General features: G+C 41.0%; 12 protein-coding genes, 1 long non-coding RNA gene and 1 pseudogene across 14 annotated transcripts; 7 read left to right on the top strand and 7 right to left on the bottom strand.

Moving 5' to 3' along the window:
• The first annotated feature begins 22,278 nt into the window (after window positions 1-22,278).
• Window positions 22,279-22,924, top strand: LOC127785300 (uncharacterized). Its single transcript, XM_052312737.1, has one exon. It carries the CDS (start codon window positions 22,361-22,363, stop codon window positions 22,721-22,723), a length of 363 nt encoding a protein of 120 aa, XP_052168697.1. The 5' UTR covers window positions 22,279-22,360; the 3' UTR covers window positions 22,724-22,924.
• Window positions 22,925-34,191: 11,267 nt separating this feature from the next.
• Window positions 34,192-35,276, top strand: LOC127785209 (uncharacterized). Its single transcript, XM_052312640.1, has one exon. It carries the CDS (start codon window positions 34,264-34,266, stop codon window positions 34,639-34,641), a length of 378 nt encoding a protein of 125 aa, XP_052168600.1. The 5' UTR covers window positions 34,192-34,263; the 3' UTR covers window positions 34,642-35,276.
• Window positions 35,277-38,668: 3,392 nt separating this feature from the next.
• Window positions 38,669-44,868, bottom strand: LOC127783494 (cysteine-rich receptor-like protein kinase 43). The gene is made up of 3 exons (XM_052310682.1): window positions 44,043-44,868; window positions 39,697-40,121; window positions 38,669-39,391 (listed from the first exon to the last, which is right to left on the bottom strand). The coding sequence occupies exons 1-3, from the start codon at window positions 44,518-44,520 to the stop codon at window positions 38,924-38,926; spliced, it is 1,371 nt and encodes a 456-aa protein (XP_052166642.1). The 5' UTR covers window positions 44,521-44,868; the 3' UTR covers window positions 38,669-38,923.
• A 5,156-nt stretch (window positions 44,869-50,024) lies between these two features.
• LOC127783772 (dihydrolipoyllysine-residue acetyltransferase component 4 of pyruvate dehydrogenase complex, chloroplastic-like) lies at window positions 50,025-54,864 on the top strand. The gene is made up of 7 exons (XM_052310938.1): window positions 50,025-50,073; window positions 52,099-53,174; window positions 53,292-53,483; window positions 53,588-53,675; window positions 53,755-53,825; window positions 53,930-54,013; window positions 54,569-54,864. The coding sequence occupies exons 1-7, from the start codon at window positions 50,025-50,027 to the stop codon at window positions 54,671-54,673; spliced, it is 1,665 nt and encodes a 554-aa protein (XP_052166898.1). The 3' UTR covers window positions 54,674-54,864.
• Window positions 54,865-59,418: 4,554 nt separating this feature from the next.
• Window positions 59,419-60,492, bottom strand: LOC127783771 (uncharacterized). The gene has a single exon (XM_052310936.1). It carries the CDS (start codon window positions 60,490-60,492, stop codon window positions 59,419-59,421), a length of 1,074 nt encoding a protein of 357 aa, XP_052166896.1.
• A 2,364-nt stretch (window positions 60,493-62,856) lies between these two features.
• On the bottom strand, window positions 62,857-64,152 carry LOC127785185 (heavy metal-associated isoprenylated plant protein 7-like). The gene is made up of 3 exons (XM_052312611.1): window positions 63,982-64,152; window positions 63,800-63,881; window positions 62,857-63,442 (listed from the first exon to the last, which is right to left on the bottom strand). The coding sequence occupies exons 1-3, from the start codon at window positions 63,991-63,993 to the stop codon at window positions 63,249-63,251; spliced, it is 288 nt and encodes a 95-aa protein (XP_052168571.1). The 5' UTR covers window positions 63,994-64,152; the 3' UTR covers window positions 62,857-63,248.
• A 1,231-nt stretch (window positions 64,153-65,383) lies between these two features.
• LOC127785297 (uncharacterized) lies at window positions 65,384-67,640 on the bottom strand (annotated as a pseudogene).
• Window positions 67,641-76,360: 8,720 nt separating this feature from the next.
• On the top strand, window positions 76,361-77,141 carry LOC127783573 (uncharacterized). The gene is made up of 2 exons (XR_008019361.1): window positions 76,361-76,441; window positions 76,738-77,141. It is a non-coding gene; the product is annotated as an uncharacterized LOC127783573 (long non-coding RNA).
• Window positions 77,142-79,368: 2,227 nt separating this feature from the next.
• On the bottom strand, window positions 79,369-85,275 carry LOC127785282 (uncharacterized). The gene is made up of 8 exons (XM_052312718.1): window positions 85,209-85,275; window positions 85,021-85,092; window positions 83,497-83,901; window positions 82,085-82,161; window positions 81,860-81,979; window positions 80,997-81,767; window positions 80,233-80,446; window positions 79,369-80,110 (listed from the first exon to the last, which is right to left on the bottom strand). Exons 1-8 carry the CDS (start codon window positions 85,273-85,275, stop codon window positions 79,644-79,646), a joined length of 2,193 nt encoding a protein of 730 aa, XP_052168678.1. The 3' UTR covers window positions 79,369-79,643.
• Window positions 85,276-99,282: 14,007 nt separating this feature from the next.
• LOC127784067 (uncharacterized) lies at window positions 99,283-111,344 on the bottom strand. The gene is made up of 24 exons (XM_052311248.1): window positions 111,085-111,344; window positions 110,120-110,229; window positions 109,648-109,813; window positions 109,406-109,506; window positions 109,214-109,286; window positions 108,994-109,135; window positions 107,844-108,004; window positions 107,102-107,226; window positions 106,918-107,017; window positions 106,567-106,663; window positions 106,394-106,445; window positions 106,068-106,169; window positions 105,841-105,987; window positions 105,589-105,760; window positions 105,254-105,493; window positions 104,954-105,108; window positions 104,552-104,680; window positions 104,303-104,420; window positions 103,961-104,156; window positions 103,017-103,128; window positions 102,786-102,940; window positions 100,660-102,085; window positions 100,383-100,577; window positions 99,283-100,026 (listed from the first exon to the last, which is right to left on the bottom strand). Exons 1-24 carry the CDS (start codon window positions 111,227-111,229, stop codon window positions 99,556-99,558), a joined length of 4,890 nt encoding a protein of 1,629 aa, XP_052167208.1. The 5' UTR covers window positions 111,230-111,344; the 3' UTR covers window positions 99,283-99,555.
• A 5,023-nt stretch (window positions 111,345-116,367) lies between these two features.
• Window positions 116,368-121,132, top strand: LOC127785417 (uncharacterized). Its single transcript, XM_052312858.1, has 9 exons — window positions 116,368-116,896; window positions 117,875-118,119; window positions 118,200-118,284; window positions 118,747-118,932; window positions 119,029-119,196; window positions 119,271-119,465; window positions 120,016-120,187; window positions 120,268-120,439; window positions 120,531-121,132. Exons 1-9 carry the CDS (start codon window positions 116,564-116,566, stop codon window positions 120,622-120,624), a joined length of 1,650 nt encoding a protein of 549 aa, XP_052168818.1. The 5' UTR covers window positions 116,368-116,563; the 3' UTR covers window positions 120,625-121,132.
• Window positions 121,133-123,158: 2,026 nt separating this feature from the next.
• On the top strand, window positions 123,159-126,072 carry LOC127785416 (pentatricopeptide repeat-containing protein At3g29230-like). Its single transcript, XM_052312857.1, has one exon. It carries the CDS (start codon window positions 123,193-123,195, stop codon window positions 125,029-125,031), a length of 1,839 nt encoding a protein of 612 aa, XP_052168817.1. The 5' UTR covers window positions 123,159-123,192; the 3' UTR covers window positions 125,032-126,072.
• Window positions 126,073-126,199: 127 nt separating this feature from the next.
• On the top strand, window positions 126,200-128,553 carry LOC127785418 (haloacid dehalogenase-like hydrolase domain-containing protein Sgpp). Of its 2 annotated transcripts, none has more exons than XM_052312859.1 (5): window positions 126,200-126,363; window positions 127,308-127,416; window positions 127,490-127,644; window positions 127,817-128,078; window positions 128,165-128,553. In XM_052312859.1, the coding sequence occupies exons 1-5, from the start codon at window positions 126,326-126,328 to the stop codon at window positions 128,357-128,359; spliced, it is 759 nt and encodes a 252-aa protein (XP_052168819.1). In that variant the 5' UTR covers window positions 126,200-126,325; the 3' UTR covers window positions 128,360-128,553. The 2 variants fall into 2 exon arrangements, with proteins under 2 accessions (XP_052168819.1, XP_052168820.1); XM_052312860.1 differs by lacking the exon at window positions 126,200-126,363 and adding an exon at window positions 126,424-126,663.
• A 163-nt stretch (window positions 128,554-128,716) lies between these two features.
• Window positions 128,717-138,045, bottom strand: LOC127785415 (DNA mismatch repair protein MSH6). The gene is made up of 21 exons (XM_052312856.1): window positions 137,179-138,045; window positions 137,006-137,102; window positions 136,176-136,278; window positions 136,041-136,094; window positions 135,884-135,958; window positions 135,698-135,766; window positions 135,530-135,613; window positions 135,141-135,338; window positions 134,526-135,025; window positions 134,313-134,442; window positions 133,136-133,227; window positions 132,499-132,677; window positions 132,137-132,339; window positions 131,954-132,055; window positions 131,244-131,406; window positions 130,473-130,762; window positions 130,227-130,364; window positions 130,062-130,141; window positions 129,846-129,942; window positions 129,638-129,767; window positions 128,717-129,531 (listed from the first exon to the last, which is right to left on the bottom strand). Exons 1-21 carry the CDS (start codon window positions 138,002-138,004, stop codon window positions 129,290-129,292), a joined length of 3,852 nt encoding a protein of 1,283 aa, XP_052168816.1. The 5' UTR covers window positions 138,005-138,045; the 3' UTR covers window positions 128,717-129,289.
• Between the last annotated feature and the right edge of the window lie 3,926 nt (window positions 138,046-141,971).

Here is a 141,971-nt window from a genome sequence, read left to right as displayed (position 1 = left end):
TGGGAGGCGCCGGGGCATCGCCTGAGAGGGGGTCGTGGAGGACGAGGCAGCCCCTCCAAGTTGCCGGCCATCCACGCGTGTGGAGGATCTCGCCGGCCGTCCTCGCGCGGGAAGGGTCTCGTCGGCCGGCCGCGCGTGGGGAGGATCTGTCGGCCAGCCCCGCGGGGGGAGGATCTCGCCAGCCGTCCTTGGGCTGGGAGGATCTCGCCGGCCGACGGCGCGCGGGGGAGGAGCTCGCCGGCCGTCCGCGCGCGGGGAAATAGCTCGCCGGCCGTCCGCGCGCGGGAGAAGCTCGCCGCCCGTCCGAGAAGGAAGCCATTGGGGATGTCGCCGAGCGTTGGGTTGTGCTGCAGCATGAGGACAGAGAGGCTCCGGCACGGGGACGACGGTGGCATTGCCTGCACCTGCGCATGGCGGACAACCGCTCCGCGTCGCGCGCACGCTAGAAGAACTCCGCTAGCTTGTTTGCTGTTTGCTCGTGCTCTTCAACGATTTCATGGTCTCTGATTTGTTTTGTTCGTTCCCCCTTCCTGTTTTGCGTGATCGCCGGCGTCTTCTCTGAATTCGGCAACCACCATGTGCTACTTGTCTTGCCGTTGATCTTGCTGCTCGATTCTATCGCCTCGCCTCCGCTTCTTGATATTTTCCTTTCCCGTTTCTTGAAGGGAATCATGGTGAGGGAGAAATGAGATGAGGTGGAGACTGCTGACATGTGGGTCCCGCGTGATGACTAAGCAAGTCAATTGCCACGTAGGACAAAACCGCCTCCAACACCGTCCGGGGAGTTGATTTGCAACGGTTTTCGGAGTTGCGGGGTGAGTTATATCCGGTTTTGCGGTTGAGGGATGCTATTCATACACGGCCATGAGTTGAGGGAGGGCATGTGGACTTATTCCATTGGATGGTGTCAAATCCTAGTCCTGGCCAAATTATATGGGCCGAAAGTTTAGGCCCATACTGATAGTGGATCGGGCTTTACATCCAGTAATTAGAAGCTCTCGGCCACCCACTTCCCCGTTCAAACTTTTGGCCCATCTGAATGAGGATTATACTTCTTGTTACGCCTGTATGAATCCTATTAAATATCAATTATTATTGATATAATCCTCATTAGATGGGCCAAAAGTAATTTTTAGTAAATCGTCATATATCCTATAATTAGGCCACACCTCAGACCCAAAATTGGCTCAAAGTGGTCCACAAGTCTACTGGTGCCAAAACTGTTGCACTAAATAGGTAAATGAATTATGAACCCACATGGCCATCTTGTACTCGGCCAAGTATTGGCCCACTTGTTGCCCTAAATAGGCCGAAATGAAGCTCAGTTAGAGGCGATGATTTTCTCCCGGAATTAAGTTCATTTTGACTTCCTTAGCCAGTTGCCGAATCTGATTCGTATCCCTGAATAATAATATCGGATATCTCGACCACCAACTATTAAAACCAAATGCAGTTTAACTCTTTCGGTGGTTTTGGAGGGTGGTTTCACTGATGTGGCGTTCACGTGGCATCCCAGTCATCAAATCTCTACTATTATAAAAATTGAAAATATTTTTGTCGGTATTTTGGTACATCATCCGTGTATGAGTCGGTTTTTAAGTTCGTTTGCTTTTGGAAACACATATCCGTACTTAGGTCGGTTTTTAAGATCAATCACTTTTGGTAATACAGAAGGAATCATATAAGAAATCTGTTTTAAAAAAAACTCGCATGCTAACTTGAGACGATCGGACTCCTAACTGCAGCTCATGATTTTTTTCAAAAATATAAATATCCAAACGAACAATGAATTTCATTTTAACTAAACCATATAACAATAATAAGATTAAAATAGACTTCACCCATTGTAACGTAAGGATATTTTTTCTACTCCCTCTGTCCCATAATATAAGGAATTTTGAGTTTTTGCTTTCAACGTTTGACCACTCGTCTTATTCAAAATTTTTTGAAATTATTATTTATTTTATTTGTGACTTACTTTATTATCTACAGTACTTTAAGCACAACTTTTCGTTTTTTACATTTGCAAAAAAAAATTGAATAAGACGAGTGGTCAAACGTTGCAAGCAAAAACTCAAAATCCCTTATATCGTGGGACGGAGGGAGTAGTAAATTGAAAAAATAAAATGGGACCCACATGCCACCCTCTCTCTATGACTCTCTCCCTCCCCCTCTCTTCCTCTTTCTTCTTCTCGGCCACCCTTTGCCCTGCGTTCGCCGCGGCCGTCGCACAAAGCGATTACCGCATCCCTCAGATCTCGCCGCGCCCGGCCGTCGTGCCCTGCCCTTGCCTCGCTGGATACCGGCGGCGCGGTGGCGCGGGCGCGCGATCCGATGATGCGGCGGCCGTCGTCGTTCAAGCGTCGGTCGGTGGCAGCAGCGCCCGTGGTGATTCCGCCTCGTGCCCTCCTCCTCACGCTTGCCTGCCTCTTCCTCCTGCTTGCGCTCCGGGGCTCGCCCGACCCCGACCATGTAGTGTTCCCCTCCACCGACTTCTCCAGATCCGCGGCCACCACCTTCCCTCTCCTCCGTCAGTGAGCGAATCGCATCTCTATATCTCATGCAAGACCGGCGGCATGTGTGTGTACTGTTGGAATTAATAGATGGGCTAAGGCCCATTCGAAGATTAATTCTTTGTAAAATCACAAAAGCCCACCTCATGGGATGGCATGCATGTGGAGTTTAGTACCACTTTGCTTATTCTAGGAGAGGGGGACCTCCTTAAAAGGGAGGATGCCCTCCTTAGCCACTTGAAGCATGTGTGGTGGAGAGAAGAGGGGGAACAAACGAGCGCGCTCGCTGGCCTAGCCTGGCCTGGCCTGGCATGGCATGTTTTGTTTTGGAAACATTCCGAAAAATTCGGTGCGTGAAAATGGCGTGGAGTCCGGATAAGTTATGCGCGACTTATCCGGTTTGGTTACGCGGAGTGGAGATCGTGCGGGCACCCTGATCAAGCGACCTATCTCTATATAAACCGAGCCGCCGCCTTCACGCAAAACACACGAAATCCATCTAGGGTTTGCCTCCTCCTCTGTGTTGCGCCGTCGCTCGTGGACTACTCCATCCCGCTCGCCAGCGTGCACCGGCGATCGGGAGAGCAGGTCTCCAGAACCTCTGCCTTCGACGTCCTGCACTGGGAGAAGGCGGCAATAAGATTTTTGGGAAGCGCTTTGCGCGACTGCTCCCTGTTCGTCCGCGACGGCTCGCCTTCCTCTCCGCTCGCGTGCTGCGCGCCTTCGTCGACGCTCGCAACCGCGAGTAGTTCCTGCCGAGCAAACGGTCTTTCCGCCACCTCGGTATGTGTTCGACATGTTGCGCATATTTGAACTGTTCATGTTTTACTGCTTAGTTTACATGTGCAGATCTAATGATGCGTTAATGCTAGTATACATCTGTAATGTCATGATTTATTTATGGAATATATTAAATCATTATAGGCGCTGTGATTTTACTATGGCTGGTTTTGCCGATGCACTGAGGCCGGATAAATTTACTGGTGTGCACTTTAAGAGATGGCAGATCAGGGTCACTCTGTGGCTGACAGCTATGAAGTACTGGCAAGCCTATGGGCGTTCTTAATGCTGACCAGCAGAAAGAATTCAATGAGGCCACTACTCTCTTTGTGGGATGCATTCTTAGCGTGCTTGGCGATCGTCTGATCGAGGTGTATATGCATATGACCGACGCTAAGGAGTTGTGGGATGCACTGAATACTAAATTCGGTGCTACTGATGCTAGCAATGATCTGTATATCATGGAGCAGTTTCATGACTACAAGATGGCTGACAGCCGTTCTGTAGTCGAACAGGCTCATGAGATACAAACCATGGCTAAGGAACTCGAACTCCTTAAGTGTGTCTTATCCGACAAATTTGTGGCCAGGTGCATTATTGCGAAACTACCTCCATCTTGGAGAGGTTTCGGTACTGCACTCAAACACATGAGACAGGAATACTCCGTTGAGGGGTTTATAGCGTCTCTTGATGTTGAGGAGAAAGCTCGGGAAAAAAGATGCCGCGTCTAAGGGCGATGGTGGGTAGTCCACTGCCAATGTTGTGCACAAGGCGCAGAACAAGAGCAAGGGGAAATACAAAGCTCAGCAGACCACCAACTTCAAGAAGAAGAAGAACAACAACAATCCTAATCAGGATGAGAGGACTTACTTTGTGTGTGGTCAACCTGGCCATCTGGCCAGGAAGTGTCCACAACGCAAGGGGATGAAGGCACCTGCAGGGCAGACCTCTAAGTCTGCTAATGTGACCATTGGCAACACTGGAGATGGAAGCGGGTATGGTAATTTACCTACTGTTTTTTCAGTTAATCAGTCTACTAATTGGTGGGTTGATACAGGGGCCAATGTACATGTTTGTGCTGACATCTCATTGTTTTCTTCTTATCAGGTCGCACGGGGTTCCACCGTCCTAATGGGGAATGGGTCACATGCTTCTGTTCATGTTGTTGGCACGGTAGATCTGAAGTTTACTTCGGAAAAGATCGTGCAGCTGAAGAACGTGTAGCATGTCCCTTCTATCAACATGAATCTTGTTAGTGGCTCCCGTCTGACTAGAGACGGATTTAAGTTGGTTTTTGAGTCTAATAAAGTAGTCGTATCTAAACATGGATATTTTATTAGTAAAGGTTATGAGTGCGGAGGCCTGTTCCGCTTTTCCCTTTCTGATTTCTGCAATAAGTCTGTGAACCGTATTTGTGGCAGTGTGGATGATGAGGCTAATGTATGGCACTCACGTTTATATCATATTAATTTTGGCTTGATGTCTCGGCTTTCCAGCATGTGTTTAATTCCTAAGTTTTCCATTGTCAAAGGTTCTAAGTGCCATAGTTGTGTGCAATCAAAGCAACCTCGCAAGCCTCACAAGGCTGCTGAGGAGAGAAACTTGGCACCTCTAGAACTCCTACACTCAGATCTCTGTGAAATGAATGGGGTGTTGACAAAGGGTGGAAAACAATATTTCATGACGTTGATTGATGATGCTACTAGATTTTGCTATGTGTACTTGTTGAAAACGAAAGACGAGGCTCTAGACTATTTCAAAATTTATAAGGCAGAAGTTGAAAATCAACTTGACAGAAAGATAAAAAGACTTAGGTCTGATCGTGGTGGAGAGTTTTTCTCAAACGAGTTTGACTTATTTTGTGAGGGACATGACATTATACATGAGAGGATGCCTCCCTATTCTCCCGAGTCTAATGGGATTGCTGAAAGGAAGAACCGCACACTAACCGACTTGGTGAATGCCATGTTGGACACCGCGGGATTACCTAAGGCATGGTGGGGGGAGGCATTGTTGACCTCGAATCATGTGTTAAACAGAGTTCCTAACAGAAATAAGGACAAAACACCATATGAGATATAGATTGGGAGAAAACCATCACTTTCTTACTTGCGCACATGGGGGTGCTTGGCGAAAGTCAATGTACCAATAACGAAGAAGCGCAAACTTGGACCTAAGACTGTGGACTGTCTTTCTGGGATATGCTCACCACAACATTGCCTATAGATTTTTAATAGTTAAATCTGAGGTACCTGACATGTATGTTGGTATAATTATGGAGTCTCATGATGCTACCTTCTTTGAGAGCTTTTTCCCAATGAAGGATACACATAGTAGTTCTAGCCAACCCTCTGAAATAATTCCCAGTTCAATCACACCACCAGAACAAACTGAACATACACATGAACATGTTACTGAGGAGGATGACAGTGAAGCTCCTCGAAGGAGCAAAAGACAAAGGACGGCTAAGTCTTTTGGTGATGATTTCACTGTGTACCTCGTGGATGACACTCCTAAGTCAATTTCAGAAGCATACGCATCTCCTGATACAGACTACTGGAAGGAGGCTGTCCGTAGTGAAATGGATTCCATTATCACTAACGGGACTTGGGAGGTGACAAAGCGACCCTATGGGTGTAAACCTGTGGGGTGCAAGTGGGTGTTCAAGAAGAAGCTCAGGCCTGACGGTACTATTGAAAAGTATAAGGCTCGGCTTGTTGCTAAGGGCTATACTCAGAAAGAAGGCGAAGATTTCTTTGACACTTACTCACCTGTTGCTAGATTAACCACAATTCGTGTGCTACTTTCCCTAGCAGCCTCACATGGTCTTCCCGTTCATCAAATGGATGTTAAGACAACTTTTCTTAATGGAGAGTTGGATGAGGAGATCTATATGGATCAACCTGATGGGTTTGTAGTTGAAGGTCAAGAAGGTAAAGTGTGCAAATTGTTGAAGTCTTTGTATGGTCTGAAACAAGCTCCTAAGCAATGGCATGAGAAATTTGACAAAACATTGACATCTGCAGGCTTTGCAGTCAATGAGGCAGATAAATGTGTGTACTATCGCCATGGTGGGGGTGAGGGAGTTATTCTGTGCTTGTATGTTAATGACATACTGATATTTGGGACAAACCTTGAGGTGATAAATGAGGTTAAATCATTCTTGTCTCAAAATTTTGATATGAAGGATTTGGGAGTAGCTGATGTTATCTTAAACATTAAGCTAATTAGAGGTGAGAATGAGATTACACTCTTGCAGTCCCATTATGTGGAGAAGATCTTGAATCGCTTTGGCTACATTAATAGTAAGCCTTCTCCAACACCTTATGATCCTAGCTTGATGCTTCGCAAGAACAAGAGAATTGCTAGGAATCAACTGGAATACTCCCAAATTATTGGCTCGCTGATGTACCTGGCTAGTGCAACTAGGCCTGATATCTCCTTTGCTGTGAGCAAGTTGAGCCGGTTTACCTCTAATCCGAGAGATGATCACTGGCGTGCGCTTGAGCGAGTAATGCGCTATCTGAAAGGTACTATGGAATTGGGGCTTCACTATTCTGGGTATCCTGTGGTACTGGAGGGATACAGTGATTCTAACTGGATCTCTGATGTGGATGAGATCAAAGCCACTAGTGGATATGTCTTCACACTGGGTGGTGGTGCTGTTTCATGGAGGTCTTGCAAACAGACTATTTTGACGAGGTCAACCATGGAAGCAGAACTGACGGCACTGGATACTACTACTGTTGAGGTCAACCATGGAAGCAGAACTGCGTGATCTATTAATGGATCTTCCTATTGTTGAAAAACCGATGCCGGCTATCCTTATGAACTGTGACAATCAAACGGTAATTGTCAAATTGAATAGTTCTAAGGATAATATGAAATCGTCTAGACATGTGAAAAGACGATTGAAGTCTGTCAGGAAATTGAGAAACTCCGGAGTTATAACGTTGGATTACATCCAAACAGCTAGAAACCTGGCAGATCCTTTCACGAAGGGACTATCACGAAATGTGATAGATAATGCATCGAAGGAGATGGGTTTGAGACCCATGTGAGTTATACTATGGTGGTAACCCAGTCTATGTGATCGGAGATCCCGTGAATTAGAACCTGGGAAGAACAAACCATTAGTAAACTAGAGAAGAGTACCAATCTATACCTTCTCTAAGTGAAGATGCATGTACTCTTGTGAACTGCAAGGCAGGTTGGCTATGCCTTAATGAGTTCTGTTGGCTTTAATTAGCGAAGATGCTGTCCTGCAGAGCATTCTTGAAAGAACTGACCTTTGTAAGCTTGACTGTTGGTCGCAGTCTATGAAGATTTTGGGTGAATCTTCTAGGAAGCTTACTAAAGACCTAGGAGTATGACTTATACGCTCCACCCGAGGGGTAGTCTACAGACGGTCTAGTACCAGATAAGACTCTGAATGAAACTTGCTTGCACAAGACTTGCAATTCAAGGCGTAGTCCATTGTTCAAGTTGTGAGTAAGTGTAGCTTGGAGTTCTAAGTGAATGTTCAACCTTGATCGGTCTCCATCGAACCGCTGGTATATAAACAGTACATTGGAAAAGGCAAATCTCAGTGGGATTTTGAGATTTGGTGGGGAATTGTTGGAATTAATAGATGGGCTAAGGCCCATTCGAAGATTAATTCTTTGGAAAATCACAAAAGCCCACCTCATGGGATGGCATGCATGTGGAGTTTAGTACCACCTTGCTTATTCTAGGAGAGGGGGACCTCCTTAAAAGGGAGGATGCCCTCCTAGCCACTTGAAGCATGTATGGTGGAGAGAAGATTGAGAACACACGCGCTCGCTCGCCTCGCCGGGCCGGGCCGGGCAGGCGGCGCGTGTGCACGACGTACGTGTCGAATGGTCCGCAAAATTGGCTCCTCACCCTTGCGCAGATGCAGCCTCCTTTTGCAGTTTTGTTTTGCTACAGGAAAATTCGGATTTGTTTTGTTTTGGAAACATTCCAAAAAATCCGGTGTGCGACTTATCCGGTTCGGTTACGCGGAGTGGAGATCGTGCGGGCGCCCTGATCAAGCGACCTATCTCTATATAAACCGAGTTGCCGCCTTCACGCAAAACATACGAAATCCATCTAGAGTTTGCCTCCTCCTCTGTGTTGCGCCGTCGCTCGTGGACTACTCCATCCCGCTCGCCAGCGTGCACCGGCGATCGGGAGAGCAGGTCTCCGGAACCTCTGCCTTCGACGTCCTGCACCAGGAGAAGGCGGCAATAAGGTTTTTGGGATGCGCTTCGTGCGACTGCTTCCTGTTCGTCCGCGACGGCTCGCCTTCCTCTCCGCTCGCGTGCTGTGCGCCTTCGTCGACGCTCGCAATCGCGAGTAGTTCCTGCCGAGCAATCGGTCTTTCCGCCACCTCGGTACGTGTTCGACATGTTGCGCATATTTAATCTGTTCATGGTTTACTGCTTAGTTTACATGTGTAGATCTAATGATGCGTTTATGCTAGTATACATCTGTAATGTCATGATTTATTTATGGAATATATTGAATCATTATATGCCTATATTCTCAACATGTACTACTTTGCTTCTCATTCGTTAGCTCATTGGCATTTGGTTTTTGAGTGATCCGATTTTAGTTCATGAACATGAGTAGCCCTTGAAATTTTTGGCTCCTGTATGTGTGTATGTGTAGAGATCTTACCTTGATGGCGTTACGGATGCGTTCAACATGACCGACGAAATGCTGGGTGCTCACTCGTTTTTAAGGCAGCTTATGGACCAGATTTCCCTTGCAAAAACCTACCTTGTCGTTGCGAAAGAAGCAAATAACCTGCAGTTTTCAGCAGAGCTTAGTTCGCAGATACGGCGGGCGCCGCAGAGCGTTCTTGCGCATGCTGCAGCTCATGGTGGCACGGTAATGGAGCAGAAAGTAGAGAAGGCAATTGTCAGTTCCGCTATGATAGTGCAGTTACAATCATGAAGTTGATAGGTCAGATTCAATCCCTAGGGGAGAAATCGAAAGCAGAGGTGGAAAAGAGCACGAAGTACGGGCCGTGCCAGCCCGGCCCATTTACGGGCCGTGTCGGACCATGCTTTCTACCATGCCGGGCCGTCGTGCCTTGGGCCGGCCTGATAAAGCACGGCCCAAGTCCCAGCTCTAGGCAGATTGCTGCCTAGGAGCAAGACGGTCGAAGGAGGGAGCGAGAGAGGGGGAGAATGGAGAAAAAGGAAGACATGCAGGCCTCATATGTCAGTGGGCCCACAAATTTTTTTAATGATTAATGGGTCACATGTATATTTTTTAATTCTAATGCCACATAAGCGACACGTCAGTACCACGTGGAACAAAGATCAGGTCAATACCACCACATTAGCGAACCGTCCTCCAAAACCATCAAGGGAGTCAAATTGTACCGGTTTTAATAGTTTGGGGTCAAAATATCCGATATTGTGATTTAGGGATACGAATTAGATTAGATCACTAGTTAAGGAGTCATAGTGGATTTTTTCGAAAAGCGTAATCTCAAATTGTGGCCCATGGTAAAGGCCGATATTTCGGCTTACATTGCTTATAAACGGGCCATATTTACTCTATAGTTTTGGGAAGGGTTAAGTCCACTTTGACTTCCTTAACTAGTGCCTGAATTCATATCCCTAAACCACAATACTGGATATCTCGGATATCTTGACCCTCAAACTATTGAAACCAGTGCAATTTAACTCCCTTGGCGGTTTTGTAGAGCGGTGGCGCTTACGTGGCGGTGTTGACCTGGTTTTCGTCCGACGTGGCGGTGATGTGGCGTTTACGTGACATTAGAATTAAAAAAACTATGTGGGACCCATTTGTCATTTACACAAAGAAAATTGTGAGACCCAGTAACTTGTGAGGCCCGCATATCATCCTCTCTCCTCCTCTTCCTCCTCCCTCTCTCTTCCCCTTCTCTCTCTCTTTCTCTTTTTCTCCATTGCTCTTCCCTTCGGCCGTTTGCAGGTAGCGGGGAGCGGAGCAGCGGTGGCGGCCTCCTTGCACGCGCGCAGCAGCTCCGCATACGGGATAACCTCGCCGTCCCCATGCTTCCACTTCAGGCCCTCCACATTTGCCAGCTACCGTGGTCGAAGCAGACATGGAGCTTCCCCGGCACCGACGCCGCCGTCTCCTCTGCCTCACCATCCTTCCCTGGCACCGCCGCCGCCGCCTCCGCAACCATCGGGAGTGACGCGTACTAGCACCGCTTGAGCTTCCCCGGCACCGACGCCGCCGTGGTCGAAGTGGATGCAGAGGCAAATGGAACGGTTGTGGTGGCGACACGGAGAAAGCGGGAGAAGCGGCATCTGTTCTCTCTCTCTGCTTGAACCGCGTGGGCAGAAGCAGGAGGGGAGGTCGGGGACATGATAAGGGACGGGGAGGCAGTAAAAGCGGGGAACGGGGAGGTCGTCGAGGTGGGGAGTGGAAGGGATTGGAGCGATGGTCGAGGGAGCGAAGGTGTCGGTGGTGGTGTGCTTCATGACGGCGGCGGCGGTGGCGACGGACTTCTAGGTGAGTGGATGCGCCGTAGATCTGCGTTGATGCTGATCGGTCATGAGGGCGCGCCATCACTGCACCTCTAGGCCGCTCCTCCTTCTCGGATGGAGCCCCCTCGTGGATTCCTCTCCCCAGCCATCGTCGCTGCTCAACCTCCGCCTCTCGGTGTAAAGGATGGTGAAGAGCTCAAAGCCGGAGTGGAAAGCCCAAGCGTCGGCGTCCCTCTCCGTGAAGGCGGCGATGATGAGGAACTGGATGACGTGCGAAGAAGCAGGTGTAGTACGTCATTGACAGCCTCACCGGGTACTTCTTCAGCAACGGGCCACCGGCGCTGCTCCACGTCGTTGCTCCTCATCCCCGCTCTCCGCCACCGAGCTCGTGGGCGCGTTGGCATGGGGCAGAGAGAGGGAGGAGGAAGAAGAGGAGAGAGATATGTGGGCCCCACATGTCAGTGGGTCCCACAATTTCTCTTTGTGTGAATGAAAAATGGGTCCCACATAGTTTTTTTATTCTAATGCCATGTACGCGCCACATTGAACGAAGACTAGGTCAACACCGCCACATAAGCGCCATGTCAGCGAAACCGCCCTTCAAAACCGCCAAGGGAGTCAAATTGCACCGGTTTCAATAGTTTGGGGGTCAAAATATCTAGGATTATGGTTCAGGGATATGAATCAGATTCAGCCACTAGTTAAAGTAGTCAAAATAGACTTATTCCTTTTGGGAAACTATAGATGAAAACCTACAGATTTTGTAAAACTATAAATATAGCCTTTATGTAAATGCAAAATACCCCCTCCCATACACACACAAAACTATAGGGAGTAGCTATATTTATGACGCTATATTATTTTATAAAACAGTTAAATCGTTCTCACACTATAGATTACTTACACTTAAATACTGTAATTAGATTGTAAATTTCAAAACATATATTGTAATTACATTTTATGTTTTAATATTTGAATGTAATTTTAAATATTTGCATTATATTTTTTCTAATACACAAATAAAATTATATTTTAACAGTAATTTTTATCTCTGTGAAAGAGGAGATAGGTTAGATAGAAGTATACTTGAGAGCAAAGTGACTGAAAAAGTGGCATCATATTTTTAAGAACCTGAAACAGTGTTAGGAGAACGGCCTTATTTATACAACTCCAATAAGATAATACAACGAGTTTATTAAGATAAAAGGATTAAAAGCAACAGTGCGTAATATTAATTTTCAAATTATAGCGTCTTTCATTTCACCAAAAAGAAAGGTAAACAAAAAAAAAATGATCTACACGGATAAGAAAAAAAGGTTACAGCCTAAATAGATTTATTTTATCCCGATTTCTAGGGAGGAGAGTTTGTCAAACAACATGGTCGTCGCACAATTTAACGCTTTCCATTATTTAATGTCTTGTTTTGTTTTAATTATATGGAGCCATGTGTGAAGCTTCTCAGCACGCTAAATATTATAGCATTCGTCATATGTATGACTAAGGAAGTACTTTTGTTTGATTGTATAGCTTATTACATACTTTACACTTTGCCACTTGCCACTTACTGCGTGGAATTTATTAATTCAGCTCACTCATATATGGCTTGTTATATATGTATGCATGCATGCATCTCAATTTGAATATAGGATGTGATTGTATGCGTTCATAAGTGTAATTTCACGCGTTATGTATAATAAATAATTAACAAAAATTGCTATACTAATATAATATTTTTTTTTGAGAAATATGGTCTTCCAAAACCCTGTCACCTCCCAATTTATATATAATCAGTGGTGAACTGGTACTTACCACCGGTATGTTTTAATGCACATCGTAATAAGAAAACAATTATACTTACAGACAGTATAACAAAGGACAATTTAGCTAGGAGAAATTGACATGGTAGTTTGAATGTTGTTTTTATGAGAAATGAGACTATTAAATATATATTTGTGGAGTGTTACTGTGCAAAATTTTTTTGGAGAGCTCTACAGTTTACTACTAGTTTTTATAGTTTATATGCTCCTCATAGTATATCTCATATTTTTTAGAATTGCCTTGTGCGGGTTGATAAAAAATCTACCAAACTTATTCTTGTTAGAGCATCCGCTATATGTTGGGCTATATGGTTGTGTAGAAATGATATGGTTTTTGATAAATCACCATCTATGTCCTATAATCCTATATGCATATTCTTTTCAGGGCAACATACTGGCCCCGGTTCTGAGCTCAACTACTAAAGTGTGATGAAGAAATCAAGTCAGTGAAAGTTATATGTCGTAATTTTGATTCAATAGTTATGCAGTTGCTCGCTAACTTTGGATGGAGATTCACAAATAGAATTTAATAATTTTTGTGATCTTGTTATGCTGTGTGAGTTTTTATTAGTTTGTGTGTCCTTTTGTTTATTCAGGTGTGAATTTTTGGTGAATTGGTGTAATAATTAATTGGCTGTAGCTCTTTGAGCAAAGGTCAGGATTATATTCCATTATTAAAAGAAAACATATTGTATTGTAGTTGTAAATGTCAAACTACAGAAGAGAAATGGGGGAGAGAGACCCCGGGGGGTGACTTCACTTTTTTCTCGGCGAATACGTTTATCACCATATAATTAACGATTGGTGCATCAGCTGATTTCAGATTATTGACTAGAAATATTAATCATGAATATTTCTCAAGAACACATAGCAAGTTTGAGATCTTTGTATCTATTCGTTAGAAAACCAGAAACAGGCATGTAATGGAAGGAAATGAGGTCTTTGCCCCGTGCGTTGCAGCGGGATTTTAATAAAAAAAATTATCATTAATATGTTATTATTATATCTTAATTGTTGTACGTATTTGATACTAACATGTGGACATTTTTAGCCTTACACTGTTCTCTTTTTCTTTCAACAAAAAGTGAAGAGTTGGTTGGAGTAGCTAACATTTAGACCATCTAGACCTACCTGTCATTTTTCCCCTTAAAAAAACTAGGAGTTGGTAGTGGGGCAGTGGTATGTAGAACCACCACCACTACTCTCTTTTATAAGAAGCATAAGAAGCATAGTATACACCTACCACAAAACACCACATGAGTGATGCCTCCTTCATTGCGTCATGCATGGAGGAAGGAAAGGGGAAAGAAGAGGGCATGCACGGCTGTCGGCTGTGCATGGCCAGCAGTGATGATGGGCCTTGTGAGAGGAGCTAGCTAGCGGCAACAGCAAACCATGTGGGAGGAGAGGATCCTCTCCTCTAACAAGCGGTGGAGTACTTGCCCGTCAGAGATGAATATCACCTCTGACAGTCGGTCACCCGTCAAAGGTGACTGGACACAACAATGACCACTGTTCTCTGACCAGGCCCAAACCCATCAAAGATAAGGGTTTATGGCCATCAAAGGTGACCTGATCCGGTGTAGTAGGAGTAGAGGACTAGTGATAGAGGACTGGCGAGAGGAGCGGCGGCGAGTCCGTTCATAGGGAAGAGTCTGTGTCGTCACGTGGAGCTCAGCCAGCGGCGGGAGGGAATGACACTGGCAGCTGAAATATTTTGTTGATTTGGTGTTCGTTCTGTTGGATGAATCGTTTTTATCTTTTGGATATTGAAATTATTGATCCGTTGGAGAATTCTTAGATCTGTTCTTGGTAGATGGATGTGTTTCTTATGGGGCCGATTGCAATCTCATCAGTGTGGGCTCGCAATCTGGCAATAATGATCCGCTGGCTGATTATCGCTGAGACAGAAGTGCCGGTTCCAAAATCGTCACCGACGTTAGTTTTGAACCAGCACTGATGTCCAAACCTGTGGTAATGATAGTTGGAAAATTTTAAAGTCTCAACACATAATATAGTACTACCTCTTTTTTAAATATGTATAACGTCGTTGACTTTTTGTCCAACGTTTAACCATTCATCTTATTCAAAAAAAAATTATGTAATTATTTATTTTATTATAACTTGATTCATCATCAAATGTTCTTTAAACATGACATAAATGTTTTCATATTTGCAAAAAAATTTAAATAAAATGAATGGTCAAACGTTGGTTAAAAAGTCAACCGCGTCATACATTAATTAAAATACGGAGGGAGTATATAGCAATTGGATAGTTTCTTTAGCGGCACAAAAATCATCACTTGCTTATGTAGAGCTTATCTAATGTGTGATTATATTCTTTCAACAAAACGGATGCGCATCATTTCTCGGTTTATTCCTACATGCTATGGATAATGCATGTATGAGAATTAATTCTACAATATGTATATGTCAGCGGCCGTTTGCAACGAATCAGGAGGGAGGCCGGAGGTACAGTTAGGAGAATAGGCAACCAAGCCACCTAGCATGACAACGTAGTACCAAGATTAATGTTTTATTTTACCATGACCAAAATTATTGTTCATTACTGAATTAACTACCTTTAAGTACTCATTTTTAAACATCCTAATGTGGTTGGTGTGGTTCTCCAAGTCGTTGGTTATATTTCTTTCATTGATGAATCTCTATTACTTACGTATTGAATCCTGCTATCCACGCAGCATGCATGCATACAGGCCGATATATTTCTTAAAAGAAAATACAGACGGTCAACTTAATAATTTCATCTACCTCCGCAGGCAAAATGGCGATAGCTAGGTACTCCCTCCGTTTCACAATGTAAGTCATTCTAGTTTTTTCTACATTCATATTGATATATATGTTTAGATTTATTAACATCAATATGAATGTGAAAAATGCGTAGGACTCTATATATTGAGCTATCTCCTAAATCAACATTGGCTGCTAGGCTTAATATATATTTTCTGCTATGATTTAACTAATGAATTAATTAATTGTCGCTTTCCACGTACCATTTCATATATATATATACATGTGCCAAATTTAAATGCAAGCTGTTTTAGACACATGAACTTTTCAACACAACGGCACGGGTTCTCAACATTAGTCCCTATATACTAATAAATTTCCCTACAATTTTATTTTAGGTTACGTTCCATTTAGCATCTTGTGTGACAGTGTGAGCAACTACCCCATTTTCTATAAACACATTTTTTTAAGTTTTCTATATGTAAGTTTTTTAAAAACAAACAAATCTAATTTTGCAGATTTATAATAGTTAGTATATATTCAATTGATCATACTCTAATGTCTCTTTTTCTCGTTATATGTGTCGAAAAAAGCCTCATCCAAACGCAGATTCGAACTGACACTTAATCCAAATTTAGTATTTCGAAATGTACATGTTGAATTCTTATGCTTTTTTCCTACAATGGCGCTAAATTTGAGATGATTATCTTTGATTTATCATATCTTAATTTGTGCATTGAATTTAATTCTATACAATAATATTGCTTAATTTATTTTTCTTCCCTTGAAAGTTTCATAATTTTGTGATATGGAATACATTTGGCCAAACTACAACTGATAATTTAATTTTATTTCTATTCCATTATTTTAGTTTATGAATCATTTCAATTTCTCTTGTGGTTTGTTCTTTTTTATTTTTTAACTGGGAATCAAACTTTATTTAATTGGCGTAATTGTGTTATGTCTCTACTTTCATATTCATATGTGATTTTTATCCCGATTTTCAGGGTTTGTGATTTTGCCCATTCTTTTTTTTTTAAAAAAAACAAAGCTTTAGCTTGCACCTGGTATATATGTTAAGTCACGTTGACGGTGATAAGTCTGTGGCATTCACCATTGAATATTATTGTATGTTTACCTCTACTTTTGGTCATCACTCACATGGGTCTGCCCCTTATACCCTTAAATCTAGGCTTCTTGGTTCAATTGAATTAAGAGATCAGCGAACTATGTTCAAAATAGCATCAACAATGGCCAAACTACAACAGATAATTTAATTTTATTTCTATTCCATTATTTTAGTTTATGAATCATTTCAATTTCTCTTGTGGTTTGTTCTTTTTTATTTTTTAACTGGGAATCAAACTTTATTTAATTGGCGTAATTGTGTTATGTCTCTACTTTCATATTCATATGTGATTTTTATCCCTATTTTCAGGGTTTGTGATTTTGCCCATTCTTTTTTTTTTAAAAAAAACAAAGCTTTAGCTTGCACCTGGTATATATGTTAAGTCACGTTGACGGTAATAAGTCTGTGGCATTCACCATTGAATATTATTGTATGTTTACCTCTACTTTTAGTCATCCCTCACATGGGTCTGCCCCTTATACCCTTAAATCTAGGCTTCTTGGTTCAATTGAATTAAGAGATCAGCGAACTATGTTCAAAATAGCATCAACAATGGCCAAAGTTATCTACTCTTTCAGAAGCAAACAAGATGGCAATCATAAATAATTCCCAATGTGGTGCTAATAAATTAACCAAATCTTATCTAGCTGTTGCTACTAGACATGCATATATATATATATATATATATATATATATATATATATATATATATATATATATGGTAAATTTGTTTGGTGCTCCATGGTGCCCGGGCACCATTGTTGAAATTGAGTATATACCCAATTCAAATGAGTATGAAACTTTTTCAATTACTTAGGTATTAACATTAACTACTTTACTAACTAGTTTAAAGCAAGTTTGAACTGAATTTGAACTTGTTTTTGTTAGATTTTGATTCTAGGTATATAGCATCCATACATATAATTAGTTAGGTATGTAATCATGGATTGTGAAATAAAGTTAAATTTGAGTTGTTTTGTTGATAAGTATAGGTATGAATCAAATTATTATAACTAGGTATATACTCACAATTTGAAAATTTTGAAAAATTTGAGTGATTTTGTGCATTATATACCATGGTGCCCGGGCACCATGGTGCCCCATATGAGTGTCCTATATATATGTATATATATATGTATATATACATATGTATATATAAATATATATATATATATGTATATGTATGTGTATATATGTATATGCATATGTGTATATATATCTATATGTATCTGTGTATATCTATATATATATATGTGTATATATGTATGTATATATGTATATATATATATTATATATATGTATATATATATATATATGTGTATATATATATATATATATATGTAGCATTCATGTAAGATAGCACTCTTAAAACCATCTTCTACGAGACAAAATCACAGTCCAATATGCTTAAAATCAATATAGCTAGTTTGATGACAGGATCAAATGGCTTCATGGTCTTTCAAAAGATTGTCACCTCAGCTCCCAATTCATAGATAAGTACACTGGTACTGCCTCTTGGTACCTTTTAAGGGTGCATGGAAATGTAAAAACTATAATAAAAAATTGCAATTGTACACAGTTGTTGATAACGTCAAACTGTGTATAGAGAGAGTGGTCATATTTTGACTTCACTTTTTTTTTTAGCGAAACTAATTTAAACATCGATCGACCTTCGACCATGCATAATACGAGTCATGTGCAACTAGCTTACATATAGTGTTATATATATCAGCTGATTTCTGAGTATTGACTTGAGATATTATAATAGTTTATTTTTACAAAAAAAAATCACTAACATGTTCCAGAGTATAGATCTTTGTACGTGGTATATATAATTTGTTTTTTTAAAAAGAAACACATAAAGGAAGTTAATTAATGAATATGGGCAGTAGCGTACATATATGTCCTACATATATAGCTGGAAATTGTTGGAGTCAACACATGCATGATATATATAGCAATTGGATAGTTTTTTGAGCGGTACAAATAAAATCATACGTATGTAGGAGTAGAAGGCTTTAATATATGTAACGTTCTGATTCTTCCAACAAAACGCATAAGCATCATTTTTTGGTTTATTCCTACTATATGCTATGGATACTGTATAGGTATATGGATGTCAGCTACCGTTTTGCAACGAATGAGGAGGTAGATATATAGGTCTGACAGGAGCATAGAGGCAAACCAGGCAAAACCTAGCATGACAATGTACATGGTACCGAGATTATTGTTTTCTTTTAACCATGACGAAAATTATTGTTCATTATTAAACTGCCATTACCCCATTTTTTTGGGACTGAACTATTAGTCAATCGTGCAGCTAGGATCAAGCATCTTAATGGTTGGTGGTTCTCCAAGTTGGCAATATTTCTTTCATGGATGACAGATGATAAATCTCTACGTATCTCGGTTACAATCATGTTATTCACGCAGCATGCGTGGATATATTTTTTTTCAAAAAAAAAAAAGAACAGTCAGCTTAATAAGTTTCGTAGACAAAATAGTATGCAATAGCTGGGTAGTAGTCAGTACTACTATATATATTGAACTATCTACTATCAAGATGACTGCTAGGCTTAATATACTTGGTATATATATAATTTAATTGTCGCATCCCTCCATTTCAAATATACATGTACGTGCTGAATTTTAATTACAAGTTGACACATGCATGAACTTTTCAACACTAGGGCACGTGCTCATGATTCTAGTTAATCCTTTAATTTCTTAGGCATAGTAATTTGTTTAAACATCCATCCTTCAATTAGCAGGATTTTTAAATTAATAAACTGCTGGTTCCTGTATAGGAAGAATAGTTTATAATAAATTGTCCTATACTCGAATTTTTTTAGCCCAAATTAGATATTTTCTTAATGCACCCATGCTGGAATATTCGTTTAATTCAGATGCACATTACAATGCTAAATTCCAGATTTGATTTGATTTATCATATATTTATGCCTTGAATTTAATTCATGGACATTACAATGCGTTGAATTCTCGTGGTTTATTATTATTATTATTATTATTATTATTATTATTATTATTAGTAGTAGTAGTAGTAGTAGTAGTAGTAGTAGTAGTAGTTTCGGAATTGCAATTTTCATTTAATTGTATGTCTTTGTTTCAGTTTTTTTCTTACAAAATAGTGTATATGGCATGGACTGGATTGTTAAACATTGTTATTATTTATAGATTTTTAATAATATATTGTTGTGACATGTAACTGAATTCATACACAATAATTCCAAACAGTACTTTACATTCACTTTTACAGGACATCAGTTATACTTTCATTACAGTACATATATCCTTGTTAAGAAACTCGAATAACCAAATTTGCTATTTAAAGAACGTGTCGGTTTTGTGAATATGAGATTCAAATTGCGATTTGAAATATCGATTCATGTTTGGTGATTAATAAGGCCAATAGTATAAATAATAATATAATGGAGGGATACATAATCACCCACCACTATTAGAACTCTAATAGTTCACTAATTAAGCGTGGAAGGGTGCACATACGGGACTCTTATACAGGTCTAGGGACGGCTTATTGAGGATAATAACAAATTATGATTTGGGAATATGTATGAAAAAAAAATGATACCTTCAAAATTCTTATGACAATCCTCCAATTCAAAGCGGGCCTTGATGGTATTGTAATGTGCATACTATGCCTCGGCTATAATGGGATGATTTGCTACTTTCAGCCGCATTAAAATTTGCAATTTTTCAGTCACCAAGAATTACACATTGTAGTGCTATATAATTTTGTCACTGTACATACGTATATGGTTTTGGTCTATTTTTAATCTCAGTTTGCATGTTTTTACATGTAATTTTTGTAAGTTATTGTGGATTGTAAATAGTAATTTTCGTTCAAACTTTTATCTAAGAAATATGGAACTTTCCTCCAATATGATTGTTGTATTAGATTTAGCTCGTTTTCCAACAATGAGAGTGTTCTGCAACAGTTGACAAAATCTTAATTAGGAGAAATTCCTTCCATACCTCTGAAATTTTAGTTGATCCCTTCTATACTCTTGAATTTTCTTCACTCCCTGGTATACCTTTAAATTTTGATTTGGATCCCTTACATACTCTTGTCGTCAGTTGACCGTTTAATATGTGTAGAAAAGTCAATTTTACCCTTCAATATGTGAGGAATATGTAGAAATATGTGGACTAAATTGTTGGAAGTATAGAAATTTGTTGTGTGACTATAATATTCATAAGTTTGTTGTACAAAAAATTTAATATATTAAAATAGTATGTGCAGCATTTTTTTAAATGATAAACATAGTTTTGGAAAACATTCCTATATAATATATACAACAAAAAAAGATATGTTGAACTACCATAAAAGATGCTACATATACTCTTTTTATAAGTAAATAAATATTAATTTTTATGTCATCATGAAAAAAAACTTTGCCGTGAATAATACATTGTCCAATAAAATCATGAATATAATAGTCTTACATAACAAAATTATACACTTCCAACAATATAGCTAGTTTATAATTCCCATGTTTCCTTCATGTCTAAGGGCAAAATGGTCCTTTTCTTAGGAATTAAACATTCAACTAACAGTCAATTAACGGAATAGGTATGAAAGGAATCAAATCCAACAGTAGATAAAACTCGGGGGCATAAAAAAGGATTGGTTAAACTTTTAGGGGCATAGAAGGATTTTTATCCTTAGTCCTTCGATGGTGGGAAATAGAACTAATGTAATCTAATTTTATTATTCAATCCAATCTAAGATTGACCATTTGCAATCCAATTGGAATACACATGTAAATATTCATCGATATAAATATAGATATGTTTATTTTTTGTTGTATACATATGCTAGTAGTTGTTATAATCATATGGAACTAAATAATCGAAAAGTTTCAATTGAAAAAGCATTCAAATAACCACCGCAGCAGGCGACTTGCTAAAAGTGCTAACCACCTATGGAAAATTTGGTTATCCTAGATGGCCGGTCTAACATGGCCATGTGCGATAAAAGTTTTTTTTTTTTTTTTTTTTTTTTTTTTTTTTTTTTTTTTTTTTTTTTGCAGATGGCTCGGTTAGGTACACAGCTTGGAAAAACTATTTTCCTAGACGACCGTCCTAACTAACTAGCCTGTTTGTGAAAATCACTTATAGTAGGCGGCCGAGTTAGACTAGTCGGCTATACGAACATCACCCCCCCCCCCCCCCCCCCCCCCCCCCCGGTTTACAGTCAGGTTGAGTGAAAACAATCCATTTTCGGACACTTGAGGACGAGCCGTGTCCAGCTGCCTGAGAAAACTGATTTTGGTCACCGATGAAAATTGATTTTGTGATAATAAACGTGTGCTCGTTTCTTCTCCACATTTGCTAGCTTATAGGCTGCTATTATATACTCCCTCCATCCACAAAAGTTACACATATTTCACATTTCAGTTTTTCCAAATAAGTTGTTCCTATTTATAGTCTTTATGCATTCAAGACTTAAATGAAGAGATAAATTAAATATTTTATTAGAACCCAAGGAGTCATCTAAATACTCATTGGTTACATGCTTGCATTCACTCCTTGATTTTGTAACATTCAAGGTGATTTAATTTCTCCTTGGTCTTGATGTCAAAAGTAATATACGTAACTTTTGTGTATGGAGGGAGTACTTGCTTTACTACTCCTAGCTAGCTAGGGAGTAACAGTTTTAGTTGCCTACAATTCAATACAATACAACTTCGTCTGGCGCCCTCAATCGATCTCGCTCTATAAATAGCGGACCATCCTTTCTTCCCTACACCACACACCAACACACACACAAACCATTGCAACTGCACTACACTGCAGCACACACACCCCGCACCCACCAAGCTAAGTAATTAATCATCAATGGCTTCCGCCGTGGTGAAGATGGCCGTCGTCTGCCTGCTCCTCCTGTCCGCCGGTCATCTGATGGCCTCCGCCGCCGCCGCACGCCCGGACACCGTCGACGACGCGGCGGCGCTGCTGCGCCTCAAGGACCGCATCGAGCTGCAGGAGGAGGAGGCCCTGGCCCTCGCCGAGGAGCTCGCCCTCCTCGACGACGGCGCCGGCGACGCCGTCGGAGCCGGCTGCTCCTGCAGCACCACCAAGTGCAAGACGTGCATCGCCACCTGCGGGATCAAGTGCTTCCCCAAGGGAATCAAAGGCTTCCCCACCTGCTTCTTCGCCTGCGTCTTCACCACCAGCAAGTGCTTCGCCTTCGGCGCCTAATCGATCAATCGATCACGTCGTCGTCTCGGCTCGTCATCAATCGCGATCGATCGATCGTTTTCACCTAATAATAATATAATCATATGTGTGTGTGTGTGCAAAGAATAACGAATTAACCTCCCCAAGCTTCATGTATGCATACATGCATCGTTAGTGCATGTGTCCCTGATCATGGGTCTCTGGGGGAGGATCATGTTGTGTCGTGTGTCGGCTGTGTCTCGGTTATCGTCTTATCGATTTCGATCATATCGGCCAATTGTTGTCGCGTTGGCCACGTATATGTACTTGATCGATGACCGAGAAACTCCTAGGTCAATCTGTGTGTTCATATATACATCAGTCCAATAAATCGATCGTTAATTATATTACAAAGTTTTCGCATTTTACCGATACATGTTATTATATGTACTCCCTCACTGCTAAATAGCTTTTGCGGTAGGCACATAATGGATTTTCACAGATGGACATGTATATGAACCCCTTATTATAACCGATCGATAACTTTTATATAGGAGGCTGCGCAACTACATACATAATACTTTCTCTATTTCATATTATAATATTTTCTCTCTTTCATATTATAAATCGTTTGACTTTTTTCCTAGTTAAACTTTGCTAAGTTTGATTAAGTTTATAGAATAATTTAGTAACATTTAAAATATCAAATTAGTTTCATTGAATCTAACATTAAATATATTTTGATAATATTTTCATTTTATGTTGAAAATACTTTTTTTCTATAAACTTTGTCGAGTTTGAAGAAGTTTCAATAGAAAAAAGTCAAACGATTTATAATATGAAACGGAGGAAGTAGTTGTTTTGTAGGCGGCAAGTTACACCATGCATCCACCTGTAAAAATAATTTTTGGTGCTAAAGAAAAACCTTGGTCAACCGCTAAATTCCTCATCCAACCCTGAAACCTGGCCTTGAAAATCATGCATGCAAAACTGACCAAACCAAAATAGAATAACCAGCTCAATTTCACACAGATTGCAAGAAACAAACTGTCCAACGAGATCATCTCAATTTCATAGTAAAAAACCAATCAAATGAGCTCACCTGCCAATCTGCCATAGCTGGTTGACGACGAGCTTGCCACAGTAATTATCACCGCTGCCAAGTAGAATCCCTCACCGTGGTTGTCGTCCCCATTGCCGAGACAACGTGCGCCCTCGCCATGGCCATCGTTGCAATGATTTGGTGGTTTTGAGGCCTAGCTAGTTGTAGCTACCGCCGAGATGAAGACCTTGGCAGATCCACCACTTCTACCGGCGCATCCCTAATCTGCCTATGCAGTGGCGGATCTAGGCCAGCTAGGGCTCAAGCCCTAGGCCTAGGATCCAAAGTCCATACAAATTTCATATATATTTTTTTTTAAAAAAATGATTGAATTTATAGAGGAGAGGATAGGATAGCCTAGGCGTGGCTTCAAGCTATTTCCGCCATTGTCTGCATGGGCCCTCTGGCTATAAAAATAGTTTTTTTCTATAGTGCCTCTCACCCAACAACAAAATTTCTTTCATTATATATCATCAACAACTATAAAATTTGCATCATATGAAAAAACATTCAAATACGAACAATGCCTCAAGTAACCATGTTAAATTTTAGTTATGGCACAATTTATTTTATTAGGCAGTCGTTTAGTTGATGGTATAATTGCACTTAATCTTGTTGCAAGCTATACTTGTGTTCTATATATGTTGTACTGTGGTCAATCAAACATCCCCATATACTTATTTGTTTAATGATTGCTCAAATGTTATAAATATTGATAAATGATAACTATGGATATCTTATATTTTGGAATAGAAGGTTTACATGCATGCCATGTTGATGCCTAGATGAGCTGGTGCTCGTACTAATCTATATGTTATCTATGTTTGTACTCAAACGAGAGTAGTTATGTCCATTCAGTTCTTAATTAACTAATTTCTTATGCGTGTGATTAGCTAGAGATTGAACCTTAGCTAGCTCGTTCAATCTCTTTGTTTATATTGCCAATGTTACACAACATGATTATTAATCGTCCCTTTTCTCATGACGTACGTGGAGATTTAATTAATAAAGAGTGGCTTTGTTACTGAATTGCACCAGAATACTAGTTTAATGTAGCCCACCTCAGGCCCAAATACCTTACACATGTTGGCCTGGCCCATGCGAGGGAGCTCCGCATTGAACATTTATTTACAACAGTAAATTTTACTTTAGGTTACCTTTTATTATCACAACTGACATGCAATCTTTGCCGACGGTAAATATCACCGTTGGTAATCCTACAAAACTATTGGAGATGCTATGACCGATAGTTTATGGTGGGGGATCATCGGTCGGGATTGAGTCTGTCGGGGATTTGTCAACTCGCCAACGGTGATTCTATATACCGTTGGCAATTACTTTTCCAACGGAATATTGCCGACCGTAAACCCGTCCAGATTTCATGGATTTCCATTAGGTCCTCCGTAACAGATACCATGATTCCCTACAGGATACTCCCTCCGTTTCATAATGCAAGTCATTCTAACATTTCTCACATTCATATTGATGTTAATGAATCTAAACATATATATCTATCTAGATTCATTAACATCAATATAAATGTGGGAAATGCTAGAATGACTTACATTGTGAAACGGAGGAAGTAATATATTATTATTATTATTATTATTATTATTATTATTATTATTATTATTATTATTATTATTTTGTTTTAGACCACCCTTTAACAAATTTTCCAGTTTCAACAAGATAAATTTATCATTGTTGCATTTTGGACCACCCTCAACTATTTTATTCATATGCATCAATTTGTTATATATCAAAGCAATAGACTATATATAATTGTGGGAATTCATTGATGAGTAGAAGTTGGTGTACTCAAAATCATTCATATGCTTGAGAAGAGAGTCGGGTAGTCCAAAGTGGGACAAAGGTAAGATTATCCAATTCAAAAACATTGGTTAAATGGTGATCCATTGGTGATAAAAAGTGGTTCAATGTGAAATTTACTCTTGCATATATATAGCCATTGCAAGACAAAATGGATCTGGAACGAGGAAATGAATGTTCAGTGCACAATTACCATCTCCTGTTGTAAGGACATTGTCAAAGATAAATGTAGGTTATTGAACTCTTAGATAATACCCATATATTTAGGGAATATTCGGTCATTCCTTACAACAGTAAAGACAAAGGGTTTAGCCATTTAACCCAAAATATTCGTAGTGACTAACAACAACATAAAATTGCTCGTACCTTGTGAATGCCATCTCTTCAAGGAAAGATAACTTCTTCAAGGTAAGAGGGCCCTCTTCATTATTATGTCAAACACATCGGTAATTGGTATTTTACATGCTTGGTTTATGGGATAAACGCGCATCTTAATGATATTGTAATGTGCATACTATACATAGACTATAGTATATATATGGGATGATTTTGCTACTTTCAGGCGCAAGAAAATTTCCCAGTCACCAAGAATTACACATGGTAGTGCTATGCAATTTTGTCGTTGTATATGGTTTTAGTCTATTTTTAATCTAAGTTTGCATATTTTTACATGTAATACTGGTAAGTTATCGTGGATTGTAAAATTATTTCTTGTTTAGATAAGAGTCATTTATTGTTCAAACTTTTATATAAGAAATTAAGGACTTCGATTTCAATTAGTAATGGTAAGAGTGATCACCATTGGATTGCAATCTAAGGGATAAGGGGCTGTCCAGGCGCTACTGACTATGATACATGGAAAGCAACACGAATTTCCTTTCTTTGGCTACTTCATCCGTCCGTATATGTTCATTTTTAGCTCATTCCATTTATCACAAAATAATTATTTTTAGAGTAATTAATCATTGCATCAGAGTTTATAAAAGTAGGAAATTATTGTATTGGGAGTAGATAAATTGAGAAATAGTTGTATTGAGATTTGATAAAGTAGGGGTGTTCTAGGATTATTGGTTTTGTACTGGTATGTGTGAGATGAGTGAAAAATGAGCTTACTTGGGATGGAGATAGTAAATTTAAAAATCAAACCAGCTTACGTCATTCGTTCCAAACAGAATGCAATTCTAACATTTAAATTCAGTAAAAAAAAATTATAGCACTTCTGTCATTTAATTTTTCCTTGTTTTAAGCCCAACTACTTTCCCACTTCCAACCACTCCCTTGTTTAACAAGGGGCATCCAAGTAATTTCTTCTCCCTACTAGTTTGTCTTTTGAATGACTACAGTTGCAATTTTTTCATGAAGTATGCTTCAATATATTGAAGTATGTGTAGTATTAAAATTACAGCACATTTAATCTTCTTATCTCTTAACCCCTTTAGTTCCTACATATATTATTATGGAATCAAGATCCGGTGCAGTTGTTATAGCGATTGCAAGTTAGACAGTCACATCCCTTCACAACCATCGGATTAAGCTGATGAAGGACAGATAGCTGTGCCACGTCATAACCAATCTGCCAACGCTACAGTACATGCTACAGGGCGCTACAGGACTATATACGCGTGCTATAGTGTTCTGGCCGAATCTAAGCTGTTTTTCTTTGATCTGACGGTCTCGCAAGGACTGCTAAAGTTGCAGTCCACATTACAACTGCAGGTGATCTCGATCCATTATTAAGACATGACTGCCAGGTTATGCAATTTCGTTTTGCGTATTTACGGCGGGGGCTAGCTTGGACGAAATTGTTATTAAATTTGAAAAGATCTTGACTGGGTTTGACCAAATTCTGGTTAAATTAAAAAAGTTAAAAATTTCGGACAAAATAGTTCTATGCCGGGCCCGAAATATATATGAGTGCACGTTCATTAAGTTGTAAATTGGCTTTCTCTCCAACGTACATACGGAGTACACTACACTGGCCAAGGTCACCTGTGACGGGCCCAAACCCTCATCTTTGACGGCTTTGCGCATGGTCAGTGATCAGTGGTCACTGGTGAGTCCAGTCACCTTTGACGGGTGGCCGGCCGTCACAGGTGACACCCACCTCTGACGGGCAAGTTACTAGAAGACCGTCAGAGGTGTTGGTCTCCGCTAGCCTAGGGCGAGTTAGGACCCATCACAGGTGACTCATCTCTGACGGCCCTTTAAATAAAGGCCGTCGGAGGTTGTGGTCTCTGTAGTTAGAAGCTGTCACAGGTGATCTACCTGTGACGGCCCCAAAAGTAAAGGCCCGTCACAGGTAGGTCACCTCTGATGGGCCTTACTTGCTAGTCCGTCACAGGTTAGGTTACCTTTGACGGATTTTTGTTCTGACCCGTCACTGATGAGTTAATTCCAGAAAAAAAATAAATGCTAAATATTGGCTAGCCTCAGGATTTGCTAGCTATGCCCTCTGAAACACAGATACATCACAGATATATTCCAGTCACAGATCCATCACAGATACATCACCCCCCCAATATAACATCACAGATCCATCTCAAACATCACAGATCCCCAACAACACATATATGCAGTTCAAATGCCACAATTTTGCACAGCAAATTCACACCCCTTGAAAGCCACAATTTCGGTCGTTGCTCATAGAACCGCATATGTACTTACCAAATAGATTAAAGCCATAATGTCATCGACCTCCACAACCTGTCAATAAGGGAAAAAAAAGGAGAAAACAGATAAATAGTACAACGTAAATCGTAGTTGATCAAATGTGATGACAATTTAGTAAACTACCATAAATATTGCACATATGAAAGTAAATTACATTGCACCCCATAAAAACATAATTTTTTACATCACAAGAAATTATAAAAACATCTTTTTTACATCACAATAAATTATCTAGCCAAGTTCATGAGTCTATTTGACATAAAAACGTCCTTTCTTGTTCATTATTTCTGCAAGAATGAAGGCGCACACTTCGCCTCTGATAGCGGGGGGGTTGATAGGTGAGATCTTGAAGCCAGCTCTACCTTTCTGTTTAATAAATAAGAAGTTAATTAGCACGTTTTGAATAGCAATGTAGGTATTGAAATGAGCTTTTTCGCCATTAGCAACAACCTCAGGGTCGAAATCTTTCACCTCTCTTAGAAGTGTTGACATGTTGTGGCACATGTGGAAACCACATTGGTCTCCGATCTATTGTGCGCATGCAAACTTGGTGTCATGATAAAGTTCGTCCTTGCCCTCCTTGTGCCTACCACCCTTTTCCACATATGGGCCCCAAGCCATATTTAAGGCCTTGGTGATTTCACTGAAATCATAATCTTTGGACTTATTGGAGTTAAGGTAGATAACCCTACTCCACTTAGGTACGATGACTAGGAGAATCCAATGTCGCCTGCGCAGTGGTTATGTAGCGTTAGTACTAAGAACCTTAACTTCCAAAATAGTATACACGAAGGGTATTGGCCTCTTACTCTTGGTTGTGTGCGCACATGATGTACTCCTTGTCTTGATGGGCCCATAAACACCGGTTGACATAGTCAACCACCTCAGCGAAGCTCTGTTGTAAATTAACCTCGTTCACCATGGATGGATCAAGGAACCCAACCTGATTACCAAGGCGACGACTCTCAATCCAACACAACCTTAAAACATTTACGTATTAGAACTAATTTAATTAGGAGATATAGTCCAATCATATCACAAGTATAGAAGGTATGCACTTACAAGGTGTAGCATTTTAGAAGACCACTGTCCAACTTCCGGATCCTGAAAAGGTCGAAGAGGTCATCAAAGCCTATAGTTATATAGGCAGGCAACGATAGGAACGGCTGGTGGTCGTGATGTCCAACTATGGATGACTCCCTCATTTTCCGCTTGGCATTGCTTAGCTCCATGTATTGCTTATGTAGCTCTCGGCAAGCAATACCCATCACGGCTAACACATTGTCCTCCACCAATGGCATGCCTAGCTCAAATTGGGCTGGCGCCCTCACGACCTTCCCCGCTTTGCTCACCGGCATCGACGTCGCAGCCTTGCCCCTTTTTGGCTCCGGCGCCAACTCCCCGACCTTCCCCTTGCCGCGTTCACGCTTCTTGCCTTTGACAAGTTGTGGGGAGCTATCGGCCTTTCTTGTGGTCTTTATTGGAGCCAAGCATTGAGCTATATCTGCCAAGTCCATATCAGCTCCACCAGGAGAATGAGGTACTGACAATGCCGGTCCACGGGGAGCCTCAATTGATAGCTTAGACTTGGGAGGTGTAAACTCCGTCGGTCGACTTGGACGAGGAGTCATCTTCACAACTATGTCTTCTTTGGGCCATTGTATGAACGTCTTGCGCGCATCGCCCAAAGTCATGATTTCATCATTGGGGGGCACGGGCAGCGAATAGCCTGACCATGTGTCCTTTACTGTATCGATGGACACCTTGGCATACCCAGCTAGCAGGTCTGCACCGTGGACCTTGTCTGTAACCGAGGGCTTGAAAGCCATGCCCTCAGCGACTTCAGGAGCGAAAGTTGGGTGGACTCTTGCTAGTAGGACACACTGTGCTGCACCCTGCATAAGGTGAAAGTTTGAATTTAATATTGAAACGTGTAAAGGTTTTTTATTAGATATGGATCGGATAACCACTGAAGTGTTTCACTAGACAAGTTCTGCAACCTGGCAATTCGGTTCTTCAACCACTCGTTGAAAGAAGACATGTGCTTATTCCTGACCCAACCTTCTGATCGGCCTGGGTTCTCTTGTCGGATAACTGCAAGGTGTTCGTCAACGTACGGCACCACCTCAGTCATATGCTGTAGTACCGTGAAATGAGCTTTATCGTACACCTTCCGATCCAACCTAATAGTCTTTCTTCCAACAGTACCAACACCATCAAGCCTCCCTTCGTGATGAGATCGTGGTAATCCAATTGAAGATGTTTCTGACATGTAGTCCACACAAAAATCGATGACCTCTTCGGTGGTGTAACTCTCGATGATACTCCCCTCGGGGTGTGAATGGTTCCGTACATAACCCTTAAGGATCCCCAGGTACCTTTCGCAAGGATACATCTGCGTCATGAATGCTGGACCAGCGCACTTTGTTTGCCTCACAAGGTGCACTGGAAGATGTTCCATTATGTCAAAGAAAGTTGGAGGAAAGTACATCTCAAGATGACATAGGGTTCTCACAAGTTCTGCCTGTAGTTCATCTAGTCCCTCCGGATCAATGATCTTCTGGCCGATTGCATGGAAGAAGGAACACAACCGTGGATCGTGTGTCGTACCTTAGGAGGCAAAATATTCCTTATTGTAACGGGCAACAGCTGTGTGATAAGAACGTGGCAATCATGCGACTTCATTCCTACCAACTTAAGATTTTGCAGTGAAACGAGCCTACCGATTCTTGATGAGTAACCCATGGAACCTTTATACCACTCAAACATGTTAGCAAATCAATCTTCTCTTCTTTCGAGAGAGTGTAGCAGGCTGGAGGAAGGTAAACCCTGCCGGATTCCGTGGTTATGGGATGTAGCTCCGAGCGAACACCCATATCTTCCAGATCTCGTCGGGCGTTGAGACCATCCTTTGTAGTACCTAGGTTAAGCAGTAATCCCATTAAACTCTCGCATACATTCTTCTCGACATGCATCAAATCTATGCAGTGGCGAACTTCAAGATCCATCCAGTATGGTAGTCTCCAAAATATTGACTTCTTTTTCCACATGCTCCTCTCTTTTGTCTTTTGTTTTTCCACATGCTCCTCTGTTTTTTCCTTCGATGTGCTCTTCTCTTTTCGCTTTCCAACTTTCCTCTTTTTTCCAAACTCGTTGGTTATTCCCATCACTAAGTTGTGCACCTCTGTCCCTGTTAGCTCTACCGGCAGTCCGGCTATATCTCTGTGTCCATTGAAGTTCTTTCTCATATTCCTATATGGGTGATACCTTGGGAGAAATCTCCTGTGACCCATGTAGACCGTCTTGTGTGAATACTTCAACCATTTGCTTCTTGTTTCCTCCATACACTCCGAACACGCCCATTTCCCTTTCATAGTTTGGCCAGAAAGGTTGCCAAGGGCCGGATAATCGTTGATGGTACAAAACAGCATCGCATGGAGGTCGAAATACTCTTGTGCATATGCGTCCCATGTTCGTGTGCCCTCATTCCATAGCCTTTCGAAGTCATCGATTATCGGTTCAAGAAACACATCGATATCGTTGCCAGGTTGTCTCGGTCCTTGAATGAGCATGGCAAGCATAATATACTTTCTTTTAAAACACAACCAGGGAGGAAGGTTATAGTTAACAAGCAGAACTGGCCATGTACTGTGACAACTGCTCAAATCACCAAAAGGATTAATGCCGTCCGTACACATTGCGAAACGCATGTTTCTTGGGTCATTTGAGAATTCCTGGTAAATCCTATCGATTGTCCTCCACTGTACTGAATCTGCTGGGTGCCTTAGCATACTATCGACTTTCCGTTCTTCGGCATGCCAGCGCACAAGCTTAGCTTGTTCCTTATTCGCAAACATTCTCTTCATGCGCTCCGCAATTGGGAGATACCACACCACCTTTGCTGGGCCTCCCCTCTTTGACTTACTTCCTTCACCTTCACTCTTTGCTCGTTTGTATCTTGATGCCCCACAGATAGGGCAGACATCCAAGTCAGCGTATTCCTTGTAATACAAAATGCAGTCGTTCGGACATGCATGAATTCTTCTGACCTCCAGGCCCAACGGACATAATACTTGCTTCGCTTCATATGTCGTCTGCGGTAAATTGTTCCCCTCTGGCAACAGATCCTTTAACAACTCAAGAAGTTCTGTAAAACTCTTGTCCGACCAGCCATTACTAGCCTTAAGCTTCATGAGTTCCAACACGCATGACAACTTGCTGTGCTTTGACTTGCATCCATCATACAACGGCATCTGACAATCTTCCACCAACTTACTAAACTTCTCAAAATCTCTGTCGTTGTCCTCTGCGTCTTCAATGTCATGCAACATTGTAGATAGACATTGAGTGTGCAAATCTATGGTCTCTCCACCTAAAGGAGAAGGTACGAACATGCCTTCTCGAGCTGCGGCGGTGTTCTCTACATCCTGATCCAACACTTCTTCAGCTGCAACATCAGGCGCCTCTTGCTCTCCATGCTTGGTCCAGCAGGTATATTTCTTCATGAATCCATTCATTATCAAATGAGCATGCACTTCATCCTTGTCTTCGATCATCTGTTCATTCTTACAGTCCCTACATGGGCACAACATGTGCATGCTCATCCTACTTTTTCTGTCATTATCCGCAAATGTGACAAATTCAGTGACCCCCTCTCTATACTCGGTAGATGAACGATGCGCATAGTACATCCATCTACGATCCATCTGAAATCAACAACATACGAAGAAAAATATATGATGATCGATATATTGAGAATGAATGGAGAATAATGTGTTTTTTACCTTGAATTTTAGCAAAAAAATCGCCCCCCTTACCCTCCCAACCGATTTGTGAACAGTAAAATGGTTAGGATGGAAAGCAGTTGGCGGTTTGAGGGGTATTTATAGACCCAACACACCTCAAACGGGTTAGATAAAAAAAGCCCATCAAAGGTATTGGTCATACCTTTGACGGGCTTCAATTCAGTGGCCCGTCACTGGTATCCCCTCACCTGTGACGGGCCAGAAATGAAAGCCGTCACAGGTAGCGGCCCATCACCTGTGACGGCTTGTAATGTCTCGGCCCGTTACAGGTGAGGGGATACCAGTGACGGGTTGGAAGAAAAACTCGTCACTGGTATACCTGTGACGGGTTTTCCTTTCGGCCTGTCACGGGTGAGGGGATACCTGTGACGGGCCGCGGCCGCTTGCCTCACCGGTGACGGCATCCCGTATAACCCGTCAAAGGTAATGGTCACCAGTGACGGTGATTGTTTGCCCGTCACAGGTATCCCGTCAGAGGTGTGAGGATCTGGCGTAGTGGTATATGATACAACTTATAGGGGCGAAGCTAAAACAAAATAGAGAGCGGTACCACTTGCTTGCTTTACTCTAGTTTAACGAAATAGAGAGTGATACCACTTGCTTGCTTTACTCTAGTTTAGATCAAGTTTAAACTGATATGAATATATGAGTTTAGATTGAGGAGTACATATATAATGAAAATAGATAAACTATAACTAAAAAATTTTCTTGACCGGATTTCTGACACCCCTTCTCCTACCTAGCTAGCTCTGTCCCTGTCGACTTAGAGCAAGTCTAATAGTATAGCCAACTACTAGCTCCAATTCAACTATAGCCAATCTAGTAGCTCATTCATACAATAGTTACATACTACACTATTAATACCTGGTCCCACCTATCATACACATAATGTGTCTTGGAGTCCGTGCTATAGCTGGCTACAAATATGTAGCCCGTTGCTCTTTCCTCACCTCATTTATCTTTTTAAAATATGTTTACAGCTGGCTTATAGCCTGCTATTGTACCTTCCCTTAATATTTCGGCCCTCAATGTCTATGCAGTGTCATGTGTGCACTCTATAAATAGCGCACCCTACTTCCTCGTAAGCCAACTAGCCAAGCCAATCAGTCCCCACGCTTACAAGCTACAACTTCACCTCACCCCTGCTGCATTCTCGCGTCCCAAGTTACACATCAATGGCGGCTTCCACTTCCGCCGCGGTTAAGATGGCCGCCGCCGTCCTCTGCCTGATGGTCGCCCTCTCCGTCGCCGCCGGGCAGCTCACGACGACGGCCGCCGCCGCCACCTCCACGCGCGTGGATGATCACGTCGTCGAGGACGACGACGCGACGCCGACGACGCTGCAGCAGCTGGAGACGCGCCTCGCCGACGATCAGGACCTCGCCGACCTCCTCGACGGCGGCGACGGCGCCGCCACCATCTGCCCCAGCAACTGCCAGAAGTGCCTGGTCAAGTGCGCGGGCACCTGCGTCGCCGACATCGTCAGCCCGCCCACCTTCGTCGCCTGCTTCCTCAAGTGCGCCGTCGTCAAGCTCTGCTTCGCCAAGGTTTGATCATCATCGCGTCGGCGGCCGGCCGGCGATGGTCGACGGCGGCGCCGGTGCCGCTTGATTGCTTGCCTTGTTGCCTTGCTACCTCGTGTCTACATACTCCCTCCGTACCTATATATTTAACACCGTTAATTTTTTTAATATATTTAACAGTTTATCTCATTAAAAAATTAAAAAATTATTTTTTTCTCATTATTAAATATGTTTTATTTTATATATAGTTTTACATATTTAAAAAAATTAAATAAAATAAACGATTAAACATGTTTAAATAAATTAACGGCGTTAAATATTTAAATAAAAACGGAGGGAGTAGTAGGCGTGTCGATGTCGTCGAGGTCGCCATGCGTGCACTCTGCATGCATGCATGCGTGGTGGTGGTGTGTGGAGACGATGATATTCGTGTCGCGTGTATCATTTCAGTTGCCGATCGATTTACGGCTGATGGTGTCGTTGACCATACAACTGTTTGGTGACTGAGGGAAATATACGTAACGTGTGTCCATCGGTAAAGATGTTGTTGCACGCACAAGCTAGCTAGCGTGGATTTTTAATTGGCAATGCTTCGCTTGTAAATTAAGCGTAATGCTTCTCTGAACGTGCAACAATCCTACACACGTTCATGTTAAAAAAGATTACAGTAGTGCTAAGTCAACCATTTGCAACTTTAACTATTAATAGCTAACAAATAAAAAAGTTCAAACATATAAAATGGATGTTACTAGATTTGTCATTAAACAAAAAAAAACTATCGTAATATACGTAGGGGTGGACAAAAAGCTCGTGGCTCATTAGCTCGTTCGGCTCGGCTCGACTCGTTGCATTTTCTTAAGGGACTATCTATACAACATTCGACTGAAAATTAGCCTAAAAATCTGTCAAATGTAACTGTAACATAATTACAATATAATTTTCGTAATTACACTATATTTATACTATAATTACATATGTAATTTTCATAATTACACTATATTTGTACTATAATTACATATGTAACCTGCATCCGTCATCGGCCGGGTTCCCGCGGCGGGGAGAAGAGCATCGATGGCGTCCTTGAAGGTATCCATGAACGGCGGCGGTTTGTGGTGCCGTTCGGAGGCATAGGGGAAATTTTCGGCCTGGGAGAAAAAGAGGGAAAAAAAGAGAAAAGAAAGTGAGAAAGAAAATGTGACATTGACATGTGGGTCCCACGTGCTGAGTCAACCAGTTGGACCGAGTCAAAGCGCCATGTCAGCAAAACCATCTCTAAAACCACTGAGGGAGTCAAATTATACCGGTTTTAATAGTTAGAGGAGTCATCCTACCCGGTTTTCTAGTTAAGGGGTATGAATTAGATTCGGCGTACTTTTAAGGGAGTCAATGTGGACTTTTTCCTGTACACCCATACCAAGTGAATCCAAATTGAAAACCAATCCATTAGACCCATTCCAATCCAACCCATTGGCAGGCTTAACTAGGCCACAATGAAGTCCACGTTTTTTCTCTAAGGCCCAAAACGCTCTAAAGTCCAAAGCCCATAATACTTCCAACCCTAGTGTCCCTGGATTGAATCAAGAGTAAATTTCACAAAACTACACGTTTTATAATCCAAGTTGCAGAAAACCACACACACTTTGACACTTGGCACTTAAGTATATATATTTTGGTAGTGTAGTTTCACAAAACCACACTATCAATGAATGGATTCACCCACGAGATGACGTAATTGTTTCATCTAGGACGAGGACATGTCATCCTATTACTAGCCATCGCACGAAATTAATAGGATGCCACGTCTTCATCCTAGATGGAATGACCACTCATCTCACGGGTGAATCCATTCATCAATAGTGTGGTTTTGTGAAACTAAACTACCAAAATATATATACTTAAGTGCCAAGTATCAAAATGTTTGTGGTTTTCTGTAACTTGAACCATAAAACATGTAGTTCTGTGAAATTTACTCTTAAATCAATCCATCGATCCCCAATCCCATTGCGCCTCCGTCATCGCCATTGTGAATCGCACCGCTACCGCAGCCTCGGCACCTAGCCTCCTTCGTCGGCAGCCGCATCCTCGCGCTTCCGCCCTCCCTCCTTCCTAGCCTTCACTCCGTCGTTGCACCATCTTGTGCTCCCAGGTCCGAGCACCGCAGCACGGTGTTACAGCCTCGATTGTTCGTCGATCTCGTTGCTCACTGAGGACGATGACTTCACCACAGCCCACATGTTAGCAATCGCCGTTGCCGTCGTTCTTCTGCTCAGGTGTGCCTTTGTAGTTTCAGACTTCCAGCACTTCTCAATAAATCTCACCCGATTTATTTTGCTACTTCTGGTGGTGTGTGTGCACCATGCAGCTGTTGGTCATCCAAACCGTTTCACCGTTGCGCTCGCCATGGAGGAGGAAAGCAACCTTCGTCAGCATTTGCCAGCTTGCGAGCTAAACGAGTTGGCTCGAGCTTACAGCCGAGCTGAGTTGAGCTGGGGTTTTTAGCTCGTTAGGTTAACGAACGAGCCGGGCTAGCTCGTTATCCTAACGAGCTAGACCGAACCCGACCTGAGCCAGCTCGACATCCACCCTTAAATATGCAACTCTTCTTATTTAAAGCATTTCAACTTTATAGATATTGTTGGTCAAAATAGTATCCCAAAAACTATGTCGAATTCTAAAAATGATTATATTTTGAGACGGAGGGAGTAACTGAAATGAAATAATATGTGGGGCTAGGGGTGTGAGGCCCACCTTTCAGCTACAGCTACTGAACAACGGTAACTGCAGACAATCTCCATCGAACATGAATCGAAGTGATGATGATTGGTGTTCTTTTCTTCTAAAGATGAAGATGAAGATTAAGGTTTTTTTTACGTAAAACGTATTAATGTATGATTGATTGAATTTTAATTATTATAAACTTGAAAAATAGATTAATATGATATTTTAGAGTAATTTTTATATAGAAAGTTTTCGTATAAAACGCACCGTTTAGCGGTTTAAAAAACATGCCACGAAAATTTTAATCTTCATTCAATTTTTATTAGAGAAAAGAACAGACCTTAAGTCCAACAGTGAACGACGGACGCATGTCCTCTGCAGACTGCAGTTACTCTGTGCAATTCCCGTCGGTGAACGAGACTTTACGGATCCGTTCCCAACTCATGCTACAGATCATTCTGTGCACCCAATTCCAAGAGTTGGCAATGAGAATAATAGCTAAGGTGATGTTTGGATTCATGGATTTAACTTTAGTCTGTATATTTAGTCATTAATTTAGAGTATTAAATATAGACTACTTACGAAACTAATTACATAAATAAAAGCTAATTCGCGAGACAAATTTTTTAAGCCTAATTAATCCATAATTAGATAATGTTTACTGTAGCATCATATAGGCTAATCATGGATTAATTAGGCTTAAGAGATTCGTCTCGCGAATTAGTTCAAGATTATGGATGTGTTTTATTAATAGTCTATGCTTAATATTTATAATTAGTGTCCAAACATCCGATGTGATAGGCATTCCTTTCTTCAGTGATTTTTTCTGGCTCCAAACGGAGGATTCGGAGCTAGAGAGCTCCAAAACCACTTGTTTCATCAAGCTATTTGAAAATGTTGCTCTTTCGTGTCAACTAGTTTTCTTGACAAGTTGCAACAGTGCAGTACATTCATAATGTAACTGCTGCACAGTGCATAAATATGTTGGAAGAAACTAAAAGTTAAACTTTTGTCCCAGAAGGGAAAAATTGTTGCATAAATACAGTAGTTACACTGTTTCAGCTCTGAAAACTTAGCTTTTAAGAAAAATCTACTCATCTGGAAATAAAGTACATGTTGGTAAAAGAACAACCTTATGTTCCATGAATATATTAAAAATGCTCCATTGCAAAATTCTACGGAGTACTTCTCAACAGCCTACCTCATGAAAACAACAATATATGTTTTACAAAGTTGAACCCTGGATCCAAAAGAAGGGGTGTAAATTCTGAACTTATTCATTGTAGATTTTTTTTTTCAAATTTTCCTGAAGTTCACAAAAATGTAAATGCAAGATCGATTGTCTTTTCTTTTTCCTTTAACATTCTATCTCGCATTAATTCTCTATGCACACAACGATCATCGTTTTCGCTTCAGCATCCTACAATAATCCAATTGATTCTATGAACTACAGCACTATCAAGTAGCAAAAAAATAAAAATAATATTGCCATCTATGATCTATCTACTCTAAAATCTTCGAACAATCACCAGAAGAAAAAGAAATCAAGAGAGAGAGCGAACAAAAAAGAAAAAACAATGGACAAATGTACAGTTCAGCCGCTTTCATCATCTTTCTTCAATTCCACTCCTCTCTCTTCCCGGTGCAAGGGGAGCCCCTGGCTCCGCATGGTGTGGGTGCTCGACGTCGTCGTCGTCATGGCGTTGGACGCGGCCGACGTGGTGGCGTGCGACGCGGTGGTGGACGTCGACGGCGAGCTGGTCCCGGACGTGGACCCGACGGAGAAGTGGGAGCCGCCGCCGCCGCCGCCGCCGCGCGTGCCGTACGACCTCCGCCGGTACCGCGACCCGGGGACGCCCGGCCGCGTCGGCTCCTCCAGCGTGCTCTGCTTCTTGGACAGGATGATCACCACCCGCTTCATGTCCGGCCTCATCCGCGGGTCGGCCTGCACGCACAGCAGCCCGATCCGCACTAGCAGCTCCACCTGCTCCGTCGCCGCCGCCGACTTCACCGCCGGGTCGAGCAGCTCGATGCTCCTCCCCTTCTTGTACAGCCTCCACGCCTGCCCACACGAAGCAAATCCATCGCCATGAATGAGAGATCGAAGAGAAGTTGATGAGTACTCCCTCCGTCTGTTTTAAATTTAACTTAAGTTTGTAGACAAATATAGTAATATTTATAATACTAAATTAATTTTATCAAATCAATAATTGAATATTTTCTTAATAAATTTGTCTTAGGTTAAAAATATTACTACTTTTTTCTACAAATTTGATCAGACTTAAAACAGTTTAAAACAGTTTAACTTTAAGAGAGAAATTAAGATGATCGATGGAGAAATTAAGATGATAGATGGAGAGGACGTACGTGATCGAGGAGGTTGTCGGCGTCAGAGTCGGGGGGAGGGACGAAGGAGGAGTTCTTGTGGCCGGAGACGATCTCGAGGACGACGACGCCGAAGCTGAAGACGTCGGCCTTGGCGGAGAGGGCGCCGTGCATGAGGTACTCGGGGGCCATGTAGCCGTTGGTGCCGGCGACGCGGGTCTGGACGTGGGAGCGGCCGTCGCCGGCCTCCGGGAAGAGGCGGGCCATGCCGAAGTCGGCGATCTTGGGGACCCAGCGGTCGTCGAGGAGGATGTTGCTGGCCTTGATGTCGCGGTGGATGATGGGCGTGTGCGCGTCCTCGTGCAGGTACAGCAGCCCGCGCGCCACGCCCACCACCACCTCGTGCCGCCGCGCCCACGTCAGCTCCTCCCGCTGCCGCCGCCTCTCGCCGTCGCTGCTGCTGCCCGCTGATCCACCACGCATCCACCAAAGCCAAAACTCTCGTTATTACTCCATACAAATGCAGTAGTAGTAGTACATGGAATGCAACGATCATGAACCCTTTCTTGGCATGATGCCAAGATTCAGAAACCGCAGTTCTCGCAACAACGAAGCAAAACAGGGAAAACATATGGGCCGTTATGGGCCCAATGCAGGACAGGACAATTAAAGATCGGGAAAAAGGTTTACTTTAGGTCCCTAATATAAATCAAATTTTATTTACATTCATCAACTGATCAACCCCAAAACTCTTTCTACATTCTAAGATTTGTCCACGCCATTACGAATGAAAAATTTTACTCGCAGATTTACTCACATTTATTCGGAGTAAAATTTTTACTCATAATAATGTAAACGAATCTTAAACTATCCATTTTTCGATCTAATGGTAGTTTTTCGAGTCTTCACTACATACGGAGATTTGCAGCACATAATTTCCCCTTTTTCTGGTACACTTCCGTCACACTATTATTGCTCACGTTCGTTTGCGCACCGTGAGAACACGTGTGCACATGCAGCCTTTTCAGCTGTTGACCCACGGATCCAGCCGCCAGGTAGCCCGCCCACCGTGTGCAGCCCTGAAAAACCAGCGTCCGTTTGTTCCCCTCTCGCCCCCAGTCCGCACGGCAGCAAGTTTGGCGCCACATGCGTGTCCACGTATTTCCTACCGACGCGCTCTACTGCTATCGGCTTCTCACAGATATTCAGACGGCGACGCCTCTGCGTCACCCAGGGACCAAACAAACCATCAGGAGAGCAGAGGCGTGTTTGTGAGTACTTTGGGCTTTGGCTAGTTGGCCCCCCGGTCCGGCCGTGCACACGAGTCAAGCACGTTAGAGCAGATACTATGGCAGACTATAAACAAGCTATAAGCTATAAAGATATTTTAAAAAAATAAAAGAAGATACAATAGCATCCTATAAATCAGCTATAAAGATATTTTAGAGAAATAAAAGAAGAGAGATAAGAGTAACATGCTACATATCTACAGCCAGCTGAAACACAGACTCCAAGACGTAATATGTGTATAACAGGTGGGACTATGTATTAATAGTATAGTAAGCACGTATTATATGAATTGACTATTATATTGGCTATAGATAATTTAGAGCAAGTTTAATAGTATAGCCCACTATTAGCTCAAATCATCTATAGCCAATGTAATAGCCTATTCATACACTAGTTAATTACTATACTATTAATATAAGGTTTCGCATGTCATATACATATTACGTTTTGGAATCTGTGCTGCAGCTGGCTACAGATATGTAGCCCACTACTCTTCTCTCTCTTCTTTTATCTCTTTAAAATATGTTTATAGTTGGCTTATAGTTTGCTTTTGTACCTGCTCTTATCCTATGGCTAGGTCGCTGGTAGCCCGGTACACCTACTTGTCGTTGTAGGTAGTACTAGTAGTACTACTAGCTTGTGGAGACCCCAAATGACCCAACTAATCCTAATAGGAAAACCACCAGGAGGGAAAGGAAAACGAAAGAGTAGAAGGTGTGTGGTGTTGGGCATGCAACGGAGAAGACTTTTTTGACCCAGAGATGAGGGTTGACTTGGTCTCTCTTTCTTCCTTTATCTCTTTAAAATAACTGAAGATGATGTGCTTGGGTGTTGAGAAGCTGGTTCACACTGTATGTGCATCCAGGACCCACAGGAAGAATTTTTATGATATTTCATGTGAATTAACTCAAATTATCGTAAAAATTCTACTAAGTAACTACTTTGTTTCGAAGGAGGGCGCAACAGAATATTTTTTGCAGTGTGCAAATTCGTCAAAACCACTACGGGGATATGGTGAAAACACACACCGCCTTTGAGAAAAAGGAAGCAATCAGACAGAAGAAAGAACAAAGCGTGAGAAGAATGATTTGGTTTCTGAATTCTGACCAATCAGTCGAACATAATTTCTCTTCTGAGGGCCCCACGGTTTGTTAGTCCGTCGAATCTTATATTCCCTGAACGAACGAACTCACTCTGACCAGAAAGGCACACCACCACGCATGATGAAATCGCCCTTTTAGCGAAAAGGCAAAGCAGAGCAGCATTTGCACGATCGATTTCTCATGCATCCATACGCAATCATGTGTGTGTGTGTCTCATCTGCAGCAGCAGAATGCCGCTTCTAGAAATGCACGAGAAATCAAAAGCAAGAAGAAATGGATAAACGCGATCTGAATTCTCATCTCAACTAATACTAGAGGTTTGGTCAGAGAAAGAAATTAGCGCATGCGACCAAAACCAGGCGAATCATAACAAGATCGCTACTGCAACCTTATTATAAAAGATCAATTACTTGGAGCAGGAGAGTTTGTTACGTGCAGTACATTATGAGGACTGAGGTTAGAGCCGGCACCGGCAGCCAGCTGGCTTCCTAAAATCGCACGCGTGCCTAATAGGAAAACAGCCGAGAAGCCCTGCCTTTGCAATTTTGCAAAATAGACTTTGATTAGGTGATTGAATTTTGCAAAGTACTAGAGACTTTGATTATGTGATTGATCAGAAGCCTTGGCCAAAGTTCATAGATGAAGTCCTGCCTTTGCGATTTTGCAAAATAGACTTTGATTATGTGATTGAATTTTGCAAAGTAGAGACTTTGATCATGTGATTGATCAGAAGCCTTGGCCAAAGTTCATAGATGTGGTTGCTGATGATAGATCGATCTTGGACTCGGTACTGCTACTAGTACGACACGGCTTCTGTGACTGCGCGTCTTCTTCCCAAATCCCAACAGGGTAGCGATGTGGAGACGACGCGTTGCTGTACTTGTCAACGACTCTGGTCATCCACATCCATCACTGTGCCATAGTTATTGAATGTCTAATGCACCAAGCTATCCGTGGCCTATTTGGTTTATTACTAATATAATAATGCAAGTTATCCCCAAATTTTCATAAACTATGCTTTTGTTGTTGTTAAGATTTTGGAAGTGTGTGAGCTTTAGTTGGCTTTGCCTAACAAAAACTTTGGGAGGCGTTTGGCAAATGGGTTTGGAGAAAGAATATATTACCCATCAAAGGATAGCTTTTTATCCTAACCATACAATTCTTCTCATCTCATTCCACCCTAAACCTTCACTCATTTTTCTATCAGTGTCTCATTCCTTGTAACCAAATGGTGGTTTGCTGGGAATGCTGGTTTTTATTCAACAAACCAAATGGGTTGATGGTTCCTTGAGTTTCTAATTTTTTTTTGGTGTGGTTAACAATGGCAATAAGCCAAACAACCACTAATATCCAGAGACATGATTCCAATTTTAATTTGGGAGGAACTTCTTTTAAGAGAATTTGAAAGGAATCTTTAAACGTACAAGAACAGTTAAGCATACTAGTTTTGAATGAATGGAAGAGTTTTTCCAGGTTCCTATGTGAGCTACTATCTCATAAACAGGGAAAGCAAACAGTTGAGAAATGCAAGACACAATTTTTCAAGAACGACCGAACGAGCATATGCCCTATCTTGTAGTAACAAATCTGCCTCAAATTTTTCGTGCCTGATTAACCCGATTTTATCACTAAGGCTCCAGATAATGCAAGTACGCAACTCAAAGCTATAATTGTGCCACAGTGTGCAATGCAGTGAGCTAGTAGAAATTGTTAAGAGAAGAGCTTTGTCAGCAACAGCAAAGCATCTAGTAGCAGATGTATTTTAATTTGTTAGATAGATAGATCGATTCATCGGTGATGACCACCCGCTGACGCAAGCAATGAGCTGTCCTAGCAACAAGAAACAGTGCACGCGACTTTTCCAAGCATTGAATTGATAATCCGATCCCCCAAAAAAAAAACGACGCGTCCATCGGATGATTAAACTGGTTTCGTTCACGCGGTGAAAATTTTGCGGAAGTCAATGGTGAAGGAAGAAGAAATTGGAGTACTCACAGTGGGAGTTTCGGGGCTGCGGCGGAGGGGAGGAGAAGAGGATCTTGTCGAGGCTCTCGTTGGGGACGTACTCGTAGACGAGGAGCTTGTCGTCGGGGCCGTGGGCGCAGTAGCCGATGAGGTTGACGACGTTGCGGTGCTGGACGCGGGAGAGGAGGGTGGCCTCGTTGCGGAACTCGCGGGCGCCCTGGCGGGACCCGGCGCCGAGGCGCTTGACGGCGACCTCCCGGCCGTCGGCGAGGCGGCCGCGGTAGACGGGGCCGAACCCGCCCTGCCCGAGCTTCTGCCGCTCGGAGAACCCCCGCGTCGCGGCGCTCAGGGCCTCGTACCGGAACGCGCGCTGCTCCCTCGCCGCGATCGCCTCCAGGTCCGCCTCCTCCTCCTCCCGCCGCCGCCGCTCCGCGCCCCCACCGCGGCGGGAGGACGACGACGAGCTGAACGGCCGTGCGATGCGCTCCAGGAGCTCGCGGGGCTTCATGCCCTGCTGCCCCACTGTCTCCCCCGCCGTGGCTCTACTTGCTGCTGCTGCTGGCGCGGGCGCGGCGGTGGTGGTGGTGTTTCGTTGGGTTGGGGATTGGTGGGTGGGTGGGGTTTTGGGTTGCCGTGTCGAGGAGAAATGTTCAGAGATGTCGCCGTCGGCGTCGGCTGGGGGGCGCGTCGCGTGGCATCACGGCACGGCACGGCGAAGCGCAGCGCCGGGGAGGAGAGAAAGTCAGGGAGACTGCGCGTTGACAAAATGGGCGGGGGGCACACCGCGCACCGGCGTGTATGCGGCTGGAACAGGTCGGGGGTGGAGGGGTTGAAGACGACTCGAAAGCAAATGGAAGAAGACTCGAACCCGGGAGCGGTGAAGCAGTAGCTTAGCAGGATAAGGCTCCGTTTAGGGTGTGTTCGGTTCACGAAAAGAAAACTTTTAAGTGTTCTATCAGATGATCGGATATCAGAAGGTGTTTTCGGACACGAATGAAAAAACTTATTTCATAGCTCGGCCAGAGTTTTTGAGATGAAAAGTTTTAACGTGTCACATCGAATATACGAATACATATTTAAAGTATTAAACGTAGACGGATAACAAAACAAATTACATATTCCGCATAAAAATTACGATACGAATTTATTAAACCTAATTAATCCGTCATTAGCAAATTTTTACTGTACCACCACATTGTTAAATCATGGATCAATTAAGCTTAAAAGATTCGTCTCGCAATTTACACGCAATCTATGTAATTAGTTTTTTTTCTATATTTAATACTCCATGCATGTGTCCAAACATTCAATGCGACGGGGTAAAAAAGTTTTTACGTGAGAAGTAAACAGGGCGTAAGTCGTTTATTTTCTTTTACGGACACGTAAAAAGAATTACACAACAATGTAATAGAAGAAGAGAGCAGAGTTTGATTATATATCGCATACGGTTAGAAGGATGTTGCCAAGGGCTAATGGAAAAAGAAAACTATATAAAGAAGATAAGCTACTAAGAAAGAAAAAAAAAACCTTATCGCAAGGGAGGGTGGAGTAGGGGGTTCCACTACACTCCAGCATACGTCGTTTAGATATTTTGCTAAAGCAAACTTGCCTAGTTTTAATCAAATTTATAGGAACTATCAAAATAGATTTAATGTTAAATTTTATAAAATCAATTTGATATTATAAATGTTGTTGTATTTTCTATAAACTTGGTCAAATTTTTAAAAGGTTTGATTTAAAAAAGTCAATGAGACTTATGATATGGTACGGAGGGGGTGATTTTTTTTTCTTTTTCTACTACATCCGTTCCGTTACATATTATGTCGTTTTTATTTTTTTCAAACTTTTTAGATTTGATCAAGTTAGCAACATCTACAATATTAAATTAATTTCATTAAATATAACAGTGAATATATTTTGATAATTTGTTTGTTTTGTGTTAAAAAAAATTGTTATATTTTTCTATAGACTTCATCACACTTAAAAAATTTTGACTAAGAAAAAAATTATTATTAATATGAAATGGAGGGAGGGTATTTTTGTATATAGTACAACTTGTACCATATAAGATTTATTGTATTTTTATGGCATGTTCGAAGTTAGACGATACGTGTTTATTTAAAGACTACATACATATTCTTCTAATAGATTAAAAAAAACTTTAACTAGAAATAAAAATAGTTTTATTACAATTCTTTCTTCACCTAATGGAGCAAAGTTTTTATTTTATAAAGGCTAAGGTTATTATTTGAGTTGTTAACTATTTATCTCTTTCTTTTCTCTATTCTACATCAATAGATATTCCTAATGAGCAATGCAAGGCTGAGTTTGGTTCTTCACTTTCCCAACTCATCTCTCTCGTTTTTCACGCGCACGCTTTTCAAACTAATTAAACGGCAAAAAATTTCTATATGAATTCATATTAATCAAATTTTCAAAAAAATAACTAACACTAAATTAATCATGTGCTAATGAGTTGCGCTGTTTTGCGTGCATGGAGTGTAAGTTCGCAACTCAAGAAACCGAACGCAGTAGCTGTGTTCGGTAAAGGGGAGTTGGGAACTTTTCCTCCAAACATGCAAAACAATATAGTCCATTAGCACGTGATTAATTAAGTATTACCTAATGTTTTTAAAAAGATTATCATTATTATTTTTAAAGTAACATATATATATATATATATATATATATATATATATATATATATATATATATATATATATATATATATACACACACACTAGAAAAAATGCCCGTGCGGTGTAACGGGTGATGTCTATTTTAATCTTATTATTATTATATGGCTTAGTTAAGATGAAATTCACTGTGGGAGTTCGCTTGGATATATATATTTTTAGAAAATCATGAGCTGCAGTTAGGAGTCCGACCGTCTCAACTTAGCATGCGAGTTTTTTTAAACAAATTTCTAATATGATTCCTTTCGTATTACCAAAAGTGAACGATCTTAAAAACCGTCTCAATATGTATTTCCAAAAGCAAACGAACTTTAAAACCGACTCATACACGGATGACGTACCAAAATACCGGCAAAAACATCTTCAATTTTTATAATAGTGTATATATATATATATATATATATATATATATATATATATATATATATATATATATATATAATATACTGTTTAACAGTTTAGGAAGCGTGCGCGTAAAAAAAGAGAAAGGTGAATTGGAAAAAGCTAACAAAAGCACTCAGCCAGCTCCTGTAAATAACCTCGCAATTATAGTTGTATGTATATGTGTACTGGTACTATCTTCAGTAGGAAATCTATGCCTTTAATTAACTCAATAAAATAACTGAAAACGTGAATATTAATCGAAGTGACTGAAATTTATTCTCCCGGACAAATTAGTGAGATACGGAAGCATAAGGCCTCTACTTTTACTATGGCGCGGTCCATGTTGTCTAGTGAAAATGGAGAGGAGTAAGGGTATCCACAATGTGAGACACTCCTAGAGTGTCCTCACTAACTGAGGACACTCGTAGAAAACTCAATTCGCAATGGGAGGTATCCCTGAATGGGTTCTTCAAAATCTGAAGCAACCCGGTTCCCCAAATACCCCTCCCCAGCCCATTCTTTTTTTCCTTCTCTTTTCTTCCTCCCCCACTTCTCGTTTCTCGCTTCTTCTCGCTATCCTCGTCGCCCATTCGTCGCCGCCTCCTCCCAGCTTGCCACCGCCACCTCCCTCCTCTCTTCCCCCGCCGCTCGCCACCGCCGCTTTCCTCCTCGCCCTCCCCAGCCACCGCCGCCGCCTCCCTCCTCGCCATCCCCAGCCCTGCATCCATCTCCCTCTCTCCCCAGCCACCGCCGCCGCCCGCCTCTCTGTCTCCTTCTCGCCGCTCGCCTCTGTCTCGTCGCCGGCGGTTGCGAGGCGATGAGGAGGGCTGCCTCCCTCCCTCTCTCTCGTCGCTGCTCCCTCCGCCGCCCTTCGGCTGCCGCCGGCCGCCGCCCGTCTCCACGCGCGCCAGAGAGCTGGTCGATGGGCAAGCGGCGCGAGGGGCGATGTGGCCGACGGCGTCCAAGCTGCCGCCTCTCTCTCCAGATCCGGCTGCCGGTGGGCTAGATCTGGCCGGCGCCGCCTCTCTCTCTCTCTCGTCGCCATCCACCACACCGACGAGGCCGCGCCGGCTCCGCCTCACCCACGCCCAGGTGAGAGAGGTGGGGGGGGGGGGGGGGGCAAGAAGGGAAAATGCAGGGGGAGGAGGCGGGGGATGGGGCACCGAGGTCGCTACAACGGGTTCCTTCGAGCCGTGCCTCAGGAAAAGGGGGTTGGAGGAGCTAGAGCCGCCCGTCCCCCTCGTGAGGGTCGCGCCCCCCTCTAGGGGCACGGTGCGCGGACGGGAGGCGGACGCGGTGAGCAGGGGCACGTCCTGGGGCTACTCATTGTGGATGGTTTAAGGAGTTCGCTGCATCTCGCATTGTCAGGCCAGGTGTTTACGCGCGTAAACAACATTCAGAAAGGGGAAAACAAAAGGTGATCTGCCCCTTTAATAATTAATCTCCGTTCAGCTTACCAGAAACTGCGACGAAATGGAGGCCGGTGAGCCGGCGGCCTTATGTTCCTGATATGATTAGGGAAAGAAAAGACGATTTCAGAAAAAAACTGAGTCGTCAGGATTGACCCCATGTTTTCCTCTGCACAAAACACATGTGCCTGAAACTCTTCAATTCCGTGACAGCCCACAGCACGGCAACACTTAATCTGATGTCAGGTGGCTGACCTGTGGCACATATCGACTCCACGCACTGACGGATAATCTGCACTAGAATATTAAAGGAACAGTGCTCTAAATGCTGGTACTACTTTATTACTACGTATTAATTTCGAGTAGTAGTAGTATGTATAGGAAGTATAACAAATTTCTTTATTCTAAGGCGGTATGGCATACTCTCTCCGTACTCGTAAAAAGAGAAAATCGTTTTGGACAGTGACACGGTCTTCAAAACCTTTTTATTTCTATAAAAATATTTATTGAAAAATGATATATTTATATTTTTATGAAAGTATTTTTGAAGACAAATCTATTCATATAATTTTTACATTTTCAAACTCAACAACTTGAGAGTTATTCATGATTTACATTCCCAAGGTTTAACTTAAACATTGTTCTAAACGATTTTCTTTATTAGTATGTAGGGAGTAGTTCTTTTTCTGACTCAAAAATTCAACTTTCTCTTTTTCGTTAGCACACTTTTTAAAATATTAAATAGTGTGTTTTTATAAAAAGTTTTTTAGAAATTGTTTAAAAGAAATCAAATAAATCTATTTTTTTATGGTAATTAATATTTAATTAATCACGTGTCAATAATTTTTCTCATTTTACGTGAGCTAAATTTATGTCTGCCAACTGAGAGAACGAAAGGAGCCTAAGATATACTCCCTTTAAAATATAGTAGAGTATCATAATTTAAAATCAAGAGCAAGTGCATCGTTAAGAGGCTAAGGAGTTGTGTAGTTCCTAAGTATACTTTATCACTATTTATAGTGTCATAGCTGGTTAAGTTGCGACGATCAATTTTTTCACCACATCTCAATAAGCATTAGAAAATTTTGCCACACTTTTTTAGTCGTCTGGAATGTCACAATAGTGGATACAACCAAATAACTACCAAGTAATCAAATTTATCTAACCTTAAACGTGGTAAATTATAATAAAGTGTGACCGACGATCAAACACTTTATAAGCGACGCGTCTATCAATTGCATACTTGAGCCAAGGTTTCGAAGGGATTTATTAGGATTCTTTTAATAGAAATTTGGATTCGAGATACATATGCTAGCACACGTAACCATCAGCCAGTTAGGAGGGCATTTAAACTACCATTAGTCAGGTTAGATTGATAAAGATGTGCCAGAATTTATTAGATAAAGCAGAAGAGATGATGCCTTAAAATAACATCAGGGAAGACTTGGAAGTTTGACCTCACATGGATCGAGCGAGCTTGGTCGCTGGCAACTTGGTTGGATGGATGAAAATCGCCATGGGCGATGGCTGATGGCTTGTTTCAGTACCAGCCACCGGTTGCCTCGCCTACAGGTTTGGTGATTATATTGTTCAGTGCTCTCGCCATCTCTTGCCATAATGATGATGGGACACTTGGTTAGTTGTTGCTGCTAAGGGCATCCACAATATAGTCTAAAACTAGTCCATAAGCAATAAAATATTTCATTCAGCTACCTCACCATATTGTGGAACTAGTCCATAGCAAGAAAATAGCAAAAGCTACCCATAAGCATATGGGTTGCCCATATAGAATAAAATATGTTATTTGTCTCTATTTCCTCTCTCCTCCTAATACTAGTTGCTATCTATATACATTGTGAAGATAACAATAGTTATAGTCCATATATGTGGGTCTCATCTATATAGACTACTTTTGCTATATACATTGTTGTTGCCCTAAGTCCAAGTTCTTTTATTGTACAGTATAGTACGAGGTCAACATGCATCCCTGCATGGAGGTTTCTTATCATCTTCTTCAGTCAGCTTCACCACCATTTGATCAATATTCCTTGTTTAATCATGCAGCCCAGAAATCTTAGACAGAAAATTTTATTTTAAGTTAATTTCATTTTGGGCCATGTTTCATTACCAACCACTTTTCTTTTAATTTTTAGCAGGCTCCTTAATATTATCCCCGTTTGTAGGACCCCTTATTTTAACATCAGCTACTGGTTGAGTTGAACTTAAGTAGGACTTACTCTTTGCGTGCAATCAACACCTAACCAGAAGATATGAATCATCCAAGACACATTAGTATGGCGTACTCCTCCTGCTTGAATCGGAGTTTAAAACCAAACAAACTTCTCCTCAAGAGGATAGATGGGGGCGATTCAGGTGAGATCTTATGTAGATCTAAGGAAAGAAAGGACGGTAGATGATAATGTGAAAGGGCGCTGCGTTTAGGCGGGCGGGCCCTGACCGGCTGGCCCGCCCCCTTTCTTTGCTCGCTAGCCGCCTAGCTGTTATTCTTTGAGATCTGGATAGAGTCTTACTTCGATCCTGCTCCTAAACATAAGGGAGTGATAGGGAGAAAGGGGCCGGAAGTTTTGCTTTGGACCACCCTTTGTTAAATCTTTTCACTTTGGACTGATAAATTTATCTTTGTTGCACACTAAACTACCATAAACCACATCTTTTGCACTTCAATGACTTCGATCAAATCGTTAACAGCGTGTCGGTGAACTTTCATATATGTACGTATGCCATACCTTTGTTGAAGGAGACACTGACATGGTTAGCGAAGAGAATTAGGATGATTCATTATGCAACAAAAGGTAAATTTACCTAATTCAAAGAAAAAAGATTAAGTATAGGGTGATCCAAAGTAAAACTTTGACAATAAAACATTGGTCCAAAGTATAATTCACTCTTTCTTTTTTCATGCATGTTTATGTTTACGGAATGGACTAATTATTTTGCTTGTCAGCACGACGTCAGAAAAGGGAACAAATGCTTTCTTCAGCCTCTCAACACTAAAGGAAATGTCCTGGTTTTGACTACTCCCTCCATAAAAAAAAAAATAAACACTGGATTTCCATGTCCAGCGTTTGATATCTTATTTGGAAAAAATATGAAAAAATTAAAAAGATAAGTCACGCATAAAGTATTAATCATATTTTATCATCTAACAACAATGAAAATACTAATTATAAAAAAATTCATATAAGACGGACAGTCAAATGTTGGACATGGAAACCCAGAGTAGAAATCAACAGCAGGAAAACGTCACTGAATTCTTCTGATCAGGACAGAGAGGAACATCATATGACGTTCCGGTCAATGAACATGTTTGAGTCACTACACGTGTCTCGATCAGAGCCGTGGGATCTCCATCGGGCGGTTTATCTGCGACGAGTGTGTTTTATCCACGAAATCACGATCCATATCTTTTGGTTGGGGGCTTAAGGCGTTAAGCGTAATACTAAATTCTTAAGAGGATTCTTGCGCACAAGTTTCAGACTAATGAAGTCGATCCGGACCGTCCGATCTCGATCGGACGGCCCAGAGAGAGCCCCAAGTAACACGGGAACGACACGCGCCGTGGGGCCCACACGGCAGCGGGATGGTCGCCTTCACTGAGGCGACTCTTCTTCTCCTCCTCCTCCGCTCGCGCCGCCGCCGACGAGGTCGCTGGGCTCCGCCGCCGCCGCCGCACCACCGCCCGCGACGTGCTCTTCCCCCCTCTGGTGGTCGACTCGACCATGGGGTCGCTGGCGTCCCTCTCGCTCCCGGTCTCCACCGCCTCGCAGGGCCGCGCGCGCGGCGCGGGACCCGTCACGGCGGCGCCGCGGCGGCGGAGGGTGATCGTCGTGCGGGCGAAGGTGCGGGAGATCTTCATGCCGGCGCTGAGCTCGACGATGACGGAGGGGAGGATCGTCTCCTGGACGGCGGCGGAGGGGGACCGCGTCGCCAAGGGGGACCCCGTGGTGGTGGTGGAGTCCGACAAGGCGGACATGGACGTGGAGACCTTCTACGACGGGATCGTCGCCGTCGTCCTCGTCCCGGCCGGTGAGTCCGCCCCCGTCGGCGCCCCCATCGCCCTCCTGGCGGAGTCCGAGGAGGAGGTCGCCGTCGCGCAGGCGCGTGCACAGGCTCTCCCGAGAGCCCCGGGCCAAGAACCCCCTCCTCCCCACGTTCCCAAGGCTGCGCCGCCGCCGCCGCCGCCACCACCACCACATGCCCCTCCTGGACCGCCGCCGACGAAGGGCGTCGCCACGCCGCACGCCAAGAAGCTAGCGAAGCAGCACAGGGTGGACATCTCCATGGTCGTCGGCACCGGGCCACACGGCCGCGTCACCGGAGCCGACGTCGAGGCGACCGCTGGCATCAAGCCAAAGCCAAAGGGCCCAAAGGGCGCTCCACCTCCGCCTCCGCCTCCACCTCCATCGCCACACAGACACCCCGCTGCTCACCCTCCGCCTCCGCCTCACCACCCCGCTCCTCGCCCTCCGGCGCCGATGGCGGCGGCACCCCGGCAACCAGCAGCGCTGCCACCGGTGCCTGGCGCGACGGTGGTGCCGTTCACGACGATGCAAGCCGCGGTGAGCAGGAACATGGTGGAGAGCCTGTCAGTGCCAACATTCAGAGTCGGCTACGCCGTGTGCACTGACAAGCTCGACGCGCTATGCGAGAAGGTGTCGTTTCTATGAATCCCCTGCAAAATTGGTGAAATTCATAGCTGCTAGATTGAGATACCGGTTTTATCTTCTTTCTTGTGTTTAGTTATGGTTTGACTGAAATGAATTGAGCAGGTTAAATCGAAAGGGGTTACAAAGACATTGTTGCTGGTGAAGGCGGCGGCCATGGCGCTCACGCAGCACCCGGTTGTGAATGCCAGCTGCAGGGATGGGAAGAGCTTCAGTTACAACAGTAGTATCAACATTGCTGTGGCTGTTGCGATCGAGGGCGGCCTTCTTACGCCCGTCTTGGAGGATGTTGATAAGGTACATGCTTATTGCGGTTGCTGCGTTCTGTTAAGAAATGTAGCATTGTTGCGAATTAGCGTCTAGTGAATGATCTAACGTTTTCTGAAAAACTAACATTGCAGTTGGATGTATACCTGCTTGCACAAAAGTGGAGAGGCCTGCTCAAGAAGGCACGCATGAAGCAGCTCCAACCAGATGAATACAGTTCAGGTACAGAATATGTTGTATTGTGCATTGGCACTTGGTTTTTTATGGAAACCACGCTTACCTGAAGTTTGATGATTTGTAGGGACTTTTACGCTGTCTAATTTGGGTATGTTTGGTGTGGATAGATTCGATGCAATCCTTCCACCTGGTCAGGTAGTTTTTTTCATTTGACTGTCCAGTCAGTATGAAATTTTGACAGAATTGTATTTGAGCAATATGAGAACTAAGAACAACTGTTTGTCGATGGCTCAATGCAGGGGGCTATTATGGCTGTTGGAGGATCGAGACCTACTTTGGTGGCCAACAAAGATGGTTTCTTTAGCATCAAGAACGAAATGCTGGTTAGTTTGTTTTTCACACTTTACGGCCTGTATGCCTCAAAAGCTCTGCTCATGCTTAGTGACTGACCATTGATAGTAATTTGACATATGCAATTATGCATTCAACTCTAAAAATCAATGAGTAAGATTTCCTTGCAAATATGGAACTAAGTATATTTTGTCATCTTGTAATTGGATCGGCTAGTGGAATAATTTATATGCACCTGAGTGAATGTAATAAGTGCAAAGTGTAGACCTGTTATTTTCAGCTTCATGCTTGTGTTATTATTGTTGAAACCTAGAGGTGCCAACTGGATGTTTGGCTTCTCTGAGTTGGTTCCTGTAATGAGTTCATACCAGTCTGTTGTTCTTTCAGTCAATCACTGACTTAGTTTAGTTTAAAAAAAGTTTTTTGTGACTTATATCTATACTTATTATCTATCGATTCGTGTGGACAGTTCCCAGCAGCGTGTCACAGCACATCTTACCTTTCAACATTTCACTGGTTGCAACACATTTTTCTTTCAGAGATACTGCTCTGAAGCTTCTGAACTATGTTTCTCCCAACCTTTTCAGGTCAATGTTACTGCTGATCACAGGATTATATATGGTGCTGATTTGGCAGCATTCCTGCAGACATTTGCGAAGATCATTGAGGATCCTGAGAGCCTAACATTGTAGGGAAAATGTCCCTCACAAGTGCTCCCTAAGTATCTGCAGTTTGTTTGATTCGAATTGGAAGAATAATTCCACCGAGCATTTGTAGCCATTAATTGTAAATAGTTTTGTTATTGTTTTAATGTTATTGCCATATGATCAATATTTTTTCTTATACCTGCCACGGAATAAGTGAAATGCTCATTTCCAGTTTCCATACATTTTTTTACTTGAAGATAGATACCCTGAGTCCCTAATTCTCCCAGGTAATGAGTAATTGAAAACTGTTAGAATTCACGTTGTCAACGATCGAACAAGCACACACGAACACACGGATACGAAAGTGGAGGGCAATCAACTTTATTGATGTTTCTCTCTCTGTTACAAGTATTACTTTGCCCTCAACCTCACTATTGTATTTATACCCACAATAGGATGTCCTATATGGATACATACATATATATATTTGGTATAAGCCCACTTCATTAATAAGGAAACAGAAGAATAGAAGGAGGAGGTACCGTGATCCTCACGATCACGGTCCTACAAATCCGACTCCTTCGGAAGATCGGTTTCATAACACTCCCCCTTGGGCGAATACCGCGCTATACATATGCAATCAAAACTCCTTCCAAAAACCCAGTGGGAGAAAAGGAATAGGAGAAAGAGTACATAGTACACGCTACTTATATTGCACTGTTGCCTCATTAAAAACCTAAATGTGAGAAACTTCAAAGAAAACTCACTAAAGGGAAAAAGATTACAACCATAAGCTAATCTACTGGATAACTCTATCATTTAACCCTATCATTCTTCAAGAATGATGTACTGATCTGCATGATCAATATCAACGGAACACAGTTAGGGAAGTGCTCCCCCTGATTTGTGCACATCTCTCATCCTTCTCATACTGATGCCATGCACAAGCTTCTCAAAAACACTAGTTGGCAAAGACTTAGTAAATAAATCTGCGAGATTTTCACTAGTCTTGGTGAGAGTCACCTTGATTTCTTCTTTCTTTTGCAATTCATGCATATAGAAGAATTTAGGCGATATATGTTTTGTGAGACTCGTCTTCACATAACCCGTTTGTATTTGTGCAACACAAGCTGAATTATCTTCATAAATAATGGTTGGAGTTGGTGTGATATTCAGCCCACATGTATTCTGTATATGTTGTATCACCCTCCTCAACCACATGCATTCCTTGCTCGCTTCAAATAATGCTATAATCTCTAAGTGATTTGTTGATGTCGCGACCATTGTCTGCTTCGTCGACTTCCATGAGATGGCTGTACCACCACAGAGAAACACATACCCAGTCTGTGACAATGCTTTGTGGGGGTCTGACAAATATCCAGCATCAGGATATCCCACCATGGTCAAATCTTGATTTTTTCTAAATAATAAACCGAGATCTTGTGTGCCACGTAAATAACAGAAGATTTGCTTAACGCCATTCCAATGCTGTTTGGTAGGAGCCGAACTGAACCTTGCAAGTAGGTTAACAGCAAATGCAATATCAGGCCTGGTACCATTCGCGAGATACATTAAAGCTCCAATAGCGCTTAAATATGGACATTCAGGTCCCAATAATTCCTCGTATTTTCCTGTGGTCTAAATGGGTCACTCTCTACTGCTAGAGATCTTACTACCATGGGGGTTCTCGTCGGATATGAATCCTTCATATTAAATTTCTCCAATATCTTCTGGATATATGCAGACTGGTGTAACAATACCCCTTCAGGAGTGTGCTCAAGCTGCAGACCTAAGCAATATTTAGTCTTACCTAATTCTTTCATCTCGAACTCCGTCTTTAGGTAAGAACTAGCTTCCTTAATCACCTGTGTGGTCCCGATGATATTCAGATCATCCACATATACAGAAATAGATACAAAATTCATGTTCTGATTTTTTGATAAACACACAGGGACAGTCATCATTCTTGATGAATCCTTTTCCTTCTAGGAATTCACTGAGCCGGTTGTACCACATCCTACCAGATTGTTTTAACCCATACAATGATCTTTGCAATTTAACACTGTATATGTTGCGTTTTGTTTCTTCAGTAACTTGAATCCAGTCTGGAACTTTCATATAGATTTCAGAATCCAATGACCCATATAAATATGCGGTCACTACATCCATCAACTGCATTTCTAAGTTCAAATTGACTACCATAGATATTAAAAACCGGAATGTAATTCCATCCATTACAGGTGAATAGGTTTCATCGAAATCGATGCCAGGTCTCTGCGTAAACCCTTGTGCTACTAATCTCGCTTTATACCGAACCACCTGGTTGTTCTCATCCCGTTTTCGGACGAACCCCCATTTATATCCTACAGGGGATATCCCTACGGGGGTACGATCAACAGGACCGAATACTTTTCTTTTATTGAGCGAGATTAACTCTGCCTTTATTGCTTCTTTCCATTTGACCTAGTCTGAACGCTTTTTGCATTCTGCCATGGACTTTGGTTCTGGATCCAGATCAATGATCTTAGCGATCTTTTCGGCAAAGTATATGTCGACAATAGTAGTCTCTCTATTGTATGTTTCACATGTATCCACATAACTGGTGGATATTTCCTCTATTCTTTCACATTCCTGATCTTCATTGTTTCCCGCAATGTTTAAGTCAGGAATTTCCGGTCTCCCAGTGCTAGTAGTAATTGCGCGCGCATTCTCACTGGGTTCATTGCCATCCGGGCATATCACTGCATGTGGCTCATCTACCTGGTGAGCTCCTTCACTATTCTCTGGTGCTGTGGTATTCTATCCAATCTGTTGTTTCGTAGGACGTCTCCTAGAAACTTTAGTTTGGTTGTGTGCAACCGGTGCTCTCCCCCTCTTCCTAGAAGTTGGGGTAGATGTAGAAATTAATTTGAAAACCGGTTCCTCTGCGTCATGAGGTATTACTACTCTTTCCGATGCATTCACAGTAGGTATACGAGATTTCATGATCCCCTTTGGGTTAGTGAAGGCTTCTGGCAGATTATTTGTAATTCATTGCAAATCAATTATGGTCTGAACTTCCTGGTCAGATTCCTTAGTACGTGGATCTAAATGTAGCAGATTTTTAGTTTCCCACTCAATTGCACGGCATTCGACCTTATGTAGGTACTTTCCTCCCCCTAATACCGGGAAATGATCTTCATTAAATATACAATCAGCGTATCAACCCGTATGTAGGTCTCCTGTCAATGGTCCTAAAAATTTAATGATAGACGGAGATTCAAATTCTACATAGATTCCCAATTTTCTATGAGGACCCATTGACGTACGCTTAGGTGGCGGTATAGGGACGTATACAGCACATCCAAATTTGCGCAGATGGGAAATATTTGGTGCATATCCACGTGTAAGCTGCATAGGGGATACAACATTGTATGCAGTAGGTCTAATTTGAAGTAACGCCGCTGCATGCAAAACAGCGTGTCCCCAACATGTAGTTGGTAGGTTGCTATGCAGTAGCAATGGCCTAGCGATAAGCTTAATCCTCTTAATTAATGATTCGGCGAGACCATTCTGAGTGTGGACGTGTGGTACAGAATGTTCCACTTTAATTCCCAAAGTCATGCAATATTCATTAAATACCTTAGAGGTAAACTCCCCGGCATTGTCCATTCTAATGGATTGTATCCGGTTATCCGGGAAACTGGTTCTCAACTGGATTATTTGGGAAATAAGCCGCGCAAAAGCGTGGTTTCTAGTAGAAAGTAAGCAAACAGTGCTCCATCGAGTTGATGCATCAATTAATACCATAAAATACCGGAATGATCCGGACATGGGATTAATTGGTCCACATATGTCTCCCTGTATTCGTTGCAAGAATACTGGTGATTCTGCGTTCACCTTTAGATTAGAGGATCTAACGATTAATTTCCCTGTTGCACAATCAGTGCAAACAAAATCTTCTTGGTTTGGGAAATCGTTAGTTCGTAACTTATGGCCATTTGAAGTTGAGATGATTCTTCTCATCATCCCTAGACCTGGATGTCCTAACCTGTCATGCCATATTCTGTATGACTCAGGATTTTTAAATATTGTTTTCAGTGCAACATTTTCGGGTTTTATATGAGTGTAGTACAAGCCAGATTTCAAGGAAGGGAGTTTTTCAACAACAGTCTTACGATTTCCTTCTAATTTCGTTATGAGAAGAAATTCGAGTTTATTCTCATCTTTGGTTTCTACATGATAACCATTAGCACGGATATCTTTAAAGCTTAGTAGAGTACGACTGGACTCTGAATATAATAGAGCATCATTTATAATGATCTTGGTACCATGTGGGAGAACTACTGTTGCTCGTCCCACTCCGATGATGTGTGCATTGCTTCCAGCAATAGTAGCGATTTGACCTGTCTTTTTCTTTAAAGTCTGGAAATACATGGTATCTCGAAAGATAGTATTGGTGGTACAACAGTCTACTAGACACATCTCCTCTTCCATTGCCATAGTACGTAACACTGTTCTATGATAAAGCATTTAAATATAATCAATTCATGACCATATAGTAAAAATAACACTTTAAGATAGAAAAATAAAAATCTGGAGAATATATTAAACTAAAAGAGTTCAATCAATTATTAAGATAACCATGCTTTGAAGGAGCTTACAGAAACTATAATTCTGCTAGGAACACAAACTAAATGCACACTTGAAAAATCACCTAACTTTAGTCTATTACATAGTCTAAAATTTAAAGTAACTTGTAATGCAGGAAGCTAAGATACAAATTGGAAGACTTAAATATCCCCATATAACTAATCAGAGTCCATGAGATCATCTGAGAGCTTCAGCTCTGCGTCTGCTGCATTCTGTTCCATCTTATCATCGATGTGCATTGCAACCACTGCCTTCTCGTCGACCTTCTTGTCGATATGCATGGCAGCCATCTTCTCCTCTGAGTTCTGGATCTCAACAGTGAAGTGTGACTCATGCTCTGACTTCTTCTTCCCGTGCTTCTCTTGATAAAGCTCATTGAGATGCTTAGGGGTGCGGCAAATGCGAGACCAGTGTCCCCTAGTGCCACACTTGAAGAATACCTGATCTTGCTTTCCATATTCACCACTAGTAGAGCCCTTCTTAGACTTACTGTTCTGATTTCCTTTCTTCTTGAAAGACATCTTGTTAACTTTGCCACCATTTTTCCAGAAATTCTTCCCTTTGTTCTGGTTATTATGGTTTTTCCCCTTCTTAAAGGAGCTAGCATTTGCTTCGGGTGCTGCTGAACTTCCAATGGGGCGAGACATATGATTTTCAACAAGTGTCTCATCTTCTCCTTGCGCTTCCATGAGCATGGAGACTAGTTCAAAATACTTCTCATATTTAGCCTGGTGGTATTGCCTCTGAATATTCACATGATTGGCATGGAAGGTGGACAAAGTTTTGTCTATCATGTCAGCATCAATGATTTTCTCTCCACATAGCTTAAGACAAGTGACAATGCGGTGAAGAACTAAGTTATATTCCACAGATTTGTAATCCTCGAAACGTAAGTGAAGCCACTCACGTTTTGCTTTTGGGAGAAAAGCCTTTACTTGATGGCCATAGCGATCCTTCAGTGAGTCCCAAAGGACCTTCGGATCTTCCTCAGTCATATACTCATTCTTGAGAGTAGTATTCAAATGGTGCCTCAGGAAATGCAGTGCCTGATTTTTCTCGGCTGAAGTTGGTAAATTATTAACTCCTCCAGCTGATGTTGCAATAGTTGGGTCCTGAATGCAGTTCAGGAGTTTCTTAGAACCAAGCATGATTTTGGCATCCAGTGCCCATGTCAGGTAATTCTTGCCGCTGACTGCTAGTTTAGCAAAATCTCTCTTAGCAATATCAGTCATTTTCCTACATTAGTCATGCAAAATTCAATAAGTACTGCAAGTAAGAGCATGACAAGTATGCAAATAGTAAATTGTCTGGTTATCCAAATTTAGTACTGTGTCAATATATTCCCATAATTCTCCCAACATTTCTCAGAATTGTTGTACTATTTATTTAGGTGCCAAAGTAATTACTGAATTACTAACCCATTAAATAGTATCCTGAAAAAATAAAACAGCTAGGAAAATAAACCATAAATATGATGCTCTCTGGTGTGTACTAAATTTCAAATTATGAGAGCTCATTTCCTAAAAACCATGTCTCGAGGATTCTATGGTTGATTCAAAAATTAACTAATAAACAGTTAATATACAGAAAATTGAAAATACGGAATAACAAAAAAAAAGTGATATTCTCCGTAATTTCTGTGATCCCGAGGGACTATTCCGCTAAAATTCCAAATCCGCGTGTATCCTGAAAATTCAAGGACATATTCAGAAGTTTGCCTTTTTTGGGCCAAATTTTGATTCGAGCCCGACTCCTTTTATAGGCCTAATTTATACTCGGCCCACCTTTATGTACCGGCTATTCAAAGGTTAACCGGCCCGTCGGGACCGTCGGCCTGCTAACGGCCTTGGCCCATATGCGGCCCAACAAGGGCGCCGCACCTTATCCAATCGGGTGGCTAGGGTTGAAACCCTAGCCCCCAATTCCACCGATTCGATGGCGGCGGCGGGTATCCCGACGGCGCGGGCGAGGCGGCGAGGTTGACGGGTCTCGTCATCACGGCGGGGTCGACGGAGCTCGTCGGCGCGGCGGGGTCGACGATTGAGGCGGAGCGGCGGTGAGGCTACAAGCAGCACCGACGCCGGCGTGGTTGGCTACGGGCTGTATCCGGCGTCCGGCAAGCGCAGCTCCTTGCTGTGCGCCGGCGGAATTTGGCTCAGCATGCGGGCCGGCGAGGCGGACGGCTATCGGCGGCGGGAGGCCGCGGCGGCTTCGACCCCCGTCCCAGTCGCGTGCAGTAGCGCGGGAGGCGTGCCGTGCGTGCCGGCGGCAGGGGGATGCGGCCGCGGTCTCCTCAGCGTCTCTGCGGGCGGCGGCCGTTGACGGCGAGTGCCGGCGGTCGATTGAAGACCTGTCGGCTGGCTTTTCAAGGGCGAACCGACGACGGAAAGCCGATGGCACGATTCTGCGGCCATCGGTGAAGGGGGGTGGCCGGCGACGCGTGCTGGCGGCGGCAAGGGCACAACGGCGCATGCTGGCGTCATCGACTCGGTTTCGTCGTCGTCAACTTCAGGAGGACGGCGACGCTGGCATGAGGATTTGGGCCGATTCGTTCGGAATCGGCAATCACGTTAGCCAGGTACGCGATTCTTCTCATGTGCATCGCGATTACACCCTGAACGTAGCGTCGCCCTTCGAGGCATCACTAGTTCTAAACCGTCGTTCTTGCGGTGGCTTGTCTGTCCGTTTGCGCATCTAAGGCGTACGGTATCCGTGTATTTGTTTGCAAGAAAAGAAACCCAGCACAAAGGCTAGGAACAGATCTAATCGGACTATAGCGATAACCGCTTCTCGTTCGATAGATCGGTTGTACAAGGGATAACCCCATACGCCTGTCGCGCATGGGGTGGAGAGCCGCAAACTCTCCTGCTACGTGCGCCATAAGGGAAAAATCCACGTAGTACAACCCATCGATCGAACGATTAGCGGAGAGAAGAAAAAAAATAACAGAAAATGATCTAGCAAGTTTATCGTTATCCCTATAGAACGAGATTAGGATAGATCGATGTTGACAATATACCTTGGCTGAAGAGCACCTCGTGCTGATAACGTGTTAGAATTCACGTTGTCAACAATCGAACAAGCACACACGAACACATGGATACGAAAGTGGAGGGCAATCAACTTTATTGATGTTTCTCTCTCTGTTACAAGTATTACTTTGCCCTCAACCTCACTATTGTATTTATACCCACAATAGGATGTCCTATATGGATACATACATATATATTTGGTATAAGTCCACTTCATTAATAAGGAAACAAAAGAATAGAAGGAGGAGGTACCGTGATCCTCACGATCACGGTCCTACAAATCCGACTCCTTCGGGAGATCGGTTTCATAACAAAAACTACTTATCTCGCAACAGGTTCTCGCATACAGGTAAGTTTCCAGAATCTGACCAATTGCCAAGGAATTTTGATTACTTTGTGAAGCAAGTATCACATCTTTGGTACTAATAGATTTTGCATAAGAAAAATCTGATTATATTCCTTTCATTTTTCATCTCTATGTGCTATGCTCATATTAGGATTGGTCCTGGCTGCCTGATTCTTGATGAGTGTACTAGTAGTACTATTGAAATGGAGGCCTTGATTTTCATGGACAATACATCACAGTTTGAACATGTTGAAATGCAAAATATTACATGGCTCCTAAAAAGTCAATTTTGTCCTGTCCAAACTTCAAAATGAGAAAATTAAATCTGTTTTCCATTTGCTAAATTTCACATTTAGCATTCATACCTTGGGAAGTTTTATCTAACACCCAGGCAAAACAAGCCTACACATCACTCCTGACTCCAAAAGACAGGCATAATCGATATTACCGATTAAGCTCTGGTAAATCCTTTGATGATAAACGCTAACACAACGTTGTCAAAAGAAGAAGAAACTCAAAATTATTATTATTTTTGGGTTAGATGGAAGAAAATTTCAGAACCTAACACAAACTGTGTCTGTATGAGTACATGGACAGTTCAGGCAAAGGTCTACGCCACGTGGCCGCCGCCGCCGCCCTCGTCGCCGGCGGGCGGCGGCGGCGGCGGCGCGGCCTCCCTGACCTCGAGGATCTCGACGCGGCGGTTGGTCCGCTTCCTGATCTTGATCGCCACGTCCTGCGGGCTGAAGGCCCCGAACACGCTCACCCTGCCGTGCTTCCTGTCGATCAGGTGGCTCTCCAGCTCTGCAAACCAAGCAAGCGCACACACAGCAGCAGCAGCATCAGTCACCGGCGTCGCCATGGCAGAAAAAAAAACAAAAGCTTCGTTTCACCGGCCGGCGTCGCCATGGCCAGACCGGCTACCTTCCTACTCCCTCCGTCCCTAAATATTTGATGCTGTTGATTTTTTTAAACATGTTTAACCGTTCGTCTTATTCATAAGTTTTGTGAAATATGTAAAACTATATATATACATAAAAGTATATTTAACAATAAATCAAATGATAGGAAAAGAAATTAATAATTACTTAAAATTTTTTAATAAGACAAACAACCAGATACGTTTAAAACGGCGTCAAATATTTAGGGACGGAGTGATACCTTGCATCTGGAGCAGCGCCCTCCTGATCTTGTGGTAGCACCCGTTGCAGTCGATGTTCATCCTGAGCGTCATGTAGTAGAGCTGCAACACAGCAACCAAGCGCAGAGATTGAGCATCATATGATCATCATCCCATTGCTACTTCTCTCAAGCTTCGACACACTCATGGCCATGGCTGTTACCCTGTAGTCCATGGAGAAGTAGGAGGAGGAGAAGGAGCTCTTCCTCGGCGACGGCGAAGACGACGACGACAAAACTGAACGAAGGTTCAGACTACTTCTTCAGAGTTCAGTAGTTCAGAGCTTCAGAAAAGGTAGTGGACAAAAAAGCATGGAGTTGGCCGGATTCTTGCTCTGCTTTGGTTAGTGCTTAAGCAAGCGTGCCTCTTTAATCCCCTTTTTATGGCTGCTCAGTGACTCGGTTCATTCCATTCCCCTTTGTGTGGGATCGATGCGTGTCTTCAGAATCGGATTCTGTGGCAGCCTGGCTTCCATGCACAGCCCCTTTTAGCTGCTTCTTTTTTTTTTTTTGAACATTTTTTAGCTGCTTCTCATCTCACTTTTTTCTCTCATGAGCTCTCCGTTTCATTCTCTGTATCTTCAGCCTGAAGTCTGAACCCATGGATTCAGTAAAAGAACTTGACAGTGAGATGCAGATATGTTTCTCCATCGACTTTGAGACTTTGTTTTTTTAGAAAGTGCAGACTTTTACGATGTATGTAACAATTTGCTGGCTCCTCTTGTTTTTTTTTTTTCAGAATTTGGTTCGTGATGGATGTTCCATCTGGGGTTTGAGACTTGAATGCAAGAAACTGATAAGTTGGACAGGTGGTATGATTTTCAACGTTTCAAGAAGACATTGGCATTTGAAAAGAATAGAAAAATGATGTACTTCATGGATAGATTTGTCATCAGCATACCTGTAAAAAAGGTGCGTTTTTTTTCGTAGCTAGATGCAAAATATATTTCATCATGTCCTAGCTTCTTTCTTGACAGTATTAGCAGTTCAACAATAACAGCAACTATAAAGTTGCAATTAATCAGATGAACTCACTTTAACCCTGCCAGTTTTACCAAGGGAGCATGACCATTGATCAGATTCTTCAGTCCTGTACTGGTAAAATTCTGCTTCAGCTGAACCAAAAGCCTCTTCACTACTTCCTTTGCTTCTTTTTTCATTTACTGCTCTAGAAACAAATTTGCCGGCTAGTGACATCAACTTCACAAGTATCAATTCAGGGGTAAAAGACTGCAAACTCCATTTCATTTCAAATTGGATAAGATGACAAGGGGATGATAAAAATTGTCTAAACTACAACCAAGACATTCACGAAAGATATTTGAAGTTTTTTATGGAGCTGATATAACCAAATGGACTGCATTACACACAAGACTTTGACATCAGAAGTCCAAGACTGAGTTCAGGTGGTTGACATAATAACCTAGGAGATGAACCAAAGTCACACCAAAGATGCATAATTCATAAAAAAGAAGAAGGAGAAGATGCATGGTTCAGAAAGAAAAATAGAAGATATATCATCCTTGATAATTCATATCCCGTAAGTTCTTTCATCTGATGAACAGCTAGCTGGGCAATGATTCTCCACTGATCGTGCATACTTCAAGGAGCAGTGGTGGCATTAGCCATGGATACATCAAGGAGCAGAGCCCCTGAGGAGATCCTGGTGAATTCAGTGCAGAGCTGGTTTTGCAGAGTTTGAACCACCTTTGTTTGTTTGAAGGCCTTCCAATTGCCTCATTACTTCTTCTCTTGTAGGAACTTCTTGTGCAGTAATGACTTATTCTGAGATCTTCCCGGTGAGCAAAAGCCTTCCACTTGCTATCGATCCACTCGAGTGAATGCCTCAGTTGATCCCTATGGAATAACACCATCTTCTTCTCCCCCGCAAATTCAGACAAGGGAAAGAACTCCGTTGACATGGCAACAAGCTAAACACAAGCAAGAATTTGCATCATGGACTGTTAAATTTGAATCCACTAAGAAGGTAATCAACTGACAATTCACCTGGTAAGTAAGCTAGCAGCCTCCTTGCATCACTCACCTTCAGCAAAATTCCCTCCCACCAACCATCATACAACCATCCGTCAATGACGGTGCCAACACCGATCGTAGAGGGGTTCTCCCTCTCCGACATATTGTGGGGACGAATTCTTGTTCTTCCAGAGAGGTGTATGCATAGAGGGTCAGGATTAGCGGTTCTTGTCACAAGCAACCATTCCTGCAGGAGAACAACCAGTTCGTGTTAGCCTTCTCAACTCAAAGTGAGCTTCATGGACATGAGCGGGAGCTTGCCATCTGGTTACTATAAAAGAAAGAATTTTATTTTACTATATAACTCTACTGGAAGTATTCTACTAGAAGTTACTACTTTAGTTCTACCATATTATCAACAGTAGAAGTTACTATTGTATCTCTAACGATAGTGCTCTACTATCAATATTATCAACCGTACAAGTCATTTGAACTGTTAATTTATGACTTCTACTATCAGTAGAGGACAATATTCTTCTATAGTAGTATAAATCGATATGGTCCAATGAATAAGAAAGAACAAAAGGTGTAGATTCATTCTACTACCCATAGAGGCCACCGTAAAATTTGTCAAGAACGAACTGCATTTTCAGAAGTGGTACTGAAATTAGGCGACATACCTCTAGGTTTGCTCTTGGTGTTTCAGGATCTTGGAGGTGTTGGTACCTCACCTTGATGCGATCTCCACGCCTCCTGATCACTGAACCGATGAACCAACAGCCCCTAATGCCACTTTCCTGGCTCAGGCATTCAACAAGGCAACCAGGAGAGAAATACTACTCGAGATACTGCTCCAGGGCAGAGTTCATCAGAGCAGATGCAGGCTCTGTTGGTGCAGCATTGCGTGCAGTGACATTGATTGTTGCGGCCTGAACATTGGTCTCATCACTTGCAGTGGGGTTCACCACGGTCTGATGATGATGATGACCTCTATCTGATGATCTTGTGTGTTCTTGTTGCCTTCGGATGCGTCGGGTTGCATGTTCACGGGAGGTGTGCCTAAGATTGTTCTAAATATCTCCTGTTCTGAATACCCTTACAACTGTGCAATGTCAAAGGTCTTGACATTGCTATCATTGTCGATATACTGGATGCATAGGTAGGGCTGCCAGTCGATGTTGTTGGCAATTGCTTGAAACTTCTCAAAGTGTTATTTTTTCAGGACTGAAGCCAATCCGTCTATGCATTCAACTCTGATGTCTTGCAAATTGTCGGAGAGGAGGATCTCTCTATCATTAACACCTGGAGAAAGCTGAATACCGGAGGAGTTGAGTGTTTGAAACCATCGTATCTGAACCATGTTGTTTGCATGGTTATCCTTGTAGAGTTCATCCACATAAGCAACAAGTTTGTTGCCATGTTGGACCAAGATGTAAACAAAATCGTGAACCTAAAAAGTGTCATGAACGCAATGGGTGTAAGCCTAAGATTCAGTCCTCTAAGATTTTTTAAAAAATGCGCTGATGATTGATAGGCATACCATGAATGTAAATCCCCTTCGCCAGAAGGATTTGTAGCTCTTCCCTTTTCTTGGAATGCGATTCAGGACCTAACCATTTGAAATCACTTGAATCATTTCCAGCAGCCGATGATGAAGAGTCCTGAATGAATAAAATATAATTTCCTTATTAACTTCAATATATAGTGCTTTGTTGGAAGCATTTCTCATGAAAAATAAAAATGATCAGAAATTAACTTAATGTACCTTTGTTGTGGAGATATTAGCAAGCTTAGCATTTTCACCATCATTGTTACAAATTGCAACTTCATCAAATGTAACATCTATCATGGATGATACACTATTAGGACTGGCAAAAACCGAAAAAACAAAGATATGCAAGCCAATTTTCACGGTGGTGATTAGCTGACGAGTCCAAAGATTAGCGCGGATCGTAAAAATTGTAAATATTAATATACGATGAACAAAAAGAAAATCAAACTGAACATGTCCTAAAACAGATGCTAATATGGGGTAACAAGGAACATTATCTCATTGAGGTATTGACTGCACAATGATGAGGCCCATTCATTTTGCTAATGAAACAAAAGGAAGAAAGAATAGAAGAAGGCATATATGTGCATGTTGCTAATGCTAGAAAAGTGCATATCTCTTGATTAATTCAATTCACAGCTTTGTTCAAGAGTTGGGAAATTAGAACAAAAAAAATGATATTTGACTTGTTAAAGAACAAAACTTTACAACCATTTAAATGAAGTTCTATGACTCATTGGGTTTAATAACCACGATAAGTCTGAAATACACATACAGATCTGACAAGTCTTCATCTAAATTGCAATAGCTTAAATCAAGCCAACCTAGAGAAGTATATGCGAGGTCAAGTCCATACTAATAGCAAATGGAAACAATATACTAAAAAGAAGGTAAGTTTTTAGATCATTGAACTCTATATGCATATCTCCGCTATGTATAGGAAAATTTTGCTCACTAATATATACTACAAGCACGTGCACATTACAAAGATATCATCCATTGTGTGACTGGCAAATGGAGACAAGGCCCTATAGCTGTGTACTAGTACATAGGGGTTAGGACCACAAGTCAGTAGCTCAAATATGTTTATAGATAAATTGACAACGGAAAAGGCATCAAAGGAAATGTCTACCGAAGTAAGACCCTTCTTAGATACAATAAGAAACATATTAACTGTCAAAAAGTATTTCCTTAAATTAATTCATATGGAGATCCCTTTTTTAAGGAATTTCTAGCTCGTTAGGTAGATCCACAATTCAATGGTAATTTGCTAAAAGTAGTGGTGGTGTAATAAAGCACCTTTTTAGCTCTTTTTCCTGTGTATGCATATGAATCTCTAGAGACAGAGAATAATCCATATTTAAGTTGGCCCTTACACTTGGCTTAATACTATCCATAGCCACTAAAAGCTCAAATGGGTTTAACATATCATCTTTTCATAAACAAAACAAGAGCTTAATCAAAGTAACAAACAAATACCAATAAATTAAGCACGTTAAACCAATAAACTCTCACATCCCTCACTGTAAATCTACGTAGGTTATAAAAAATATCATTTTTCCCTGTACGAAGGCATGAAATTGCAGCGCATTGGATAATAAGATGAAATGTGTTTAGAAGCCCTTACATCTCCTTGTTGCTAGTACGGAGGAGGTGTTCACTCCAACCACCACATCTGAGCGAGCCCCTCTACCCCCACGCCACGCCCATGGTTGCGCCCTTTCCCATTCCTAGCCCCTCGGCCCACATACATTCATCATCGTACTTGCTATAGTAGAGGAAGAGAGGATTAGTGACCACCTTATGCTCGAGATAATGAAAAAAAGTTCAAGTAAGGGTTTAAGCTTATAGTGGTAGGCTACAAATAATTTATTTGAAATTTGAAAAATACTCTAGACAACGTTGGAAATTCTCACGGCCAGGCAATACAATGTTTGGGCTATGGGTTGTAGGGATTCTTTTTTTTGAAAGGAAAACTACCAGGCATTTGCCCAGTAGTGTATTCTATAAAAAGGAGAAAAAGTATTTGCAGCAAAAAAGAAAAATTACAAAAGGCTACAGCCTCGCTAAAGAACTATAAAGTTTGTGTCGGTGATATGGGCCCGGGGTATCAGGTTTAGAGGGAGGAGGCTGCCCCCCGATGCCATGTGGCCCTCCCCTGAGGGGAGTCAGGCCCGAGGTGGGGTGGCGGCCACTCCTTCCCAAAGACTAGTCGGAGGAGGCTGCCCCCCGATGCCACGTGGCCCTTCCCCGAGGGGAGTCGAGCCCGAGGTAGGGCGGCGGCCACTCCTTCCCAGAGACTGGATGGAGGAGGCTGCCCTCCAATGCCACGTGGCCCTCCCCCGAGGGGGTCGGGCCCGAGGTAGGACGGCGGCCACTCCCTGGCCGAGACTAGAGGGAGAAGGCTGCCCCAGGCGCCACGTGGCCCTCCCCCGAGGGGGGATCGGGCCCAAGGTCGGGCAGCGGCCGCACCCTCCCGTGACTAGGGGTCGGGCTCCCCCCGACCCCCTCTCTAGGTCACCACGTACGATGGGTTAGGTGTCCGCCTCCAGGTGCCCACCTACCCGCATTTATGGCGATTCGAGTGGTCGTGCCACGCCGCATTTAATGCGGTGTGCAGTGTACTCAATCGGTCTGTGCCCGGTCGAATGACCGATGGGACCCAGGATGTCAGGCGCACCATCGCTTGTGTCAGGCGACGTGCAGCCCGACATGTCCCATCAAATAATGATGGTGAGAGGTTCTCATCCTCTTATCCCAGCCGGAGTCGGTCATCCCGCTCTGGTCAAAGCAAGGCTCTAGTTTCCCGGTGTAATAGGAGCCCAGAAGTCTTCACCCATTAAATGGTGACTGACAGGGGCACCCCCCGTATCAGGCGGCATGATTTGACAGGCCCCATCATCAAGACGACGTGTGCTTGGCTTCCCAAGTCAAGAGACAAGACATGCATTTAATGCAAATATTATAATACTTCTCCACCGGAGCTAGGTTAGGTTGTTGGGCCCATGTGGTAACCCCTTGAGGTATAAAAGGAGGTCCAGGCCTAGTGGTGGAGGGGGGGACTTCCGAGCGAATTGGCGCTTGGGTCTCGCAACCCCAAGCACTTTTGTTCTACATTCAATCAATCAAGAACAGGAGTAGGGTATTACGCTTCTCAGCGGCCCGAACCTATATAAACCCCTTTTGTCTCATCGTCTTTAGGGATTGAACCCCCTCAGGATCACATAGCTTCGCTCACCAAGCCCTCGAATCTCACCCGCTGCCCCTGGCCGAACTCACAAAGGGGGCCTCACGGTTCCCTGGTGGAGGAGTTCACCCTCCGACAGTTTGTAACCAATCAGAGACCGATTGCCTAAGTGGATCATTCATTCTACACATGTAGAAGAATCTATCAAAAGAAGGATCCATATTCTGAAAAATCTTCCCATTTCGTTGTTTCCAAATGTGCCAGCACGCAATAAAGCAAATTTCCAAAAAGCCCTTCCTCCTGAACCTCAATCTTGCCAGCACAAACATCTGAAAGAATTCCAAAGAGGTGTTCCATAATATTCCAAGCTTACGCTAACACTTTCTACTAAATGGACACTAGAAAAACAGATGAAATAGAGTTTCTCTTTGCTGCAACGAACAAAGAACGCAAGTGAGATCAAAGGAGCACAATTCCTTCTATCCAACATATCTCTCGTGTTTAGTCTGCCACAAAAAAGTAGCCATATGAAGACTTTAATCTTGTATGGGTTCTTATTGGAGGGGAATGAATATTTTTTTTGCATAGAGGACCCTAGAGTTTGCTGTAATTGCACAATTAGTTTTCTTTTATGTGGGTTGTGAAATGGCAGCTTCACCATGTAGTTTTGAGGAATTATGCTCTAAGGGTTCCTCATGTGGGATGTTGGGGCTGCTTTGATCAGCCTCAAGAAATTTGCCAATACAATTTCACATGCCTAGTAAATATCATTTTGTTTGGGCCATAACTTGGGTCAAGTTTCAAAAATTCAAATTGTACTCCCTATATAAATGTATGCCAAAATAAGGGAAAGTTCTACGCAAGGAGAATAATCACCCCAAATAATCACCCGAGTTTTGTCATACCTAAAATTTTGTTCGGTTACTACATGGGATAGTTACTAATAAAAACAATTCTATTTTTATGGCTTTCAATTAACCACAGTTACTCTTTCCCATGGAAGCCAATGGCCAGTTGTTGGTGAAAATGTTTTGTCTCATGAAAGTGTATAAAAAGAAGTGTAAATTTCATTGAATCTCATTATTAGAGATAGTCAAGTTTATTTTCATTGCGATGGAACTAGGAATTGATCCCATGAGTTTGATCCGTTAGGCATATTTTAGCACAAGTTGGGGTGGGCAGAAATTTCCCGAAAACCGACCACCGAACCAAACCGAAGTGTTGGTTTTTTTCGGTGTTCAACTGGTGGCGCGGTTTTCGTTTTAATACAGTTCAGTGGTTGGTAGTTTCTTTGGCCTCCGCCTACTGTCAACCAATCTCACCAAAGAAACCAAAGTAAATTGAAGTCCACATGCACAGGATTGGTTTCTGAGGCTCTGAGCGAATCTGCCTCATTGTTTCACGTAATTTTGCTTTATCTTGTGGGCGTGGGTGGTGGAGCCCACAACCTTTGGGCCCATGGCTAGCTTTGCATGATGGGAGGATGGGAGATCGAGGCATGCATTTATTCGGTAAAAACTGAACCCCGAAAAATCCAAACCAATTTTGTTTGGTCTTTTTTTTCTCGGTTTTTGTTTTATTCGTACTCTCTTCGGTTGTCATTCTACAGAAACCGATCTTTTAGGGAGCCATCAAACCGAGGCGATTAAACCGGAAAAACCAAATACCCACCTCTAATCGTAAGTTCTAGCCAAACATTTGAATTTGATAAAAGTGTACAACATGCAAATGACTATTATTTTATTAGGACCCTTTTTGCACAACTTCAGATCCAAGGTTTCTTGGAGTTGGGTATCCGTAGCTCGACAAATCCATAGACTTGGATCTGCCATTACATTGACAAGATTTGGATGATTTATTTTGTTCCTGTTTTAGATTAAATATAATTTTTTAAACACTATAATTTAACATACTCTTCAAACCCAACATGGAGTTGTGCCAAATAGAGCCTACATATATTGCTAGTGAATTATTAACATATATCACCATATTGAATATCAAACAACAACAAAAAAAAGACAACAAGAGATTAATCATAAAAAAGAAAATACATTGTTTCCTCCGACGGTTAACCACTCCATGGGGATGGTGGTGAGCACACGCACAATGATTGGAGCAAGATCTGCAAGAGTTAATTTAGGTGGTTAATCAGTGGATGTATTCTTAGAGGAACTACCTCTGAAATTTGCTAGAATTCCCGATCATCTATTTCCAAGAATAAATCAGGGTTACACTTACTCGAATCGAGGCAAGGCCCTCTTGCCTCCTTGCATAGTTCTGATGCCTTTTCGCCATCGTTTCCCATCTAGAATATTTTTGGGAATTACAAGGCTCTCTTGCCTTCCACTATAACAATTGTACTGGAACTTTTTTGGGTGAAGAGTTCTTTCCGTAGCAAGTGACTATGTATAATCGTAGCCCATAGGAATTCGACCCTTGAGTCATTCTCGGCACGGTGTGCTACTGGCTCCTTGTTTTGTTGCGAACTGTGTCTACAGCACACTCCATCAGGCGTCACATGTATTTACTTGCTGGTATGATTACTACAACAAAAACATTATGTAGAGTCACTTTTGTAGAGGCGATTTTCAAATTGCCTCTAAAATTTGGACCTCTATAGTCTAGAGACACTTTCTAAATCGTCTAAAATACTTTTACTATAGAGACATTTTAGAGACACTTTTAGCATATTTTTTTTAAGTTTATCTTGTAGAGACATTTTAGAGACACTTTTAGCACATCTTATTAAGTTTATCTTGTAGAGACATTTTCTCGACACTTTGAAATTTGCCTCATCTATAAAGGCATTTTCTTGGGGCATTTAAACCTCTGTAGAGACACTTTTCTGAATATTAATACATACTAAGTAACTAGATGTAAACAACACAAAGCATATATGCGGTCGTGATGATTAGCACATTGAAGATAAAAGAATATCAACCCAAGAGGTCATGAGTTCAAGGATTGGTAAGGGATAATAATTCTTCTCTTTTTTCACAATGATTTGCTATAGTTGCCGCATAATTCAATGTCTCTATAAACTGCCTCTATTTTGTATAGAGACATTTTATAAAATGCCTATTATTCGTAGAGACAATTCACCAAAAGACACTTATGCGACATTCTTCAAAATGTCTCTACAACACTGTAAAGGCATTTTAAATATGCCTCTACAATATTAGGAAAATGTCTCTACAAGACATATTTGTTGTAGTAATAAGCTTGTCTTTTGGAGTGGAATTTATCATAGACATAATTTGTTTTCTTTATATATACTCAATTGATTAATGAAGCCTTTGGTTTTTTTAGCAAATGTTGAGCACCTTTCACAAAGTAATTGGAACCCCATGAAGTTTATATGTTTCATGAAACTGTTCAATTATATACTTAGTTGTTGTTAAAGCATTCATCCCTTAAAAGATCATCATTTAGGGACAATGTAAGCAAATAATAACCAAATCGTACAAAAATGTGTGATGATGTTAACTCGAATCCAAACATTCCATGTATAAACTTAATCTTGATTTTGTCTGATTGTATCATACCTTAGCGTCGTACCATATCTTAACATTAATTATGCCTCGATTCTTTTTTGTCTTAAGTTATAATCAATAAAAAGTTTGGGTAATTTGATTCTAAATATTTTGGCTATAGAATTATTGAATGGGGTCACATAGAACTTATATTCCATTAGACAAAATAAGAGGTGTACTTAGAAAAGTAAGAGTACTTCATAAAAGAATATGTAGAAATATTGAAGGGCAAGAATGAAAAAAAATTGATGGCATTAATACTAGCATAAGAAAAATCCAAAAATAAAAGTGAAATTCCTAGGGAGGTCACCTGAAATTTGGTATTCATTTATTATGTGGCTACATTTGGATGAGGGTGGTGGTCCATGGTGGAATTTACATGTACAATGCATGACATTTATTTCTATCTTAAGCTTTCTTATCTCTTCATTTATTCTTAGGGATAGAATGAGTTGGAGGTGGAGTTGATGATGTGGAAGGATAAAGAATTGAGTCATGCATGGATAAATGCATATGACACCTACTTTTGTTCTTGTCCTCTTTAATTATGTGATAGAATATGGTGGTACAGATCAAACATATGACGTGGAAAATTAAATGGTGCAGCCATAAAAATACAAATGTACAAGAAACAATAGTTGTTTACTTTCCTTTTGAGCAATCTTATCATTCACTCTAAGGGATGGAATACAACGGAATCACATAAAGCATATGATGTGGAAGGCCAAACTAAAAGAATTATCCATGCAAATGCCACAACATAATCGATTTTCTATGTTATCTTTCACTCTTTTTATACCAGGATTTTTATCATTTCTCTTCAGCTGTTCAAAGCAATATAGGTGCCGAATTATCCTAGATGATAAAACTAGCACTGTTGTAGTGATATCGCAGTAATGATTATCATTTAGATAAAAATGCAGAAGTCCAGATGTAAGTGATATATGTGGTTCTTGCTATAATTTCTTAAAATATGTGTTATAGTAGGCATATAGTGGTAGAGAAACAAACAAAATTTGTACACTAGCACTTTTATGTTCTCTCTTTTTTGTAGAAAGTGAAAGTTTACTCTCTTTTTAAAAGATATTGAGTATATAACGTAAAATTCTAGAATTTTCAGAAGCATGGATGCTACCATGTGTCATATGTATTAAAACAAGAAAATCACTATAAAATGTAAGAGAATAATCTATATGTATTCTCTATTTTTTTTCATCCTTTCTGTTTTTTACATTAATATATGTTTCACTATGTACAGCTCTTTTTTTTTTGGTGTATTCTAGGTATGGTTTGATTATGCAATAATGTTTGCTTCTTTTTTTGGAACAAGTGCTTTTTATGGATGATACACTTTTATTTTTTGTATTGAATGATATTCTTTTCTTGGCACCATTATTTTTGTGCTTACATGTTTCTATCTCTATTAACCCCCTTCTTGATGTCATCAAGGTGGAAAAGGGGAGCGCTTGACTTGTACAGCTAACAGGAGATGAGCACAAGGGCATCATGGCCCAGCGCACCCATGTTTTTTTTTTATGTTTTCTCATATTTACTCCTTACTAAAAACGAGACATTGATATTTAAAATTTCTATAGATTTAAACATATCTCACAGTAAATGTAATAGATATGGAGTAGATACATGTAATAAATGATTTCTTTATTGTATATGCATGTGTTGTTCTTCACAAGTCAAAACATGGACCATGGAGTATGCATACATATGTATGCTAGGTGATCTCACTGCGTGCATGCATATGTTGACAGTCGTTATCAATTAGTTTCGACCCTCAATATTACTAAAATAGGAGAGAACTAGTGATGCTTGCAATGCATAAATATGTTAGAACAATAATATTCCACTAGTATTAGGTCTACTAACCTTTTACAGAGAATGACAATAAAGTGAAGGAGAATCGACATCAACTCAGACGATAGATCAATCGGACGATGTCGAGAACCAGACTTGTGTATGAATGGGCCAAGAACGCAGACTTGACACGATGAATCAGGCCAAAATTCATAAGTCTATGAAGTGAAGCAGCATAGGGGGCCACCAGCCAAAATGTGGGCTGGTTGGGCCGGCCCCAAGTTCGGCCGAATCTGGTGGTTCGGGCGAACCTCCCGTGCAGCCGATGGATGCAGGGTTTTGAGGGAACGGTGGAGATTCACTCCCTATGGCGGTTGGAGGGTATTACCGACATTTCCAATCGCCATAACCGTCATTACCTGCCTATTTAAGGAGTTCACTCTCTTCACTTCAACACACACCTCAAGCAAGAGCTTTCTCATTCCTCTCAAGTTTAGTCAGTAGTATCTAGCTGGTGGAATAGAATTAGAATAGGAATCAGGAGTCCGGAAGTCTTCGGAAGAGTTCGGGTATGGCTCTAGCAGCTTTCCTTTCCTCTTTTGTAAGCTTTGTACTTTTATTAGAATACTCTTCTATATACATTTATGGTATTGAAATACTTTCCGAGTATATGAGTACCTACTTTACATTATGTTCTTGTTATACTGAATGTACGGCTAGCTTATCTGGGAGATGCTTTGGTGCAGGTATAGTGTTTTCTTATGCAATTACTCTATGTCATGACGATGATATTAGAGTAGTATCTGGTACTTTAGACATGGTGTCTAGATTATAGGATATCATTATTTGGGGTTATATATTGCAGATGAGAGGTGATCCACTGATGGTGACAACTCAGTACGGGTATTCCTCCGCGCCTATATATAATCCTAAGTTAATTTACTGGGGAGGGTATTCCTCCGTATTTAGCCCCGGTTGGATGGTCATGACGGGCTGTCGTAAGGAACTCGGCAGTCAGGGGTGGCTTCTCGAAGTACCAGGAGGGCATCGGATAGAGGGTATTAGCTAGTATATCAGTTAACTAGAATGTATGTATACTATGTATATTAGAAGTATAGGAATAGATTTCCTTTCTCTTTTCTTTCCACCTAGCTTAGATAAATTATTATGAGGAAGAGTAGAAATGCTTGTGTGTCACTCTACCCTTGGATTATCTTAACCCCTGCTTAGAATATGATTATCACAAGTAATATATAAATTATTAGTTAAGTTCTCTCTACATGATCTTCCCACGGGATAAAATAAATACGATACCCTTGGAATACTCTCGGGTGAAATGCTACAATGGTATATCCGTGCGCTTGCGGATGAACTCTGTAACCATAATATACCAGAAGCATTTCTGCGCCATTGCTGGGAATTATATTTCTAGTAATGTCGTTAAGAAATACCAACAGCATACTAAGTGATGCCACTTTGCGAGTGATAAGACACACGTACATACAAGCTATGCTAGAGCATTTCGGCTTTTCCTACCTCCACATGCTAATGGTGCAGAGAAAAACAATAGCTTTTCAGAATTCAGTTCATGATGTTCCATCTGGGGTTTGAGACTTGGATGCAAGAAATTGATAAGTTGGACAGGTGGTAAGATTTTCAACGTTTCAAGAAGTTTGATAAGAATAAAGAATGGATGTACTTCATGGATAGATGTGTCATTAGTATAATGTAGAAAATGTGCACCTTTTATAGCTATATGGAAATGTATTTGATCATTCCACAGCTTCTTTCTTCACGGTATCAGCAATTCAAGAATAATAATCAAGTATAAAGTTGCAATTAAACAGATAAACTCATTTGAACCCTGACAGTTTTACCAGGGAGGATGATCATTGTCCAGATTCTTCTGTCTTGTGATGGCAAAATTCTGTATCAATTGAATCACCAAGATCGAAAAGAATCTTGGGTTAATTTGATCCATCCCACTGCAAATGTGGCTATTCAGAAAAATGCCATTACAATCCGTCTATTCGTAACCATGCCACTCCAATTTTACGAAATTAGAACCATGCCACTGCCTCACCTTTTCCATCCATCCTCTTCCTTTCCATCTTCTTCCTTCCTTCTCCATCTTCTAGCGCCGACGTGCGGAGGGAGAGGACGGCGGTGACGGTGACGGCGCCGGCGCGTGAAGGGAGTGGGTGGCGTCCATGCTGACGCGAGGAGGGATGGGACGACACGTGGAAGGAGCAAAGTCGTTGAGGGAGCCGGGAGGCAGCGCTGACTCGGCGCGCAGAAGGAGCCGTGGCGCGGGGGGATGGGGCGCCAGCGCCGGCTTCGACGCTCAGAGAAAGGATGGGACCGCAGCCGTCACAGCAGCCGCCAGGTTCCACTGCTCCCGCTGCCACTCCCCATGCGTGCCGGAGTGCCGCCAGCCATTGCTACGACCGTGGGGTTCCGCTGCTGCTGCTCGGCCGTCGCCGCCACTGAGTTCCACTGCTGGGCCAGCCCATCCGCCGCCACTCTCCAGCGATAGCGCCGCCTCCCGGAGCCAAGTCGGCGAGCTGGAGGAGAGGGAGACAAGCTAGCGCCGCCATCCCCTCCCTCCTTTCTCTGAGCGCCGGAGCCAGCACCGCCGCCCCATCCTTCCGCGCCCCGGCTCCTTCTGCGCGCCGAGTCAGCGCCGCCGCCGACTCCCTCGGCACCCCTTCTCCTTCCATGTGCCGGAGCCCGTGCCGTCCCTCCCTCCGCATGTCAGCACGGACGTCGCCACCACCGTCGTTCGCGCCGCCACAGCTGAAGCCACCGCACCGTCTCCTCCCTTCTTGCGTTGGCACCCGGTGGCGGTGACGGCCGAGCAGCAGCAGCAGCAGAACCCCGCGGTCGCGACGACGGCCGGCGGCACTTCGGCGCGCGTGGGGAGCAGCAGCGGTACCTGGCAGCTGCCGCGACGACCACTTGGCTCCGGGAGACAGCGCTGTCGCCAGAGAGCGGCGGCGGACGGGATGGCCCAGCACGCCGATGCCGTGAAGAAGATGGAGAAGGAAGGAAGAAGATGGAAAGGAAGCGGATGGATGGAAAAGGTGACGGCAGTGGCATGGTTCTAATTTTATAAAATTGGAGTGGCACGGTTACGAATAGACGATAATGGCATTTTTCTGAATAGCCACATTTGCAGTGGCATGGATCAAATTAACCAAAGAATCTTCGCTACTTTCTCAGCTTTTGTTTTTCATTTGCTGCGCCAAAAACAAATTTTGCCGACAAGTGACATTAACTTCAGAAGTAGCAATTCAGGGGTAAAATTAAGACTACAAACTCTATTTCATTTCAAATTAGATGAGATGATAAGGGGATGATAAAAATGGTCTAAACTACACTCATGATATTAATAAAAGATATTTGAAGTTTTTTATGGAGCTGATATAACCAAATGGATTGCGTCACACACAAGACTTTGACATCAGAAGTCCAAAACTCAGTTCAGGTGGTTGACATAATAACCTAGAAAATGAACCAAAGTCATACCAAAGAACATAATTCATAAAGAAAAAGAGAAGGTGGATAGTTCATCAAGAAAAAGAGAAAATGCATCATCCTTCATAATTCATATCCCGCAAGTTCTTTCATCTGATGAACAGCTAGCTCGGCAATGGCTCTCCATTGATCTTGCATACTACTTCATCATCAGGCACATAATTCACCAGGATCTCCTCAGGGGCTCTGCTCCTTGATGTATCCATGGCTGATGCTACCAATGATCCCATCCGACTACATTCTTGGACCAAAAGATCCTCTAGCCTTACGCTCGGTCCATTTCAGACTGTCCGACTTCAGGACATTTTCAAGATTAACTTGCGATCCCTTGTTATCAGTTCTAATTTCTTCAGAGGCAGGAACACCGACATGCTTGAAGTTTGAAGATCCTAGATCATTTGTTGCATGCCTAATGAGATCAGGTGTGGTTTTCTTAGTAGCAGAGCTGCTACTTCCCTCCTCTGCAGCTGGTTTTGCAGAGTTTGAACCACCTTTGTTTGTTTTCAGGCCTTCCAATTGCTTCATTACTTCTTCTCTTGTAGGAACTTCTCGTGCAGTAATGACTCTTATTCTAAGATCTTCCGCACTAGGGATTCGACGTGCGATATCTTCCCGGTGAGCAAAATTCTTCCACTCATTGTCAATCCACTCGAGTGAATGCCTCAGTTGATCCCTGCGGAATAGCACCATCTTCTTCTCCCCTGCAAATTCAGACGAGGGAAAGAACTCCGTTGACATGGCAACAAGCTAAACACAAGCAAGAATTTGCATCATAGACTGTTAAATTTGAATCCACTAAGAAGGTAATCAACTGACAATTCACCTGGTAAGTAAGCTAGCAGCCTCCTTGCATCATTCACCTTCAGCACAATTCCCTCCCACCAACCATCATACAACCATCCGTCAATGACGGTGCCAACACTGATCGTAGAGGGGTTCTCCCTCTCCGACATATTGTGGGGACGAATTCTTGTTCTTCCAGAGAGGCGTATGCGCAGCATGTCAGGATTAGCGGTTCTTGTCACAAGCAACCATTCCTGCAGGAGAACAATCAGTTCGTGTCAGCCTTCTCAACTCAAGGTAGGGTTGCAAGTGGGTCACCCGCGAACCCGCTTATAGGTCAAAATAAGCGAGTTCACGGGTTAGTTTAGCTTATAAGTGGGTTTTCGCGGGTAGCCGCTTGCACCCTTAACTCAAGGTGAGCTTCATGGACATGAGTGGGAGCTTGCCATCTGGTTACTATAAAAGAAAGAATTTTATTTTATATATAGCTCTACTGGTAGTAGTCTACTAGAAGTTACTACATTATCTCTAACATATTATTAACAGAAGAAGTTACTATTGAATCTCTAACGATAGTGCTCTACTATCAATATTATCAACCGTACAAGTCATCTCAGGTGTTAATTTATGAGTTCTACTATCAGTAGAGGAAAATATTCTACTATAGTAGTATAAATCGATATGGTCCAATGAATAAGAAAGAACAAAAGGTGTACATTCATTCTACTACCAATAGAGGCCACCATAAAATTTGTCAGCAACGAACTACATTTTCAGAAGTGGTACTGAAATTAGGTGACATACCTCTAGGTTTGCTCTTGGCGTTTCGGGATCATGGAGGTGTTGGTACCTCACCTTGATGCGATCTCCGTGCCTCCTGATCACTGAACCGATGAACCAACAGCCCCTAATGCCACTGTCCTGGCTCAGGCATTCCACAAGGCAACCAGGAGAGAAGTACTGCTCAAGATACTTCTCCAGGGCAGAGTTTATCAGACCAGAAGCAGACTCTGTTGGTGCAGCATTGCGTGCAAGGACATTGATTGTTGTGGCCTGAACATTGGTCTCATCACCAGCAGTGGGGTTCTCCACGGTCTGATGATGATGATGACCTCTGGCTGATGATCTTGGTGTGTTCTTGTTGCCTTCAGATGCGTCAAGATGCACGGTCACGGGAGGTGCGCCTAAGATTGTTCTAAATATATCCTGTTCTGAATACCCTTGCAGTTGTGCAATGTCAAAGGTCTTGACATTGCTGTTATTGTCGATATGTCGGATGCATAGGTAGGGTTGCCTGTTGGTGTTGTTGGCAATTGCCTGAAACTTCTCAAAGTGTTCTTTGTTCAGGACTGAAGCCAATCCATCTATGCATTCAACTCCGATGTCTTGCAAATTGTCGGAGAGGAGGATCTCTCTATCATTAACACCTGGAGAAAGTTGAATACCGGCGGAGTTGAGTGTGCGGAACCATCGTATCTGAACCATCTTGTTTGCATGGTTATCCTCATAGAGTTCTTCCACATAAGCAACAAGTTTGTTTCCATGTTGGACCAAGATGTAAACAAAATCATGAACCTAAAAAGGGTCATGAACACAATGGATGTAAGCCAAGATTCAGTCCTCTAAGATCTAAAAAAAAATGAGCGCTGAATGATTGATAAGCATACCATGAATGTAAATCCCCTTCGCCAGAAGGATTTGTAGCTCTTCCCTTTTTTGGAATGCGATTCAGGACCTAACCATTTGAAGTCCCCTGAATCATTTCCAGCAGTTGATGATGAAGAGTCCTGAATGAATAAAATGGAATTTCCTTATTAACTTCAATATATAGTGCTTTGTCGGAAGCATTTCTCATGAAAAATAAAAATGATCAGAAATTAACTTAAATGTACCTTTGTTGTGGAGATATTAGCAAGTTTAGCATCTTTGCCATCATTGTTACAAATTGCAACTTCATCAGATGCAACATCTGTAATGGATGATACACTATTGGTATCGACGAAAACCAAATAAATAAAGATATGCAAGCCACTTTCCACGGTGGTGATTAGCTGACTAGGCCAAACATTAGCGCAGATTGTAAAAATTCTAAATGTTAATAATACGATGAACAAAAAGGAAATCAAACTGAACATGTCCTAAAAAGATTGTTAATATGGGGTAACAAGGAACATTATCTCATTGAGGTATGAGGTATTGATTGCCCAATGATGAGGCCCATTCATTTTCCTAATGAAACAAAAGGAAGAAAGAACAGAAGAATGACATATATGTGTGTGTCACTAATGCTAGAAAAGTGCATATCTCTTGATTAATTCAATTCACAGCTTTGTTCAAGAGCAGGGAAATTAGATTAAAAAAACTGGATATTTGACTTATTAAAGAACAAAAGTGTACAAACCATTTAAGTGTAGTCCTATGACTCTGTGGGTTTAATGACTGCGCATGTCTGAAATATACAGATCTGGCAAGCCTTCATCTAAATTGCAAAAGCTTAAATCAAACCAACCCAAAGAAGTATATGCAAGGTCAAGTCCAAACTAATAGCAAGTGGAAACAATATACTAAAAAGCAAGAAAGTTTTTTTATCATTCAACTCTATATGCATATCTTCACTATATATTGGAAAATTTTGCTCACAATATATACTACAAGCACGTTCATATTACAAAAATAGCATCGATTGCGTGACTGGCATATGGGGTCAGGGCCCTCTAACTATGTACTAGTACATAGGGGTTAAGATCCGCACGTCAGTAGCTCAAATATGTTTGTAAATAAACTGACAGCGGTAAAGGCATAAAGGAAATGTCTACCGAAGTAAGACCCTCTCCTTAGATACAATAATAAACATATTAACTTTCAAAAAATATGTCCTTAAATGAATTCATATGGAGATCCTTTTTTAAGGGATATGTAGCTCCTTAGGTAAATCCACAATGCAATTGTAAGTTGCTTAGAGTAGAAGTATAAAGCACCTTTTTTGCACTTTTGCCTATGTGTGCATATGTATCTCTAGAGATAGGGAATAAGCCATATTTAAGTTAGCCCTTACACATTGCTTTATACTATCCATAGCCACTAAAAGCTTTAATGGGTTTAACATTTCATCTTTTCGTAAACAAACGAGAGCATAATCAAAGTAACAAACAAATATCAATAAGCTAAGCATAGTAAACCAAGAAACTCTCACATCACTCACCATAAATCTAACATAGGTGATAAAAAAATCATTTTCCCTCTACGGAGGCATGAAATTGCAGCACAGTGGATAATAAGATGGAATGGACTTAGAAGTGCCTACCTGAGATGAGCATGTTGAGCCAGTGCACCACATCCTTCCTCGACTTCCACCTGAGTCGTTCAACTCCAACAACCGCAGCCACCTGCAGCTCCTTGAGGGACTGTAGGAATGGCTCATGCACCACATAAGTCACCCTCCTATTGCTACGGTGTGTTCCTACCACCGCCAGCTCCCTCTCCCCATTACCAACGCCAGTAGCGCAACGGAGGTAGTAGTTCACAATGTCACGTTGCCCCTCATCACCTGGCACGGAATCTATCTCCAACCCAACCCACCTCCTTGTTGCTAGTACGGTGGTGTTTGCTCCAACCACCACATCTGAATGAGCCCTTCCACCCCCACGCCCCCGGTTGGGCCCGTTTCCATTCCTAGCCCCTCGGCCACGTGCATTCATCATCGTACTCGCTAGGGTAAAGAAAGAGAGGATTAGTAACCACCTTGCGCTCAAGACCGTGAAAGAAAGGTCAAGTGAGGGATTAAGCTTATAGTGGTAGGCTACAAAGAATTTGTTTGAAAATACTCTAGATAACGTTGGAAATTCTCTTAGCCGGACAATACAATGTTTGCTCTATGGGGTCTAGGTGTTCTTATAGGAGGGGAATGAGCATGCTTTTGCATAGATGACCCTAGAGTTTGTTGTAATTGCACAATTAGGTTTCCTTTATGTGGGCTGTGAAATGGCAGCTTCACCCTGTAGATTTTGAGGAATTATGCTCTAAGGGTTCCTCATTGGGATTTTGGGGCTGGTTTGATCAGCCTAGTAAATATCATTTTGTTGGGGCTAAAACTTGGTCAAGTTTCAAAAATTAAAATTGTACTCCCTATATAAATGTATGCCAAAGTCAGGGAAAGTTCTATGCAAGGAGAACAATCACCCCAAATAATCACCCAAGTTTTGTCGTACCTAAAATTTTGTTCAGTTACTACTTGGGATAGTTACTAATAAAAACTATTATGTTTTTTATGGCTTTCAACTAACCATAGTTACCCTCTCCCATGGAAGCCAATGGTCAATTGTTGATTGATATTTTTTATAATTTGTCTCGGGAAAGTGTATAAAAGGAAGTGTAAATTTCATTGAATCTCATGATTAGAGATAATCATGTTTATTTTCATTGTGATAGAATTGGGTATTGATCCCATGAGTTTGATACAATAGGCATATTTTAGTACAGGTTATAGCCGAACGTTTGAATTGGGTAAAAGTGTACAAGGAGCAAAGGACTATTGTATTATTTTATTAGGGCCCTGTTTCACACAACTTCAGATCCAAGGTTTCTTGGACCTGGGTATCCGTAGCTCCACGAATCCATAGATCTAGATCTATGATTACGTTGATAACACTTGGATGAATCATTTTGTTCCCATTTTAGAGTAAAAAATAATTTTGAAAACAATATAATTTAACATACTCTTCAAGTTCTGTGTGGATCTAAGATCTAGAGTTGTGCCAAATAGAACCATATTGAATATCAAACAACAACAAAAAAGACTATAAGAGATGAATAGATTAAAAGAAAATACCTTGTTTCCTCCTACGGTTATCCCACCCCATGGGGACGGTGGTGAGTGCTAGCACGATGGTTGGAGCAAGACCTGCAGGAATTAATTTAGGTGGTTAATCAGTTGATGTATTCTACGAGGAACTACCTTTGAAATTTGCTAGAGTTCCTCATCATCTATTTCCGAGAATAAATCAGGGTTACACTTACTTGAATCTAGGCTAGGCCCTCCTGCCTCCTTGCATAGTTTTGATGCCTTTTCTCCATCGTTTCCCATCTAGAATATTTTTGGAAATTACAAGGGTCTCTTGCCTTCAACTATAGCGATTGTACGGGAACTTTTTTGGGTGAAGAGTTCTTTCCATAGGAAGTGACTATTTATAATCGTAGCCCACAGGTATTCGACCCCTTGAGTCATTCTAGGTGCGGTGCGGTGCGGTACCGGCTCCTAGTTTGGTTGCCAGCTCTGTCTACATCACACTCAATCAGACATCACGTGTATTTATTTGCTGGTATAGTTAGTTTATCTTGTGGAGTGGGATTTCTCATGAATAAGCTTAATCTCGATTTTGTTTGATTGTATCATACCTTAGTGTCCTACCATGTCTTAACATAAATTGTGCATCGATTATTTTTTATCTTAGGCTATAATCAATAAAAAAGTTTGGGTAATTTGATTCTAAATATTTTGACTATAGAATTATTGAATGAGGTCACATAGAACTTATATTCCATTAGACAAAATGAGAGGTGTAGTTAGAAAAGTAAGAGTACTTCATAAAAAGAATATGTAGAAATATTGAAGGGCTAGAATGAAAAAAATGATGGCATTAATTCTAGCATAAGAAAATCAAAAAATAAAAGTGAAATGCCTAGGGAGGTCACCTGAAATTTGGTATTGATTTATTATGTGGCTACATTTGGACGAGGGTGGTGGTCCATGGTTGAATTCATATGTACAATGCATGATATTTGTTTCTACCTTAAGCTTTCTTATATCTTCATTTATTCTTAGGGATAGAATGAGTTGGAGGTGGAGTTGATGATGTGGAAGGATAAAGAATTGAGTCATGCATGGATAAATGCAAATGACACCTACTTTTGTTCTTGTCCTCTTTAATTATGTGATAGAATATGGTGGTACAGATCAAACATATGACGTGGAAAATTAAATGCTGCAGCCATAAAAATACAAATGTACAAGAAACGATAGTTGCTTACTTTCCTGTTGAGCAATCTTATCATTCACTCTAAGGGATGGAATATGACAGAATCACATAAAGCATATGATGTGGAAGGCCAAACTAAAAGAATTATCCATGCAAATACCACAACATAATCAATTTTCTATGTTATCTTTCACTCTTTTTATACCAGGATTTTTATCATTTCTCTTTAGCTGTTCAAAGCAATATAGGTGCCGAATTATCCTAGATGATAAAACTAGCACTGCTGTAGTGATATCGCAGTAATGATTATCATTTAGATAAAAATGAAGAAGTCCATATGTAGGTGATATATGTGGTTCTTGCTATATTTTCTTAAAAATATGTGTTATAGTAGGCATATAGTGGTAGAGAAACAAACAGAATTTGTAAACTAGCGCTCAAAATTATGTTCTCTCTTTTTGTTGTGGAAAGTGAAAGTTTACTCTCTGCTTAAAAGATATTGAGTATATAACATAGAAGTCTAGAATTTTCAGATGCATGGATGCTACCATATGTCATATGTACTAAAACAAGCAAATCACTATGAAACATAACAGTATAATCTATATGTATTCTCTATTTTTTTTCATCATTTATGTATTTTACACTAATATATTTTTCATTGTTTACAGCTCATTTTGGGGTGTGTTCTAGGTATGGTTTGATTATGTAAGAAATGTGCTTCTTTTTTGGAACAAGTGCCTTTCATGCATGATACACTTTTTTTTTATTATTGAATAACATATTTTTCTTTGCACCATTATTCTTTTAGTTATATGTTTCTATCTCTATTAGCCCCTTCTTGTTGTCACCAAGGTGGAAAAGTGGAGTGCACGACTTGTAGAGCTAACAGGAGATGAACACAGGGGCATCATGGCTCAATGCTGCCATGTTTGTTTGTTTTTTGATGTTTTCTCATATTTTCTCCTTATTCAAAGAAACATTGATACTTAAAATTCTACAGATTTAACCATATCCCACAATAGAAGTAATAGATGTGGAGTAGATACATGTAATAAATGATTGCTCTATTGCATATGCATGTATTGTTCTTCTCACAACTCAAAACATGGATCCTGCAGCATGCGTGCACATCTATGGTAGGTGATTTCACCCTGTGCATGCATACTAGAGAAACAAGCGAAATATGTACACTAGCACCTGAAAATTTGTTCTTCCTTTCTTGTGGAAAGTGAAAGTTTGCTCCCTGTTTAAAAGATACTGAGTATATAATGTATAATGTAGAAGTACAGAATTTTCATATGCATGGATTCTACCATGTGTCATATGTACTAAACAAGCAAATCACTATGAAGTGTAAGATGAAAAAAAACATGGTCCCTAACAAACCCATTGAGTGTTTCTCCATTTCCAATTCTTTTTTGGTCGGTTTCATCTTGATGTTGTCAGGGTTTTTTTTCCTCATTTTTAATGTCTTTTCTTCTTATTTTTGTCCTATTTTCTGCCATAGAGAAAAATGATGGCTCAAGTCCAACCCCACCAACCTATTGTTGATGTGAAAACACGGCGGTCTGGGAGATCTGCTTAACTCCAGTGCAGGTCCAAGGCTAGCCTCGAGTGTGTCAAGGGCGTGCCAGCTGATTTGATCATGCAATCAACAAGAAAGAATAAAAGCAGAATTAGTTGGTCGAAAGGATGGAGTTAGACCAAATTGGCTATGGACCGAGTATATCAAAGAATATTAAACCCTAAACATGCCTAATCGGTTGTAATGGTCTATCAAGTTTAATAAATTGGTTTAAGATGGTATTATGAAAGTAGCCGATGTGACAGTATTTAGAGCAAGAAAGATAATGTACTAGCTAATACTCTAGTACAGACCTATATAAACATATTGATCTATATAAACATATCAAACAGAAATCGGGTAGAAGGTGCAAGGATCTAGCCGATACTGACTAAAGCTTGATATGCTTATATAAAACGATCTATCTACATATAGGTGGCGAATATACATGAACTATCTACATATAGGTGGCGAATATACATGAAACAAGTAGTGAAACATGCATATTAGGTAAGATCGGCTGAAACCCCGATATTATCCTTATTATGTTTAATTAAATGCTAGTTTGCATGGTTCTAAGCACGACTAGAGATGATGCATCTCAAAGTATGAAAAGAAGCATACAGTATAGACAATCAAGCAATTAAACACTTTTCAGGATGGTAGTTGCCTTAGCTAATCTAATCTAGCAAGACAATTTAGCCGAAACCCTAAAGCAAGCAGCAGCCAATAGAGCTAAATTGAGAAGCTAAGAATAGATTAACTAAGATATATGATAGCAATGACTCGCGATATCGAGCTTAACACATATAAAGTGACATGTTAGCCCCGATAGCGCGAGCCATTGTGACGTGTTACCTCTTTTGCTAAGAACTCGTTGAAAACGAAGAAAAGTAAAAAAAGGGTGGCGATGCGCCAAAGTTGTATTGGATTGGCTCCTGTTTTACAATGCTATAGGGTTCATATTTATACCCCGAGTACAAACTTAGTCCATTATGGACACAACTCAAACCTTTCTAAAGTTAAGATACAAACAAGACCATATATGGCGGTCTCTTACCAAATCTCTAACAAACCAACTCAATATCCAAATTAATAGATACAGTTGCCTTAATCGAGCTCTATCTCTAATTGGCAATGACGGTTATCCCAATCTAGGCCCATGCCGAGCCCAAGTTATACTATATCGGTTGTATCGGCCATCAATCTTCTCAACTTATTCAGTCTTCAGCCTCTGTTTTCAGCCGATGCGCAGTTCGATCCTGAGTCCAACTCGATTCAACACCAAATCCGCTTCAATCTTCCTTCTTCTTTTCCGAATCTGATGACAAATTCCATTGTTAACACTTGTTAAGGTTTTTCTCCTCTCTTTTTATTCGAATCTTTTTATCTTATTATCTCATTTTTGTTCTTTTTGCTGGTTTGCCTCTGGTTGTTTTATCCCTTACAATTTTTTTTTTTGGGGGGGATGGTTTTTGCACTAGGTGGTTTTCATTTCCTTCCCTCTAGTTCAGTCCTTCCATTTGGCCTTGGATGATTCTCACAACATATTGCATTGCATCTTTCCTTTGTACCAGCTTGACAGCCATGTAAGTTTAAGGAATGTAGTTTGGTATGTGCAAGATTACAAACTTTGCCATCTCCCAATTACTCATTGCAATAGTTGTAATGATTATTGTATTTCCTTTTTTCTTTTCAGGTGTAATGAGCATCGTCAGTGTTATGACTTGATTGTACCTCTTAAATGCACTATATGACTTGATTGTACCTCTTAAGTCATAATCATTTGAACCCATATGCAATGTCAATAGAAAATGCATAAATGTTGAATAACCTAATTACAGCAGGGGGCGGACCTTCCCTTGTGGCATGGTATGGCCATTGCCATAGCTACCCGACAGCAAAAAAAGGACCCCTACATGTCATCTTTCTCCATGATGTCGAACAAGCAAAGCAACGTTTGGGTGTATGTGGCGTTAGCAGAAAACTTATTGTGGGTGAGAAACGAGTGTACGCTAGGAGCCTATCACTCAACCTAGCTTATGTCTATAGAAAGGTCGTGGGTGAATGCATTACACGAGGCCTTAGGAGTCTTCCATCGTAGGATAAATAGCTCATATTTCAAGCCTTTTTACATTGCCAAAGAAGGAGCACCATTGAGTGAATCAGATTAATATTTATTTGAGTTGCTTTGGTCATGAACCTCGTTAAACTTTTATTTGTTCTATCCACTCTGCTATCATTAGTATTGCAGCTGCTGCATTTTTTATAAAGCTATTTGAGGCGTCGAGAAAATATTAATAATTGTTTATGTTATGGATCATGTTGTTTACCTTTCTATTTGTTACCAACAAACTTTTTAGCAGAAATTTCAATATGTATAGTTTATTATTATAGTATAAACCTTAAATTTTACTTATATATACCTAAATTCATTACCAAGGGATCTTATCACGTATCGACATGTTTGAGATTATATATAGTTCCGACATAGCTAAAATTTTATACTGGGTCTACCACTGAATTACAGTGCTATGTAAAATCGCCCATATAAATCACATCATGGCTAAATGGGTGGTTATGGCTCATCCAAATTCCAGTCATACTACATTTTCAATGCTACAATAGTTACAACAATATAATGCGAATAAATGTTTCATGTATACTAAAACATACAGCTCTGTATAATCTGTATTTATTTATTTATATTTTGTTCATCCTATCTTATTTGAACTTGTATACACTGTTGTTATTTCTAGCTCATTTGGATGGTATATTCCAGATATGGTTTGATTGTGTAATAATATGTTTCCTTTTTTAGAACAATTATTTTTCATGTATTATAGTTTCAAGTTCTTTTTTGGCATTTTTTTTATTTATAGATTTCTATCTTTATTTAGCACTTAGGCCATGTTTAGTTCCCAAAACAAACATTTTCACGTTGTCACATCGAATGTTTGGACACATGCATGGAGTATTAAATGTAGGCAAAAAAAAAACCAATTATACAGATTGCGTGTAAATTACGAGACGAATCTTTTAAGCCTAATTGCGCCATGATTTGACAATGTGGTGCTACAGTAAACATTTACTAATGACTGATTAATTAGGCTTAATAAATTCGTCTCGCAGTTTCCTGGCAGAATCTGTAATTTGTTTTGTTATTAGACTACGTTTAATACTTCAAATGTGTGTACGTACATCCGATGTGATAACTAAACCCAAAAATTTTCCCCAACTAAACAAGGCCTTATTGACTACAATGTGAGAGCGGGAGTGCATGACTTGTAAAGCAAACTACTGATGGAGCTATGAGTACAATGGCACTATGGCTCATGACTGTCATGTTTGCTTGTTTTTTATTTTCTCCTTTTTTAAAAAAAAAAGACGTTGATGCTCAAAATTTCTAAAGCTTAAACTTCCGATGCCACATGATTGGAGGTAGTATATATGTTGTAATTAAATACATGCAACAAATGATTGCTTTGATGTATATCCATGCGGTGTAATTCACATCAGTCAACAGATTTAAACCAAGAGATTTAGAATGTTTTTTTAACAGTTTAAAAAAATAACATCTTCAAACTAAGATATCTTTTGGGATGGAGAGAAGTAGAAATCCCTAATAATTTGACTGTATAACCCTTAGTCTCTCACTTGAAATCACATAGGCTGGTTAGTGACAAGGCATGTGGCACACATACCCATTTTTGACATTGTATGAATTGATTGTATACCTCTAAAACCATCATTTGGACTCAAAAGCAATGTTCATGGGGAACATATAAATGCTGAACCTATTTAAAATGCTAAGAACTAAGAGGAGTTTTGAATGGATTTTGGTTTGTGCTCTTTTTTTATGAAAAAACAGCAAAAGAGGCTCCTATTGAACTTTATCATATTAAAATATATAGATATTTACATGGTATGCACAAAAAGAAAAGGAAAAAAGGCTATCTTATACAAACATGTTGTCGTACTACGATACGTATTTTTCATGGTATGTGTTTGGACGAGAGTGGTACTTTTGTTCATCAGCCCACTGTGGACACACATGTCATCGATGAAGCTCTTGAGCTCATCCTGCTTCGATGGGGTGCCTTGGAATAGAGGAGACCAAGCATTTGCTTACCATAGGCATAACTTTAGACCTCCATGTTTCGCATGATGGTAGTTCTGATGATATTAATCTTGTATTGAATAGAGAGGGAAGCAAGGTGATGAGATAGCTTGAACATTTCCTCCTTTGCACTAAGAGAGCACCAGCTCATTGAATGCTTTGTAGATGAGCAATTTCCTTTGGGCGAATCGATGTGAATAATTCATTTTCTGGAGAGCAGTAGTTTGACTTCCAGTGACAACTGTGATGATATATAGGATATGCAACTCTGAGATAGAGATGGAGTTCTTATTATCTCAAGTCCGCAACAAAATAAATGAGCTATATTGCCTTTAGGATCCAACTTCCCATCAGTCAAGATATTTTTTTTTGTCAAATTTGTCAAAGACAGAAAGTTGATGCTATCCAAGATCTTTGAAGTGAACAAGCAACATTTCTTACTGGTGAATGCTTGAAATAGGAAAATGGTGAGCTATATATAGAATGTGGTGCCAAATATAGAAGAAAAATCACCTGAGGAAAACCACCAAGGCGACATAGCCTCTGTATTACTTGCTTAGCTCCCTTCATTTATTGCTCCAGAATCAGAATTTCTCACAAAGTGACCTTAAGTTCACAAGTAGCAATGGATGGGGAAAATGCTACAGATTCCATTAATTTGAATTTCACAAAGATTTCTCTCTAGGAATCTAAAGAGTTCCCATCAAGATAAAAATGCACAAAATCTAGAGAAGAGATAAGATGATACAGGGATGATAAAAAATATTATAATCACATAATTGACTTGGTATTAGATTTTTTCAGTTTTTTTTATGGAACAAATGACCAAAAGGAATTGCAGTATACACAAGACTTCACATCAAAGTCCTAGACTTAGCATGGCTAGATGACACCACAACCAAGGTCCACTTCAACGAACCAAAGATGCACATCACAAGATGCATAATTTGTAAACCAAACCCGAGCAAAAATATATAACCCTTATTATCCCACAAATTCTTTCATCTAAACAGCTAGTTGGGTAATGGTGATATCCCATGGTTTGATCACTGAAAGATAGTTGCACCACCTGCAGGGAGATTATCCATGGTCTAATCATTGTTTACATCACGCTTCCTCTTCTGCCCTTGGTCTAATGCGCCAGAAATGATTCTGATGTTGTTGGAAGCTTCAAAATGTGCCATGATAGCATATGTGCTAAATATCCCTTGTTCTGAATATCCTTGTAGTTGTACAATGTCAAAATACTTGAAATTGTCATCATTTGCAATAAGCCTAATGCACAGATGTGGCTCCCAGTTGGTGTTGTGTACACTTGTTTGAAACATTTGAAAGTGCTTTGCATTCAGGATTGTAGCCAATCCATCTATTCATTCAACTTTGATATCATGTAGAGTGTCAGAGAAGAGAATTTTTCTATCATTAACACTTGGAGCAAGTTGAATACTAGCGTTGTTGAGCGTGTGAAACCATCATATGTGAGCCGTGTTAATGTTTGTCCTCGTAGAGTTCTTCCACATAAGAAACAGATCTCTTATTATGTTGGACCAATGTTGGTATTTCTTATAATCACAGATAAATCCGCAAGCACAGGGATACAGTTGTAACATTTCACCTAGGAGTATTCCAAGGGTATTGTATTTTTATTTCTACAGGGAAAGCGGCGGTGTAAACATATAGTTCATGCATCCTTAATCAAGCTATAATTACTTTACCAAAGTCTGAACAGGGGTTAATTGATAAATGATAATGGGATAGTGTGACACGTGGAAGATTCATCTCTAATAATGATACACTAGGTAGTGGAGAAGAAGTATAGAAAGCTAATATTCATATGTACATCTATATTACTAATGTTTAGTTTACATTTAACACATACATGCTTACAAGGCTAGGACTTAGTTCTAGGCACCCAAGTACTACCGAGAGACCACTCTCGGCTGGTATGCTAGCGTGGTTATGACATTTTATGAACTCTTATGTCATACCCGGACATAAAGGAATATAAAGGACGGACAAGTGTTGTCACCATCTACCGTCTATCTCATTTTCCATGGGGCATACCCACATCCAACAGCATTTAACTAACCTAAAAATCATGCTTATGCTAACAAATAATGCCACTAATTTCCCCGGGACTCCCACCTTTTGGATGGACAAGTTAGAACTAGTGCAATCTTTTTTTTTTACTGGAACTAATGCAATCTATTAAGATCATTGGATCGTTACTGTAGTATAAATCGACTAGCCTAATCAAGCGAAGCATATAAATGAAGTATATATTATCTATTCATAGAGCACATAGCTAGTAGACTTACGAGAGAATCTACTTCATACCATTGAATTTGCCACAGTTCAACGATTTGCCATCGATATTGTCTCTCTCTATAATATACCGATGACTTTATCAATTGTTCTACAATATTCCATTGCATTCGACTTTTTTTAAAAGAATTACCAACAATACCCTTAGAGATATACAAGGTTAACAATTAATTTATCTCATTATAAGTTTTAAAAAGATATGAAATTTTTTATGTGGCCTTCTTAATTACATAACATGGAAACTTGTATATAAGTTTCAAGTTTTTTTCTAGTATATTTATTTTTTAGAAAAAATATTTTTTGTGTTGCATATGAGAGAGAATTTGCTTACACAAAAGATAATAGCACAAAAATATCTTATATAGCATATGAAAGACAATTTATATTGAAAATACCACCAAAAAGGTATTTTATATAGCATATCACAGATTTTTTTAATTAAAGAAAATACCTTGTTGATTTGTCAAATAGGAAATGATCACCAGAGGTAAGTGCAACAAGGTATCCCCATCAAGAGGAATCACCACTAGAGGTAACAAGGTATTTTCTTCAATACAAACTTACACATAAGTGCATAACTTAGACGAATGTCAAATAGGAAATGTTTTTTTCAATTAAATAAAATACCTTGTTGCACTTACTTAAATCTAGGCATGGCCCTCGTGCTTCATTTCCCCCGTTTTGATTTTTTTTTCTCCATTATTCCGCATCTAGAAGATTTTTTGTGTATTACAAGGCTCTCTACCATCCACAATAACTCTTCTTATAGTGCACTACTATTTATAATCATGGCCCATAGGTTTTTGACCCTAGAAGTTGTTTCTAGATAATGTGTGTCGTGTGTCCCTTGTTTTCTTGCCAACTATCTACAGCACACTCAACCAGATGTTACGTGCATTTACTTGCTGCTATGATGAGTGCATATGCTGGACCGGATTTTTCCAAACATAATTTGTTTTCCTTGCATTTGACTCAAAAGAGTAATATAGCCTTTATTTCAATTTTATTCAAGTTTTAGCAAATGTTGAGCAATGATGAATTTTCTATTCTCACACCTTTCATAAATTAACTGAGACCAAATAAAGTTTATACATTTATGTTTGTATGTTTTAATTTACCTCTTAAAAGTTTGATCATTTGAGGCACTTTGTAACCAAATACTAACTAAATGTTACCAAAGAAAAACTGATTTTGTGAATTTGAATAAAAATAGTTTATTATTGGTCTTATTCAATCTTTTGTACGTAGCATATTGTTTCTTCCTACTATATTTGAACAAAAAATCGTGCCTCCACCTTCGTTTGGTTTTAGATTGTACCTTCTTCATGTAAGTGAATGAAAAGTTAGTTCTAAATACATTCGCCCTAGAAGCATCAAAATAAATTTATACACAAGTTATATTCCAATAAACTTTCTATCGGTCTATCCCAAAATAAAACAACCGTCGCATCCCAAGGAAATATTAGTAATGAGGAGAAAAGACCAAAGTGCCCCTCATTAATAGGAAATTAGTATTAGTGGGTGGACGGGTAAGGGATATTGAAGAGATAAAACTTTCTTGATTTGTGGACCGAGGGTAGGTAAGAGGGTATAATAAACTTATTTTGGGACAAAGTTTGAACTCTAGACATCAACTTATTTTAGGACAAAGGGATTTCACATAATAAGAGGTCTGGAAAAGAAAAGTACTACCTCATTCCTAAAATATGGGAAATTTTGGCTATGAATCTAGACACACATTTGTCCATATTCATAGCTAGAAATGCTTATATTTTGGAACGGAGGAAGTAAAATTTCTTTATAAAAAATATGTATGAACATTGAAGGCAAAGAATGAGAAATGATGGCATTAAAACTTTTATAAGAAGATGCCAAAATAAAAGTAAAACATCTTCGGAGGCCACCTAAAATTTGGTATTCATTTATTTTGTGGCTACATTTGGACCGGGTTATTGCCAGTTTTTGAACTCATGTAATTGTTCCTGTCTTAAGATTTTTTTTATCTTTCCATTTATTCTTAGGGATAGAATGGGATAGATGTGTAATTAATGACATGTAAGGCTAAAGAAACGAGTCATGCATGGACACATGTGTAGAACTATTCATGTTTTTGTCTTCTTTAATTGTGGGATAGAATACGGTTGAGTAGTTGGAGCATATGGCCTGAAAATTAAGTAGCGTGCACCCAAAAAAAAAGATACAAATGTTCAATAAGCGCTCGCTGTTTAATTTCGTCTTGTGCAATCTTATTATGTATTTCGAGGGATAGGATACAGCAGAATCACATCAAACATTTGATGAGGAAGGCCAAACTAAGAACATATCCATGCAAATGCCACAACAAAATATTTGTCTTATGTTATAATTCTTTCTTTTTATGCCAGCAATGTCATCATTTTTCTTTGGCTGCTCAAAGAAATATAATGATGAGGTGTCATTACATCTAAAAGGATAAAAGCTAGAACTTCTATAGTTATATGTGTTTCCGTAATGTCTCTATCATAAGATGATTTCTTATTTGCTTTGTCAAATTCGTGTGATCCCTTATTTGCACATGATGTCCCACTGACACATGTGTCCTCGGCCCACACATCAATGAGACAACGAGGGGCCAATGAGGGATTGAATCAACTTTCAAAAGTAAACAAGTATTTTACTGGATAAAAATGCCAAAGTTCGGATCTGGTTGATATGTTAATGTATGCAATAGAAGTAGACTAACAAATAATAGTTTTACACAAAATTATTGTAGCACGAGAAATTCTCTCTGCATATGAAATAGTGTATAAAATGAAAGTCTAATATTTTAACATGCACAGATGCTACCATGTTTCGTATGTACTAAAACAAGCAACTCTTTATATGGGATATAAGAGGATAATTTGTATTTATTCTCTATTCATCCACTATGTTACTTTAATAGGCATTTATTATTTGCAACTCACTAGATGATGCTTCGCGCTTTACTGCAGGATATATGTTAGATATTCGAGAAATGATGAAATGAATTGGGTTGAAATATTATGAAAAAGATTTGAGAATGATGATTTAGCATGTGTATGTTTAGTTTTAGAATGAAATAAATTGTAGCCATAATTATTATATGTTTGCATGTTGAGCTTTGTGTGTTTAATGTGTTGTTGTGGCATGCTTGCATATAGGATTTAGGAGTGCTAATAAATACTATGCTTGCATATTAAGTTTTAGGTATTTAGTGAGCATTAGCTTTATAGAAAGAAGAGATTAAGGTGTCTTCTAGGTATGGTTTGGATATGTAGTGATATGTTCTTTTAGAGCTAGTGTTTTTCATGTGTTATACGTTCCTTTAATATCCTATCTTACTATAAAGTTACAACCCACTAAATTTTAAAGCTTAACGTCACATCGTCATCCACTAACAGTTATTACATCTTAAACATCATGCAAGATTGCTATATAATCTATAATTGTCTATAATTTATTTAATTTTAGAGCTTTAAAATGCAAGCATGTTAAATCATCATAACACATAATTCACACAATATTTCAATATATCTCTCCATCATATTTTATAGTATCTTATATACCTGTATAGTCCATCCTTACATAGTTAATACCATTTCTCTCTTCTCTTGTTAAGTCATGTCACGTCAATTTTTTTAGCCCTTAGATGATTAATCTATAATCTAAATTATCTTCCTCATTTTCTTCTCTCATTAAGCCATATCACCTCAATTATTTTTAGCCCTTGAATGATTATCTATGGTCCAAATTACCTTCCTCATCTTCTTCTCTCATAAAGCCACGTTACCTTACTTTTTCATTCGAATCATCATTCTATATACTATTTAAATTATCATAAATCATATTAACTTATGTAAGCTTATGATTCGTTGTCCTAGAATATGTCACATTCAGGGTTTCTCAAACCGCTGGGGCCGGGGTTACCGCGCCCCGGCGGTAAGCACGGTTACCACGCGGTAACCGTGAAAACCGTACAAAAACGGGCAAAATTTATCAAAAATTCAAATTATTTTTAAAATTTATTTGAATTTAAGGAGGTTACCATGGTATTTATATTACCGTACCCCCGTGGTAAGCCTGGTAACCGCGGTAACCGCGCGGTTACCGGCGGTAACGTCAACCCTGGTCACATCTAGTCTTAGGTTTGTTTTTGATGGGACATAGGGGAGGAGGTGTTTTCTTCTCTTTGTTTCCTTTCGTCTTTTTCTTCTTTTCTCATCGGTTTATCGGTGTAGAGAAAAGTAATGGCTCCAATCAAACCCCACACTAACCCTTTGAGTATTCTTCTCTCCTTTTTTTTCATTTCTCTCTTTTTTTTGCCGGTTTCGCTCTCATTGTTTTCTATTTCCTTTTTCTCCTAAGTTTATTTTATTTTTGCCAGTATCTTACTACTTCCTCCGTTTCACAATGTAAGACTTTCTAGCATTGCCCACATTTATTTAGATGTTAAATCTAGAAAGTCTTACATTGTGAAACGGAGGGAGTAGTTGTTTTCTGTTTGTTTCCCTCTGTCCAGTCCTTTTTGTTTCATATGATCCTCATGACAGCGTGCACTGCCTTTTCCCTTCAGGTGCCTGGGATTTTCTGCTATCTTGGTTGGCCTGTTGGATTAAAGGAATAGTTTGATGCTTGCAACATTTCGAGTTTTTCCGCCAACCGGGCTGGCCGTTAGATTAAACGAAAATAGTTTGGTGTGTAACATTACAAGCTTTCTTATCTTCTGTTTACTCATTGCAACAAATATAATGGTCATTGTTATTTTCTTCTTTTGGGAGACGTAACTATCGTCATTGTTATAGTTCATCTCATAGACAGTAGTATTATGATTACCAGCAATTCCAGGCATATGTAGAAAAAACACTATAAGACTTGCCTCTTAAACCATAATTCCTTGAAACCAAACGCAATGCTGCTGAAAAATGTATAAATGTCTAACAACCTATTTATAATGCTCTGAAACATCGCTCGTATAAAATCACATCACGGCCAGAAGGTGGTTACAGCTCATCAAAATTCCGAGAGATCACATCTTCGATGTAACCATAGCTACAGCAATAGAATATGAAGAAATGCTTCGTGTACACTTAAATGCATGAGATATAAGTTTATTGTACCTCATAAACCATAACCATTTAAACTCAAAACGTAATGTAAATGGGAAATGTATAAATGCCGAACCTAATTACAATGCTACGAAAAACCGTCCGTATAAATCACATCACGATCAAAAGGGTGGTTACAACTCATCCAAATCCCAAGACGCACTATATCTCCAACAATGCTACAATAGCTACAACAATGAAATGCGAAGAATGTTAACTGCACACTATAGATACAAAAATCAGAACAACGTTGGGACAGAGGAAGCGCCGTTTAGCCAAACGGGGAAGGCACAGGTCCAGCAAGTGCGTCAGATCTCTTGATGCTCCCCATACCACAGATGACACACCCTGGTGCAGAAAGAGCGGAGAATTTGGCACCACAGAGATCGCAAACATCATGCCCGATGGTTGAGAGGCGGCTGAGGGTGACGGCGCAAAACTGAGAGGGGTCTTCGAATGGGTCGATAGATTTGTTTGTCAGCCCCCTCTGGACACACATGTCGATCAGACTCTTGAGCTCATCCTGCTTCGATGGAGGCGCCTTGGAATATAGGAGATCAAGCATTTGCTTGGCATAGGCAAAGTTCTGGACCTCCATGTTTCGCTTGATGGCAGTTCTGATGCAGTTAATCCGGTGCTTAGCTTGGATAGGTAGGGAAGCAAGGTGGCGAGATAGCCTGGCCATTTCCTCCTTTGCACTGAGCGCACCAGCTCCTTGAACCCTTTGTAGGCGAGCAATTTCCTGCGCAAATCAATAGAATTAAGCCATGGATACTTAAACCAGTTCCATGAGAATAATTGTTCTTTTAAGACCAGTTGTTTCACTGACTACCATGACGTTAGAGATGGAATTTTTATTATTCTCGAGTTCACCAAAAGAATAAAAGAAGTATTGCCTAGAGTTCAACATATATTTAATCAAAGTTGTCAGAATTGAAACATTTCTACCAGATAGGAAATGATGAGCTGCAGGATATGGTACAAAAACTAGCAGAAAATTCACCTCAGGACACACGGTGAAACCAATAAATAACTCTTAGGATATCATGACAAAAATTGTGTTGTTATGAGGTATATCATGACAAAAATGAATATTACCTGTAGCAAAGCAACAGCTATCTTATACTGTGCACAAATAGTGGCCTGCGCTTTGATATCAGCTTCACGTGACTGGTCCTTTGCAAGGGCCAAGAATGCTTCATCCAAACAAGATAAAGCATCCGTAAGCTGATTTTGCTCAAGATGAGCAAGACCCATCTTGTAGCACTCTGCTGCAGGAGCACCACGTGGAACCTGTAATCATCAATGGTAGTGTCAAAGAAAGCTATGGAATAACATCAATTTTGTTTAAAATGAAAAATAGCAACTTAAGCACCTGTCCAGGCCGCACAGCAGTAGGTGCAGGGGGGCGAGGAGCCTGCTTTCCCTGTCCTGGACCTTCAAGAGCACTAAGATCAATTGGTTGCGACATGGCAGGAATAGCAGGTTGAAAGCCATGTGGCTGTGGAGGAAGAGCCTGGGGTTGCGAGGGAAGAGGTTGGCTCTGTGGGGGAACACCACCATCAGGTAGACTAATAGGGTCCATAGGCATGCCTGGTTGCTGAGGAAACTGTGCCTGTTGCATCGGTGCCTGTGGTGGGACCCCACCATCTGGAAGACCAACATTAGCCATCATGTTTTGATTATGGACAGGCCGAACTGCACTCATTCCAGGAGCAGGTTGAGCAATTCGTGACAGAATTATTCCCGGTGGGGGTAGTCGAGCTGCAAGCTGCTGCGATGGAATAGTATTCTGGAAGAAATCCTCAGGAATAGGTCCAGCCGTCACTCCCATGCCACCAATTACAGGACCTGTGGCTCCACTGGAAGCTTGTGGTTTTACTAAAGCATTGGTACCAAATAGATCAACTGCAGCATTTGGAATTGCTGGACCAGCAGGTGGTGCGAGACCTGGCGGCTGCATAGGAGCCTGGTTCAACTCTTGAGGCGTCCCTGATAACGATCTTGTCCTAGTGATTGGAGGACCTAAACCTAGCTGTTTAGTGGCTTCTTTCAGTTTGTTAACATCAACAGTAGATGCAGCAGGCTTATCACGTATCCTGATGTGTATCTTTTTAGTCTTTGATGTAGACTCATCTTCATCACTACTTCCACCATCAACAACACCATATAAAGTCTTTTTGAACTCCTCTGCTGCTTTTGCCTGTTCATCTGCAGAAGCAATTTGGACCCCTAGCTGCCTGGCCAGAGTATCACCAACTGAATCACCCCCAGCATTTGCCACATTCTTCTGTGTTGATTCAGAAGATGCTGGTCTCGCATTATCGCCACTGGCTGCTGCAATAGCTTTAACCAAGCTCTTTTCACTTACTTCCACTACGGTACCTCGGCCTTTCATCACGCCCAAGTAAACACCAATATGATCTGCAGTGACAGATGGAATACCAGCATCGGTAGTCTTCATGTAGGGCATGACCTCTCCTGCAAGCTCCCACTGAGGTATACTCTTCATGTTCGTAGGTGTTTTGATTTCCCAGTTTCCTCCTGCCCATTCCGGACCTTTAGGCACCATACTTTCTGCAGCAAAATTTGCAAAGACACCTTGTGTCCATCCAGTTGAACGAACTCTTAGTATTCTCTCAAGGTAACGCCTCAACTCAGAATCTGTAGCAGATTCTTCCAGCTTCTGTGAAAGGCGTCGCAATGCACTAGGATTCAGGTGGCATATAAACAGATCTAGCATGCTCTCATGATCAGAAATAACCTCGAATGTTTCTTTTGCACTGTCAAACTGACCATACCTGTAGAGTTTCAATCTCATTGAAATTAGAAAAAGTAAAAAAAAAAACAAGATAACATATTGTATACAGAAGTAATTAGCTCAACAGTATTACTGGCCAAAATGACAATTGCTTGTCACGGCTCAGAATCATGCTGGAATCATTATTCATCAGCAGCACGCACACATAACCTCTTGGATTATTATGTAAAACATTGACCAGACAAGATCCTTTTCATTGACTACAGGCACAAAAAATAAAAATGAAAGGAGAAAAGGAAAATAGTTGGTTTTGCCAGCCATTCTGACAACTACTGTTCTGCTAGAGGAGCAACATTGTATAGATCCAACTCAGTAAAGGAGCAACATTGTTATAGATTAAACCAGAGTAAAATTGGGTATTACAAAGTACTGTAATTACAGATCCAACTCAGTAAAGGTTTTCAAACTTTGGTTCTGGTTATTCTGAAGTTCAGAATTTTGGAGCACGCCTGAGGTCCAAAACTCCAAATTACTTTGGAGGACAAAATTTGAAATGCATCTAAACTATTTCAGTATTTGGTTGAGATCAATATGTTGTCCTGGATGAAAGTCATGACCCTTGTAAAGCATAGAGAAATTATTTAATCAAAATCATTTCAAACAAATATTTGCAGTTGAGACATCAGGACAAGATGGTATCCTGTTTCAGAAAAAAAAATAGAGAGCATAGTTGACCATACTTTATGCATGCATATCCCAACTCCCGGAAACGCTGGAACAGATGAGAAGTTGGAGGGCATTGAGGATAATCTCTGGAACGCAGGAACTCATCTTTCAAGATCGAAAGAGCAGTAGAGAACCGGAGGGCTTTGATTGCGTAATTGCACCGCATGATCTAAACAATATGGAAGAAAGTATTAGATCAAGCAAAAGAGAACAAAAGGATGATTATGAGCACAGATTAAGCTTACTTGGGTAAACTGAGGGCCTGCTTGGGATAGTGATACAGCAAGATCTCCACAAACAGGGGGTCCTTTAGCTAATATGTCCAGTGACCTTGGAGTGACACGTAAACTATCAAACCTGTATAAACGCAAACCAATACAAGCATCAGAATATGATGATCCATCTATTAACCCTTCTGCAGTAGGTAGGAAGAAACAACATGCTTTGAAGAAAAAGAATAATAAAATGGTGACAAGAAGCCAGAGCATGATGATCATTTTGTCACAAGGTGCAAAGCTCAAGGAACTGCATAGCCAGTTCTCCATGAAGATCAAGTGATTCCTCTAAATGATCTATCAAAGGGATTTTTCCACAAAGAGATGTGCATCCAAATTGAATAAAACGGTGTATTGAAGCTTAAACTATAGCCAAGAGTTTGAATGAAGCATGCAGTGTATTTATTAATGAGAGAAATCTTGTCATGCTTCCTATCAAACTTCAATCTGTGATTCATAACTTCTTGGCTTCCTGCAGGTCATAAGCATATTGAATTAAGTTGTACGACTTCAATGACAAAGCTGAGAATGAAAAATGATTTTGCTCGGAGTGAAGCTGATGAGGGTGAGGACAATATATTCTAATACACGATGCAAAACCTGATCATTTGCTGGAAGATCTAATGCAGCAGCAGCACTAACAAATGCAGATGAAACTGAGAATATGAAGACTTGTACTAATCGAGTAATGCACTGAAATACTGAATATCATAATTTGTTGTCTAGATACTGTGTAAAGAGCCTTGATAATTGCGACTAGGTTGTTCAATGTATCAATTACAAGATCTTCTTTGTAAAAGACAAAATCACTAACTCTGAACTATGACTACGTTGATGACTACACTTGTGTGCATTGAACACTACAACAACTTGCATATGGAAATGATATGAAAGAAATTGGACAGGAAAAATACCTTGAGGTTATCTGATATAGCACCTCTGAAAGATCAAGTTTTTGCTCAAAGTATTGCTGCATCGTAGCAAATCCAATAAGAAGAGGTTCAAGAAGCCCTATTAGACAGCTTCTTATTTCCACTCCCTTTTTCTGTCTTGGATTTATATCTGTTGGATTTACAAGCAGCAGGCGGTCGTTCAAGGCACCAAGCAACACTGCATGCATAAAAACACATATTGTTTAGTTCAGCACAAACTGATGAAAATAAGAAGTAGCAGCATATCAAAGCATGTTAAAGGAACTGGGAGCATCAGAAGGACTATAGGTTAGTCTTTTTTAATTGAATATATTATAATCTTACCAGAACGAGGGAAGCTAGTAGAAAGGATAGATCGAACTTTGTTGTCCCATCCAAGCATACTTATTGCAGTTGCACTAGAGAAGATAAGTGCTGGTCCAACCCACAACATTGAGCGATAGTACAAAGTAGTTAAGTGATCAACAAAAAATGACAGTTGGCAACAGATAATACCATGATACCCGGAGTTTGTACAACAAAATAGGAAAAGAGTACACGAAAAGTAGATGCTAGACTGAGATCAAAGGATATTGATGGAAGACCCCGGTCATATTTTGTTGAGCTGCTTGAAAGTATGTCAAGATCAGCAGAGGCTATCATTACCCTCTGGGTTGTCAATATTCCTACAACAGGACCTCTTAGAGTTGTTTGCCAGTGAACCTGAATAGAGGACAAATTCGATTAGAGTGGTGATCAGTAGTGCACTAGTGCATTACAATTATTACCTGTGAAGGTTAGATATAAAGCCTCATGTCTCAAAAGCAAAGATCAAAGTGTAAGTTCATTACTTCATTTTTACAAATCCATTATGCAATTAGTGTCAAAGTAAATGCCAGAGCAAGCAAGCAGTTGAATTCATGTATCCTATGATTAAGAATAGTCCAACAAAACATAGAAAGATTGATTATGGAGCTAGAGGAGATAATAGAACACCTGGAGAACGGACTCGTTTGGTTTCAATTTGATAAATTTCTTCCCCTCCGTTTTCGTGGTGATGGATACCCCATTATCTGCAGATAACCTATATCCCTGTAGGAGCTTCGCCAGTCCAATGTGCTTTCCCGAAATTACATACAACATGGTTGATTCTACAAGGAGTAACACATTGCTTAGCAATAATTTTCATGCCACAAAAAAAAAAGCAAGATAACACAACCTTGCCCATCCTTTGATGAAACCGGCGAGGCAGGTGCGCGAAGCAATATGAGAACGAAAAAGAAATCCACAACCTACCTAGTGGAGCAGAAAATATGCGATCAACCTCTGATTCAAAAGTAAACTGCATAGGACCCTGGCGCTCTGTCGGATTGGTAACATTATCAGCAAATGTGTTTTCTTCAAGCACTGCGGCATTATTTTCAAGAGCTTCCTTTGTGGCTACTGCTTTGAGATTAAAAAGATTCAGACTAGTTCTATCTTCCTCCAGGATAGCGTATTGATTATCATCCGGGCCTAAAAATGCAGCATCTCGACCTAACAAGGAAAACATAATGCATTGGTTAACCAGTCAAGCAAAGAAAAAAAATATGACAATCAGATAGTATGACACATGTCAGAAAGATGGAAACCTTTTATTGAACTTCCTTTGCTGTTTACTGTCTGTAGATCAGTCTGCTCCCAGTAAAGAACAACTTCATGAGCTACTCCATTTGGTCCACTTAATTCAAATACAACAAGAAACATATGCTGTTTAGGACTGTATGCAATGTTCTTGGGGTGGCATTCCATATTTGAAGGTATCTGGTAATAGAGAGCTTGAGAATTAGAAAACAAGTAACAAAAAAAAAACAAGAAAAGGTTGTTCTACAGGCGCTACATACCGTTGAGTAAAGTTTCTTATAGAGATTATCAGCTCCTGATGACAGATTGTGGGCCATTAGGTTAAATCCATCCAAATAGAAAGCTCTAACTGGATATTGAACCACGCGGTTCTCCTGGTTGAAGAAATTCAGCTCCAGATGGAATGGCTGGAGTAAAAGAAGAAATAAAAAGGTTAGAGAGTGGCAACAAGTAAACAAGTGATAATATCCATTATAGTAGAAGTTACCTGACAAACCGGAACATCTCGCAAAAGGTTACCAGAATCAGAAATTGTAATGAGTGGTAAACGAGAGATTGGACCACTTTTAGCATGTCCCTCCATGAAATGCTGCATACATTGAACAAAAGAAATTTGAAACGATATGTAAATGCAAATACTGAACTCAACAGGTATGGCGTACAAAAAACTAGCTGAATGGAAGGTTTTATTGGTAGTACAGGGGTGAACAGGTAGAGAAGAAAAGAGTTCAGGACTACAAGTTTTCTGGCTACAAGTTTTCCATAAACTGCAGAAAATATGATGCAACAACTGCTAACAAAAAGAGCACATACACTGTGAAGAAAAGCCTTCCTTGCAATGTCTGAAATAGTTAGCTGACTCTGGCTGACAAAAGGAAAACAAATGAAATCAAAGTTAAACCATCAATAAAATTTTCATGACATTAATCAAGAATGTATCTTGACATAGTCAAAAATTTCTAAGCCAAAAAAGATTCGAATTTTACCCCTTCAAGTGCTGCTCTTGCAGCTGAGCCTGGAGCTGGTGCTCAGCTAAAATTCCAGATGAACCCAGGGCTAAAAGTTTCTCCTTCAGAACAGCAGCTGCAATACCAAAAACAAATTTTAAAGGATGTATGGGCTGCTCAAATATAATCGTTTGTTAATAATATATATACCAATAATGCTATATGAAATCATAATCAAGAGTGACATAATTACCCTGCTAGAATTGTTCAAAGTTCAAATTAAGGAAAAGCAAACAAAATTCCTCTTCCATTTTCAACCAATGGTCACATGAACTAAATAAGAATTTTGAATATATACAACAAAGTAAGAACGAACAATCATTTGCTTACCAGTCGATCCCCTGGCTCCCTGAAGAACAGCAAAAAGTTGTCTCCTCCCTTCTCTTGTGTATGCAGCCTTGTTCTTTGCAGCTTCTGTCCCAGACATATCCTGCAAGTCAAATATAAACTGTTTCTATAATTACTGCCATTAAGTACCAAACTTATATATGGCCTGGAGTTAATGCGACCTAACTGCAAAAATTACTGCAGCCAAATTAAACTTGGGGTGCACTGCCAAGTTCCTTATTCGAGGTAAAGGGTACACTGCTTCTCCACCTTGAAGAGTGAGTATCTTCGTGATATCCATTGTTTCAATAGCTGCATAGTTAAAACAGAAACAGTTGTAAAACTTATTCTCAGAAGAAAAAAAGGTAGAATATGCAATCGGCAAGTAACACTGCTAAATAAACAAGATCTTGTGTGATCAGCATATGAAATAAAATAGCTTAGAAGCTAGTATGCTATTAGCCCATGACGCAGATGGCAAACATCAAATGCGGGTTGCACTTACACCAACACCAGGAGGCCACAGCAGCAGGGGCCAAACCAACCCAACTCAGATATAAGCCGATTATTTTTATTTGTTTGTTATCTCCTTAATTAGGTAACTAGAGAAAAGATTGGTTTGAATCAGACATTTTTTGGCATTGCCTATCTGTCTTCTCTAATGCTCCCATGTGTGCTCTTCCCCCATGTTTTGCTTTTCCCCTGCAGCACCACTTTCTCCTGAAGTCCCAACACATTCAGGTCCAACCAGTGAGACCCAGGGCCAAAGAAGTCCACTAAACATGGCAGCCCATTCTGTTTCAATCCCCAGGATGTGGCATAAAATCAACCAGGTACATATTAACCAGGGAAATAGCAATTGAATCTGAATTATAAGGGAGGAAAGCAGCTTGAGAAGAAAAGCATAAGTAGCATGGAAACAAACTAACCTGCATGCTCAAAGAAATGAGTTTCCATAGGTTGTCTGTTAGGATTAATTATAACTCGTGTTTTCCATACTTGAAGTGCCCCATCCTTTGAAATTGTAACAAGTAACCGTAGTGTCGGAAGCCAGGAAACAGATGTGATAGGCTGGGAACCAGCCTGTGTACTGAGTAGAAGTAAAAGACACAAATCAGATAAAATGAAACGGGAAAAATAAAAGAGGTAAAAGACAAGCAGAAGTGCAGAACCAGAACAATCAAAAGTACATGGAATAGTATCCATCCAAACAGAGACATACAAAGAGTTATTAAGTTAGCTGCACTAAGGCTGAGTTCTTTCACCAAATTTCCCAACTCACCTCCCTCGTTTTCCGCACGCATGCTTTTCAAACTGCTAAAGGGTTTGTTTTTTGCAAAAGTTTTCTATACAAAAGTTGCTTTAAAAAATCATATTAATCCATTTTTCAAAAAAAAATAGTAAATACTTAATTAATCATAAGAAAATGCGTCGCTCCGTTTTGCGTGCGCGGAAGGTGAGTTCCCAACCTCACCTCCCGAACACAGCCTAAGAATATGTGTTCTAACATTTCTCAATCAAATTCGTGCCAAGGAATTGCAAGTATAATATCAAAACTTATATTGAAGGTACATCAAAATAGATCTGCAGGCTAATGTATCCTATGGGGGCACAGGACCACACTGAAACTTTGGTCCCAAGACAGTGCCTAAAGCCCATTAGACCTATTTTGATTAAATAATAAAAAAAGGGAGGTAGCCCCTCAAATGCTTGTGCACATAGTCAACAGTCAACACTGTGAAACTTTAATCTGAGATATTTAACTATTTGCCACTCTTAGAAGTGGCATTTAACAATTTGCTACCTGGACTCTACATGTCTTAGACACATGAGGGCCCATATGTCATAGACATATGAGTGGCAAGTTATTAAAAGCCACATCGAAACTGTTAAATGCGCTCCACTGGTGCTTCAAGCAACTCAATGCCTCACCTCAAAGTATTTCCAACAATTAAAACCTTACTGGCTTGTCCAGATAATGAATATCAAAATAATAGAATACATTGGAAAAGAAAGAAACAAAGGAAAATGGTCTTGTTTTTACAACCTGAACAATATATAATGTAAAAATATACTTACATTCCAATCATACTTGGTCTCTCCGTTGATACATCCCATGCCAAGAGAGTGCCACCTCTATCACCAATAAATATCCACTCTAGGGTTGGATGAAATCCAAAAGCACCCGCTCCGACAAGCTTAATTGTACTGTCAACAGCAACTAAGGAAAGTACAATCTAAGAGTCATACAAAAGGCTAAACATACTTAAATATATGAAAATAAAGTACTGCATCTTACGTTGCAAGGTGTAGTGAACAACATATGTCTGGATGTTATAAGCGCGTATCAAGCCTTCAGCGTAAGCTACATACTGAAATTATAATTTTGCACATCAACATATGACAAATACAGATACACAACAACAAGACAACCTTGTGTAGGACTGCAGTGCAATCACCAGCCAAAAGGTAAAGCTCTGATTGTATTTACCAGGACAGGAAGGCGAGGATGGCAAGCCAGGTTAACAACAGGCTTTTTAAGATCAGTCTTTATTTTTGTTGGCGGCCTCCCTCCTTCAACAGTCCCAACAACTGGAAGAGAGGAAAATACATAGTTGTTAGCATAAATAAGTGAGACTTTTAAAAGTATAGTCAAATAGAGGACCATTTAAGCCTCAGAAGCAAAAAAAAAAAAAGAGAGAGAGAGAGAGAAACTAAGTAACGAGGAATAACCTGTCACACTCATTCTTTTGTGAAAACCGAAAAAGACAATAGGCTCAAGAGGTGTCAATGCAAGATGAACTTCCGTGTCTATTGAAACATGATCGGTTTTTTTCTCTGGTGAGTGCAGCACAAGCGTCTGCTCAGTGGCAAAATCACAGGATCTGATTGTAGCATCCTGAACAAGATATATAAAGGAACAAAATACATGAGTTATTAACATAAATTGAAAGCTAAACATATCCAGACTACAGCATCACATGAACTAAGAATATGATATAAAATAATGTTCTCATTGGAATAAAATATCATTGAACACTATACTGGAAGCTCATAATGAAAAATCCACAAGACCATGCTTACTGATGAAGCTGAACCATTATAAACTTTCTACACCTAACATCGGAAGCCCTAAGGCCAATATTTCAGTGCTAGGTGATAAAAAGTGTTTTATATTTTCATATAGTGAAATATTCAAACCTACCTCAAGAATAGCAATGACAATGTGGCTAGCAGTAGGGCTATATGCCATACGAACAACACGAGCTCCAAGGTCAATCGAAGCTATCTTGCTTCCAGTCAATGCATCAAATTCTGCAAACAAATGAGAAGATATGGATAATAAAGAAGACAACAATGCATCATATGCAAGAAAATAACAACTAACTACAGTAGTCTTTATTGTGTTAATACTACTCTGTACCACAATCACCTTTTACAAGAATAAGTAATTTGGTCAAATAATGAAAGCAGCAAGTAGGTGATTTTTCCAGCAAAAAGTACATAAAGGGATGAAATGAATCAATGAGCTCATACTGACATTTCAATAATTATGTCAAGAAGTGGAGCGTGGTGCAATGTATTGGAAATTTAGGAACAAATAATCTACTGGTACTATTTTTCAGAACAATCATAAGCTAGACAATTGCTATTACTCCACAGATACCATGACTACATAGCACAGCAACTAAACTCTGAAAGGACTCTTGCACAGCATTTCAAGCCAACAGTGTTTCAGTACCAACATTTCCACTCATCAAACTATTATTACTTACAGCAACTATGTAAGTGATCTGCAGACTAACTACTCCATTATTACCGGCTCATTATACTCTTGAAGAAAGGTGGACGGTGGACATGCTAAATCAACACGAATTCACACAGATATCTATAGAAATGCTCAATTGCTCATCAAGGTCAAATCGGCACTACTGTTAGCCACTGAGATCATCCCAGCTGCACAGTAACAGCGACACTAGTCCAGAATTCTAACTCCACTTCCATTCCTACCACCCCACCCACCCAGGGCGAATCAAACTCCAGCGCCCTCCTCCTCCTCAGAGCGGCACCAGACTCAACTCCCCCACGGAGCTCCACCCTCCCCCCACCCTGCCTACAAACTCCTCGACCCCCGAACCAGTCGAGACGGGCGGAGCCACACACACGTACCGACGACGTGCGTGCCGATGGCGACGGCGACGATGGCCTGCGACGCGCGGAAGGCGGCGGCGTGCGGCTGCAGCGGGCGGGCGGAGGCCCCCCGGCGGCCCCCCGCGTGGCGGAGATCCAGGTGCTGCACCGTCGCCCACTCCATCGCCGGCGGCGGCGGATCTGGGCGCTCCGGCGTCAGATCTGGTGGGGCGGGTGATCGCCGGTCGGTGGATTTGTGCTGGGGAGGCAGTGGCCCGGCAGGCTGGACTAGCTTCGAAGAGGAGACGATCTGAAGCATCCAACAAGGGGGAGGTTGCAGATCCGGCCCGTTAAGGCTCACTTTGCCAGGTGGGCCTAGAATCCTCGATACAACAGTTGGTTTGTCTGACAGGTGGGACACGTACTCAATTAGATTGTGCCTATCTCAAAAAAAAAAATTAGATTGTGCCAAATTATCAATGACAGGTGGGCCAAGATTACATTTGGACTAATACACAAGCACGATTGATTTTTATTTCCCCTAGTAACATCATTAGCTGGTTGGGGCATCTTAGCATTAAGCATTAAAAAAAAGCTCTGTGGTGAGAGAAACTACGTAAAAGTTAAGTTCATATAGAGGATTGTCAGGGGTGGGCATTCGGTTAAGACCGAAACTTCGGGGTAGTTCGGTCTTTTAGAAAATTAGTCATTAAGAAAGGAAAACCGAAGTGCTCAGTAAAAAATCATGGACCGATAGATCAGGTAAACGAACTTTCAGTCCGGTCTTCGGTATCCACCGATTTGACCGAACACGAAAGGATCGGAGAGGCATGCAGCCTATTGAGGCGTAGACCGGTGACTAGGGAAGCGTCAGGGCTGGTGGCGAGGGCGACGGCATCAGAGCTACCGTTGCAGGATCTCGTTCCCACCTCCGGCGACCTCATCGACCCGACTGTTGATTCCGCCCTCTCCGCATCGTGCCCTCCTAGCCTCCCCTGCGTGGCTGACAGAGCTCACCGCCCCGCCGCCGACGGCGCCCCCTCCACAGACAATAGAATGAGAGGATGGGGAGGGAGAAAGAAACGAAGAGTGCTCGCCGGCAGGATCTAGTCCACATCTTCACCGATCTCATGGTAGTGCAACAGTCGGGGATCAGAAGATGGGCGATGCAGTGATAGGTGGCGCCGTGGTGGTCAACATAACGAGTGGCAGCTAGGTTAGGGTTGTACCTGTAGCACTAGATGTGGATGAGTGATAGTAGACTATTGTGGTAGACTTGTTGGGCTCAACCTCTCGTCGAGTAGATGGGCTGATAGTATTGGCCCAAGACCAAGATCAGTCTGATCGGGTAACTGAGGAATAAGACCGAAGCCTGAAAAAAAGATTGGTCTTTTGAAACACATGACCGATCAAGAGACCGATGACCGATAGATCGGTTTCTTCGGTCTTGGTTTCGGTTTTTTCAGTCTCGGTCTTCGGTCTCAGTTTTTTATGCCCACTCCTAAGGATCGATGAGAGATGATACGCATGACTAAGTGATATTGATCAAAACAACGAACTCAACGAACTCAAGAGCAAAGAGCTTGATAGCGACACAATGAGAGAGGCAAGCTCATTAACAGGGGTGGAAGCTTCAAACTCGAGAGCGAAGACCTGTTCGAAGGTAGCTTGGCGTCTTCTATACTCCATACGACTCAACGGATTTCGATCAAGCCATCTACTAATCCATATGGCCAGATTTGGTTGTTGAACCTATGCCAACAACAACTTGTTGTTGGTGCATGGACTCCACACCAAGATTTTGTCGTGGCTCCGATCGGGGCTGGCCAAGACCAAGCTCTTAGATGACCAGCGCTAACAACCAAATAACAAACGGATGGGAGTGAGATGAGGATGACCACAGGAAGAAGACAATAGTGTAGGCATCGGTGTGGGGAAAAATGAATCAAAAAATTGATAAAAATAAATTTAGTGGAGTTCGTGGCTATAGCTAGCTACTGTACATATACCATGCAGGGTTTGTCTTACCCTATGAGTTTGCCGAAAACCAACGAAAACCGACGAAAACTAATAACTTTTGTATGGATATCAGCTAAAACCGCTCGGTTTTCACAAACCAATTCCTAGCGCTACAAGCGGTTTTCATGAAAACCGATTGAAAATGTAAACCCACATGCCATCTATTGGTTACCTCCCACCGACGTATGTTTTTTTACAGAAGACGCCATTAAACTTGCTCTAAGCAAAGATAATACGACTAGTGGGCTTTCTTGTTTCAACTCAGGCCTCTTTGTTAGGATTAGCTTAGGCCCTTAGTTTAAAGGTGACTTGTCGGCTTTGTGGTTTAGTTAGTACTAGTGTATGTGCAACATATGTATAGATAATACGAATCAAATCATACATATTTCATGCAACTAATACCTAAGTTTGACATATTATAATAGGACAACATTTTTATCAGGTTACAAACTATATTAATAATGGTATTATAAAATACTAATCTTAAGCCCTAGATTTTCTTTTATGAAATTAAATTCCAAGTAAACATAATACGTTACTAAAATACCAACCTAGTTCTTATTGTTCTCCATCGATGGAACCCATAGATATCTATCAGCATCATCTTTTCCCTTATGCTTATGCTAATCAGCCAAAATTTGAATTTTCTACCTTAAATATGGAGTTGATTTTAGGGTTTTTGTCATTGTAGTTTATTTTTCAGTCTTTGCTTTTAGATCATTAAGAACATGTATATAAAAATTTTATTCATAAATTACTTTTCATTTGCAAATACGTCGTTTCATTTTTTCCTCAAATATGCTAAATGATAGGCCTGTATACATCCTATATGGTTGGGCCCAAAAGCTTGACATGCATTGAGCCACATCATCTAGAAAATAGTAGCATTTGGATCATTCTCATGGTTTGATCTCAACCATTCATTTACCATATGCATTTATAGCCCACTTAATGTAGTTATTGGCATTTAATGTGTATTGAACCATGACACCTAGAAAACTAATAGTCATTGGATTGCTCTTATGCTTGATACATAACAATCAAAGTGTCATGTAGAATTGCAATTTCACATCAACTACTACAAAACAAATATTGCCCATTTAGATATTACATGTGTGTGGTTGCAAACCACACTTTGCCACACATAAGGTTAGGAAAAATTGATAGATTTTTGGTTGTAGCCACAATTGTGGCAAGATTCTCTTCTAACAATTTGGGTCCCACTTGTCAATGACTCAAGAAAGTGTGGCAAGATTTTTTTAGGCTTAGTAAGTTGTGGCTAAGAATTTGATCACCTCACCTTAGACAAGGTGTGGCAACTTTTATTGGCAAGTAATGGCAAAATGTGGCCACCAAGCAGCCCTTACGTATACACGATTTACATATTGTTTTCTTCGAGTTTTCTTTGAAATATTTTTAAATTTTCTGCTGCAACATGCAGGGTATCCACTAGTATCTCTAAATTAGTCCAACAAAGAATTTGTGAGGTGCATAAAATTATTGCATTTACTAGTATATACCTTAACCGTGCCCGCTTGAGTTTGTTAAGTGCAAAAGGCTTTAAAACTAATACCTTAGCCTACATCATATTTTTCTATTCATTGCAACAAACTCATCACTTTTTAATATCTAAGGCCATCACTCGAGGTACCCCGCATATATTTAGGCAACATGATTTTTATCAATATTTGTAAGAAAATCATCAAGTGTTTAGGAACTCAAACAAGAGCATATAAACTTATATACTTTTTTCAAGATAGTTTTTGCTCTTGGACAAGACAAACTTGTAGCCACCATGCTCATGTCACTAGATTTGGCTCCTGCAGCCATGTTTATGGCATTCAGAATACTAAAAGAAATATTGTTACAAAGGCTGCCTTAGGATGTGTTCTTTAGCCTAATTTTCCAACTTCACCTACTCGTTTTGCTTCCCAAATTGCTAAACGGTGAGTTTTTTAAAAAAATAGAAAAGCTGTTTTTAGGAAAAAAAATCATATTATTCTATTTTTAAAGTTTTTAGCTAATACTTAATTAATCACATGCTAAAACGTCCTTCATTTTGCGTGCAATGGTGGAAGTGTTCCCAACTCCACCTAGGGAACACAGCCATAATTTTAGCATAGCCAAAAGCTTGACGCTACCTTTGAGGACTTATGTAAATCAATAGAATATATTAAATACGTTGGTTACGAAATTGGTGCTGGAAATAAAGCTTAAAACATAAATTAAATAGAGACACAACAATACTGACTAATCCCTCTATTTTAAATATAAGCACTTCTAGCATTTGAAAGCTACTCATGTAACATCGATTTAATCAAATAAACATGCATCATTGATAGTCACATGGACATGCTCATCAATATCTTTGTAAACCTTTATTATTATGATATTTCCAAATATTCTGAATCGTCGGAATATGGATCATCTCATAGAGTCAAGAATCGCCACACACACAAGTGAATAAAGCTAGGGTTTAGCACCGGTTGAAATTTGTTCATGATCGTTGCTACCTTGGAGTAGCTAAGGAAGATACATTTCAATGTCTCATGTTTTAGAGAAAGAAGCTATTGTAGGACAAATCTGAAACAAGTTTGTAGTGGTAGAGGCAACTCCTGGGTAGGTCGGGGCGATCGCCCAAGCTTCGCCACAATCGCCTCCATTACTGATTGTGGTTAATAAGTATAAAGTTTGGTCGACCGCCATGAAACACTATTAATTGTTCGGGCTCAACGATGATGCTGGCTCCATCATTGCAACTTTGCAAGTGTTTTTTTTATCATCAACTTATTTTACTGTATTATATGAATTGAAAAAAAAATATTTTGGTTTAGTGCTTAAATTAATGGTATTAACTTTTTTATGAAGCAAAAATTTCGGGAGAACAAAGTTCAAATAATTATCAAAGCATAAATAGGGCCCATTTAAATCGAAAGAATGTAAAAATGTAGAAATAGGAAAAAAAACTTAGGATTCATCTCATTCATGCAAGTGTAAAACAGATGATCACTAAATTAAAAAAAAACATATCTTGGTAAAAAAAACATATGAATAAACGTTTGATTATATCACAGGAAAAACACATGAATCAGATAAGAGAGATAGGCTCAAAGGATCTCTCGCTAACTTTCTTCTAAAATCAAATTATCGATTCCATTGGAATTATTTTCATACGATTGAAATCCTTCGAATTTCTTTCCCTTTTCCTAGAAAAATCAAAGGTCCGTGTAACTTTGTGCGACGAACCTGACATACCGGCCTGGCCCGACGAAACCCACGAAGAAGAACCGACATCCCATCCAGGGCCCAAACTCCGTCTCCGTCCACACGCACGGCACGGCGATCCTCACGGCCTAACCGTCGCTCCATCCTCGCCCACCTCTCCTTCCCCAAACCCTAGAATCTCGCCGCGCGGGCGCAGCTCCGCCCTTCGCTCGCCGTCATTTCCCGGCTTCCCCGCGCAGGGGCTAGCTAGCTAGGGTTCCGGCGCACGACGACAATGGCCGCGGACGATCTCTCATCCCCGGCGCGGAAGCGCGGCCGCGACGAGGAGGAGGAGGAGGAGGAGGTCGTCGACGGGGAGGCCGCCCAGAAGCGCGCGCGCGGGGAGGATCCGGAGGGCGGGGCGCTGCTGGGGCTCGCCAACTATGAGGAGGACGAGGAGGATGAGGAGGCGGCGGCGGCTGCGGGGAGGCGCCGCGCGAATGGCCGACACGAGGAGGAGGAGGAGGACGACGAGGTTGACAACGACGTGAGGAGGGCTCCGGAGCGGAGGCCGAGGCAGGTGGAGCTGCGCCGGGACTGCCCTTACCTCGACACCGTGAACCGCCAGGTATGGCTTTTAGCAGCAGCGTTTCAGGTGCCAACTTTTTAGACATTCTGTGTGATTCGATTGATGTGAATAACCTCGATGAAATATAGTTTTTCATTATGTTCACAATCTCCAATTTACTTGGGATCCACCATTTACGCCTAGTATTTTGATTATCAATTGCTGGTATTGTGATAGAAGTTCCTTTTTTTGTGTGTGTATGTGTGATTTAATACAGCTGAACAACATATACAGATGCTAAATGGAAACTTAACGTTCATGGTGTTATTATATCTTCATAGTGAATTCCAATTGATTTTATTTTTGTTTTAGTGTGCAACATGTGAGCCTGTTTATTTGAAGTAATACATGATTTTTTTTGTCATGTCTGTCTTCATACTCTCTCTCTCTCTGTTCGAGAGCACTGTTCTACTGCTACTCTAGTGTGTGCATTACTATAATAACTGAACGGAATATATTTATCAAATAATTATGTTTAGTTCTTCCTTCCCCTGGTGGCTATTGGGTTTATGGTTGTATTGGGTTGAACGCTGGTCCATTCCACTATGGACTGTTTCTTAACTGAGACACGGTCCCTTAGGACATATCAGAAAGTCTCTTATGTTTTCTCCCTTCAAGTTATTATCCGTTCAACTTGTGTATCCCTTTATTTCCTCATTCTCACTGGCCGGTACATAAAAGCTTTAATTAAACTAAACAGTATCTTGTGAGCTGTGGTTGGCTTTTTTCTAAAATAGATTCTTAAAATAGCTTTAAACTAACCAATTGTAAGCTCTTGTAGGATCTTTAAATCTATCCTTCTGTTTTAGATGGCCAGTGTGATGTGATTGTTTATACAATTAAAATCTATGGAATCACTTCCACACTATATTCTATATATGTTTTACACTCTTCTGGCAGAATGTGTGCTGGATCGTATCATTGATGGGCTATTTCACATGTTCATTGATTGTTGTATATATTTTGTCTACATTGTAGGTCCTTGATTTTGATTTTGAGAAGTTCTGCTCAATCTCCTTATCAAACTTGAACGTGTATGCATGTTTGGTTTGTGGAAAGTATTACCAAGGAAGAGGCTTGAAATCACATGCATATACTCACAGCCTTGAAGCAGGCCACCATGTGTTCATTAACCTTCAAACTGAGAAAGCTTACTGTCTTCCTGATGGATATGAGATAAATGATCCATCATTGGAAGATATTCGACATGTTCTCAACCCAAGGTGCTTTTCTATCGTCGCCCATGTTAACTTTAGTAATGAGCTCAGAGCTATGCAGTTTTTTGATTGGTGTGCTTTGGCAGGTTTACAACAGAGCAGGTTCGTAATCTTGATAGGAACAAGCAGTGGTCTAGAGCTCTTGATGGCTCCAATTATCTACCTGGAATGGTATGTATACGTTAAACTAATACAATGGTTCTTAAACATATAAATGATTCTTTTCCTAGGGACATAACCTGTTTGCTGTTCCCTGTTAATTAAGGGAATTCTTTGCAGTTGTAGCAAAAAAAAAAATGCATCCCTCGCTAAAACAAGGGTTTTGTTTAGTTGGTCTATCTTGAGAAATTACAAAAATAAAAAAGTATCTTCTGGAAAAAAAATCACAATGACAGTGAAAGCCTAAAAAAATGTGGACTTGAATAGAAGCAGCCAACTTGGTCATGAGCTTTTTTTAGCCAGGTTATTTGATTCTATATTAAGTTATTATTATAGTGGTGTTATATGACCATCACCATGTCACAACTTAAAAACATTGCAGATTTCCTATTGCACCTCAATATTTGCAATTCTCTCTGCTTTGACCATTATTATCCTATGGCAGTAGTCACTTCTCTATGCTTAAATTTGCAGGTTGGTCTAAACAACATCAAGGAGACAGATTTTGTGAATGTCACAATACAGTCATTAATGAGAATTACTCCTTTAAGAAATTTCTTTCTCATCCCTGAAAATTATCGGCATAGCAAATCCCCATTGGTTCATCGATTTGGAGAACTAACTCGCAAAATCTGGCATGCGAGGAACTTCAAGGGCCAGGTTGGTTTTTTAGTGAGATAGCTGCATGCCAGCATATTTGTGCTGTTCCTCTACCTCCACAAATACTCAAAAGTTAACATGTTGCTTTCTGTGCAGGTTAGTCCACATGAGTTTCTGCAAGCAGTTATGAGGGCCAGTGATAAGAGGTTCCAGATTGGTGTTCAGTCTGATCCAGTGGAATTTATGTCATGGCTCTTGAACACAATGCACTCGAAACTAAAAAGTAGGAAGAGAAACAGAAGCATCATACATGATTGCTTTCAGGTATAGTTTTCGTCTATACCAACAATTTGATTAATAAAATTGCGTGCAACTTCTTACAGCATTGTTTTTGTCAGGGAGAACTTGAAGTAGTTAAGGAATTTCACAAGAAGCATATTGTGGAAAAGAAAGAGGATGGCGATGAACAGAATGGTGATGCAGGTTCAGATATTGTTACTGAAACATCTAGGGTCCCATTTTTGATGCTCGGCCTTGACCTACCACCTCCACCTCTTTTCAAGGACGCCATGGAGAAAAATATCATTCCACAGGTTTGTTTTATCCCAAATATATATATTAGTATCTTCTGGTTAAAATTTCGTAGCATGCGTTTTGCATGTATAAGTGATACTAGTATGATGATGTTCGGTGAGGTTCTTTTGATGATAATGTGAAAACCAACTAAATGACTATTACAGTTTGCTCAGAACTTTGATAGCAGTAAGGCTTAATTCTGCAGCATGAGTCGTAAGAATTATTTGGACAATCTTCTCAAGATTTCTGTTACTGTAACATTTATTTGAAACCACCTTTTTGTTATATAAAATTTCCTGCGTAGAACTTCAAACCTGACCTCATTTTCTTTTCCTTTTTTTGGCTTATGTTCTTATTTATGACGAAGATAGTTGCACAACTTAGCCGTCTTATAAGTTCATTTTCTTTATCTGTTTTGTATATTTGCATGTCTGCATGTTAAAACTTTGACCATTCCATTTACTTGGTGGAGTGGAACCACATTGGGTGAGGCAATATATTTGAAATCTTGACATTCAACTTTTATGTTTTTTGAACTCTAAACTCAAAAGCTTGTGTGATGTCCAGGTACCACTCTTTAATATATTGAAGAAGTTTGATGGCGAGACAGTTACAGAGGTAGTGCGACCCTCCATTGCTCGTATGAGGTATCGAGTCATCAGACTTCCAAAGTATCTGATCCTTCACATGCGACGGTTTACCAAAAATAACTTCTTTGTAGAGAAGAATCCTACTCTAGGTAAAATCCTTGTTTTGATTTAATTAGCCTCTGCAGTCCACTGGGTACATTTCTAAGATGTTTACATATTTATCTTACAGTGAATTTCCCCGTGAAGAACTTGGAATTGAAAGATTACATCCCATTACCTAAGCCAAAAGATTCCGAGAAGCTACGCTCAAAGTATGATCTCATAGCCAACGTTGTCCATGATGGCAAGCCAGGCGAGGGATGTTACAGAGTATTTGTACAGCGGAAATCAGAAGAGGCTTGGTATGCTCCTCAGCTTATTCCTAGCATGGGTATTTATTTTGTGCCTGCAGTTGAGAGGGCCTTGTAAATCATTTTCCATTCCTTATTTTAGGTATGAAATGCAAGATCTTCATGTTACCGAGACTCTTCCTCAGATGGTAGCTCTTTCAGAAGCCTACATGCAAATATACGAGCAGCACGAATGAGTGATGATTGGTGATCATCATGTAGCACCTTGCATACCGACCTTTCTTTTGTTGCTTCTCTCAGATTTTATCATTAGAAGCTAATCCTCATATCTGGAGCTTTTTTTTTTTTTAAGAGAACTATGGTTGTTCCTTTACCCTTGTTCCATACAGTTAATTGAAAAGCACAGGGTGAGAATGCTGTGTTGGAACTGTTAAATTATCACACCAGAGGGACTATAGGAGCTAGCAGCAGTAAAATATAAAATTCATGGGCATTAGGTTTCCAAGTAATTTCCCTTATTTATCCATGGAAGGGTGAAAATGTACAAGGGGTGTTCCGTGCAATAGGTCGTCTGTTCTGAGCGGCGAGTGGAGGGAGAATTGCTTTAAGTTACTGTAGAAAAGAACTGGTTTCTTTGACAGCAATGGAAATATTATGCACACAAAGTATACTTAGGTATATTTTCAATGAGATTTTAGTGAAGTCGAGGACACTTTCAATAAAATTTAATGAATTGTCGCTAAATTTTAACCTATTTAAGCTATGTCGGGGATGTATTTTTAAGAGGTTGGTTGGTTGGTGATTAAGGGTGTGTTCTTTGGTGCATGTTCCTATTTTACTCTCATTTTCGGCGTACTCCCTCCGCCCCCCCCCCCCCCCTAAAAAAAAAAAGAGAGACAAACCCTGGGTTTCCGTGTCGACCGTCCGTCTTATTTGAAAAAATTATAAAAAAAAATTAAAAAGACAGGTCACGTCTTATTAATCATGTTTTATCATTTAACAACAATGAAAATACTAATTATAAAAAAATTTTATATAAGACGGATAGTCAAATGTTGGACAACGGAAACCCAGGGTTTGTCTTTTTTTTTTATAGAGGGAGTACGTGTTTCTCACACTGCTAAATGACACGTTTTTTACAGAAAAATCTATAGGAAAGTTATTTTTAAAATCATATTAATTCATTTTTCTTAAAAAAAATAGCGAATACTCTCTTAATGAGATAATCAACAATATGCCACTGAGTCTGTACCAGTACAATGATTTTTCACTGATAATGATTTTTCACTGATATTGTCTGTTTCTACAATATACCGATGACTTTAGTAATTGTTTTATAACATACGCCATTGGACCGATCCTTTTTCAAAAAAATATCCAAAATACCCCTAGAGACTTATAAGGTTAAATTTTGATTGATCTTACTAGAAGTTAAAAAAAACATGGAAATTTTTATGTGGCCTTATTACACAACATAGAAGTTTATATATAAGTTTCAAGTTTTTTTTGATATTTTTATATTTTAGAAAAATATTTTTATGTGGCATATCAGAAGATTTCCTACACAAAAGATAATAGAAAAAAAAAATCTTAGGTAGCATATGAAAGATAATTTACATTACAAACAAAAAAAATATTTTGTATAGCATATAACAGATAAGTTTTATTTTTTAAAAAAAGTAGAAATGCAAAAAAAAACTTATATACAAATTTTCATATTGTGTAAGAATGCCAAATAAAAATTTCATATATTTTTTAAACTTCTAATGAGATAAATCAATTGTATGCCCATAAGAGAATTTTAGGTATTTTTGAAAAACAAATTCAACCCAATGGCGTATTATAGAATAATTAATAAGTCGTCGATATATTATACAAAGAGTCGATATATATTATATAAAAAGACAATACCAGGGGTGAATTGTTGAACTGTGATAAACTCAATGGTATAGGATTATGCGCTAATGAATCGCTCTATTTTACGTGTGTAAAGGCCATCTCTTTGAGTCAAACATAGCCTAAGTTCACTACACTTTTGGGCATATTCGGCTGTATTTTTTTTTTTATCGTGGTACAACCTACCTAAACTATTATGTATGTGGCTCCAGCAGGAACAATTGCATTGCAGTGTAACCGCAGAGCCTTTATTTTACCACAAGTATGGCAATGTGATACAAATATGATCAACGAATTATTGGTCAAAAGTGTGGTAACATTTAGCTAGAATCTAAGTATACTATGTTTGTGCATAATAACTAATAAAATGCGACAGGGCCATGTAATACCGAACTAAACACTAGACTAATAATTTGTGACATGCGTGAGGTTTAACGTGGCAACTTTAGATAGCCAATCAAAGTGTCTGAGTATGATGCGTGCGTATTGCTTAGTGACAAGTGAAGTGTTGTTCTCGATTTGATCAAAATTATAGATCCGGTGAATGATCCATGTAGGATCTCAAACAGGGATTATAAGATTATGAGAATTAGTTGGTCGGGTAACTAGCTTCTGAGAGCTTCTAAGAAATTGAAAAAACTAGGTTTGTGAGGTTATGGTTCCTAGTTTATTTTCTAGATTCTAATTCTGAGAGAAGCTACATCAGCTAAAATCTCTTTTCAAACAGATCCTGGGTCTCTCGATTCGATCAAATTTGTAGATCTTGTGAATGAATCCAAGCAGTGGCCAGCGATTTGCCTAGTCGATGCCAAACGAAAACGTGGAGAAAATTGTTTGCGTACAACAACGCTTGTGAATTGGCTTTTGTCAAGTGCTTCTCTTCTCAAACCGCCCGGGCCGTACACCGTATGCCTCCCTCGACCACAGGCTTCCCGCGCCGCCGCTCGCCGCCGGTGGACGCCGACCTGCTGCCGCGCCTTCGCCTCGCCGCTGGCCAGAGTTCGCCATGGCGCGTCCTCCTCCAGTCCCTGGCCCTCGTCGTCACCTCCGGCCTCTCCGCCTCGGCCTCCCACTCCCACCGCGGCCGCGCGCTCTCATCCCGCCTCCTCAACTCCCTCCTCCCCCACGCCCCGCGCCGCCTCCTCCCCGCGCTCCTCCGCCTCCTCCCCGGAGACCACCTCACGCTTCTCCTCCTCGTCTCCTCGAAGCACCACTCGCACTCCCTGCCCGCCGCCTCCGCGCTCCACGCCCTCGCCGTCTCCTCCGGCCACCTCCCGTCCGACCTCCGCATCGCCAACTCCCTCCTCTCGCTCTACCTCTCACTCGGCTCCCCGGCGTCCGCTCGCCGCCTCCTCGCCGACATCCCCCGCCCGGACGCTGTCACCTGGAACACGCTCCTCCGTGCCTGCCTCCGGCTTGGCCTCCTCCCTGCCGCCTGCCGCCTGTTCGACGAAATGCCGGAGCGGGATGTCGTCTCGTACAACTCCATGGTGGCTGGGTATGTGGCTGAGGGCGACTTGGCCGGTGCGAGGAATCTGTTCGATGGAATGGCACGGAGAGATGTGGTCACGTGGAACTCGATGATCTCGGGGTATGCTCGACACGGGGACATGGAGAACGCCAGGAAGATGTTTGATGCGATGCCGGAGAGGGATGTCGTGTCATGGAACTCAATGCTGGATGGATATGCCCAGGCTGGGGATGTAGAGATGGCGAGGTTGGTGTTCGATGGCATGCCAAAGAGGAGCATTGTGTCTTGGAATGTCATTCTTGCGTTGTATGCAAAGCTGAGGGATTGGCGTGAGTGCTTGGGGCTTTTTGATGTGATGATAGCAGAAGGAAACACGGTACCAAATGAGAAAACGTTTGTGAGTGTTCTGACAGCTTGTGCAAACCTTGGCGATCTTGAGAAAGGGAGGTGGGTGCATGATTTGGTTCGAGAGAGGTGGGATAGGCTTGTGCCAGATGTTCTATTGCTTACGACATTGTTGACAATGTATGCCAAGTGTGGGGTGATGGAGACTGCAAGGGAGATCTTTAATTCAATGGGTGAAAAGAGTGTACCCTCGTGGAATTCAATGATCATTGGGTATGGGCTGCATGGGCAAAGCGAAAAGGCTCTTGAGTTGTTCTTGGAGATGGAGAGAGATGGACCTAGGCCAAATGAAACGACTTTCATCTGTGTCTTGAGCTCATGTGCTCATGGTGGTTTGGTGCTTGAAGGTTGGTGGTGTTTTGACAGGATGGTCAGGTTCTACAGTATTGAGCCAAAGTCTGAGCATTTTGGCTGTATGATGGACCTTCTTGGTCGCGCCGGACTGCTTGAACAATCAGAGAATCTCATTGAGAATTTGCAAGGTAATGTGTCAGAAGCATTGTGGGGCATACTAATGTCAGCCTCTCAAACTCAGAACAACATCAAACTCGGAGAGTTTGTCGGAAAGAAATTGATCGAGATGAGGCCAACAGAAGTCGGTCCATACATCCTTCTATCAAACATTTATGCGGCAGAAGGAAGATGGGATGGTGTTGAGAAAGTAAGGAAGGTGATGGAGGAGAAGGGGGTGGAGAAGGATGCAGGGTTGAGCCTGGTAGGATCAAGGGAAGGTGGTCATTTCATTAATGAAAGTGGAGCTTCAGCTCCAAGGAATGATGTGATGCTGTGCATGCTGGGTGAGATGAGTGTGCATATGAAGCAACCATCTGAAGGGTCCAACTGCAGGAAAAGAAGCCCCTCTGCTCCTTGAAACTTGAACATACAGGGCACATTATTTTGCTGTGTGACTGTCAAAGGAGAACACAAAGATGGGATGTTTATGCCTCATTATCATGGTATCACCTACTATTTCTTGGATGATTTCAGCGTCAACTCAACCTAGGAATTCACAGATATTCTTGCTAGCTAACTGCATGAGAAGTTTGCTTGGACCATGGCTATATCACCTCTGATTGTCTGTAGCCGGGAGGTGAAACAAGCATCAAAAGTCAAAGAAGGTGCTCCAGGTAATGGAGGATCAAAGAATGCACAAGTATTGTTGTTACAATAATGGATCATTTGGCAATCGCAATATTACATCAGAGCCGTGGTGTTACATCACAAAGTACAATGCTGTCGTCAAGGTAGAAAAGAGAACTGGCTGGTGTCCAATGACGCTGTCTGTTGCGATCTGCAAGAGGTATTTGGTCTTTGACTCAATTGGTCACGACGCACGACAGAGGAAGCGCTAATTTAATTTGCTTCTGTGAGACAGTGAGAGTGGAATTCTGACGTCGACCTGGAATTTGGATCTGATTAGAAACAACAGGACAAGTGCGAAAGCATATTCCAAGGGACATGCAGCTCTTGTGTTTATTGGAATACCATTTGCTTGGGCAACATTTGGGCACATAATACACACACCATATTTTTCTCCCTTGAAAATGTGAGACGCAAATTACTTGTATGCCTATGAAACTTTTTTATTCGATATCTCTGATGTCTCACCTACACAACGTGGATCACAAGTCGCCGTATCTTCTTTTACTGGAAAAAGAAAAGAAAAAAAGGAATTGCCCCTTGAGCACAAGGGACAGGCTTTATTTTTTTTTCATTTTACACCAAACAAAGCAGAAGAAAAGTACTATATTTAATATTTAATTTCTATCAACATCTGACTACTTAATATTGCTGGCAGAATTATCCAATGAATAAAAAAAGAAAATGTTAATAACGGTATCCCGTTAGAACGAGATGATATCTCCGAGACATTGTCAGACATCTGATAGGTATAAGTCGTTTCCTCTGATGTATCATCCCGCCTCACCTGAAGGACAAGACGAGAAGCAGCATAAAAGTGCGGGCCCACAAAACGAGGGGGCCCCAACCCAAGCCTCCCCTGTCCGTGATAGAGAAGAGAAGAGAAAGGCTTTAAAACCGGCACGAGAGATTCCGCCGCGGCCACAGATTCGGTGCTCCTCCTCCTCCCCCTCCTCGCTGCTGATCTCTCCCGTCCGTCCCCTCGCCTCCCTCACCACCGCGGCGGCATCAGGGCTCTCCCCCCCATGGCGGCCGCCACTCCCAACGGCATCCCAGCTTCCAGGTACCCTTCTCACCTCCCCCCTTCTCCTCCGTTCTTCGTCTTCTTGAGAGAGGATGAGATTGTTGTGCGATTCTTTTCTTTGGGGGTATGATTCTTCTCGTGATCCGTGCCTGTTTTGAATCCCTGGGGGTGGAGGCGATCCAAGCGTGGTCAGAATTCGGAAATCAATCACAGCGATCGATGAGTCGTAGTAGACTCGTGGGGGGAACACACGTGGGCTGGTGGCGATGAGGAAAGAGGAAAAAGCTTTAGATCGAAAAGACAGGGGAAGACGGATCCTGAAAGCTTCACATTGAAAAGGTTAGATCGCATTTGATCGAAATGCCAGGGGGCGATCAAATGACAACTCTAGTGGTGCGAATCCTGTGTTTGGTCGCTCCGTGCAAGAAATTGCACTGTAACCGCTGGAAGAAATGCTCTGCATGCACCTTATTAAAAGAAAAAATAATATATCAGTTTTTGCCTCTGTAGTTTGCCACCTGTGTCAGGTAGTACCACTCCAATTTGTGCACTTACCAACAATAGTTTCTCAAATGCTCAGTGACAAAAAGGAAAGGAATGATATACGACAATCAATCTCCAAAAGTACTATCATAAAGTTATCAATATTTTTAAACTTATTCTAATATAAAATTGGTTTTCGGAATTTCTAAAGTTCAGCCGAGTCTATTAAACGTCATATTGACCAGAGGGAGTAGCAATCTGTGATAAACAAGAGGAACAGAAAAATTAAATTGTCTGTCAGGCTTGGCCTTCTGTGTGTTCTTTTTGGTACAAACACCATGAAAAAAATTTAGGTGGATAGGACGTTAAAGTGATTATCTGATTCCAATTTTTGCGGATGGGACATCAGGTGGATAGGACACTGTTCTATGATCAGATTCACCATCTAGAGTTTTAGGCAATTGTGCCTTGTGAATGATTATCGGTTCCAATTCTTTCAGACCTCTGGCTTCATCTGTTCCAATTGAGGCAGTTCTGTTCGACATTGATGGGACCTTGTGCGACTCAGATCCTCTTCATCATGTGGCCTTCCAAGAAATGCTTCTTGAGGTATGGAATTCTTATACTTCTTGTTTTCCATTAACTTTTGTAGAAAGCTAATTGAGAAGATGTCTTTTTACAGATTGGGTATAACAACGGTGTGCCGATAGACGAGGAGTTTTTCATAAACAATATTGCTGGAAGGAGTGATGTTGAAGCTGCTCAGAATTTGTTCCCTGATTGGCCCCTTGAGAAGGGGCTGAAATTCCTCGAGGACAAGGAAGCTAAATACAGAAGGTACACTGCAGTTAATGACAACATCTATTGTGTCTAGTTTCAGTATACTCCACAGTTGTATTAAGGGTGTTTTCTTTTGGGTGGTGAGAAACGGTAACTACCAACCGTTGTTAACATTACTGAATCAGTATATTTTCCCAGACTGAATATTTATAATTTTTAACTTTTGCAGTTTGGCAAAGGAGCGTTTGGAACCTGTAAAGGGCCTTGCTAAAGTGGTTCAGTGGGTCAAAGATCATGGATACAAGCGTGCGGCTGTAACCAATGCCCCCAGGATTAATTCCGAGCTCATGATCTCCCTTCTTGGCCTCACAGATTTCTTCCAGGCCGTCATCGTTGGAGGCGAATGTGAGAAGCCGAAACCCGCCCCATTCCCCTACCTGAAGGCTCTCAAGGAGCTTCAGGTGTCTGCGGACCACACCTTCATCTTTGAGGTAAACCACTTCTTCTTCATTTGCATCTGTTACAAACTTGTCATCTGGTTTTATTTGCAGTTGAAAAATGTGTGCTTTTGTTGCAGGATTCTGCTTCAGGCACACGTGCAGGCGTTGCTGCTGGAATTCCTGTTGTTGCTGTGGCAACAAGGAACCCAGAGAAGTCCCTACTGGATGCAGGAGCCACGTTGATCATCAAGGATTATGAAGACCCCAAGCTTTGGAGCGCACTTGAAGAGATAGACAGAGAGGAAGCCAAGCTAAAGAAAGCTGATGCATGAGATGAGGGTTCTCGATTAGATGATATATTGCAGGTTTAGCTCCTTTTGCATTTGCAGTAATATTGTAGCCGAAGTGATGGCGCACAGAGCTCATCTTTGCACTTTTGAGCTTCTGTGGTTTTATTATTCTTTGTTGCTACTCAGCCTATTGAGTTGGTACAGAGAAATAAAGACCCAAAACTCCCATTGAGTTATTCTTTATGGATGGATGTTACTTCTGAGAAGTTTCAGGGGTGATCTTGTTCATCCTGCCAAAACTATTGCATTTGCTTGGCTTCTTGTTATCTTTATCCAATGGTTAAGTTAAAAAAAAAAAGAAGACATATTTAACCAATACAGGAGCTACAAAAGGACGAAACTTGCAGACAGATTAAAGTCAAGAAAAGACAGAAATATATGAACATTTCTCCACTTTAAAAGGGAGAATGCAGGAGCAAAAATATAAATGAGCTGACAAGAACCAGTAATTTCCAGTAAAATTTGCACGGTTGATGTACCAAACATTGCAGCCATCTACCATGTAGTTACAAAGTGGGAAAATACTGGCAGAGCTCAGTTTACAATTACCAAACATTGCAACCATCTACCAAGCATTTCTTCCCTCTTATAGTCATGCACTCGGTCAGTAGTCACTACATAGCTAAACACCCACCTGGTGATCATCCTTGGGGCTGCAGTAGAGAGTGCGGAGAAATGTTGCAAGGAACATTTACATGGGCAATCCATGTATCCAGACCCAGTTCTTCACTTCTTCATTTGAACTTGGAAAAAAAAACAGTAGCAGCAGATTCAAGAACCTTGAAGATTCCTCAATGAGTGCATTAAGCCCACAACACAGCACTCTCAAAATGAAGCCAATCCAGAAAAAAAGGTCACCAAGGTGGCAAAAATGGGGCAGCCCTCGATTAAATTGATGGGCAAAGCAATTGCTTATTCTCCAATGACCTGCACCTTAGCACGCTTCTGCACTTCATGGAGCATGCCTAAACTTGATGCATGATCCTCCCGATGATGCATTGCCTTCACGACGCGGAACAGATCCTTGATGGCGGCAAATTTATCCTCCTGTGCACAGCTGGGCTTATTCTTTGTTATACCGGGTCGCTTCCCGTAACTGGCCTCGAAGTCACTTGACTTCTCATTAGCCCTTTGAAGCACTGATGCAGGTATTCCTGGATATCAAGATACAAGTTTGAGTATTTGGCACCTGTTCCCCAATTAGATTTGCTAGAGAATTTTGAGTAAAAGCCGTAGCCAAAATATTAGCTTGGAAATAACCTGCCAATCGAGCAACATTTACACCATAGCTTTTGGGGCATGAACCAGGCGTTAACTTGTAGAGGAAAGTAACTTCTTCCAAACCTCCTTCTCCCTTGCTTATCTCACATGCCATATGGCAGAGTGATACCTGAGATGTGCGATATTCAGTTCCACAATTCAGTGCATAAATAATGTCTATTCAGGGTACAAGATATGAATCAATTACCTTGCTATCCTTATTTTCTGCTGCTAACCTATGGTAGTGTGTTGAAAATAAGCCTAGGCACTGCACATGATGAACTAGATATTCTAGAACAGATGCCCTGAGCAAATTAATAAACTCAATTAATATTCTCATAGGGAGCATAAAACACAGCAACAAGACTAATGAGATATCTTAGTACATAATAACTCAATGCTATGATCTTTTAAATCAACATACGCAATAGCTTGTCCATCAGAGGTTGATGTACCGCGCCCAAGCTCATCTAAAGCCACAAGAGAATTCTTGGTTGCTGATGACTGAAGAAAAAGTGGCACACAAAATATTAGATCAGTGAACATGAAAATTAATGTTTGCCATTCATATCAGGGAGGAGAAACTTACAAGCACAGAAGCAGTTTCCATGAGCTCCACTAAGAACGTACTTTGCCCAGCCATAATATGATCCCTTGCTCCCATTCGAACAAACATACGGTCAACAAGAGAAAGTTCAAAGCTTTCAGCAGGAACATTTGCTCCAATCTGCCAAACAAATTTGAAGTAATTCTGAAGTGTGAGGAAGCAAAAATAAAAAATAAAAATTGAGCTGCGTGTGAGGAAGCAATGTTGATGGATAATAAAATTGGTTACCTGTGCCAAAATTATGGTAAGACAAACTTGACGCAAAAGAGTTGATTTTCCACCCATATTTGGGCCAGTAAGAACAATAAAGCTGGCATTTCCAGGCCCACCCATCTTAATGTCATTGGGTACAAAAGATCCACTGCCTAAAGAATCACTTCGGAGGGTGGGGTGCCCTAAATTTCTTGCATGGAGAGTAGGAGTATCATCTGGATCATATGATTCTTTGATAATTGGACAGCAAGTTGGTCCCTCAAAAAAATCACTGGCAATAGCAAGACTAATCAAAACATCAAGCTCTGCATGTTAAAACCAAAGGTAGCATTTAGAGACCCACTAATATAATGCATGTGAATGTGGGCCATTGATAAGAACTTTTAACTATGCATCACATTACAAGTCACAGTTATCTACTAATCTTACTCCTCAAGAACCAATCAAATAATCAATACAATCATGTGTAAACTCTTGTAAACATCACTATTGCTATTTTCATACTCATCATGTTATCAGTTGAATTACAAAGTAATCTTTTTTGTACTAAGCATGTCCTTAGAAATTGATATCATCATTGCTACCTAGCAGCTAGTTTTTTTTTTTCAAATACAGTACCAGCATCTTCAATATCTCTTTTCAAATAAGATGGCAGATCAGAGTAAAGTGAAAAGGATAGGTAGCAGTCAGACAACAGAGAATTAGAAGAGTGGCACAGAGTACTGCTCATCTAAGTTAAAACTACAATTGGTTACAGAAATAAAATAACATTAGATGAAGAGTTACCAGCAACTACAGAAACCAATTGTCTCCACTTGCTGTGATGCTCAACAAAGAGTTGAATCAGATTCTGAAGAATGCATTTCAATTTTGCCTCTTTCTCTGCCTCAGCCTTAGAAAGTTCTGATATTAATTCTTTTACTTCTGGCGTCCAGTACCGATAGAAACCCTGGAGGCAATTGAAATTATATTAGAACTTCAATTCTTAATGGATAATGCCAGTTTGAGTTAAACATCTATAGGTCTATACAATACATTGTCACTATGTCTTCAGGCAAAGTAAGATAAATGAACTAGTACTTTAGTGTAAGGTGACTACAAGACAACCCACTATACATCGATACTGGATATAACAAAAACTGAAAGAAAGATAAAAGAAAAGTAGCATAAATGTAAACACTCAGGCTTCATATCCAGACGGTCATTGTATCTTAAAACAAACCATGCTGGCAAGAAGATCAGACGGCAATAGGAGATAAATGGACTTCATTAAAATTCTGAGTTCATTAGATCACTTTCATTCAGACAAATCATTCATGATTGATGTAAACTCCTTGTTTCAGAATTTAATCAGCATTGATAAAAGAGTTTGCAAATCAGTTTTTGGAAGAAACAAAAATATCAAGCAAGTCATCCAACTAAAGAAAATAAATAAACAAAAAAAATGGACAGGCTGAAAGGCTAGGCACAAGTACAGGAAAACACCTTTTCATTACCTTTTTTGTAGACTGCAACTCATAGTTCTGGGGAACAGAACCTCGCAGGTTCTCAGACACTTCAAGGAGGTACGTATCCTTTCCAACATCTACATATTTTACCTGCACCGTTGCTCACTAGTTATTAAAAATTGCCAATGAGTATTAAACTATGTAAACTTTGAAAAGCATGACATGCACTACCGATGAATCACTCAATAGCTTTCTTTGTTCCTTCAGGTATTTTTGAAGACTGGATTCAATCTCCTCAATTGCAATGCAAGCAGCATCATATTGAGGATCACAACCTTCATGAGGTATGATCCGACCATTCCTGTCTGCTTCTGACCAATCAAATGCATCTCTGAAGTGGTCCAGAATAGAAGAAACATGTGGTAGCCCTTTGCCTGTAAACAGTTAACACATGCAACCTCACATTACACAATAAATGTAATTGAAACAATGTAATAAGCAACCAGACCAACGGAAATGATATTGAAGATCAAAAGAGTCACATATGGGTGCACTGAGAAACTAGTGAGAGAATTCAGTTACTCAGCTCATACCTAGTGATAACAAATCATTTAATAGAGAAGATCCATCTGTGCTTGTCAACATACTAATAGAAGAGCATGCTTGGAACATCTGCTGGCAACCACGAAGAGCAGCAGTAAACTGATGAAGCAGTCTCTTTGATGCATCTTCATAAAGAACAACTGACTTTGAACTTCTTCCATTCTTATCACTGCAAATAAGTTGTAGCCTTAAGCATTCAGATTAAACAATGAGCTAGCAGATTGCAGAGTTTAAGTGCTCCCTCTGTTTCAAATTACTTGTCTTTCTAGTTTTTTTCTTTATGTCAAAATACTGTCAATCTCACATTCCAAAGCATTTTTTGGCTAAATCTTCCCTCTCTACCCCTCATCAATGCATCTACACCACTCATTGTAATCCACACCTTCAACTCAAAGGAGTATTAGTACTGCTGTAATTAATAGGGGTAGCTTGGTAATTAACCATAGCTACATATTTTGTTTGAAAATTGCTAGAATGACACGGAGAGTAGAAAAAGTAAGACACCGAGAGAGAGAGTAGAAAAAGTAAGATTGCAATGAATGATCAAACCAAAAGGCACATAAATCCAGCTTATTACATTGAGATATTTCAACTAATTATTAAGCATATCATATAATACTAAATTACCAGCTAGAAAAAAGGCGTGCAAGTAGGCGCTCCATGTCTGGAAGCCGAGACAGATCCTTACGGAATTGGATAGCACATTCATGCCCAGATCCCTATAAATAAAAACGAGCAGTTGCATGATAAACATGGGGTACACAAAATAAACGTTATGTACAGAAGACTGATACTTTGTATATACAGCGAGTAATTTCATAAATTCTGTTTTCAACATGAATGATTTTACAGTTTAATTGATATTATCCAACTGTGAATAGACACATTGTACTTCACAAAGGTCATTAAACAGTGATTGTCCCCAAGGCTAAAAAATAAGATTCACGTTGTGATGGGAGTGCTTCATTCAAGTTACTTAGCATCATCATGTGACGTTTCCTAAGCAATAAGATAAAGAACCACTGCCAAGTACATGGAGGTATGTGTAAAATAGCACTTGATGCCTTGACCATAACAAGTAAATGCCAAGAGTAAAATTCAAACTAATATAACATACTGAAAGATATCAGATAATATCATGCTTGACAAAAATCCAAAATTGTGGAAACAATTTAATCGCACAAAAGAAAGAAAAAGAAGTCATTGTGATCATATTGAAGGAACATAAGCAAAATATAATGCTTTATTTTATTTTGACAGAAGCAGTGCTTTATTACTTCCATATTATAGAAGCATTTCATTAAAATAAAATAACCAGATGAAGATATTTCGTGAAGTTCCCGTCCATGTAGATATTCACAGATATAAATATATAACAGTTGAAGGCACTTCACTATTAAAAAGGAGAAAATGCTATAGGTTTAAGAAACTCCTATCTGTACTTATATAGCAAATAGTGAATTGCCAGCAAAGCAAGAATAATTATCGGTTTTCATGTTTCCTAGTAAGGATTAATGAACCTGAGGTGTCATCAATAATTTTCCATCCCATGCCTTTCAAACTCATTAATACTACTCTCCCCTGGCACACACTGATGCTGAAAAATAAAAAGAAGGAAAGGCTCCCTATTTTCTGCTCAAGTGGAGAACAATGCCTAAAAATGAAAACACGAACGATGCGTGGTCATGTACAGGTCTGATTTTTGATTTATTTGTGCAATTTTGCAAAAGGCATTTTAAAGACTCCTTTCCAAATAACAAAAGAAAATTTTATTTGTAGGAAATTTCTTTCCACAAACAGAAACCTTGAAAGTAGCAATGGCACTTTGACGCTGTAGTATTGCCTGGCGTTCATACAATGGCCTTGCAATCCACCTTTTAAGCAACCTTTTTCCAAATCCAGTAACACAATGATTTAACTGCGCATACAATGTCCTGCAAGAAAGCAAGAGTATCTTGAGATAATGAGATAAGAATATAGTTTCTAGAGAAAACTAACAGAGCAAAGCAGGAAATACCCTGAGAGACCACCATTTCTTGCATTTTCTAAAATTTCCAGATTTTCCAATGCTGCCGCATCAAGTATCATATGCTTGCGGATAGGGTTGGTGAGCCCTGAGCATGTAAGGCGCTCAAACTCAGCACATGGAAGCAATTTCTCATCCAGAAGGGATTGCCTTAAATAAAACAAAGAACCACCAAGAGCAGAAAGTGCATATGTTTTGTCTCCCGCTTCAATTAGCTCACTCAATAGCTCAGGCAGATAGGCAGAACTGATTTGTGCACCGGCACCAGGTGTGTCCAATGAGCAATAGTATTGCTTTATTTCATGAATAGTTTTCTCTGCATCCCAGAACTCCATGGATGGAAGCAAATTGTTTATTAAAGGGTCTCTCGTATTGCTCTTCAGTGCTTTCTCAGTTTCTGGACTCAACATTTTAGCTGGTTTTATGATTTCTGCAGGCCTAATCTCAGATAAAATAGAACATAGCCCATGGCGTTCAGCATCATCTTGGAACTGAAAGCAACAAGTGTACATTGACACAAGGGTACCCAATCAATAGCATTGATTTTAAGAAATTTATCCACTTAATGCAAATGAAAATGAACCCTAGTCTCCTAGAGTCACTAACCTGTCCTACAATAAATTTGCTTGTTGAAACATCAACTATGCAAACACCAATTGTATGACCATCTTGATCCTTCTCTGAACCACACTGATAACTTTCAGCCACAGAAAATAGATATGATGGATCTGGATTTGCCAGCAGAGACTCCCCTTCTGTCAATGTTCCTTTTGTGACCATTGCACATATTTCACGCCTCACAACCTTCAAAGTAAAGCACACCAACCACAAGAACAACATTACTCATGTTTCCCGAAAAGAATAATCATATGTAAACTGAATATAACTAAAAAGTTCCAGATTTAAATCGATGTCATAGTTCTGTAATGACAATGTATTTGCATATTGGAACAAAAAGAGGTAGCACTGGTGAGACCATGAGACTTAAAATAAACCTTGTCTTTTACACCAGTTTCTTTACGGCGGAGGTCAAGCTGCTCCGGTGTTTCAGTCTGCTCGATAACCAGAACTCGATAACCCTGTGATGCAACCAACTCTGTTAGCTTATTAAAAATGTAATTATTTTCCATGGAAGAATAAAATCATATCAAACATGATCTGACCTTCTTAGCTAATTTCTCCAAATTCAATTCAAAATTCTTCTCCGGGAATCCACAGTGAGGCTTGTCACCCTAACATGATATGATCCAAAATGAGTAAATACTAACCGTTATGCCATAAGAATTAAAACAAAAGCTGGATTGTGCAGTGACAGCAGTATACTGAATAAGCAGAAGAGAATTTACTACCTTCATATACTGAAGATCAAGCTCCTTTGCCCCAACATGTGCATCCATTTCAAATAATTCATAGAATTTGCCCATCTATTTCAAATTCATAGAATATTTACTAAACAAGGTAGCCTTAACTTTAGTATTCCACAACTGTTACAAAATATAGTTGTACCTTGAAGAACAGAACTTTATCCATGTGCTGTGATTTAAATTCCCACCATTGCCTCTATTAAATCCATTCTAAGAGTTAGCAAGAGATGCAAGTCCAGAGTAGAAGTGAGATGTATAATTAACAAGGAACTAATACCTGTCCGCCTGTCAAGCTATTCAAGAACTGGGAAGGCAAGGAAAGAGTTCTAGGATCATAGTTGGGGTTTCCGGGTCGTCTCCCTTTCGCATCCTTACGCCCTCTAAAGTTGAAAACAATTACATAAAGTAAGAAAAATTGATCAAATGAAGTTTATGCCACCAATAAGTCCATTATTTCCACATAAGATGGGTGTGCGATATTCTATCTATGCAGCATGACAAAAAAGAGAAATATGGGGCATAACATACTAAACTTGGAAAATATGCACACTTCAATGGCATATTCAAATATGAGGAGGTCCTCCAGGCAATCAGAGCATGACAAGACTACAGTGCATACATTGTTAGATAAACAACATACTTTGCGTCAGTTGATCATGACAAGGAAGTACTCCAATACTCTCCTAAAAGGAAAAAAGAAAATCTTTTAAAGCAAGTTAAGGTTCTAGTTTGCTGCAACCAGCCACTACCACGGTATTAACTTTCAGAGTTGCAATTAGTTTCTGGAAGAGCATGGAAATACTGGTACATATAGCTTCAGAAAAACATGTGTGACATAGTGAGGTATTTGTAAGACAAAGGACTGTATAAGACTGAGCTTAATTTGTGGAAGACAGGAATAGATACTTAGTAAAGATTCAAGAAAAGTATGGTGCAATAAATTCAAGCCTTCGTCAAACTAATTTAATGCTATTGTACAGATTTCGCCAATCTAACCATAACTTATGACTGTTTTGGGAAAAAAAAAACATATACAACCAAGATCTAAAAAGTGTTCTATTTACATCGCAAACAAATGACACAAACTAGCAATCAAAAGGTACTCACTCCCCAAGGAATTTAAACTTTTCTGCTTGCCGCTGCGCAAAGCGCTCGGCGACCTCTCCAGTAAGAGCGGTGAGAGCATTCTCTAACGGCTGCTCCCCTGTAACAATGGCAAACAAATCACATACCGAAAAACCAAAGCTGAACTTGTCACCAATTCAGATTCTACCACTCACTCTGGCTACAGCTGATTGGCACTTTCAATTCGACTTTTCCAGTGGTATTAGCTGGTTCAAAGCTGAACTTTTTAGCACAGTCCAACGCACCCGCATCGACTTTTCTCCTCTTCTTCGACAATGTGGACCCTGAAATAGAAGCCGAGCCCAAACCGGATGCTAATTTTGGCGTCGAAGCCGACGTCGACAAAGGGTTATTTTTCTTTCCCTTTCTTGTTTTCACAGCAACATCCTCCTCCTCATCGCCTTCTTCATCATCCAGCTCCACCTCCTCCGAATCATTCTCTGCCGCAGCATCATTCTTCCAGTCCTCGTCCTCCTCCTCAGCGGAATCCGCAGTCTCATCCCCACCCCCACCACCATCCACCGCACCAGGTGACTTGGCCGTTGCAGCATCCGACATCCGCCGGAGCCGCCGCAGCTTCCTCGACGGCTGCGGGGTCACCTCCTCCTCATCGGCGGCGGCGGCCCACTCGTACCTCTCGCTCGCGAGGTCCACCACCTCCTCCTCGCCGTCGTCGTACCTGACGCGGTGCCGCCTGGAACCCACGTCGTAGCCCTCCACCCTCCCCTCGTACCACGCGTCGTCCAGCGGCCAGTACACCCGCAGCCGCCTCCCCACCGCCGTCTCCTCCTCCTGCGGCGGGGATGGCGGGTTGGGAGGGGGAGGGGAGGGGACGGCGAGAGGGGGCTTCGTCGCCCTAGGGTTCAGCGGCGAGGGCGAGGGCTTGGCGGTGGGGGAGGAGAAGAAGGCGGTGATCTGGCTCTGCTTGCGGAGGAGCGGGGAGCGGCCGTTGCTGAGGCGGCGCGACGACGACGACGCCATTGGAGAGGGGGGAAGGAGTGGGTGGGGGGTTTTTGCGGGGGATTTGTTCGCGGCGACGGCGAGGGATGGGGGAAAATGGCGCGGAGATGTGGCGGGAAAGGGGAAGAGGCGAGGCGGCGAGGCATGGCTCGCTGACAGGTGGGGATCACGAACCCAATGGAGACCACTACTAACCCTCCCACCCAACTTTTTTTTTTTTTTTTACAAATTGGTTCTTTTTCGAAATTAAATCGTGAAAAAAAAAGAAGAAAAACAACTAACAATAAACCGCCAACTCAGCGCCAACCGTTATTGCGCTGAGATTAAACTTCTCAATACCAAGCTAGTTAACGCCAGTGCTGTGGAAGACGGAATACGAGTGACGGACGGAGGGGTACCGCTAAACAATTAATCGGAATACGGATGATTTATTAGAATTTGACGCATATTTAACGTTATGTAAACATATGTATGTAGTTGATAATAGTTTGCCTTTTTAAGATGTAAATGCATACAACAACATACGTTTGACCATATTCCTACAAATAATGTTTAAATAGGACATCCATAACGTTCATAATGCATAAATAGTTAGTTGTACATCTACTAAAAGAACTTCAAGCGTGCTCATCTGTTTAAGATTTAAACAAAAGATTAAAATAATATACAATAAATTTTTAGATATGGAAGAGAATTAGAGGGAAAGAAAATAAAACAAACGTACAGGCTGTACAACTAGTACGGAGTATATACTACTAGGAAAAAATATACTTTGAGTCCCTCAACTATCGCCCGAGTATGATTCATATCCTCCAACCACAAAACCAGGTATATTGACTCCTCCAACTATCAAAACCGGTGCAAACAATGCCCCTAAGTAGTTTTAGAGGTGGTTTTGGATGATGTGGCATCTACGTGGCAGTCTTGGCCGAGTTTTTATCCTACGTGGCGCTTACGTGGCATTATAATAAAAAAAAGAAATATGTAGGACCCATATATCATTCCACAAATAAAGTATTATGGAACCCACTGAAGCACGGCGAGTGGGTCCCATAATACTTACCTTCTTCCTCCTCCCTCCCTCTCTCTCCCTTTTCTCTCTCCCCCGGCCTTTCTCCTCACCTTGGCCAGAGTGGCGGTGGGGAGCGGCGGCGGCAGCGGGTAGGAGTGGTGGCGGTGGCGGTGGGGACAGCGGTAGGGAGCGGCGGTGGCGGATTTGGTTCCTAATCGTCGGAATTTGCTCGCTGTGCTCGAATCTGCGTTGTGTGGATTTTTTTCCCCAGTGATTTGTGGGTGTTCGGATCGCATGCATTTGGTGTGAATGGCTTGAAATTTTGTTGGTGATTGTTGTTATGCTGAAATTTGTTGGTCCGTTTCAGTTGGAACTCGCATGCGCTGCTGATGTTCACGGAGGGGTTAGATCGAGACGCCCTCAAGTGGGTTCGTGAGGTGAGAGTTCGAGCTCGCCGTGCTCCTCCCGAAGTGGGTCCCATAATACTTTATTTGTGTGACTGGTATATGGGTCCCACATATTTCTTTTTATTTTTTTATTCTAATGCCATGTAAGCGCCATGTAGGATAAAGACTCAGTCAAGACTGCCACGTAGGCGCCACGTCATCCAAAACCACCTCTAAAACTACCAAGGGACATTGTTTGTACAGGTTTTGATAGTTAGAGGAGTCAATATACCCGGTTTTGTGGTTGGAGGATATGAATCATACTCGGGCGATAGTTGAGGGAGTCGAAGTATACTTTTTCCTACTACTAAGTACAGAAGATAGCTAATAGGCCGGATAGTTGTTCTGTGGACTGGGCCTTGTGATCACAGTGGATTATGCGGCCCATTAGTCGGAAACGGCTGATTAATCGGGAAATGACGGTAATTAGGAGTTCTCAAACGACTAATGAACACCGTTTTGCAAAAACGTGACGGACAACTCACCGTCTCCGATTGAACGGCCGTATCAACCGTTTTCCACAATACTGGTTGACGCTGACCATCCCACCAACGTGGCAGCCGAGCCGATCCCCTAGTCTATGTGGCAGGGGCTCAGTGCCAAGCCACTAATGTTAGTACCAGAGCAATTGGCCCTGAGCTTTGGGACTTAGTTGCTCGCGGTCAAACTGCCAAAACACAGCTGCTGTGTTGGACTGCTCTTAGGCGTTGAGCCGGCAAACCTCAGCGCTATAGTATTTGGCGTTGACCCTAAAGGATGGTTGCCGACCGAAGCTTGGACCACTTCTTTTTCCCCTAGAATCACTGCTTTTCCCAGCAAACCACTATGACATCTGCAGGTGACTCTGACACAAATAAAGCTCCTCTCGAACCTCCACCGTGGCATCCGAGCCTATTTAGAGGCTAGAACCATAGGCTTGAGACCACACGTTGGATCCCATCACTTCCCTGCTAGAAACATTGGAGTACTATCTTGAAGTCATACTGTAGTTTTTTTTATTAGATACATACATTCGGTGAACACAGGTGAGTTAGTTCATTTCCCGGTTCAAAGTTTCTTGCATATGAGATACCGAGAAACCTCTTATTGCGTTCGGGATGGTGGAAAGAACTGAGGGCTTATTCGGGTGGAGAAAACGCAGCTGATTTGCATTCATATGGATTAATTTCTATGAATACCATTCGGACTGTAAGAATGAAGTATAGGAAAATCAAAATAACTTTTCCTTTTCTACAAGTTGTACAGAGAAAACATAGAAAATTTTTCATTCATTTTAAACCTCTTGAAAAAAATTATATGGATTGGTGCATGCATACATTCCTATTCCTCCACTTTTCCTATTTCCATGGGTTAAAATTCCTACAAATCGAATAAGGCCTAAACTTATGTTGGCACGAAAAATAGGACAATAGTATATAATGTAATAAATTAAATATTAACAAAATATGTTGTTTAGCTGTTTAGCAAACATGCTCAGCGAAAACAAGTACTCCCTCTATCCCAAAATATAAATCTAGGGCTGGATGGAGCATTTCCTAATACAACAAATCTGAACAAGCAGTATGTGCATATTTGTTGTACTAGAAAATGCTCCATCCGATCCTAAATTATTATATTTTGAGACTGAGGGAGTAGTATTGTATTTCTAAGTTTCTCCTTAAGCCATGCCCAATGCGTGATCTTAAGCATGTGGTTCTAGCTTCCAACTAGGTTTGGATGCTCCAGTGGAGGTTTGGAATGAGCTTCATTTGTGTTAGAGTGACCTGCAAATGCCACAGTGGTTTGGGGGAGGAAAAGAAGTGGTCCAAGTGACCAAGCCCAATCAATTGCCATCTGAAGAGAAAGTGGGAGAGAGGGTGTACCTCGTCTCGTCGTCGGGAGGGCCCCACCACCACCATCAGCCTCTGCGGAGCTTGCTGACCATTTCGAAGTGGGGAGAGGAGAGTGGGGGCGCCACTATCGCTCGAGGAGAAGGGGAAGGGAGAGGCCGGCGAGCTCACGGCCAAATCCGCCACTACCGCTCGCGGATAAGGGAAAGGGGAGAAGCCGATGAGCTCCTGACAAGATCCGTCGCTGGCGTCACAAGGAAGGGGAGGGGGACATGCCGATGAGCTTCTGGCTAGATCCATCGTCGCTGGAGATCCGCTGCCGGCGCTCGCCGAGAAGAGGAGGGGGAGAGGCCGGCGAGCTTGCGGAGATATACCACCCCCGTTGGGATCCATTGCTGCCATGAAATCCTCCACCGTCATTCACAGAGAAGGGGAGGGGGAGAGGCGACGCACGACGCTTCGGTCTCGTGTGGAATAGGAGGCATCGTGGGAGAGTGCGGTAGGGAAGAGAAAAAAAAAAGATAGGGAGAGGCTGATAGTGGGTCTATGTGAAGGTTAGGGCTATCTATGTTCTTTTTATAAGGTCTAAAATAGTAATAATAATAATAAGATATACTACATAACGACCGACACATATATATAACCAGAGACCGAAACATAAAATATATACTTTTGAAGTGGTTTGTATTATGGGTAATGTG

Source organism: Oryza glaberrima, chromosome 9 (assembly GCF_000147395.1).
Source record: "Oryza glaberrima chromosome 9, OglaRS2, whole genome shotgun sequence".
Classification (NCBI taxonomy): Eukaryota; Viridiplantae; Streptophyta; class Magnoliopsida; order Poales; family Poaceae; genus Oryza; species Oryza glaberrima.
Note: the sequence above shows the minus strand (reverse complement) of the source record. Positions and strands in the feature narration are given on the sequence as shown.

What these genes read in the sequence shown, in the direction of transcription:
- LOC127783772 (XM_052310938.1), top strand. Translation starts at nt 50,025, where the DNA reads ATGGCTGATGGCTTGTTTCAGTACCAGCCACCGGTTGCCTCGCCTACA. An exon ending in ACCGGTTGCCTCGCCTACAG is followed by an intron (nt 50,074 to 52,098) that starts GTTTGGTGATTA and finishes CCCACACGGCAG; the next exon opens with CGGGATGGTCGCCTTCACTG. An exon ending in CAATCCTTCCACCTGGTCAG is followed by an intron (nt 53,826 to 53,929) that starts GTAGTTTTTTTC and finishes GGCTCAATGCAG; the next exon opens with GGGGCTATTATGGCTGTTGG.
- LOC127785209 (XM_052312640.1), top strand. Translation starts at nt 34,264, where the DNA reads ATGGCGGCTTCCACTTCCGCCGCGGTTAAGATGGCCGCCGCCGTCCTC.
- LOC127785416 (XM_052312857.1), top strand. Translation starts at nt 123,193, where the DNA reads ATGCCTCCCTCGACCACAGGCTTCCCGCGCCGCCGCTCGCCGCCGGTG.
- LOC127785185 (XM_052312611.1), bottom strand. An exon ending in GGCGCTGCTCCAGATGCAAG is followed by an intron (nt 63,443 to 63,799) that starts GTATCACTCCGT and finishes CTTGGTTTGCAG; the next exon opens with AGCTGGAGAGCCACCTGATC.
- LOC127785415 (XM_052312856.1), bottom strand. Translation starts at nt 138,004, where the DNA reads ATGGCGTCGTCGTCGTCGCGCCGCCTCAGCAACGGCCGCTCCCCGCTC. An exon ending in AAACTGGTGTAAAAGACAAG is followed by an intron (nt 135,339 to 135,529) that starts GTTTATTTTAAG and finishes TTTACTTTGAAG; the next exon opens with GTTGTGAGGCGTGAAATATG. An exon ending in TGGAAACTGCTTCTGTGCTT is followed by an intron (nt 130,142 to 130,226) that starts GTAAGTTTCTCC and finishes CTTTTTCTTCAG; the next exon opens with TCATCAGCAACCAAGAATTC.
- LOC127784067 (XM_052311248.1), bottom strand. Translation starts at nt 111,229, where the DNA reads ATGGAGTGGGCGACGGTGCAGCACCTGGATCTCCGCCACGCGGGGGGC. An exon ending in TGTTCACTACACCTTGCAAC is followed by an intron (nt 109,136 to 109,213) that starts GTAAGATGCAGT and finishes TACTTTCCTTAG; the next exon opens with TTGCTGTTGACAGTACAATT. An exon ending in TACTAGCTTCCCTCGTTCTG is followed by an intron (nt 104,157 to 104,302) that starts GTAAGATTATAA and finishes TTATGCATGCAG; the next exon opens with TGTTGCTTGGTGCCTTGAAC.
- LOC127785300 (XM_052312737.1), top strand. Translation starts at nt 22,361, where the DNA reads ATGGCTTCCGCCGTGGTGAAGATGGCCGTCGTCTGCCTGCTCCTCCTG.
- LOC127783494 (XM_052310682.1), bottom strand. Translation starts at nt 44,520, where the DNA reads ATGAAGCCCCGCGAGCTCCTGGAGCGCATCGCACGGCCGTTCAGCTCG. An exon ending in GCAGCCCCGAAACTCCCACT is followed by an intron (nt 40,122 to 44,042) that starts GTGAGTACTCCA and finishes GTGGTGGATCAG; the next exon opens with CGGGCAGCAGCAGCGACGGC. An exon ending in CCGACAACCTCCTCGATCAC is followed by an intron (nt 39,392 to 39,696) that starts GTACGTCCTCTC and finishes TCGTGTGGGCAG; the next exon opens with GCGTGGAGGCTGTACAAGAA.
- LOC127783771 (XM_052310936.1), bottom strand. Translation starts at nt 60,492, where the DNA reads ATGACTGATATTGCTAAGAGAGATTTTGCTAAACTAGCAGTCAGCGGC.
- LOC127785418 (XM_052312859.1), top strand. Translation starts at nt 126,326, where the DNA reads ATGGCGGCCGCCACTCCCAACGGCATCCCAGCTTCCAG. An exon ending in AACGGCATCCCAGCTTCCAG is followed by an intron (nt 126,364 to 127,307) that starts GTACCCTTCTCA and finishes CAATTCTTTCAG; the next exon opens with ACCTCTGGCTTCATCTGTTC. An exon ending in TCCAAGAAATGCTTCTTGAG is followed by an intron (nt 127,417 to 127,489) that starts GTATGGAATTCT and finishes GTCTTTTTACAG; the next exon opens with ATTGGGTATAACAACGGTGT.
- LOC127785282 (XM_052312718.1), bottom strand. Translation starts at nt 85,275, where the DNA reads ATGGGAAACGATGGAGAAAAGGCATCAAAACTATGCAAGGAGGCAGGA. An exon ending in AGGGCCTAGCCTAGATTCAA is followed by an intron (nt 85,093 to 85,208) that starts GTAAGTGTAACC and finishes TAATTCCTGCAG; the next exon opens with GTCTTGCTCCAACCATCGTG. An exon ending in GAAGGGGATTTACATTCATG is followed by an intron (nt 81,768 to 81,859) that starts GTATGCTTATCA and finishes GACCCTTTTTAG; the next exon opens with GTTCATGATTTTGTTTACAT.
- LOC127785417 (XM_052312858.1), top strand. Translation starts at nt 116,564, where the DNA reads ATGGCCGCGGACGATCTCTCATCCCCGGCGCGGAAGCGCGGCCGCGAC. An exon ending in CCAATTATCTACCTGGAATG is followed by an intron (nt 118,285 to 118,746) that starts GTATGTATACGT and finishes TTAAATTTGCAG; the next exon opens with GTTGGTCTAAACAACATCAA. An exon ending in TCATACATGATTGCTTTCAG is followed by an intron (nt 119,197 to 119,270) that starts GTATAGTTTTCG and finishes TGTTTTTGTCAG; the next exon opens with GGAGAACTTGAAGTAGTTAA.